Below are 121,896 nucleotides of genomic sequence, written 5' to 3'. Positions count from 1 at the left end.
ATTTGACATATTGCTGCTTTCTCCACTTCAGGTGTCTTTTCACATTGAAATGAATATGAAGATTATTTAATGAGTATTAAAAGCGTTTTTTCCATACGGATTTTTTAGCAGAATTTGCTCAGAAAGTGACATTAAAAAAACGCGGCCCCACTGCTACGTCTGAATAAACCCTAGCAGATTAGCTGAAGTATGTGTGTTTAGAGGGAGTATTCTATGTACTCGTGTAATCTTGATCTGATCGCTCGCGGTTTTGGGCTCACCTCTATGTTTGTCTCTATGAATGGATTCAGCAGCGGTGGCGCAGGCGTAGTGCAGGCAGCCGCCGCTCGCTCTCTCGGGTGCAGGCACTGCACATGCGCACTGGTGACGCAGCTAGCTGGAGTCTGTTGAGAGAGCTGAGCTCCGAGGCTGAGAGGAGCCGAGACCTCAGAGAGACAGGTGAGAAGCGGCGGCACCGGGCGGGCTCCCATCTGCTGCGTGTGTACGAGGGGCGACGGCAAAACCGCGCTGTGGTGAGAGACACGGCGCAGCGCCTGCAGCAGGAGGACCGGCAGCATCCAGACATGGCAGTCCTATGTGCAAACAACTGACACTGTGAGTGCCGAGCTGACAGCTGAGGATGATGAGGAGGTAGTACATGGGTTGTGTCCGGAGAGGTACTGCCTGATGGCAGGTTGTCAGGATCAGGAAACTTATAATAATGGGGGGAGAGGTGTCAGGGGCTGGAGCATGTCATCACACCCTAATAATAGGGGTAATAATGTCCTAATAATAGGGGCAATAATGTCCTAATAATAGAGTATATCCTAATAATAGGGGTAATAATGTCCTAATAATAGAGTATATCCTAATAATAGGGGTGATAATGTCCTAATAATAGAGTATATCCTAATAATAGGGGCAATAATGTCCTAATAATAGGGGCAATAATGTCCTAATAATAGAGTATATCCTAATAATAGGGGTAATAATGTCCTAATAATAGGGGCAATAATGTCCTAATAATAGAGTATATCCTAATAATAGGGGTAATAATGTCCTAATAATAGGGGCAATAATGTCCTAATAATAGAGTATATCCTAATAATAGGGGCAATAATGTCCTAATAATAGGGGCAATAATGTCCTAATAATAGAGTATATCCTAATAATAGGGGTAATAATGTCCTAATAATAGAGTATATCCTAATAATAGGGGTGATAATGTCCTAATAATAGAGTATATCCTAATAATAGGGGCAATAATGTCCTAATAATAGGGGCAATAATGTCCTAATAATAGAGTATATCCTAATAATAGGGGTAATAATGTCCTAATAATAGGGGCAATAATGTCCTAATAATAGAGTATATCCTAATAATAGGGGTAATAATGTCCTAATAATAGAGTATATCCTAATAATAGGGGTAATAATGTCCTAATAATAGGGGTAATAATGTCCTAATAATAGAGTATATCCTAATAATAGGGGTAATACTGTCCTAATAATAGAGTATATCCTAATAATAGGGGTAATACTGTCCTAATAATAGAATATATCCTAATAATAGGGGTAATAATGTCCTAATAATAGGGGTAATAATGTCCTAATAATAGGGGTAATAATGTCCTAATAATAGAATATATCCTAATAATAGGGGTAATAATGTCCTAATAATAGAATATATCCTAATAATAGGGGTAATAATGTCCTTATAATAAAGTATATCCTAATAATAGGGGTAATAATGTCCTAATAATAGAATATATCCTAATAATAGGGGTAATAATGTCCTAATAATAGAATATATCCTAATAATAGGGGTAATAATGTCCTAATAATAGAATATATCCTAATAATAGGGGTAATAATGTCCTAATAATAGAATATATCCTAATAATAGGGGTAATACTGTCCTAATAATAGAATATATCCTAATAATAGGGGTAATGTCCTAATAATAGAATATATCCTAATAATAGGGGTAATAATGTCCTAATAATAGAATACATCCTAATAATAGGGGTAATAATGTCCTAATAATAGAATATATCCTAATAATAGGGGTAATAATGTCCTAATAATAGAATACATCCTAATAATAGGGGTAATAATGTCCTAATAATAGAATATATCCTAATAATAGGGGTAATGTCCTAATAATAGAATACATCCTAATAATAGGGGTAATAATGTCCTAATATTAGGAGTAATCCCAATAATAGGGGTAATAATGTTCTAATAATATAATATATCCTAATAATAGGGGTAATAATGTCCTAATAATAGACTATATCCTAAAAATAGGGGTAATAATGTCCTAATAATATACCCTAATAATAGGAGTAATCCCAATAATAGGGGTAATAATGTCATAATAATAGAAGTAATGGATCCCAGTAATAATAATAATATATCCTAATAATGGGGGTAATAATGTCCTAATAATAGAAGTAATATATGCCAATAATAGGAATACAATAATAATAATAATCATCATCCTAATAATAGGAGTAATAATATCATAATATATAGTATCATAATAATAGAGATAAAATAATATATATCCTAATAATAGGGATAATAATGTCCTAGTAATAGAAGTAATCCCAATAATAATAATATCCTAATAATAGAAGTAATGGATCCCAAGAAAAGATAATATAATAATAATATAGCCTAATAATCGGAGTAATAATGTCCTAATAATAGAGGTAATGGATCCCAAGAAAAGATAATATAATAATAATATAGCCTAATAATCGGGGTAATAATGTCCTAATAATAGAAGTAATGGATCCCAAGAAAAGATAATATAATAATAATATAGCCTAATAATAGGGGTAATAATGTCCTAATAATAGAAGTAATAACTCCCGATAATATATCCTAATAGGGGTAATGTCCTAATAATCAAAGTGATAAATCCCAATAATAAAATATAATATATCCTAATTAATAGGAGTAACAATGCCCTAATAATAGAAGTAGTGGATCCCCATAATAATAGATAATAAAATAATATTGCCTAATAATAGAGTTAGTGTCCTAATAATAGAAGTAATAAATCCTAATAATAGAAATACTACATAATATATGTCCTAATAATAATAGAAAAAATCCCTAATAAAATAATAGAAAAATGTCGAGAACATAAGACAAGGCCTAATAATAGTAAAAAATAGTATAATATTACTGATACTAATCTAGAAATAACATGTCCTAATAATAACAATATAAATAATATGTCCCAACGATAGAGATATATTATAAGAATGATATGTGTATAATAGAAATAATACTGATAATATAACAATATAAATCTAATAACAATAGATACTGATTATTTACAGAGGCGTCCTAGCTGTTCTTCAGTAAGACTGAGGAAATCGTTATATTTGTGTATAGCTAATTAGTATTCGTTAGTAGTTTGCGGGAGTGGCAGAATATTCTGGATTTCATAGAGATGATGGATAAATCTGTGACAGTGGACGGGTTACTGGGGACCCCGGTGATGGAGCAGCGCTGGCTCTGACGTGCCGGTGACTCACAGCTTAATCACAGTGTCCCTGTCTCCTCTCCCTGCGCACAGTGCGGTGTACGGTGGCTGCGCAGCCATCTGCTTCATGTCATCCCCATCTACGCACACCATCCTTCAGGCAGCGCTCTCCTCCTCGCACACTGTTTGTTCTCTCTTCTTTATTATTTGTTGTTCTCTCTTCTTTTATTATTTGTTGTTCTTTACACGACAGATAATAAAGAAAAGTAAATTGATTGTATTAGAGGGATACTGTAAGAATGAGGGAAAAGGGAAAGCACAAGGGAGAAAAAGCCGAATCCAGTAATGTAGGCCAGAAATCCGGTACTTGTCTGCTGCCCAAGCTACAGGTGATCCCTGAGTGATGGCAGGTTGTGTTGTGACAGCCGAGGCTCTGCTGGAGACAGGGCAGACAGCCTCAGGTTGTCACAACATACTGGGTTCTGTCATTATTTTTGCCGTCCACTGTACAGTGCAGACGCTGCCACTGATCGGTGCAAGGTCCAGTGCAGATACTGCCCCTGATCGGTGCAAGGTCTAGTGCAGACGCTGCCCCTGATCGGTGCAAGGTCCAGTGCAGACGCTGCCACTGATCGGTGCAAGGTCCAGTGCAGACGCTGCCACTGATCGGTGCAAGGTCCAGTGCAGACGCTGCCGCTGATCGGTGCAAGGTCCAGTGCAGACGCTGCCGCTGATCGGTGCAAGGTCCGGTGCAGACGCTGCCGCTGATCGGTGCAAGGTCCAGTGCAGACGCTGCCGCTGATCGGTGCAAGGTCTAGTGCAGACGCTGCCCCTGATCGGTGCAAGGTCCAGTGCAGACTCTGCCACTGATCGGTGCAAGGTCCAGTGCAGACGCTGCCGCTGATCGGTCCACTGTCGGCCATTGTTTATTCTAGTCCATATGCTGCCGTTGGTCGATCATTGTACGTTTCTAGGATTAGCAGCCTGGATCCCTGCATGCTTAGGACCTTTTTATCTGCAGCATTTCTGAGCGGCTCTGTGCTATTTAGGGGCAGTGTTGGGTATAATCACGTGTACTGTACATCTCATGTTTCCAACAGGTCTGACTGGAGACGCTGCTCTGGGCTGATTCTTGGTCCTGTCTGGCAGGTGTTGTTCAAACCAGTCACAATTTAATTTCCTCTTTGTGTTTAGACTAGAGATCATGAAGCATTGTAAAGTATTTTCCAGCACCTTACCTGCTGTTGTGCCCCTTCTAGAAATGTACGATCCTATTGAGATGGACAAGAGAGTAGTACTGACCCTCGATGAGCTGTAGCCCCGCACCAGTGATGCCTCCAGGGCAGCTGTAATGTTTTCTGTGTTTGTATAGTGTGGGACAGCTTATATTTTATATATTTTATGCATCTTATTGATAAAACCTGTTGTCTCCATGTTATCGCCCACTTGGGGTGAAGACGGTATTGTGAAGCTCATGTTTCCATCTGTCTATAAAGATATAGCACTGAGCGGCATGCTGAGCTTCTGGGAACAAGACAATGCTTAAAGGAGTTGTTTCCTTTTTGAAAAGTTTTTCCTATGAGATCCATCAGTAGTAAAAAAAAAAAAAAAAAAAAAGCAAAAAACAAAACTATGTTTTATGTACCCTCTGTCAATGATGACACGGGGAGGGGGGTTAGTTTCACGCAGAACCTACCGCTGCCAAAAGTTTGTCAGGGAACGTAACTCCGCTGCCTCCAAACCTCTGGACAGTTATACAAGTGACTGACAAGTGATAACGATGCCACGGCTGCTTACACTAGAAGGCCGGTTGTTGAGGAACTCACAGTGAGCATATGGTGTATACAACCCCGGATTCTAACGTGTGGGAAAAAATAAATAAATATATTATACCCAGGTACAGTCACTGCCAACTCCACAGCCACAAAAGGAACTACTAGCTGCCACCACCAATTGTTTATATAGGCCGATTGAACACCCAGTTCAAGTAAAGTATGGCTTCAGGGGTGCGGTTTGCAGAGCAAGAGGAATAGAGGTATTACATTTTATATATTTAATCCAGAAATGTAGGCAGTGTTTATAAAAACATGGTACATAATGGAAACAAAACAATACAGTATACACAATCACCTACACTAAAAGGGATAACAAAATAAAATTACTAAACCTGTGGCACGGAAATGGCTCAGAGCTTAGCGGAGGGAGGTATTCATTAGGAAAACGGACAGAACCACAGCAAGCTGTACCTTCCAGAATTGACCAGTTACGCAAATCTAAATTTTGCTTTTATTGGATCAAGGATACGCCCAAATAACCTTCACTTGGTGAGCTCATGTGGGGGATGGTTATGGAATGTGCTAGGTATTTTAGAATTTTATAAGAACACCAACTTTCAGCATATCTTTGGAGGTCCTAGGCGGTAGATATTGTCGTCATCTTTCATGTTGAAATTTTACCTTTTATGCAGAAATAAAACATGACCTGGAAAGCATCATCCATTGGGCTGTTAAGTTGCAGGGGTTAGAATGGCATTACGATGATGTGAGTGAATGCGTTACGTTTGTCCTTTTGCTATAGTGCGAAAAATATATCTCCCATAAATATCAGATCAATGCAAACCCCAATATCAATCACTGACTGCTTGCTCCGAAACATCTCAGAACAGTGCCTTGATCAGAGGAAGCTCTATCCATGAGAAATGTACTTCCCCGCCTCTGCGTCAACGAATCCCAGTCTTGAGGTACCATCACACATAACGATATCGTTAACGATATTGTTGCTTTTTGTGACGTAGCAACGATATCGTTAAGGAAATCGTTATGTGTGACAGCGACCAACGATCAGGCCCCTGCTGGGAGATCGTTGGTCGCTGAGGAAAGTCCAGAACTTTATTTCGTCGCTGGACTCCCTGCAGACATCGCTGGATCGGCGTGTGTGACACCGATCCAGCGATGTCTTCACTGGTAACCAGGGTAAACATCGGGTTACTAAGCGCAGGGCCGCGCTTAGTAACCCGATGTTTGCCCTGGTTACCAGCGTAAACGTTAAAAAACAAACACTACATACTTACCTTCAGCTGTCTGTCCCCGGCGCTCAGCTTCTCTGCTCTCCTCCTGCATCCTGTGTCAGCGCCAGCCAGCCGGAAAGCACAGCGGTGACGTCACTGCTCTGCTTTCCGGCTGGCCTGCGCTGACAGTGCAGAGGAACGCAGAGTGCCGGAGGACAGACACGGAATGTAAGTATGTAGTGTTTGTTTTTTTAACGTTTACGCTGGTAACCAGGGTAAACATCGGGTTACTAAGCGCGGCCCTGCGCTTAGTAACCCGATGTTTACCCTGGTTACCGGGGACCTCGGGATCGTTGGTCGCTGGAGAGCTGTCTGTGTGACAGCTCTCCAGCGACCAAACAGCGACGCTGCAGCGATCGACATCGTTGTCGGTATCGCTGCAGCGTCGCTTAGTGTGACAGTACCTTTAGTGTCTGGCTCTCAGAGCAAATAGTGTGTGGTAATAAACTGGTCACTGCCACTGCAGGAGTTCCCTACTTCAATGGAGGTTGAAGTATCATCTCTCTCTTCCCCAGATGTAATTAATCCCATATGTTCAATATGAGGATGATATGTCCCCTCTCCGAAGATATCTTATGGATTTTAATTTTTTTCTCTGACACCCTCCCCAGGTTCTCTGCTGAGTATCGGCTGCTACCCTGGTCTCCTGTTGTCTGCAGCACAGATGTCACATCAACAGCGCTGCAGCTAATAACTGAGCTCAGTGGCTCATGTACTTTACATCGGCAGAGCTGCTGAGCTCACTGGCTGCAGCGCTGTCAATGTGATGTCAGCACTGTTGACAATAACAGACACAGGAGACTCAGAGCAGAACCTGAGGAGGGTAAGAACCAGAGGCGTAGCTAGGGTTTTGGTTCAGAGGGGGCAAAACTTCTGAGTGGGCCCCTAACCAGGTAACCTTGATTACAACTGGGTGATGCACCCTAATAGTGGAGGAGAACCTCAGCAGATGACAGCACTGTTACTGAAGATAATCTCTATATAAAGACCAACATGGATATTACTGTCATACGTTCAGACCTACAGAACATATAAGAGATCACAGCACAGGTACAGATGGTGACTTACTGCTGACGTTCTTTCTGGTGGAATCGTTCATTTTTCCCGTCTTTTCCATTTGGCCCAGACCGACATGACAACTTCTTCCAGCCAGTACTTGTCTGCGGAGAATACAACAAAGACACATTTCACTTCTCATATTCCAGCCACATCACCATCTATTCCCAACCTGCACAAACTCCTCATCCTGCTGATACCCCAATACTGAGCCGCTGCTGCCGTATGTGTCCCTATTACTGCACCTGATACCCCAATACTGAGCTGCTGCTGCCTTATGTGTCCCTATTACTGCTCCTGATACCCCAATACTGAGCCTCTGCTGCCGTATGTGTCCCTATTACTGCACCTGATACCCCAATACTGAGCCACTGCTGCCGTATGTGTCCCTATTACTGCACCTGATACCCCAATACTGAGCTGCTGCTGTATGTGTCCCTATTACTGCTCCTGATACCCCAATACTGAGCCTCTGCTGCCGTATGTGTCCCTATTACTGCACCTGATACCCCAATACTGAGCCACTGCTGCCGTATGTGTCCCTATTACTGCACCTGATACCCCAATACTGAGCCGCTGCTGCCGTATGTGTCCCTATTACTGCCCCTGATACTCCAGTACTGAGCCGCTGCTGCCGTATGTCCCTATTACTGCACCTGCTATGTGGTTCTCTGTGCCCCCTAAATTCTAAAGCACCCCTCTATAATATAGCAATGCCGGGTGCAAGTGCCCTAGAAAACAGTGCCTACATTTTGCCACTAGAAAGTAATATTGCCATGTGTGCCCCTTTGATAGTCACAATAACCTGGAGTTCCCCTATAAAAATTAGTGCCCACTTTACATTTAATAATGTCCCGAGTCTGCCCCCTGTACAGCTCCCCTATACACAGTATGATGCTCTCTTATACACAGTATAATGCCCCCTATATGTATAGTACCACCCACACAGTAGGCCCCTTAGTAGCCTCCAAACTGTTTGATGGCTCCAACCCTGTATGATGGCCCCTTCACTGTAATCCCCACACTGTATGATGGCCCCCCTCACTGTAATCTCCACACTGTATGATGCCCCCCTAGATAGCCTCCATATAGTATAATGCACCAGATAGTCTTTAATGTAGTATAATGCACTCCCCATAAGCCTCCATATAGTATATTGCGCTACCCATAGGCCTACTTTATATTGTATAATGCATCCCCATTAGGCAGACTCTTTAGCACAAGGCAGCCCCCAATAGGCAAACTCTATAGCACAAGGCAGAACCCATAGGCAGACTCTGTAGTATAAGGCAGACCCTGTAGTATAAGGCAGCACCCCATAGGCAAACCCTGTAGTATAAAGCAGCGCCCACATAGGCAGACCCTGTAGTATTAGGCAGCAGACCCTGTAATATAAGGCAGCACTCCATAGGCAGACTCTGTAGTATAAGGCAGCACCCTACAGGCAGACTCTGTATTATAAAGCAGCACCCCCATAGGCAGACCCTGTAGTATAAGGCAGTACTCCTATAGGCAGACCCTGTAGTATAAGACAGCACCCCCATAAGCAGACCCTGTAGTATAAGGCAGCACCCCACAGGCAGAACCTGTAGTATAAGGCAGCACCCCACAGGCAGAACCTGTAGTATAAGGCAGCACCCCCATAGGCAGATCCTGTAGTATAAGGCAGCACCCCACAGGAGCGTAGCGCTCCTTCTCACATCAATGCGATCAGCTGTATCGGCTAAATGCTGGTACAGCTGACCTTGCGATGACAGGCATCGGGCCCACTCCTGGCACCGGGGCCTCCCCGACTGCTTAGGGGCCTCATAGCGGCCGGGCGGCAGAACAGGGAGATCGATTCTTCCTGCTCTGCCTCAGGATGTAACTGTATGCAGTTACAGTAGTGTAGCTCCGTGTGGGCCTCCTCAGAGCGCGGGGCCCTGGGCGACCGCCTCCTCTGCCCCCCAGTAGCTATGCTACTGGTAAGTACGACACAGTTTGTATTTTTTCTACTATTGTTAATAAGAAAAAAATTCTGAGGGCAACCCCTTTTAAGAGTATGTTCACACTTGGCACATGTTTAGTGGATTTTCCAGGTAGAAAGTCCACAACATATTGTGCTATGTAATCAGTCTGGATTTTAAATGCGCAGATTGTGACTATATGCCGCAAATGTCACCCTTTGTAATGCATGGGGTGTACTCCTTGGCAAATCTGTAGCAAAATCGAGATCATGCGGCTGAATTTCCATCCCTTGTGGATGTGCCCTGCATGTAGCTGTCATAGGCACTGTGTGGGGCCCATTATACTGTATGGAGCACTATGTGGGGCCCATTATACTGTATGGAGCACTATATGGGGCCATTATACATTATGGAGCACTATGTGGGGCCCATTATGCGGTATGCAGCACTATGTGGGGCCCATTATACGGTATGGAGCACTATGTGGGGCCTATTATACGGTATGGAGAACTATGTGGGGCCCATTATACGGTATGGAGCATTATGTGGGGCCCACTATACTGTATGGAGCACATGTGGGGCTCATTATACGGTATGGAGCATTATATGGGACCCTCTTAGTGTATCCTCACTCATCCCCTGCAGATTGTGAGCCCTCGCGGGCAGGGTCCTCCCTCCTTCTGTACCTGTAAGTGCCTTGTTTTTGTGCTCATGTTTATTGTATTTGTCTATATTTGCCCCCATTTCACATGTAAAGCGCCATGGAATAAATGGCGCTATAAAAATATATACTAATAATAATAATAAATTATGCTGTATGGAGCACTATGTGGGGCCCATTATAAGGTATGGAGCACTATGTTGTGCTCATTATAAGGTATGGAGCACTATGTGGGGCCCATTATACGGTATGGAGCACTATGTGGGGCCCATTATACGGTATGGAGCACTATGTGGGGCCCATTATACCGTGTGGAGCACTATGTGGGGCCCATTATACAGTGTGGAGCACTATGTGGGGCCCATTATACCGTGTGGAGCACTATGTGGGGCCCATTATACCGTGTGGAGCACTATGTGGGGCCCATTATATCGTGCGGAGCACTGTGTGGGGCCCATTATACCGTGTGGAGCACTATGTGGGGCCCATTGTAAGGTATGGAGCACTATGTGGGGCCCATTATACGGTATGGAGCACTATGTGGGGCCCATTATACGATATGGAGCACTATGTGGGGCCCATTATACCGTGTGGAGCACTATGTGGGGCCCATTATATCGTGTGGAGCACTGTGTGGGGCCCATTATACCGTGTGGAGCACTATGTGGGGCCCATTATACCGTGTGGAGCACTATGTGGGGCCCATTATACCGTGTGGAGCACTATGTGGGGCCCATTATATCGTGCGGAGCACTGTGTGGGGCCCATTATACCGTGTGGAGCACTATGTGGGGCCCATTGTAAGGTATGGAGCACTATGTGGGGCCCATTATACGGTATGGAGCACTATGTGGGGCCCATTATACGATATGGAGCACTATGTGGGGCCCATTATACCGTGTGGAGCACTATGTGGGGCCCATTATATCGTGTGGAGCACTGTGTGGGGCCCATTATACCGTGTGGAGCACTATGTGGGGCCCATTATACCGTGTGGAGCACTATGTGGGGCCCATTATACCGTGTGGAGCACTATGTGGGGCCCATTATATCGTGCGGAGCACTGTGTGGGGCCCATTATACCGTGTGGAGCACTATGTGGGGCCCATTATACCGTGTGGAGCACTATGTGGGGCCCATTATACCGTGTGGAGCACTATGCGGGGCCCATTATATCGTGCGGAGCACTGTGTGGGGCCCATTATACCGTGTGGAGCACTATGTGGGGCCCATTGTAAGGTATGGAGCACTATGTGGGGCCCATTATACGGTATGGAGCACTATGTGGGGCCCATTATACAATATGGGGACCATTATACCGTGTGGAGCACTGTGTGGGGCCCATTATACGGTAAGGAGCACTATGTGGGGCCCATTATACGGTATGGAGCACTATGTGGGGCCCATTATACGGTATGGAGCACTATGTGGGGCCCATTATACCGTGTGGAGCACTATGTGGGGCCCATTATACAGTGTGGAGCACTATGTGGGGCCCATTATACCGTGTGGAGCACTATGTGGGGCCCATTATACCGTGTGGAGCACTATGTGGGGCCCATTATATCGTGCGGAGCACTGTGTGGGGCCCATTATACCGTGTGGAGCACTATGTGGGGCCCATTGTAAGGTATGGAGCACTATGTGGGGCCCATTATACGGTATGGAGCACTATGTGGGGCCCATTATACGATATGGATCACTATGTGGGGCCCATTATACCGTGTGGAGCACTATGTGGGGCCCATTATATCGTGTGGAGCACTGTGTGGGGCCCATTATACCGTGTGGAGCACTATGTGGGGCCCATTATACCGTGTGGAGCACTATGTGGGGCCCATTATACCGTGTGGAGCACTATGTGGGGCCCATTATATCGTGCGGAGCACTGTGTGGGGCCCATTATACCGTGTGGAGCACTATGTGGGGCCCATTGTAAGGTATGGAGCACTATGTGGGGCCCATTATACGGTATGGAGCACTATGTGGGGCCCATTATACGATATGGAGCACTATGTGGGGCCCATTATACCGTGTGGAGCACTATGTGGGGCCCATTATATCGTGTGGAGCACTGTGTGGGGCCCATTATACCGTGTGGAGCACTATGTGGGGCCCATTATACCGTGTGGAGCACTATGTGGGGCCCATTATACCGTGTGGAGCACTATGTGGGGCCCATTATATCGTGCGGAGCACTGTGTGGGGCCCATTATACCGTGTGGAGCACTATGTGGGGCCCATTATACCGTGTGGAGCACTATGTGGGGCCCATTATACCGTGTGGAGCACTATGCGGGGCCCATTACATCGTGCGGAGCACTGTGTGGGGCCCATTATACCGTGTGGAGCACTATGTGGGGCCCATTGTAAGGTATGGAGCACTATGTGGGGCCCATTATACGGTATGGAGCACTATGTGGGGCCCATTATACAATATGGGGACCATTATACCGTGTGGAGCACTGTGTGGGGCCCATTATACGGTAAGGAGCACTATGTGGGGCCCATTATACGGTAAGGAGCACTATGTGGGGCCCATTATACGGTATGGAGCAATATGTGGGGCCCATTATACGGTATGGAGCATTATGTGGGGCCCATTATACCGTGTGGAGCACTATGTGGGGCCCATTATATCGTGTGGAGCACTGTGTGGGGCCCATTATACCGTGTGGAGCACTATGTGGGGCCCATTATAAGGTATGGAGCACTATGTGGGGCCCATTATACGGTATGGAGCACTATATGGGGCCCATTATACGATATGGGGACCATTATACCGTGTGGAGCACTATGTGGGGCCCATTATAAGGTATGGAGCACTATGTGGAGCCCATTATACGGTATGGAGCACTATATGGGGCCCATTATACGATATGGGGACCATTATACCGTGTGGAGCACTGTGTGGGGCCCATTATACGGTAAGGAGCACTATGTGGGGCCCATTATACGGTATGGAGCACTATGTGGGGCCCATTATACGGTATGGAGCACTATGTGGGGCCCATTATACCGTGTGGAGTACTATGTGGGGCCCATTATATCGTGTGGAGCACTGTGTGGGGCCCATTATACCGTGTGGAGCACTATGTGGGGCCCATTATAAGGTATGGAGCACTATGTGGGGCCCATTATACGGTATGGAGCACTATGTGGGGCCCATTATACGATATGGGGACCATTATACCGTGTGGAGCATTATGTGGGGCCCATTATACCGTGTCGAGTACTGTGTGGGGCCCATTATACGGTATGGAGCACTATGAGGGGCCCATTATACGATATGGGGACCATTATACCGTGTGGAGCATTATGTGGGGCCCATTATACCGTGTGGAGCACTGTGTGGGGCCCATTATACGGCATGGAGCACTATGTGGGGCCCATTATACTATATGGGGACCATTATACCGTGTGGAGCACTATGTGGGGCCCATTATAAGGTATGGAGCACTATGTGGGGCCCATTATACGGTATGGAGCACTATATGGGGCCCATTATACGATATGGGGACCATTATACCGTGTGGAGCACTGTGTGGGGCCCATTATACGGTAAGGAGCACTATGTGGGGCCCATTATACGGTATGGAGCACTATGTGGGGCCCATTATACGGTATGGAGCACTATGTGGGGCCCATTATACCGTGTGAAGTACTATGTGGGGCCCATTATATCGTGTGGAGCACTGTGTGGGGCCCATTATACCGTGTGGAGCACTATGTGGGGCCCATTATAAGGTATGGAGCACTATGTGGGGCCCATTATACGGTATGGAGCACTATGTGGGGCCCATTATACGATATGGGGACCATTATACCGTGTGGAGCATTATGTGGGGCCCATTATACCGTGTCGAGTACTGTGTGGGGCCCATTATACGGTATGGAGCACTATGAGGGGCCCATTATACGATATGGGGACCATTATACCGTGTGGAGCATTATGTGGGGCCCATTATACCGTGTGGAGCACTGTGTGGGGCCCATTATACGGCATGGAGCACTATGTGGGGCCCATTATACTATATTTTGGGCTGTGTGGGGTTTACAGTTGCAGAATCCTACTGTGATGGGATCACCATTCTTTGTGGGGAAGGACTGAGGGGGTGTACAGTAGGGTCATCATACCGTGCATGTGGAGGAATTCACTGTGGGGGTATCTTACTAAGTTTGTTGGCATCATACTTTATTATCTGTATTAGTCAAGATTATTTTGTCCTTTCTTATTATATATTAAAATTAACCCACCGGGCCAAATGCTTTTTACTTCTCTTGCATATTTCAATATTTTATTCTGATCTTCTAAATAAAATGCACTTCATTCATGGGACAATCCCTTTACGTTTGTTTCCATATTATAAAGTTAATCATTATTTATTCGGACTCCCATGACAGCACTACGAGAGAGGGGATCCGCCCTTCAGGAACAGGAAACCTACAGATACAAAAGGGCGGCACCTCTCCCCCTGCATCAGTTGGTTTCCTGTTCCTGGAGGGACAGGATCCTACAGATTTCATCTCGTAAGGAGCCCAGGCCGGCCGGTCGAATCTGGTAGCGGGGGGGTCTCCTACCTCGACCGGTGCGGAAAGTCCTGGAGACGCCACGGTGGTCCAGGCTGGACTGCACGTCAGTGGCGTTGGCAGCAGGGAGCAGGGTCCGGAGGATTCCTTGTCTCCGGAAGCCGGCGTTGGTAAGTTTCATTTCCCCCCCCTGAGCAGACGGCGGCAGTGAGGTGCGGTGGTGTGGTTGCGGCGTCGGAAGTGGGCGCCGTCCGGAGCACTGCTGGGCATTCCCGGCGTCCTGCATCGCTCACTGAGCGTTTCCGGAACGCTGGGGCGCCGGGGGTGGAGCCGGCAGGCGCTTCCGGTTTGCGGGTTGACTGCGCATGCGCGGTCTTTCCAAGATGGCGGCGCCCATGGTCCGGTCGCCGGTTCTTCTGTACTACCACCGCTAACCTCCCAGCTGCAGCCTGATCATCAGGAACCAATGGGGACACGCCAGATGGCCTGCTGACCGGAATACAGGGGGATATAAGCAGGTGTTGGCGATAGAACCCTGCTTTTGGCCACAGCTTCATCATGGCAGATGATGGTGAGCAGCAGCCTCAACTTCTGGATAAAGTACGGCAGGAAGCCGTGGGAAAGGATATCAGAAGTGACCAGTCCAGCCGTAAAAGCTCGTCCAGGCAAGGATCTAGAGCTTCGACTGGCAAGGAGCCCCCTCGTGTTCCGGTACCTTTCTCTTTCACGTACACTGGTAAGTGATCTACGTGAATGTTCACTCAGTGACGCGGGCCCCTTATACTTTGTCATTCTAGGGGAAGAGAAGTGCAAAGTCGAAACATAAGGAGTGTGCCCTATGTGAAGTTCCCTTACCAGATTCCTACCCTAAAAAATTGTGTGCCTCCTGTATACAACAGACGGTGAGGTTTACAGGAGTGGAAGGGTTGAGTGACATCAGGCTAGATAGATGGTATCTCCCTTATTGTCCTCCCCTAGGTAGCGGAAGAATCTGCTTCTACGGCTAATCTGCGTGAGATGATCCGTACAGAAGTAAGGGAATCCCTGCGGTCTATGTCCCAGGCGGGAAGTTCAAAACAGAGAGCCTCGGTGATCTCTGATTCGTCAGAGGAAGATAAAGAGGAAGGTTCTTATCGCTCAAATCTCTCTTCCTCGTCATCAGAAGAGGAATCTGGCCGATTCTGTCTGCCTCTGGACCGGGTGGATAAGTTAGTCAAGTCGGTCAGAGGTACGATGGGCCTAGAAGAGCCTAAGACTCAGCTTTCCCGTCAGGAGCTAATGTTCAGCGGCTTGGAACACAAGAAACGCAGATCCTTCCCGGTGATTGATAAGATTCAAGACCTGATTCTCCGGGAATGGAAAAAACCGGAGAAGAAAGGTTCTTTGCCACCGGCTTTAAAGCGCAGGTATCCCTTTGAAGATACGGATGTGGATACCTGGGACAAGGCCCCTAAATTAGATGCGGCGGTGGCGAAGGCATCTAAGAAAGCAGCTTTACCTTTCGAGGACATGGGGTCCCTTAAAGACCCTCTTGACAGGAAGGCGGAGATCTTCCTTAAGGGTACGTGGGAGATGGCAGCCGGATCCTTGAGGCCAGCAGTGGCTGCGACTTGTACAGCCAGATCCCTAATGGTCTGGTTGGAACAGTTGGAATCCCAGCTTAAAGAAGGCGCCTCCAGGAATTCTATTCTAGGTGCGCTTCCAGTGATTCAGGATGCTGCGGCTTTCTTGTCGGACGCGTCTGTGGACTCGGTCAGAATGGCGGCCAGAGCAGCAGGACTCTCCAACGCGGCTCGTAGAGCCTTATGGTTGAAGTGTTGGTCGGGGGATATCCAGTCAAGATCCAAATTATGCGCTATCCCATGTAAAGGGGAATATCTCTTTGGGCCAACCTTGGATGAGCTGCTCGAAAAGGCTGGAGATGATAAGAAGAAATTTCCTAATTTGTCATCAGCTTCTTACCGGCGTCCATTTAACAGAAGGAGATTTGGTCGTGGAAGGAAGCGCGCATCCTCACCCTCTAGAGAAAATTTTAGATGGGAGGATAGACGCAGGAGAGGTACGGGTTACATGTTTCGCCGTTCCTCAAAAGAACGTAAGAAACCAGACCAATGACTAGCAATCCCTGTGGGAGGGAGATTGTCAACCTTCTCTTCCGCTTGGACTAACATCACGAATAGTGTCTGGGTCCGAGGTATTGTATCGGAAGGCCTAAAATTGGAATTTGTTCATTGGCCTCGTGATAAGTTTATGTTAACCCCCTTGCGTTCCTCCACTATTGAGCAGACGGCCTTAGAGTCAGAGGTCATGACTTTATGCCGTAAAAATGTACTGATTGAGGTTCCGGAGTCAGAGAGAGGAAGAGGATTCTACTCTCCTCTTTTTTTGATTCAAAAACCAGACAAGTCGTTCAGGACTATTATCAATCTTAAATCCCTTAATGAATACCTGGTTAATAACACGTTTAAAATGGAGTCAATCAGTTCTGCAATAAAGATGTTGTTTAAACACTGCTTCATGGTAGTTGTGGACTTAAAGGATGCATACTATCATGTTCCTATCCACGAAAACTTCCAGAAGTTTCTACGTGTGGCGGTGTCTATGGGAGGTATTGTTCGCCATTTTCAATTTAGAGCCCTTCCCTTCGGCCTCTCAACGTCTCCCCGGGTATTTACTAAAGTAGTTGCGGAGGTTATGGCGCACTTACGTGAATCCGATATTCTCATTGTTCCTTATCTGGATGATTTCCTAATAGTGGGGAACTCAGTAGACCATTGCCTGGCTCAGGTTAAAACAGCTATATTTAAACTGGAAAATCTGGGCTGGATCATAAATTATGATAAATCCCGATTGCAACCCCTAAAGACCCAGAGGTTCCTAGGGCTACTGTTAAATTCCGAGTCCCAACAATGCTGTCTTCCGCCTGATAAATTGCTTCATATCCAACAACAGGTGTTAAAAGCAATTAATAAACCATCCATGACCCTTAGACAGGCTATGTCTTTGTTAGGTTCCCTAACTTCCTGTATCCCCGCCGTCCGTTGGGCCCAGTTCCACTCCAGGCCTTTACAGTTTGACGTACTACATTATGATAGGGTCTTACAGGGTTCCTTGCAGGGTCAGATGACATTGAGTCCAGGGGTTCTTACATCTCTTAGATGGTGGCTAGAGGAAGACAATCTGTCAGCAGGAGTTCCCTGGGTGACTCAGGTGACTCGGGTAATCACAACAGACGCCAGCCCCACGGGGTGGGGGGCACACATGGGTGACGTGGTAGTCCAGGGTCTATGGGACCCCCAAATGTCAGCCTCTTCCAATCAGAAGGAGTTGATGGCAATTGAATTCTCAATTAAGGAACTCCTCGTGTATCTACAGGGTCACCATGTCAAAATCCTCTCCGACAACCAGGTGGCAGTGGCCTACGTGAATCACCAAGGTGGAACACGCTCCGAGTTCCTGATGGAAATAGCGGACCGCCTGCTCCGGATAGCGGAAGACCATTTTCTATCTTTAACAGCAGTGCATATAAAAGGGAAGGAAAATATAAGGGCGGACTTTCTAAGTCGAAACACCTTAAGACAAGGAGAATGGTCTCTGAACTCAAAAATCTTCAACCAAATTGTCCGCAGGTGGGGTCATCCAGAGGTGGACTTATTTGCCAGCAAGGACAACAGAAAAACGAAAATATTCTGTTCCTTGAATCCCAGGGAATATCCGCTGGCAGTGGATGCCTTCCTGATCAGATGGGATTTCCGATTGGCATATGCGTTCCCCCCGCTAAACCTGTTGCCTCTGGTGGTCAGAAAGATAAGGGAGGATCAAGCGAGAATCATACTGATCGCTCCGTTCTGGCCCCGAAGAGCTTGGTTCTCCTGGCTCAGGACCATGTCGGTGGAAGACCCCTGGGTACTGCCGGACATCCCGGACCTACTTCATCAAGGTCCGATCAACCATCCACAAGTGAAGGGTCTCCATTTGACGGCATGGTCTTTGAGAGGTCACTGTTAAAAAACAGAGGATTTTCTCCAAATCTCATTGATACCCTTATGAAGAGTAGAAAACTCATAACAACTAAGATCTACTCTAGAACTTGGAGGAAGTTTCTGGCCTCTTCAAATTTTAATATCGAAGAGGGTTTACCAATTAACCAGATTCTAGAATTCCTGCAGAGAGGGCTAGAGCTAAATCTATCCACGAGTACGCTAAAAGTACAAGTCTCAGCCCTAGGGGCCCTATTTTCTTGTAACATTGCTGGTAATTATTGGGTATCAAGGTTCATCAAAGCAGCTAGTAGGTCCAGACCTATACACAGGAATAGGTCAATGCCTTGGGATCTCAATCTAGTCCTCTCTGCTTTGACTAAAGAACCGTTTGAGCCTTTACATTCAGCCTCACTTAAATTACTATCCCTCAAAACAGCATTTTTGGTGGCAATTACATCTGCTCGTAGGGTAGGAGACATACAGGCTCTTTCTAGGCTGTCCCCCTATACAGAGTTTCTACAGGACAGAGTAGTCCTCAGACCAGATCCAGCTTATTTACCTAAAGTGGTCTCAGATTTTCATAGATCTCAGGAGATAGTTCTACCATCATTTCTCCCTAATCCTTCTAATTCCAAAGAACAGTTACTCCATACGTTAGATGTTAGGAGATGTCTCTTAGAATATATTTCAGTCACTGATGCTTGGAAGAGAGAGGAGGCTTTGTTTCTATCCTTCCAAGGTCCCAGGAAAGGTCTTAGAGTGTCAAAGTGCACGTTAGCGAAGTGGATTAGGGAGGCTATCTCTCTGGCTTATACTGCAGGTGGAGGTCCTGTTCCGCAGAATCTGAGGGCACATTCCACCCGGGCCATGGCTACATCCTGGGCTGAAAGATCTGGAGTTTCCATCGACCAGATATGTAAGGCGGCTACGTGGTCATCCCCTTCCACCTTTTTCAAGCACTATAGGTTGGACTTGGGGTTCTCTTCTGATCTCACCTTCGGGTTAAGGGTGCTACAGGCTATAGTCCCTCCCTAAGGTAGTTTACATCTCTGTAATTCTCTCGTAGTGCTGTCATGGGAGTCCGAATAAAGCATTAAGCTACTTACTGGTAGCAGCATTTTTCGGAGGCCCATGACAGCACCCTTAGTTCCCTCCCTATTCACGTGGGGGTTGCACTTCCTATAATGTATATAATGAGATAGATAGATCTCACGTGTGGTATATAGTTCAATATGATGGATTATTTTTGTACATAAACTGTATATAATGTATGTTTGTGTGCTACTAACCGCGGTAGTCCTCTCAGGCTCTAATATACAACTGATGCAGGGGGAGAGGTGCCGCCCTTTTGTATCTGTAGGTTTCCTGTTCCTGAAGGGCGGATCCCCTCTCTCGTAGTGCTGTCATGGGCCTCCGAAAAATGCTGCTACCAGTAAGTAGCTTAATGCTATTTGATCAGGGAAAACTTTCTCAATTGTAGACATTTTTTTTAATAAACGTCAAGGTTGGCCCGCGACTTTGTCCCAGCTTTTCATTCTGTCCCTCTGTGTATTTGAGCTTGACATCCCTGTATCTTTCCTGTGTTTTGGGTTGCAGCCATAGAGAAGGTGGCGGTATGTATCATGAGCAGTCCCTTCCCTGCATCAGGCCTTGACGCTCGTCTTCATGGATAGGAATTTAATGGGACAATGGTGGTTATAACAGGGAATGTCTATAAGATGCCCCCGTAGGTCTCGCCGGTCCTCTTCACGGTAAGAAAGTGTCACTCTGATTCTGCGATCCCGTTTTCTAGTCTCACGACAGTGGCATTTAATCACAGTTTATACGGTGACATTAGGAAAGATATATATCTTGGTACCGTGTTAGCCAGTAGATAGAAAAATATTTAGAATTGAGAGTCCTCAGTGGTTGATACCTTTTAATGGCTAACTGAAAAGATGGTAACAAATTGCAAGATTTCGAGACTGTGCAGGTCTCTTCATCAGGCAAAGGGGTCATCACAACAGAACCCGACCCCAATCAGAGGACAATAAAACAATCCTTATCTAAGAACTGGTCCAATATTTATGGACATAACTGTTTATCACTCGTGGTAATTCTGCTTCATGTCACCTGGCTTATCCATGGTTTTTCCTTTTTTTTTTTTCTTTTGTTTTTGTGCCATGTTGTGCATAAATATGTGATTCTTCAGAATTTGTTTTAGTCTTTGCCTGATGAAGAGACGTATGTAGTCTCGAAATCTTGCAATTTGTTACCATCTTTTCAGTTAGCCATTAAAAGGTGTCAACCACTGAGGACTCTCAATTCTAAATATTTTTCTACGGTGACATTATAACTCATTTAAGTCCATAATTTAAAAAAAATATTGTGAACCTGGATTCTTGAATATGGTAATGCCACCGTGGGCTTGGCACGCAGCATGGATAATCACCACCTTCCACCAGACAGGCATAGTGAAGGCGCTGCAGGTTTGTGCACAGCGAGGGGGGAGGGTGGAGATCAAGGAGAGTAAATATTAGGAGCGCAGAAGCAGGATGTGCAGCTCGGGGAATGCTTTCCTGTGCTAATGCATGAACCGCCGAGAAGGAAGGGGAGGGAGACGAGAAGCATCTATGGTGGAAGTGAAGCCCCCTCCGAAGGAGAAGAGTGGGGATCTGAAGCCATAAGGAGCCTTGAAGGCAAAGTGCTGCTTCTTCCCTTTCATGCAGGTACAACCTCCAGCTGTTCCTTCCCATGCACCTGTTAGGCTACGTTCACATTAGCGTTTCCCGACGCAGCGTCGGGAAATGCAGCGGCGACGCACACGTCATGCGCCCCTATGTTTAACATGGGGGACGCATGCGTTTTTCGCGTTGCGTTTTCCGACATGTGCGTCGTTTTTGACGCTAGCGTCGGACGCAAGAAAATGCAACAAGTTGCATTTTTCTTGCGTCCGATTTTCGTCAAAAAACGACGCACGCGTCGCAAAACGCAGCGTTTTTGCGTGCGATTGCACGCGTTTTTGCGTGCGTCGTGCGTTGCGTCGCCGACGCAGCGGCGCGCAACGCTAATGTGAACGTAGCCTTACTCCTCTTTGTGCCTTTAGGAGTTTCCACTGTACTTTTTTGGTTTTTAATACTCCCTTTCTATGGGGATATTTTCAGTTTGTGATGCATAAGTGCTGTACACGGGATCCCGCAGCAGTCGTCCACAGCCGCACCTGTCCTGTATACAGGTTACTAGTGACACGTCAGTGACTGCACAGCCGCCGGTGCCACTGCTGGGACAGAGTACTAGTCATTGGCGTCTGGCTGGTTGTCTACACCGGCGTCGCTCCTGCTTGACAGGTGCAGGAACTCCCTGTCCTTACAGGAATCCCAGAGATGGTGAATGTTTTATAAGGGTGGAGATAGGTGTGGGTTCTCCGCTTCACAGGGAAATTGCAAATAATATGCAGCATGGGTAACTGCATACACAGTGGATCTTCTGCGCAGGTAATCTGCAGGGTAAGGCCGTATCATCTAAGTAGATTCTAAAAATCTCATCTACATATTGCAGAACTTAAAAAAACATTGCGGATTACTCAGTCTGTCATGTCAATTATTGTTGCAGATTTCACCTACATTAATGCAGAGAGGTGGATTCCGTGGTAAATCCACGTTTGATAGATTGCAGCAAAATCAGCTGCGGAAATTGAGGCTGAAGTTCGTCCCAAGTGCATGTGCAAATCATAGAAGTTCATTTTCTGCTCTCCAAGTTTTTTTTCAGTGTGCAGAAGATCTAATATGAGGTTTTTGACTACAGCAACATTTAAAGGGAACCTAGGACTTGCCATAAATCTGTATTATTTTTATTATTATTATTATTATATATTATTATTTATTTTTAGATGGCGTCACTGTTCTCCTGAATCTGGCACTTCTCCGTTTTTTTATTTTTTTTTTAGATCTAGTCACCCTTTTCTTGTATGTAAATCTAGTCCTTAACTCTTCTCTGCAGAGGTTTTCTTGAAGACCAAGCCCACTTGGCTAAAAAGACTAGATTTATATACAGGGAAGAGGGGGCCCTATCTCAGGATCAGAGAGGAGCTGGAACAAAAGAGAAACAATGCCGGATACAGGAGAACAGCGCCATTTACACCAGGTAATAAGAATTACATATTCATGACAAATGACAGGTCCTGTTTAAAGGGACACCAACCCAGTGTGTCAATGTAAAGCTTTAAAAATTGCTGAAAATTATAGTATGTAAGGTTCCGGCTGTAGGTGGATGTGAGTCTTATCCGGTGGTCTCGCTGCAGTGACTGCTGCATTGCTCTGTTATGGACGGGATACATGACTTGTATCATTTATTCCAGCCACATCATGGTAAAATTGTAGCAAAACTACAGAACAGCTAATAATCTGTCCACTATTGGCTGCGTACAAGGCAAAATCACTAACTCCAAACTGTGCATAACATAGAAACATCTTGGTCAACTAATCTTGGGATTACTACAAGGACATTGAGGAGCTCTGTGAAAGGTTTAATAAAGGGGTATTCCAGTTTTGGAACAACCCTGTGCCCCAGCAGCAGTTTAATAAACTGAGATCAGCCGCTCGTGCTCATGACTGGGCCAGAACCACTGAGCTCATTGACTGGCTGCAGCGCTGTCAACACTGCAGTCACCGGGAGCAGCGGTGGACTGGAGACTCAGCTCTGGACCCAGGGACGGTGAGTAAAGCACATGTTGTTAGTTTTTTAAATAAGCTGTGCCAGTGGGAGAGGGGTTTTCCAAAACAGGAAAGCCCCCTTTAAATAAGCCGTATTGATCTCTTATTTATATTGATGGAGGATTTTATTGCCTAACTAGTTAAAAACAGGAGAAAAAAAAACAGGCAACGCTGGAACTGGCCCCTGGAGTGGTCAAACTGGTTCTGAAGGTGTACATACCCGCCCTCTCTCCAGTATATGTTCACTTTACATTACACTGACCGGTTTTGTTGTAATACCTGCAAAATAAATAAGAAAGCCTATCTATGGCTGTGCCCACAATGGAAGGCTCTGGCTGATCTCCATGCAGATAGCTACGTCAGTAAATGCCAGCGCACCGTGCGCTGCGTGTCCTCTAATCGGCTCAGGACGTCGCCGCCACTGAGAAGGGCCTGGGGATTTGTAGGCAGCGGCAGATAAATGAGGAATGATTATCCTCTGCTTTATATCTCCCACACCTCCCTCCCTGTACATTTTCTGATAGGTTTCCAAGGAGATGGCCGGCTGGCAAGAAAAACCAGTCTGACCCCTTCCCAGATGTCTTTTTGACATTTATAACTGAATAGTTCTTAAAATGAACCTGACATCTGATTCATGGTTTTGTAGCAGTAGTTTACTTTGATGCACCATAGCCAAAGTCTGATCTATATTGCTTGTAGTTCGGGCAGCGTGAATCGGATGTCAGGTTCCCTTTAACTCTTTACGCTTGTACCATAACCTCAATCGATCATCAAAAAAATGACCTAATCTTTAGATAAAGTTTCTGTATTTTGTAATGTATGTTTTTACCCATATTACAATTTGTGTATTAAAAATAAAAAGTAGAATTCTTGCAGTTTCACACTGGCCACTAGAATGTTTAGACATGAACTTTTAGTTGTTTCAGGAAACAACACATGTACTTGGCCACAATGGACAAAAAATTGGTTTGTGTCGCCATTTACCTAAACCCGTAACTTTTTTATAACCCCATCAATGGAGCTATGTGGGAGCTGTGTCAGAGCTTGATATTTTTTTTTTGCATGGCGAGCTGATGTTTGTTTTTTTTATACAATTGTGGGGTACATTCTATCCTTTGGTCGCTTCTTTTTGCATTTTTTAACGTGATTAAGACCGAAAAAAATGACATTGTGGTGTTTTTTTTTTATCCTTATGAATTATTATATATTCTTATATTTTTCTTTTTTAAAAAAAACTTTTCCTTTTTTTGTTGTTTACATTTGTTAATCCCCTTAGGGGACTTGAACCTGCTGAGATCTGTATAGCCCGCCCACACCACTGATTGTGCATACACAGGCAGACAGCTGTCAATCATTGCTGTGGGCACAGTAATATAGAGCTCATGAATATGGAGTACTATAAGGCAGCAAGGTTACTATTACTCTAGTGATAATCTCCTGCTGATAAAATTGTGATTTTTATCAACACTACAGCAAGCAGCCCAATAATTGACAAATTGTAAGATGAGGGTCTCTGCCCCTATAGCATGCCGCTCTCAACTAGCGTGTCAAAAACCTGGTGACAGATTAAAATAGGATTATATAGCCATGCTGACATGGATTTTTACAGCAAATGCACCAGCCTCATCAGGTCTTAGAGACTTATAATAATGTAATACATTTAATAATGTATAGTTTCTGTTCTCAAATCCTGTGCCAGATCTGCTTTACAAAGCCATCTAGAAATTTTCAGTTGGTTCCTATTGGGCTCCTGACGTTTATTCAGACTTGTAGATACATAGTATCAATTTTCTGAGTTTCATAGTTTTCTTTCATTTGTGTTTGTTCCAAAGAATTTGATGATAAAAACAAAGTTTTAGCTTTATATGTAAAAATATTGGAGTGCCTAAAGTTTCTGGCTTACTGTCTCATCACTGTTAGTGTAAACGTGGCCTGTGAGTATGTGGTAGGTATGTGGACAGTGTGTGGTTGGTATGTGGACAGTGTGTGGTTGGTATGTGGACAGTGTGTGGTTGGTATGTGGACAGTGTGTGGTTGGTATGTGGACAGTGTGTGGTTGGTATGTGGACAGTGTGTGGTTGGTATGTGGACAGTATGCGTGGTTGGTATGTGGACAGTGTGTGGTTGGTATGTGGACAGTATGCGTGGTTGGTATGCGGACAGTGCGTGGTTGGTATGCGGACAGTGTGTGGTTGGTATGCGGACAGTGTGTGGTTGGTATGCGGACAGTGTGTGGTTGGTATGCGGACAGTGTGTGGTTGGTATGCGGACAGTGTGTGGTTGGTATGCGGACAGTGTGTGGTTGGTATGCGGACAGTGTGTGGTTGGTATGCGGACAGTGTGTGGTTGGTATGCGGACAGTGTGTGGTTGGTATGCGGACAGTGTGTGGTTGGTATGCGGACAGTGTGCGGCTGGTATGTGGACAGTGTGCGGTTGGTATGTGGACAGTGCGTGGACGGTATGTGGACAGTGCGTGGTCGGTATGTGGACAGTGTGTGGTTGGTATGTGGACAATGTGCGGTTGGTATGTGGACAGTGTGTGGACAGTGCGTGGTTGGTATGTGGACAGTGCGTGGTTGGTATGTGGACAGTGTGCGGTTGGTATGTGGACAGTGTGTGGTTGGTATGTGGACAGTGCGTGGTCGGTATGTGGACGGTATGTGGACAGTGTGGGTCGGTATGTGAACAGTGCGTGGTCGGTATGTGAACAGTGTGTGGACGGTATGTGGACAGTGTGTGGACAGTATTTGTACTCCAGCCTCATCAGGTCTTAGAGACTTATAATAATGTAATACATTTAATAATGTATAGTTTCTGTTCTCAAATCCTGTGCCAGATCTGCTTTACAAAGCCATCTAGAAATTTTCAGTTGGTTCCTATTGGGCTCCTGACGTTTATTCAGACTTGTAGATAGATAGTATCAATTTTCTGAGTTTCATAGTTTTCTTTCATTTGTGTTTGTTCCAAAGAATTTGATGATAAAAACAAAGTTTTAGCTTTATATGTAAAAATATTGGAGTGCCTAAAGTTTCTGGCTTACTGTCTCATCACTGTTAGTGTAAACGTGGCCTGTGAGTATGTGGTTGGTATGTGGACAGTGTGCGGTTGGTATGTGGACAGTGTGCGGTTGGTATGTGGACAGTGTGTGGTTGGTATGTGGACAGTGCGTGGTCGGTATGTGGACGGTATGTGGACAGTGTGGGTCGGTATGTGAACAGTGCGTGGTCGGTATGTGAACAGTGTGTGGACGGTATGTGGACAGTGTGTGGACAGTATTTGTACTCCAAAACCAGAAGTGGGTGATAAATACAGAAGTGGTGACTATTTCTATTATACTTTTCCTCTGATTGTTTACAAATACTGAACATGTGAACATGGCCTTAGGCTAAGGTCACAAAAACATTTTCTTTCAATATGGTAGTTCACATGATTGTTTTTCTGCACCGACTGACAGTCTGTATCGAAAAAATTGCAGCTGATGCTAGTCTCATCCAATTACGGTAATGATAACACACGCCGTACGGATACATCTGTTTTGAACAAACCTATTGCAGAGATTAAACAAAGGTTCTTTTAATTGTGTGTCTAAAAAACCGGATATATGAAACAGGACAGAACTCCATAAGGATGAAAATGCCTCTCTAATTTGAGGTTGAAGAGGGAATGTTTCTCCTTGTGGAGCGAAGCCTAGCCAATGTAAGACTTGGATCTCTTGCTTTGCGCTGAGGAGGTGCAAACGCCCTGAAACACGGTCTTCACATTGAGTTTCTGGTTTGGGTTCTTATCCTAAGTTATATGGCAAGGCTCGTTAAAGGGCGAATACTGAGTTTAGATTGCTGCATCCTATAGGTGGGGCTAGCATTCTCTTCCTTTCTGAAGAGGCTAGTTGCATACACCCTCACAGTATTGTACTTGTTTTTGGTGCTATTGAAGAGTTATTTGCGAAATAGCAAGATATCCTCTATCCACAGGGGTATAACTTAATGATCACTGTAGGCCTGACCGCTGAGATTTCCACCAATCCTGAGAACTGGATTCTCGAACCTGCGAACAGGGTTCTACAGAGCCCCATCATGAATGGAGCGGCGGTTCACTGCTCGATCTCTGCTCCAGTAACTGTCTATGTGACTGCAGAAGAAAGCTGAATCTAGCGTTCCTCTATTTCCTGCTATCCAATAACTTACCGATCACTCGGGGGCCCACACCTGGAGAGACATTTTTAGGAATACCCCTGTCCTCACTGGTTACTTTAATATCACTATATAAATAATTCTGTGTGTTTGTATTTGCTGCGTGATACGGATCCTTCAGGTTTACAGGCAGCTGCTCTGCTTTGTAGTAATATTTGTCAGGTTCCCATCATTATAGACAGGTTAAGCAAACTTCTCTGTCTGGTCCTGTTGCACTTTATGTTTTTTTTTTTGCTCTCCATTCAATTTATCAGTTAAAAGCTGTGATTGATGCATCCGTCACCGACAGACCTTAATGGCATCCATTTACGATATATGTGACAAGTTTAGCAATAGCTTCTCTTGGCTTAGTCATTAAACTCATGCCATTATAGCCCACAGATCACAGGTCTCATTGTTAGGCATCCGTCCCCCCTAGACTATAATGGCGTCTGTTTACCGAATACTTAATGAAAAGCTATTAAAAAGCTCATGTTGTATTACTGTGATAGACGCGCCTGTCTGACAACAGAGCCCTATGGTTAAATTTAGGGCAGGAGCCTTCCTGTCGCGCACACACAGAACGCAAACAAAAAAAAGTGATGTCAGCCGGGTCGTAGTTGCACATAAACGGTTAAATTAGTGAATGCTTTTACCCCAAACTATGCAGCTTTCATAACTAGATTTTAGGGGGATTTATACTGAGCCTGGCATCCAGCTGAAAAGGACATGGGAGGGGCTTCATGAGCTGCAGTTTGTCAGCCAAATGCCGATTGGCTCAGAGCAGCTGACACATGACCTGTGTCCGTTTCAGCTGGAAGCCATGTATGAGTTTACTGCAGTGTGTAGTGGCACTTCTTAACCCTCATTAGTTTAACCCTTCATGGGTTTTAGGTTATCTTGTGACAGATGCTGTGTTATATTCGGGACCGTGCATGTATTATTCATGTGCCCGTTTGCACAGACCTGCTGTGCAGTGACTCACTGAATCCTCGCCATGGTTGTGTGCGCTAGGCTAGCCCTGAGGGTGCATGGAATGGAAACAGAACCACAACCCTCAGGCTTGGCAGGAACAAGGAACGTAAAAATCCTTCTTTACAATGCCATTGTGTGGTTTCCTACAGAGAACATCTGCTGCCAGAATCCCTCCTCCCATGAACTACTGATGCCACATCCACACCTTGTGATCACCACCAGACCCTCTCCTATGTTCCTCACCGTTTTCTGAGGACTGCGTCTTTATACAGCACCTGAGGCAACAATACAGTCTGTGCCCGCAGAATTTACTCTGGCACCATGTCAGGTAAGGGAGGCTCAGGTACAGTCCCTATTATATTCAACGCTGATTGTTAGATTTTTATTTTTATATTTAGAGATGTAGATTGTTGTCTACACCTTATACATGTACACAGTTGTTTAAAGGAGTTTCCATTACAAGGATATTGATGACCCACCCATAGGATAGATCACCAATATCAGATCATTGGGGCCCGTCACTTGCCATCCCCACCCATTACAAGCACTGGCAGCCAAAACACGTGGCTCCCAGGTACTGCAGATCACCTCCTATTGCTCGAATGAGAACTATGCCACAGTACCCTGGAGCGCCTACTACATGGAGCTGTGCTGTTCTTCTCCATCCATTGCTTACATCTGGCCACTATCAGGGCTTGTAACAGTGGATCGACGGTGGGGCCAGGTGACGGGCCTCCGTGATCTGATATTGTTGATCTTTGCTAAGAATTGGTCATCAGTATCCTTGTAATGGAAAAACCCCTTTAAGAGAACCTCGTGTGAGCTAAAAGGGGCTAAGAAATTATCTACAAAAGTTAGTCTTCATCTTGAATACCCTTCATGTCTTTTCTCAGGGGTCAAGATCTGCTGGACAGTATAAGAGCTCTCACCCATTGGTGGGTGGTTTGATTTTATATTATGGCACCTACACAGTACACCTGCAGAACCTGGTGACATCCCATGGTTATGGCACCTACACAGTACACCTACAGAAGCTGGTGACATCCCATGGTTATTATGGCACCTACACAGTATACCTACAGAACCTGGTGACATCCCATGTTATTATAGCACCTACACAGTACACCTACAGAACCTGGTGACATCCCATGTTATTATAGCACCTACACAGTACACCTACAGAACCTGGTGACATCCCATGGTTATTAGGACACCTACACAGTATACCTACAGAACCTGGTGACATCCCATGGTTATTATAGCACCTACACAGTACACCTACAGAACCTGGTGACATCCCATGGTTATTAGGGCACCTACACAGTATACCTACAGAACCTGGTGACATCCCATGGTTATTAGGGCACCTACACAGTATACCTACAGAAGCTGGTGACATCCCATGGTTATTAGGGCACCTACACAGTACTCCTACAGAAGCTGGTGACATCCCATGGTTATTAGGGCACCTACACAGTATACCTACAGAAGCTGGTGACATCCCATGGTTATTAGGGCACCTACACAGTATACCTACAGAAGCTGGTGACATCCCATGGTTATTAGGGCACCTACACAGTATACCTACAGAAGCTGGTGACATCCCATGGTTATTAGGGCACCTACACAGTACACCTACAGAAGCTGGTGACATCCCATGGTTATTAGGGCACCTACACAGTACACCTACAGACCTGGTGACATCCCATGGTTATTAGGGCACCTGCACAGTATACCTACAGAAGCTGACGACATCCCATGGTTATTATGGCACCTACACAGTACATCTACAGAGCCTGGTGACATCCCATGGTTGTTATGGCACCTACACAGTATACCTACAGAAGCTGATGACATCTCATGGTTATTAGGGCACATACAAAGTATACCTACAGAAGCTGACGACATCCCATGGTTTTTATGGCACCTACACAGTACATCTACAGAGCCTGGTGACACCCCATGGTTATTATAGCACATACACAGTACACCTACAGAAGCTGGTGACATCCCATGGTTATGGCACCTATGTAGTACACCTACAGAACCTGGTGACATCCCATGGTTATTAGGGCACCTGCACAGTAAACCTACAGAAGCTGGTGACATCCCATGGTTATGGCACCTATGTAGTACACCTACAGAACCTGGTGACATCCCATGGTTATTAGGGCACCTGCACAGTATACCTACAGAAGCTGACGACATCCCATGGTTATTATGGCACCTACACAGTACATCTACAGAGCCTGGTGACATCCCATGGTTATTATGGCACCTACACAGTACATCTACAGAGCCTGGTGACATCCCATGGTTATTATGGCACCTACACAGTACACCTACAGAAGCTGGTGACATCCCATGCTTGTTATGGCACCTTCACAGTATACCTACAGAATCTGGTGACATCCCATGGTTGTTATGGCACCTACACAGTATACCTACAGAAGCTGATGACATCTCATGGTTATTAGGGCACATACAAAGTATACCTACAGAAGCTGACGACATCCCATGGTTATTATGGCACCTACACAGTACATCTACAGAGCCTGGTGACATCCCATGGTTATTATGGCACATACACAGTACACCTACAGAAGCTGGTGACATCCCATGGTTATGGCACTTATGTAGTACACCTACAGAACCTGGTGACATCCCATGGTTATTAGGGCACCTGCACAGTAAACCTACAGAACCTGGTGACATCCCATGGTTATTAGGGCACCTATACAGTATACCTACAGAACCTGGTAACGTCCCATGGTTATTAGGGCACCTACACAGTAAACCTACAGAAGCTGGTGACATCCCATGGCTATGGCACCTATGCAGTACACGTACAGAACCTGGTGACATCCCATGGTTATTATGGCACCTACACAGTATACCTACAGAACCTGGTGACGTCCCATGGTTATTAGGGCACATACACAGTATACATACAGAGAACCTAATGACATTCTAAGGTTTTTATGGCACCTACACAGTGCTCCTACAGAACCAGGTGACGTCACATGGTTATTAGGGCACCTACACAGTACACCTGTAGAACCTGGTGACGTCCCATGGTTATTAAAGAATCCTTTCCTTGAAACTTTTTATTGGCTGAACCTGTATAAATGTAGTGTAGCTGCATTAATATACTCATTGATTGACGTCCTCCCCAGATACAGTGCCGATCCACTCCTCTTCTTGGTCATGTACTGCAATTCTTACTCTCCGGATCACACTGGGGTCTATGTGTGAGCCAGAAGTTGCCTTTTCAATATAGGTCTATGGAGAATCAGAATGAGGATACATAAACTTACTTTGTAAAAGAGATTTACTTCCAACTCTCACATAGACCCCAGTGTGAATCTGGAGAGTCGGAATAGAAGTCATGTGAGTGAGAAGTGGAGCGGAGAAGCCCTGGAAACTGGAGAAAGTGGTATTCAGTGAGCATATTAATGCAGTTGCACTTCATTACATACACATGTACACAAGTTTAGGGCACAAAACATTTGATGGCAGGGCTTCTTTAATAAAGAATTGGCAACTATTGCAGATAAAACATCTTCTAAACTTCATGGAAGGTTGTGTACAAGATTTTGGAGGCGTCTTTAGGGATTTTCTCCCTTTCATCCAGAGGAACATTTGTGAGGTCAGACACTGATGTAGGTTAAGGAGCTCTGGGTCATGATCTTAGTTCTAGTTTACCTTGTGGTTTTTGGTGGGTTGAGGTTAGGCCTCTGTGTGACTAGTCAAGTTCTTCCAAAATAAACTTCAACCATGGGTTTATGGACCTTGCTTTGTGCACTGGGCACAATCAAGGGCAATAGAAAAGGGCTTTCCCCAGACTGTTCCCTCACCTCTGCATTGTGAAGTCAGAAGCGCTGCTGACTATGGTGTCTGTTTGAAGCCTGGCAGATATCATCCATCTTGGTGGCAAATAGATGGCACATCATCAGCGTCCTTCACCTCCCATTGAGGCAATTAGAGGCCTTTTGCAAAAACTTTTAATACCATTGTTAATAAAATATTTTCTGCTATTGTTGACTTGCTTTATTACTAATTTGTAGGGAGTTATACCCCGTCTCCAGGCGGTCCCTTCTCGGCCCTCACAGCCAGCATGTGGCCACAGGACATCCTTGCAAAATATACACAAGTAAGTGTGAAAGAAAACTCCATGTGATTCGTAATTTGTTATTAGATGACTACACAGTCTGCATGAAAAGCTGAGACATGGCATATATGATGGTTAATGCTCTATTCAGACAGACAGCCAAAAGTTGCCCTATTCTGGATTGTTAGAGCGGTGTATTTTCCATGCCAGATGTCTCAGAACTAAGCTGTCTGGAGATATGAACCTCTGTGTGGTCTAAAAGTGACCTTCAGAATTCACTTACGGTATTTTGCCGTCAGTAAACATGTAAGGAAACATATTACTGCTACAAACATTTCTCGTGTATCCACAGGATTGCTTGCTTGGCTGTGTGGCCACCTCTTGCATACGGCCGCCAAATCTCAGACATTTATCACATGGATAATGCCATAACTTCCTACAGAGAGCACATCCTTCTAACCAAGTGCTGACTACTTCCCAGCCTTGATGGGGCTGTCTCACGAGACATTTACGGCATGTCCAAGGGAAGTGTAATACATGTGAGAAGAGGTGGACAGCCCCTTTAATTCTCCTAACATAAATAAAAATATGAGAATTAGTCAGTATCACAAAAACATTTACATCCAAGTACCTGATAGACGACGTTGTCTCTGATTGGAGTCGTTCGCTTTCTTTTCTTCTTCATCTTGTCCAGACCCCATGAGGATTTTTCTCATCCACAGCCTGTCTCTGCAGACTTCCATCTTGTCTGGTCTTCCTCAGCACATCCCAGCCCGATGCCCTTTAAAGATAGAAGTGTCATTATAATGCTCCTGAATAAAAAATATCTGCCATTCGCTGAACCCCTGAATAAATAATTGCCCCTCACTATATTGCCTGCACAAATTATGACCCCCACACTGTTCCTCTTATGATACATGCCCTCCACTCTGCCCTCTTCTTTCCATACTGGGCCCTTGCTTCACACTGTCCTCTCACACTGTGTCCCTCCTATATGGCCCAGTCTCTATAGTATGCCTCCTCATCACACTGCCCCTCCTTGGCTTACTGTCCCCCCCCCCCCCCATGCTACTCCCTCATACTACTCAGTCTCTTTGTTGTGCCCACTCACACTTTTCTCCCCTCATACTGTCTCCTCCCACTATTCCCCTCAATATTCTCAAGCATTTCCCCCTCCCTCCTACCATCTCCTTTCACATCCCCCCCCAGCTATCCATACTATCTCCTCATATATTTACTCCTCACTCTCCATACTGCCTCCTCACACATTCCCCCCCCCCATTCCCCATTCTGTGTCCACATGCATCCCATCACTCTCGCTCCCCTTAGGCTACATTCACACTTCCGTCTTTTTTCCTCCATCGCAATCTGTCGTTATGGGCAAAAAACAGATCCTGCAAATGTGCTTGCAGGATGCGTTGTTTGCCCATTAGCAACGGATGGGCACACGTCGCATCCGTCGTGCGACGGATCCGTCGTGTTTTGGCGGACGCGACGCACAAAAAAAGTAAAATGTAACTTTTTTTGTGTGACGTGTCCGCCCTTTTCGACCGCGCATGCGCGGCCGAAACTCCGCCCTCTCCTCCCCGCTCATCACAATGGGCAGCGGATGCGTTGTAAAACTGCATCCGCCGCCCACGTTGTGCTAAATTTAGCACAACGTCCGTCGGTACTTACCGACGGATGTGTGAAAGTAGCCTTATTGTGTACACATACATTTTTCCCCTCCTTCGCTTCCCATACTGCGTATGCACCCATCCTCCCCATTCTGTGTCCGCACCAATCCCCTCACTCACGATACTGTCTGCACCCATCCCCCCATATACATTGCCCCACCCTCTCTCATACTGTCCACACCCACCACCCCCACTTATTATATGGTGTCCGCACCCATCCCTCATTATACTGTTTGCACCCATCCCCCATATTGTTTCCTCATACATCTTTCTTTCTTTTTATTTTTGTATAGCGCTAACATATTCCGCAGCGCTTTACAGTTTTGCACACATTATCATCACTGTCTCCGGATGGGGCTCACAATCTAGAATCCCTATCAGTATGTCTTTGGAATGTGGGAGGAAACCGGAGTACCCGGAGGAAACCCACGCAAACACGGAGAGAACATAGAAACTCTTTGCAGATGTTGTCCTGGGTGGGATTAGAGCCCAGGACCCCAGCGCTGCTACATGCCCCCATTTAGCCCCTTGCTCCTCATACTGTGTCTTGATATTTCTCCTGCTCCCCATAATGTGCCTGGACATGTCCCTTCCTTGCCCCCCAAACTTCCTCCAATCGTCCCCACCCCCATTACACTTAATCTTCCCATCCCCCACTCTAAATCTCCCCCCACACTAAATGTTCCCTCTGTTACACTAAATCTTTGGTGTCTTCATGTGCACTGGAGCACTTACCACCGAAACGTGCCTCTGCAGCAGTGGCGAGTGATGCCAGCAGTGTGATATGACCTGATCACGTTGATGTCGCCCTGACCCGGTTTCAATTGTACTAGTGTATGAAAGAGGGAACTGGTGCGCTGCACCATCTCTGAGCCGGCTGTCAAACAACTGGCTCCGAGAACGGCCAACTCTGTCTGGGGGACGGCAAAATGCAGACACCTCAGTCCACTGCTTAAGGCGACCCAACTGCGTAACTCCCTGCCAGCTAATGCCATACACCTCTGGATGTGAGTACCATCTCCAGGACTAGGTATCTGAGCACCTGGTGTCTGACCTGCAGTGGCCGTAGAGGTGGTTGTACATGTGCTATTTATCTCCATTCATTGCTATGGGAATTCTGAATACAGCTAAGCAATATGAAATCTGCCTGTATTATTTCTTTACTAATTAAATGTTTAAAGGTAATCTGTCATCAAAATGGTTGCTGTAGGTATGTTTTACTCTGAAACGCAGCTGTGATATTGAAAAGTCATCTGTGGACTATTTGTTTGGCTGACTAGTCCGAGACGCTCCCCGGCTCGGCTTATCTGTACCCTGCTCCCCATGATTGAAGGGTCTCTGCTTAGGGGAAAGACCTATCAATCAACTGGGGCAGGGAGACCGCATCGGACTAGAAAGCCGAAACATTTACTGCTCGATTCATCAATGTGTTTTGTGCCAGGAAACAAATTGGACAATATCAAAGTGTTTTTCTGTGAACATTTTATATATCCTTTTCAGAAGGAGCAGACTGTCGATCAGCCTGAGTTTCGCTACGACGAGTTTGGATTCAGAGTAGATAAAGAAGGTGAGAAGATAAAAAAAAACTTTCTATACTGTATAGCAGTGTTCCCCAACTCCGGTCCTCAAGAGCCACCAACGGGTCATGTTTTCAGGATTTCCTTAGTATTGCACAGGAGATGGAATTATTGCCTGTGCAGGTGATGCAATTATCACCTGTGCAATACTAAGGAAATCCTGAAAACATGACCTGTTGGTGGCTCTTGAGGACCAGAGTTGGGGAACAGTGCTGTATAGGAACTTTCTTTTTTTTTAACTTTTGCATTACTCATGTTTTTCTTTGTGTTTATGCGTTGCAGATGGTGCAGAACCGAATTCAAGTAAGTTATTGGGAATTCCACTGACCGAAGATCCCCAGCAGAGATTAAAGTGGCAGGCCCATCTAGAGTTCACCCACAACCACGATGTAGGAGACCTAACCTGGGATAAGATCGATGTAACTCTCCCCCATTCTGACAAGTTGCGCTCCCTTGTGCTGGCTGGAATCCCCCACAGTATGAGACCACAGGTAATCCATGTACAGACGTAGACACACGGCTTACACTGAAAGCCTGAATCTCTTCTAGGCAATGAATATTATATTTAGAATATATACACCCTAAAATATTGTTTGCTTTTGCGGCTGCTGCTTGACATTGAGCATTGGTGCTCAGCTTACTTGTAACCAGGATATTCAAGTCCTTCTCCTGTTCAGTAGTCCTGTGTATACTCCCATTTAATGTACAGTACAGACCAAAAGTTTGGACACTTCTTCTCATTTAAAGATTTTTCTGTATTTTCATGACTATGAAAACTGTACATTCACACTGAAGGCATCAGAACTATGAATGAACACGTGGAATTATATACTTAACAAAAAAGTGTGAAACAACTGAAATCGTGTCTTATATTCTAGGTTCTTCAAAGTAGCCACCTTTTGCTTTGATGACTGCTTTGCACACTCTTGGCATTCTCTTGAGGAGCTTCAAGAGGTAGTCTCCGGGAATGGTTTTCACTTCACAGGTGTGCCTGTCAGGTTTAATAAGTGGGATTTCTTGCCTTATAAATGGTGTTGGGACCATCAGTTGTGTTGTGCAGAAGTCTGGTGGATGCACATCTGATAGTCCTACTGAATAGACTCAGAATTTGTAATATGGCAAGAAAAAAGCATCTAAGTAAACAACGAGTGGCCATCATTACTTTAAGAAATGAAGGTCAGTCGGTCCGAAAAATTGGGCAATCTTTGAAAGTGTCCCCAAGTGTAGTGGCAAAAACCATTAAGCGCTACAAAGAAACTGGCTCACATGAGCACCGCCCCAGGAAAGGAAGACCAAGAGTCACATCTGCTTCTGAGGATAAGTATATCCGAGTCACCAGCCTCAGAAATCGCAGGTTAACAGCAGCTCAGATTACAGACCAGGTCAATGCCACACACAGGTCTAGCAGCAGACACATCTCTACAACAACTGTTAAGAGGAGACTTTGTGCAGCAGGTCTTCATGGTAAAATAGCTGCTAGGAAACCACTGCTAAGAACAGGCAACAAATAGAAGAGACTTGTTTGGGTTAAAGAACACAAGGAATGGACATTAGACCAGTGGAAATCTGTGCTTTGGTCTGATGAGTCCAAATTTGAGATCTTTGGTTCCAACCACCGTGTCTTTGTGCGACACAGAAAAGGTGAACGAATGGACTCTACATGCCTGGTTCCCACTGTGAAGCATGGAGAAGGAGGTGTGATGGTGTGGGGGTGCTTTGCGGTGACACTGTTGGGGATTTAATCAAAATTGAAGGCATACTGAATCAGCATGTCTACCACAGCATCATGCAGCGGCATGCTATTCCATCCGGTTTGCGTTTAGTTGGACCATCATTTATTTTTCAACAGGACAATGACCCCAAACACAGCTCCAGGCTGTGTAAGGGCTATTTGACCAAGAAGGAGAGTGATGGGGTGCTGCGCCAGATGACCTGGCCTCCACAGTCACCAGACCTGAACCCAATCGAGATGGTTTGGGGTGAGCTGGACCGCAAAGTGAAGGCAAAAGGGCCAACAAGTGCTAAGCATCTCTGGGAACTCCTTCAAGATTGTTGGAAGACCATTCCCGGTGACTACCTCTTGAAGCTCATCAAGAGAATGCCAAGAGTGTGCAAAGCAGTCATCAAAGCAAAAGGTGGCTACTTTGAGGAGCCTAGAATATAAGACATAATTTCAGTTGTTTCACACTTTTTTGTTAAGTATGTAATTCCACATGTGCTGATTCATAGTTTTGATTCCTTCAGTGTGAATGTACAATTTTCATAGTCATGAAAGTACAGAAAAATCTTTAACCCCTTAATGATCACCAATACGTCTTTTAACTGACCTGAGATATAAGAGAATATCATCCCCATACAGGTGACAATCCGGCAGCTGTCGGCTGTCCACTATAGCTGACAACTTGCTGCATCAGCCACGATCAGTGTTTGCGCCGCCCAAATCTGTTTAACCCCTTAGATGCTGCTGTCAATAGTGACCACATCATTATAAATGGTTAACAGAGTGTGCAGGCTTCCTCTTTATCCCAATTGGTGCCCTCAGATCATAATTGTGTGGCCCTGATGTTTGCGATGGCAATTCACGGCCAAACAGTGGCCTTAGAGTCTGACGGCTGTTGTAACCTGTTCAGAAGTTAGCAACATTTAGGTGGTAAAAATACACATTTTCATTTCTGTCATACCACTTTGCATTAATTCCTGTAAAGCACCTGAAGGGTTAATAAACTACCTGACAGCAGTTTTTAATATGTCAGGTGGTGCTGTTTTTAAAATGGTATCACGTTTGGGGGTTCCCAATATATGAGACCCCTAAAGTCACTTCAATCATGGATAGGTCCCTAAAAAATAAATTTTGTACATTTCCTTGAAAAAATGAAAAATTACTGCTACATTTTTAAACCTCCTAAAATGCTAACAAAATAAAAGAACATTTTACAAATGGTGTTGATATAAAGCCGACATGTGGGAAATGTTATTTATTAATGGTTTGCTGTGGTATGGCCATCTGGATTAAAGGGATAATCTTTCAAATTTTGAAAATTGCTTATTTTTTACCATTTTTCTAAAATTTTTGATATTTTTTATAAATAAACACAAAACCTATTGACCTAAATTTACCATTATCACAAAGTATAATGTGTCACGAAAAAACAGTCTCAAAATCACTGGGATTTATTGAAGCATTGCAGAGATATTACCACATAAAGTGACACTGGTCAGATTTCAAAAATTTGGCTCCGTCAGTAAGGGGTTGGTGTGTCCAAACTTTTGGTCTGTACTGTATATGCAGCAATATGATAGATTTTTTTTTTTCTTTTTGGCATTAATTATAAAAAATGTGGGACTTATTGAACATATTGCATACATTGAAAGCATTCTGTAATCGCGCAGCTCTGGATGCGACTCTCCGGTGCCTTACAGAAAAAGAGGAATTCAGAGATGACATACAGAGATATCGTGCGGAACAGCTCCAATGATGAGACTCTAGCTGCTAAACAGGTATGGGGGGCATTAAATCATTGAACTGATGGCTTGTAGACATTTGTTTATAGGCTTTTTTTTTTTTTACAAAGTATCTATCGTCGATTTTCAATAATATGACCCAATAATGTTACTCAAGATTCGATAACCCCTTAAATAACAGACCCGGGTGGTGCAAAGGCTAAAAAAAAGTTAGGAGGTTTACATTTTGCATCTCTGGTTCGATCCTGGATCCATTCATTTTGATTCTCTCAGTTGTGGGTGTTCCTTTGTCATTGTTGGGAAATTACCGCACAGCATGCCATAATGTAAATCATCATCTGCACAGACACCCACATATTTCTGTGCTGCACAGAGCCATTAGCATTGCAAAAAATTATAATCATTTCTCTGTGAAAATGATTTGCAATGTTAAAGGGATAGTCTTTTTTTTTTTTTACTTAAATGGATGTATTTTTGGCTAAAAATAATTTTTGGAATTGGGGTTCATTAATAATTCCCCGCTGTTTGCTTTCTATATAGCCTCTGTGTTGTATTGTCTACTGCTGGCTGCAAAAATGAGTTAACTGAGAATCAGTCCGTGAGCTCATTCCGACGCCCCAAAGGAAGAGTTTCTAACTTTATCTTTTTATCTTTTTTTATTTTGAACTCCTCTCAGCTGATTTATGACCAGAGACCACATCAAAGTAGAATGTGCAGTGAAGCAAAGAGCTGGTAAAAGCCACACGGTGCAACATTTTGAATGAAAGCAAATTCCAAAAATGATTTTTAGACCCAAATACATGCATTTAAGTTACAAACAAAAAATGCCCCCAAAGGTGGACAAACCAATGGCTTTCTATTTTGTGTCCTCCTGATTGTAAATCATTGACCCAGCAAAGGTGTAAAAACTAATAAATGTTCTTGCCTTGTCCGCAGATTGAGAAGGATCTGCTCCGCACCATGCCCAGCAATGCTTGTTTCTCCAATATGCAAAGTGTTGGTGTGCCTCGACTGCGAAGAGTGCTGCGTGGCTTGGCATGGTTGTACCCAGATATTGGGTATTGCCAGGGCACAGGCATGGTGAGTTTGACCCGAGAGTTTGGGTTTATTGCCTACATCCTTGTAGGTGAGATGTGTTCCTTCTGACTTTCTGCCCCCTTTGGTTCAGGTGGCTGCATGCTTACTGCTCTTCCTAGAGGAAGAAGATGCTTTCTGGATGATGAGTGCCATCGTAGAAGACTTGGTGCCGGCTTCCTATTTCAGCACCACCCTGATTGGTGTTCAAACGGATCAGCGGGTATTAAGGCACCTCATTGTGCAATACCTCCCACGACTGGACAAGCTGCTGCAGGAGCACGATATTGGTGAGTGCCTGAATTGACTCTCATTGTTATCAATGGGAATCAACACTGTACTGTATATGGTTCATAAGAAAACAAGAATATTCTTGTAGTTTCTTGAGGCTATTTTGGCGATGGGGAGCCTCACACGGATTAGCCCCAATGAATGAACCAAGACCGTGCACAAATCCACAGCAGAAATCCATGGACCTCCTGTGCATTTCTGCTGCAGATTCTACTTTTCGGCATCACAGTCATGTCCATGCACCATTCTGATATGATCCGGAGCTGGATTAGCACAATGTCTGACTAATGCTATTATTGATTCAACTACTACTTTTTTTTATTTCTGACCCATATTGGGCATTACATTCATCATACACGTTGTCCTGATGCTTTATTCCGGCATCTTCTTACTCTTGTGCATGAATTACCTCCTCCATTGTGTCTGTCTCCCTGCCTGCAGAGCTGTCTCTTATCACTTTGCACTGGTTCCTCACTGCATTCGCCAGCGTGGTCCACATCAAATTGCTGTTACGGATATGGGATGTCTTTTTCTACCAAGGTTCTCTCGTCCTGTTCCAAAGCACCCTCGGCATGTTGAAACTTAAGGTAAAGTTGGCTTATGAAGAATATTTTGGCTACATCTTCTGTGTTGCACTTTAGTGGGACGGTGTGTAAAAGTGGCTAATATATGCTTTGTTGTAGAGGATGCTTGTGTAGCATTACAGTATTTTGAGCATAGGTGAATAATGTCTTAATTGCTAGGAGTTCCACCACTGGAACCCCGCCGATCATTAGAATGGGGTCCTCATCCCCTGTTCTTCCTCTAGTAATGAGCAGAGCACTATGTTCAAACATGTGCAGTGCTGCTCCATTCATTGACTATTGGACTGCTACTGGTATCTCGTCCAAACATTGGGGGGCCCCTAGTGATCAGACATCGATCGCCTATAATAGGGATAGGCAATTATAGTCATTATTAAAGAGGGCCTTTCACCAGGGCAAAAGTAACAAGTGATTGTTCTTATTGTATTACCGCTGGTCTCCGGAGTATATTAGTTTGTTATTTTTTTTAATCCACGCTATATTTACAGAGATAAGGTGTATGGGCCTTTTTAGTTAGTACATATTTTTATGGCCTTTTCCAAAGGCATGGGGCTCACCGGGATCCTTGACTTGGGGGGGGGGGGGGGTGTTGTTGTTCACCGAGATCCTTGGATGGGGGTGCCGTGGTTCACCAGAATCCTTAGTGGGCTGGGGGGTCGTCGCTCACCGGGAACCGTGGGGCAAGGGTCATGACTCATTGGGAACCTTGTGGCAGGTGTCATGGCTCACCGGAAACCTTGGAGGGAGGGTGGTGTCTCACCGGAAACCTTGGAGGAAGGGTGGTTGCTCACTGGGAACCTTGGAGGAAGGGTGGTGGCTCACCGGAAACCTTGGAGGGAGCGTGGTTGCTCACTGGGAACCTTGGAGGGAGGGTGGTGGCTCACCAGGAACCTTGGAGGGAGGGTGGTGGCTCACCGGAAACCTTGGAGGGAGGGTGGTGGCTCACCGGAAACCTTGGAGGGAGGGTGGTGGCTGTTATGACCTGGTGGTCAGGACAATAATGGACCTGGTGGTTAAGAGCACACGGAATGACCTGATAGATACTGATAATAAAGGACGAGCTCTGGGACGTGGGAACTCTGCTGACCGCAATCCCTAATCCTATCAAACACACTAGAAATAGCCGTGGATTGCGCCTAACGCTACCTATGCAACTCGGCACAGCCTAAGGAACTAGCTAGCCCTGAAGATAGAAAAATAAAGCCTACCTTGCCTCAGAGAAATTCCCCAAAGGAAAAGGCAGCCCCCCACATATAATGACTGTGAGTAAAGATGAAAATACAAACACAGAGATGAAATAGATTTAGCAAAGTGAGGCCCGACTAACTGAAAAGACCGAGGATAGGAAAGGTTACTTTGCGGTCAGCACAAAAACCTACAAAAAGACCACGCAGAGGGCGCAAAAAACCCTCCGCACCGACTCACGGTGCGGAGGCGCTCCCTCTGCTTCCCAGAGCTTCCAGCAAGCAAGACAACAATAAAATAGCAAGCTGGACAGAAAAATAGTAAACCAAAGAAATACAAGCTGGAACTTAGCTTCTGCTGGGAAGACAGGTCACAAGAACGATCCAGGAGTGAACTAGACCAATACTGGAACATTGACAGGTGGCATGGAGCAACGATCTAAGTGGAGTTAAATAGAGCAGCCAGCTAACGAATTAACCTAGTCACCTGAGGAAGGAAACTCAGAAACACCCACCAGAGGAAGTCCATGGACAGAACCAGCCAAAGTACCATTCATGACCACAGGAGGGAGCCCGACAACAGAATTCACAACAGGTGGCTCACCGGAAACCTTGGAGGGAGGGTGGTTGCTCACTTGGAACCTTGGGGGCGGGGTGTTGTCTCTCCGGGAACCTTGGAGGGAGGGGGAGGTCATGGCTTACTGAGATCTTTGGGGGCATGGCTTGTTGGTTACTCTACATTATAAACCTGTAAGCCACGCCCCTTGTGAAGACCATAAAAAATTGCACTAAATTAAAGGAAAAAATACTTATTTGAAGCCGTGTGGCGGACTAAAAAAAACCACAGTAGGAGCAGTAAAAATAAAATAAGAGTAAAAACTGGCCACTTCTGACCGGGTTACTGGTCTCCTTAAAACACCATGTTCTCATAATAATTACTTGTCATTTGTGCTGTTGTATTGATTGCAGAATGAAGAGCAGAATGAAGACCAACCTTCCTTAAGTTGATAGCCATGTTATAGTCTCCTCTGTAAGTGTACAAGCTAGAAATACTGTAATGTAATTATTTTTTTCTGCCTTCAGGAGGAAGAGCTCATCCAGTCTGAAAACTCTGCTGCGATCTTTAACACTCTGTCGGACATTCCTACCCATATTGAGGATGCAGATGTTCTGCTGCGGGAAGCCATGATGATTGCAGGAACTCTCACGGAAGTTATGATTGAGGCTCAGAGACGCAAACACCTGGCTTATCTCATTGCAGACCAGGGCCAGCTGATTAATTCCACCGCGGCTGTGACCAACCTCTCTAAGGTGAGTGGCGAGATGCCGTGCAAATTGTAAGTGCAAGTTTTGTGGAATAGAAATGTTTAGATGGAAAATGTACAGTACAGAAAAAAAAGTTGGGACACACCTTCTCATTTAAAGATTTTTCTGTATTTTCATGACTATAAAAATTGTACATTCACACTGAAGGCATCAAAACTATGAATTAACACATATGGAATTATATACCGTATATACTCGAGTATAAGCCGAGATTTTCAGCCCATTTTTTTGGGCTGAAAGTCCCCCTCTCGGCTTATACTCGAGTCATATACCCGGGTGTCGGCAGGGGAGGGGTAGCGGGGGCTGTGTAGTTATACTTACCTGCTCCCAGCGCGGTCCCTGCAGTCCCTGGCTTCTCCGGCGCTGCAGCTTCTTCCTGCACTGAGCGGTCACATGGCACCGCTCATTACAGAAATGAATAGGCAGCTCCACCCCCATAGGGGAGGAGCCGCATATTCATTGCTGTAAATGATCGGTGCCATGTGACCGCTCAATTACAGGAAGAAGCTGCAGCGCCGGAGAAGCCAGGGACTGCAGGGACCGCGCCGCAGCAGGTAAGGGGAGCGCAGCGCTATAATTACCTGCTCCTCGCTCCGGCTCCGTCTGCAGCGTCCTCTAGCAGTGACGCTCAGGTTAGAGGGCGCTGTGACGTAGTCAGTGCGCGCCCTCTGCTGAGCGTCAGTGCTGGAGACGGAGCCGCAGAGGAGCAGGTAATTATTGAAAGCGCCGGCGTCCTGAGAAGAGAGGTGAGTATGTGATTTTTTTTTTTTTTATGGCAGCACCAGCAGCATTCTAAGGAGCACCTATGGGGCCATAAAGGTGCAGAGCATATATGGGGCACAGCATTATAAGGAGCACCTATGGGGCCATAAAGGTGCAGAGCATATATGGGGCACAGCATTATAAGGAGCACCTATGGGGCCATAAAGGTGCAGAGCATAAATGGGGCACAGCATTATAAGGAGCACCTATGGGGCCATAAAGGTGCAGAGCATATATGGGGCACAGCATTATAAGGAGCACCTATGGGGCCATAAAGGTGCAGAGCATATATGGGGCACAGCATTATAAGGAGCACCTATGGGGCCATAAAGGTGCAGAGCATAAATGGGGCACAGCATTATAAGGAGCACCTATGGGGCCATAAAGGTGCAGAGCATATATGGGGCACAGCATTATAAGGAGCACCTATGGGGCCATAAAGGTGCAGAGCATATATGGGGCACAGCATTATAAGGAGCACCTATGGGGCCATAAAGGTGCAGAGCATATATGGGGCACAGCATTATAAGGAGCACCTATGGGGCCATAAAGGTGCAGAGCATATATGGGGCACAGCATTATAAGGAGCACCTATGGGGCCATAAAGGTGCAGAGCATATATGGGGCACAGCATTATAAGGAGCACCTATGGGGCCATAAAGGTGCAGAGCATATATGGGGCACAGCATTATAAGGAGCACCTATGGGGCCATAAAGGTGCAGAGCATATATGGGGCACAGCATTATAAGGAGCACCTATGGGGCCATAAAGGTGCAGAGCATATATGGGGCACAGCATTATAAGGAGCACCTATGGGGCCATAAAGGTGCAGAGCATATATGGGGCACAGCATTATAAGGAGCACCTATGGGGCCATAAAGGTGCAGAGCATATATGGGGCACAGCATTCTAAGGAGCACCTATGGGGCCATAAAGGTGCAGAGCATATATGGGGCACAGCATTATAAGGAGCACCTATGGGGCCATAATCAAAGGTGCAGAGCATATATGGCACAGCATTATAAGGAGCATCTATGGGGCCATAATCAAAGGTGCAGAGCATATATGGCACAGCATTATAAGGAGCATCTATGGGGCCATAATCAAAGGTGCAGAGCATATATGGCACAGCATTATAAGGAGCATCTATGGGGCCATAATCAACGGTGCAGAGCATTCTATATAGCACAGTTGTATATGGAGCATCTATGGGGCAATAATGAACGGTATGGAGCATCTATTTTTATTTTTGAAATTCACCGGTAAATGCTGCATTTTCTACCCTAGGCTTATACTCGAGTCAATAAGTTTTCCCAGTTTTTTGTGGCAAAATTAGGGGGGTCGGCTTATACTCGGGTCGGCTTATACTCGAGTATATACGGTACTTAACAAAAAAAGTGTGAAACAACTGAAAATATGTCTTATATTCTAGATTCTTCAAGGTAGCCACCTTTTGCTTTAATGACTGCTTTGCACACTCTTGGCATTCTCTTGATGAGCTTCAATAGGTACTCACCGGGAATGATTTTCACTTCACAGGTGTGCCCTGTCAGGTTTCTTGCCGTATAAATGGGGTTGGGACGATCAGTTGTGTTGTGCAGAAGTCTGGTGGATACACAGCTGATAGTCCTACTGAATAGACTGTTAGCTGCTTTTTTTGCCATAATACAAATTCTAAGTAAAGAAAAACGAGTGGCCATCATTACTTTAAGAAATGAAGGTCAGTCAGTTCGAAAAATTGTTAAAACTTTGAAAGTGTCCGCAAGTACAGTGGCAAAAACCATCAAGCGCTACAAAGAAACTGGCTCAATGAGGACCGCCCCAGGAAAGGAAGACCAAGAGTCACCTCTGCTTCTGAGGATGAGTTTATCCGAGTCACCAGCCTCAGAAATCGCAGGTTATCAGCAGCTCAGATTAGAGACCAGGTCAATGCCACACAGAGTTCTAGCAGCAGACACATCTCTACAACAACTGTTAAGAGGAGACTTTGTGCAGCAGGCCTTCATGGTAAAATTGCTGCTAGGAAACCACTGCTAAGGACAGGCAACAAGCAGAAGAGACTTGTTTGGGCTAAAGAACACAAGGAATGGATATTAGATCAGTGGAAATCTGTGCTTTGGTTTGATGAGTTCAAATTTGAGGTCTTTGGTTCCAACCACTGTGTCTTTGTGCAACGCAGAAAAGGTGAATGGATGGACTCTACATGCCTGGTTCCCACCGTGAAGCATGGAGGAGGTGTAATGGTGTGGGGGTGCTTTGCTGGTGACACTGTTGGGGATTTATTCAAAATTGAAGGCATACTGAACCAGCATGGCTACCACAGCATCTTGCAGCGGCATGCTATTCCATCCGGTTTGCATTTAGTTGGACCATCATTTATTTTTCAAGAGGACAATGACCCCAAACACCTCCAGGCTATGAAAGGGCTATTTGACCAAGAAGGAGAGTGATGGGGTGCTATGCCAGATGACCTGGCCTCCACAGTCACCAGACCTGAACCCAATTAAGATGGTTTGGGGTGAGCTGGACCGCAGAGTGAAGGCAAAAGGGCCAACGAGTGCTAAGCATCTCTGGGAACTCCTTCAAGATTGTTGGAAGACCATTCCTGGTGACTACCTCTTGAAGCTCATCAAGAGAATGCCAAGAGTGTGCAAAGCAGTCATCAAAGCAAAAGGTGGCTACTTTGAAGAACCTAGAATATAAGACATAATTTCAGTTGTTTCACACTTTTTTGTTAAGTATATAATTCCACGTGTGTTAATTCATAGTTTTGATGCCTTCAGTGTGAATGTATAATTTTCATAGTCACGAAAATACAGAAAAATCTTTAAATGAGAAGGTGTGTCCAAACGTTTGGTCTGTACTGTATAATGCATGGTGACAACTGTAATGTTGGGTGGGGGATAAAAAGTGGTGTGGGGAATCGGTTGTTTTTAATTTGTAAAATCTTACTCTAAATTGGAAGCAATGTCCATTTTTAAACGTGAATTTCAGATTCCAAAACGTATCACTTATCCAGTGGACAGGTGATATTTGTATGCTCTCTGGGTGTCCCACCGATTTCCAGAATTGGGGACTTATTCCCTTTTTTCTTCGTTGGCTGTTAGACCTCGGCCAGGAGAAGTTGAACAACAGATTGTGCATTCACGCTGCAGCTTCATTCATTGTCCGTGAGAGTAATAATTGATCGCCCATGGTTCTGATGAAGATATATGAGCTATTCTATCAGTGGCAAGTCGGGGGTCCCAACGCTTAGACAGTGGAAACTGAAATACCGCTGTGCTATAGTTGTTTCAAATTGACAATCTGGGTTGCCAACCTTCCAGAAATTTCAGGACAGTTCGGAAAAAGATGGCACATTTTTGTCCTGCCCACTAAAAAAAAATGTAAGAAACTTATACAGATTATTTTGTCTGTAATTATCATCATTTTACAGTGAATTCAGCTGATGTGTTAATATCAGAATTGTGGGCTGTAGACATGGATCACTTATAAACCATGTTTATTCATTCCGTTTTTCCAATGTGTCCATAAAAAAATCTTGTCAGTCCCTGATTTTTTTTAATAAACTGTCTAGAAAAAATATAAAGGCGAGTTGCCAACCCTGTGAACAACACCTGATCATTTAAAGAGCACCCGCTACCAGGCGAGAAGTAGCCAGATTCTGCTCTTATCTTATGGCTATTCCGGTTGTTGCTATTTTGACATTTACCATACAGTTCCAGAGATATTGATGGGCCTTTCATTTTTTATTTTTATCATCTTTTCCAAGGAGGCATGGCTCACAGGATCCTCAGGGGTGTGTCATTATGATACTCTGCATTAGTAACCAGTGAGACATGCCCCCTTATAAAGGCCATAAAAATTAGCAATAAATAAAAAGACCTTTTTTTTTAGGTTTGTCCTGTTACACTGACCCTTCATCGACGATGATTTTAGAATGAGACTTGAAAAAAGTAAATTACATGTACAATATCCTTATTGCCGAGGGCATGCAATACGGCATTTTGCTACCACCTTGTGATATGTTTTCTAAAGCCTGGAGGCCACTTATTTATTTTTTTTATTTATATCCCATTAGTAAAATCGCTAATGAACAGTTTATTATAGTCTCTCGTTTGTTACCTTGGGGATCAATACTTCTATGTTCTTGGCTGCACACAGGTTGTGTAACACACTATATGACATTGTTCAGCGCTACCCTGAGGTCATTTGTTATTCCTCTCCTTGCAGTATGCTGTATACAGCTGTGGCAGGAATGTATTTCTTCCGCTGATTGCTCATGCAGTATCATTGACTGCCTGGTCCATGTGTAGTCGGTGGCTGCATTTGATACAATGGCTTTATAGAGTGGTCAGAACATAATGACTTCTTTCTTTATGTCTTCAGATTATGAGAAGGCAAAGTCAGCGCAGGAAGTCTGGAATCACAACCCTTTTATTTGGTAGGTATTTTTATCAAATGTAATTGAGATTATTCATGCAGCCAGTATCTTTAGGTGTCTATCCATCTGCATGATCTCCAGTTGCCACTGGGAGCTCCTCCCATGATTTTTCCCATACCCACTGAATTTCCATCCCTGTCTCTAAAATGGAGCTTTTATGGTATGTGCACACGTTCAGGTTTTTTTGCGTTTTTTTTTTTCATGTTTTTTCGCGATAAAAAATAATTAAAAACGCATACATCATGCATCCTATCAGTTAGAATGCATTCTGCAATTTTTGTGCACATGATGCGTTTTTTTCCGCGAAAAAAAATCATCGCGGTAAAAAAAAAAGCAGCATGTTCGTTAATTTTGCGTTTTTTTCACGTTTTTCACGCTATTCTATGCATTTGGAAAAAATACAAAAAAAGCATCAAAAACGCAAAAAAAAACGCATGCGGATTTCTGGCAGAAATGTCCTGTTTTTGTGCAGGATAATTTCTGCCAGAAATCCTGACGTGTGCACATAGCATTATTGTCCTCCAATTCCCCCGTCACATAATTCAATCGGCAGCTCGTCCTAGGCACGTGTCAGGGCAGGCTGCAGTCAAAAGAAACACAGCTAAGGTTGTATGATGATTCAATGTATCAATAAGCCATATACTTTTTTCACAGGTGACGATGACTTTGAGGCCCTAAAAGCCAAGAATATCAAGCAGACTGCACTGGTGGCAGATTTGAGAGAGGCCATCTTGCAAGTCGCTCGTCACTTCCAATGCTCTGACCCTAAAAACTGTAATATTGTGAGTCTAATTATCATGCCTTCTTGCCAATAAGATTCATAGAATTTTCTATTAAATGGGTTTTCCCACCCCTTCCTTTTAATTAACGTATAGCCCAAGTGTGCTATAAAAAATAGTACATAGACAAACATGGATCTGACCTTGATTCTGTTACGTCTTGCTCGCTGGGTCCCCCTCAGGTTTCCTCTTCTCATCCAGTCTGATTGGCATGTGTAGACTGCTGCTAATCAGTGGCACATAGCGATCATGAGCTAACCAGGCCAAAAGTGGACATTGGGAAGCGGGCTGAACGAGTAGAAAGGTATCCATTGATGAGTATGCCCTATTTCATTTTTTTTAAAGCACATTCATGACATATATTACAAAATGTTTTCCGAACTCTAAAATTGTATGCAAATAGTTTACATCCGGTAGCTGAAACGTCTGTGTATGCCAACCTCTCATACAGTCACTTGCCAATGCTGTTAAGGTACCGTCACACTGAACGATATCGCTAGCGATCCGTGACGTTGCAGCGTCCTGCATAGCGATATCGTTGAGTTTGACAGGCAGCAGCGATCAGGATCCTGCTGTGCCATCGTTGGTCGGAGCAGAAAGTCCAGAACTTTATTTCATCGCTCGACTCCCGCAGACATCGCTGAATCGGCGTGTGTGACGCCGATTCAGCGATGTCTTCGCTGGTAACCAGGGTAAACATCGGGTTACTAAGCGCAGGGCCGCGCTTAGTAACCCGATGTTTACCCTGGTTACCAGCGTAAACGTAAAAAAAAAAAAAAAAACACTACATACTTACATTCCGGTGTCTGTCCTCCGGCGCTCTGCTTCTCTGCACTGTGTAAGCGCCGGCCGGAAAGCAGAGCACAGCGGTGACGTCACCGCTGTGCTTTCCGGCTGGCGCTCACAGTCAGTGCAGAGAAGCACAGCGCCGGAGGACAGACACCGGAATGTAAGTATGTAGTGTTTTTTTTTACATTAGTACTGGTAACCAGGGTAAACATCGGGTTACTAAGCGCGGCCCTGCGCTTAGTAACCCGATGGTTACCCTGGTTACCAGGGGACTTCGCATAGTTGGTCACTGGAGAGCTGTCTGTATGACAGCTCTCCAGCGACCACACAGCGACGCTGCAGCGATCGGGATCGTTGTCTAGATCGCTGCAGCGTCACTAAATGTGACGGTACCTTTAATGTCCTTCTTGTGTGGCATCCCATAACTGAACATGTGGTTATCTACATTGTCCCCTCACTCTTCCTGTCTGTGATGGTATTGTGTTTCTCATGCTGGGCAGCAGGATTGTCCACAATATAGTGAGCTGTAGAGCAGTCTCTCAGTAGCAGATCTGTGTGAAGATCATGAGAAATTACTGCATTAATTAACTCTTGTACTAGAAGGGCATCCAGCCAGCTACAGTGGGGCAAAAAAGTATTTAGTCAGTCAGCAATAGTGCAAGTTCCACCACTTAAAAAGATGAGAGGCGTCTGTAATTTACATCATAGGTAGACCTCAACTATGGGAGACAAACTGAGAAAAAAAAATCCAGAAAATCACATTGTCTGTTTTTTTAACATTGTATTTGCATATTATGGTGGAAAATAAGTATTTGGTCAGAAACAAAATTTCATCTCAATACTTTGTAATATATCCTTTGTTGGCAATGACAGAGGTCAAACGTTTTCTGTAAGTCTTCACAAGGTTGCCACACACTGTTGTTGGTATGTTGGCCCATTCCTCCATGCAGATCTCCTCTAGAGCAGTGATGTTTTTGGCTTTTCGCTTGGCAACACGGACTTTCAACTCCCTCCAAAGGTTTTCTATAGGGTTGAGATCTGGAGACTGGCTAGGCCACTCCAGGACCTTGAAATGCTTCTTACGAAGCCACTCCTTCGTTGCCCTGGCGGTGTGCTTTGGATCATTGTCATGTTGAAAGACCCAGCCACGTTTCATCTTCAATGCCCTTGCTGATGGAAGGAGGTTTGCACTCAAAATCTCACAATACATGGCCCCATTCATTCTTTCATGTACCCGGATCAGTCGTCCTGGCCCCTTTGCAGAGAAACAGCCCCAAAGCATGATGTTTCCACCACCATGCTTTACAGTAGGTATGGTGTTTGATGGATGCAACTCAGTATTCTTTTTCCTCCAAACACGACAAGTTGTGTTTCTACCAAACAGTTCCAGTTTGGTTTCATCAGACCATAGGACATTCTCCCAAAACTCCTCTGGATCATCCAAATGCTCTCTAGCAAACTTCAGACGGGCCCGAACATGTACTGGCTTAAGCAGTGGGACATGTCTGGCACTGCAGGATCTGAGTCCATGGTGGCGTAGTGTGTTACTTATGGTAGGCCTTGTTACATTGATCCCAGCTCTCTGCAGTTCATTCACTAGGTCCCCCCGCGTGGTTCTGGGATTTTTGCTCACCGTTCTTGTGATCATTCTGACACCACGGGGTGGGATTTTGCGTGGAGCCCCAAATCGAGGGAGATTATCAGTGGTCTTGTATGTCTTCCATTTTCTAATTATTGCTCCCACTGTTGATTTCTTCACTCCAAGCTGGTTGGCTATTGTAGATTCAGTCTTCCCAGCCTGGTGCAGGGCTACAATTTTGTTTCTGGTGTCCTTTGACAGCTCTTTGGTCTTCACCATAGTGGAGTTTGGAGTCAGACTGTTTGAGGGTGTGCACAGGTGTCTTTTTATACTGATAACAAGTTTAAACAGGTGCCATTACTACAGGTAATGAGTGGAGGAAAGAGGAGACTCTTAAAGAGGAAGTTACAGGTCTGTGAGAGCCAGAAATCTTGATTGTTTGTTTCTGACCAAATACTTATTTTCCACCATAATATGCAAATAAAATGTTAAAAAAACAGACAATGTGATTTTCTGGATTTTTTTTTCTCAGTTTGTCTCCCATAGTTGAGGTCTACCTATGATGTAAATTACAGACGCCTCTCATCTTTTTAAGTGGTGGAACTTGCACTATTGCTGACTGACTAAATACTTTTTTGCCCCACTGTATATTAAGGCAATGTCTGCTTGATAGAAGAATCATAACACATGGTAATCTCACATACAGAAAGCTCCGGCAGCATTAAACTGATCACCTGTACAAGATATTCAATGTTAAAAAAAAAATTGTTTCTCCATCGCCACATTGGGGGACCCACGGTCCTGTGTCCCCCAATAAGTGGCTCAGAGAAAAGGATTTTACGGGGAGTTCACAAAAATCCCTTTCTCTGAGCTTTACTGACATTATCATTCAGAAAATTATCTCGTTAGTTCTATAATCTTGGAAACCCTCTTTTAACCTACATTGGTACAACTCTTAACATGTCTGTTTTACTAAGTATTTAGATTCACCATGAAATAACACTACTGGAGCATATGTTCTTAAAACACCTGCATTTTGCGGTTCCTCTGTTATTTTACTTAATTGGGTGGGTTGTTGGTTTCCTGAAAACACATAAGTTGCTAACATGAAGCAGCAGAAGGACCCCGCCAAGTGCTATTCATCTCTGATACAGAAGATCGACTTATTCAATAGTCTATCAATCAATTACATCTTCAGTTTCAAAGGAGAGCAGCACCTGGCTTGGTGCTTCTTCTCCTTCCCTGCACCGATTGGTAGCAGATCCCTACTAAACAAAACTTCTGACATGTCTCTGTGTTGTCAAAAGATTTGTAAAAGTGCAGGAACTCTAATAATTAGGACTAAAATCAGCGATCGGGCGTTACCATTCCATGAAAGGGTTGTGTCCCCCACACCTTTTGTCATTGGAAGGTCTGATTGGACAGTGTCAGCCAATGCATGGTCACACCTCCAACTAATAACACCCAGTTGTCAATTTATTAAAGGGAACCTGTCACCCCCAAAATCAAAGGTGAGCTAAGCCAAAGTCGAAGGTGTGCTACAGAATGCTGTAGATAAGCCCCTGATGCTGGTGGGCTTAGCTCACCTTCGATTTTGGGGGTGACAGGTTCCCTTTAATACAATTTAGGAGGGATTATCCAGGATTGATATTTCTCGGAGATTACAAAGAGGACAGAATTGGTGAGAGATTTTCTTTTTATGTTAATATTTCAACCAAATTTTGAGTTTTATGCATAGTTTAATTCTCACACGCTAGTTATTATGCGCAGACCTAACCGCTTAAAGGGTTATTCCCAAAATCTTAAATTATGCTTTATCCATAGTAACTTACTGTTAACTGATAGGGTTGACTTATTGATTAGTTTGCGAACTCTCAGTAATCAGCAAGTTATTCACTATTCTTTGGATTTGATTCTTGGAATAATCCCCCTAGGTCAGAGGTGTCAAACTGCATTCCTCGAGGGCCGCAAACAGGTCATGTTTTCAGGATTTCCTTGTATTGCACAAGGTGCTGGAATCATTCTGTGCAGGTGATTAAATTATCACCTGTGCAATACAAGGAAATCCTGAAAACATGACCTGTTTGCGGCCCTCGAGGAATGCAGTTTGACACCTCTGCCCTAGGTGATCCGCCGTAATGCAGTGAGAACGTTGACTTGTATAGCTGTACAGGGCCTGGTGGAAAGACAATACTTCCCATAAAATGAAATCCACTGCAGTGATCTGTTCAAGCAACACAACATCAAGGACTGCTGAGAGATTTCCACTCTGAGGCTTGTAGAATACTGAATGCAGCTCTAGAGTATATTACAGACTGTAGAAGAGTGTCGGCAATATTCAGGGTGATTCACTCGCTACTTTACCTGCAAAAATTGCTGTAACTTCTAAAAGAGACGGGCGAGCGTACTGAAATTTGGGCTGTACTTACCTTGGTTCATGAGAAACTGTTGTTTTAAAGCAGGTGTTGAAAATGTCCACTGTTCACATGCAAGCATGCCTGGTAGCATATTGTAGGATGTATTCCGCAGGAGGTCTGGGGTCATAGCCTTTATGTTTTCTCGGAGTGCCTGTGTTGTTCGTGGCTTGTTAATGTACACCCAGACCTTCAAATGGCCCCAAAGGGAAAAATCCAGCAATAATGAATTATTTTCTCTTGTTCGGGCCCTTTAGATATTATATTCTTTCTTGGTTATGTATGTTTATGAGATCCGTGAATTAGACAAGTTCTGGCCATATGATAACCTGTGGGACCCCCGCTGTTGCTGAGACTCATTACTACTACACTACTATACAAATATGGTAAAAAGAACAGAATATAATGCACCATGAATGTCAGATGTACAAGTCGTCATCACTAATCGGCCCCTATCATTTTAGGACCTGACACCCGATTACAGCATGGAGAGCCACCAGAGGGACCACGAGAATTACGTGTCGTGCTCACGAAGCAGGCGCCGTAGAGCAAAGGCTCTCCTAGACTTCGAGCGTCACGATGATGACGAGCTTGGCTTTCGCAAGAATGACATCATCACGGTATAACAATTGGGCAGATGAAGGGGCGCATGTATAGGGGGTTTACAAGTAACAAGAATAAAGTCAGTGATTGCATTAATTTAATTATTATTTTAGATAATTTCCCAGAAAGATGAACACTGTTGGGTTGGAGAATTAAATGGACTCCGAGGTAAGCGTACGTCAAAGCAAATAATGACTTTCTGATTAATAATGTTCATCATCTTACCTGTGTGGGTTTTTTTTTTTTTATTAACAAAATCTTTTAGGCTGGTTCCCGGCAAAGTTTGTTGAGATTCTTGACGAAAGGAGTAAAGAGGTTAGTGCACTGCATCCTGATAGCAGCCAGAATGGAGTCAAAAATGAATGTATGTATAAAAAAAATAATATAGATGGACAGGATAGAGTGCAGTCATATTGTACTGCCTGTAACATAACATCTTAATGGTTTCTGGACCACCCATATACACTGCTCAAAAAAAAATAAAGGGAATACTAAAATAGATATCTCTGAATGAAATATTCCAGTTGAAAATTTGTATTCATTGCATAAGGAATGTGTTCAGAACAATAAGGCAGTGGCCACATCTTATAGCGGCAAAATCTGCTGACAGGTTCCCTTTAAAGTTAATTAACAGTATATCACTCTGCAGTAATACTCTACGCCCCTAGTAGAAGGACTGTTCACGGAGTCATTTGTTTCTTATATATATATTTTTGTTCTGACACAGTATTCTATTGCTGGTGATGACTCGGTCACAGAGGGGATCACTGACTTGGTTCGAGGAACTCTATGTCCTAGTATTAAGGCAATATTTGAGCATGGACTGAAGAAACCATCTCTGTTAGGAGGTCCCTGTCATCCTTGGCTTTTTATTGAGGAGGTAAGCGGTTCTCACACAATCTGTAGTACATATATTGCAGTTATGAGTAACAAGAAGGAAACACTGCCAGGGCACTCGTTAGTCTTTTTATTATTATTATTATTATTATTTGCAATGCAAAGTTTAATGTTAATCTTCTTGTATATGTTCTTTGGAAGCCATTGAAAGAGGACCTTTCACCAAGTCTAAAGTGTCCAGTTTTTGATTTAATTTATTCCTTCTTCCCCCTTGAGTATTCCTTTTTATTTATAAATCCAAGATATGAACGCTTTATCTTTGGTGATAGTTATTATGGTCTTTTCAAGGCGGTGTAGCTCCCAGGATCCTCTGGGGCGTGTCTTTAGAATGCTCTACACTCCTCCCCTGTGAGCCACACCTTCTTGGAAAAGAATATAGAAAGGTGCACTAAATAAAAAGGCCTGTATTTCTGGAACGGTATGGCGGATCTAAAAATTTATAGAGATCAGAATACTCAGGAAAGCAACAAGAATAAAATAAGTGAAACACTGGTCACTTTTGACCTGGTGACCGTTTTTTTTTAATGCAATATGGTACAATGAGGAAATAGTGTTTCATATATATTCACCGCAGACTTACCGGGTACATTTCTTAATCTACACTATGGATGTGCATTAAAAGGGTTTTCTGGGATTTTAAATGAAACCTGAATGCTGCCCTAGCCCCCTACACCTCCACCATTAGTGTATTGCACCCTTTTCATACATTCTAATAAGCTGCTTTTTGTTGCTTGGTGATCAGTAAATAAATGTAAAATTAACTAGAAACTCTGCGCTCACCCTATGTAAGTCAGTGGGTGGTGGGAGGTAATTTCCTCTCACTGATCCCATCATTTTGTAAGCTCTCCCCTCTGAAGAGAAACATCATCGTTGACTCTTTATCTCGTGGCTGACCAATTTCAGAATCACCGCCTCCATTTTGGACGTGTAGTTCACTGACAAAGCCAGAAAAACACGACTTCCCAAAGAGTCAGAACATCGTGAGCATGTGCGAGATGTGCAAGGAGCTGGTGGTGATGTCGCTCTTGCAAATCATGTCAATCACCATTACAAGGGAGTGATAATTTGATTTGAGGGAGGATTACTTTTGTAATCTTTGTACCTTTTATTTAGCTTTTGTAGAGCAACACAAAAGGGCTTATTAGAATGTAGGGAAAGGGTACAATATAGGGTGATGGTTTAGGGGGGCTAGGGCAGCTGTCAGGTCATCTATAATAAAGGGAACTTATCATTTCTCTCCCATAGAAGTGAATAGGAGAGATCATTTAGTACAAATCACGACCACTACACAATGTATGAAGCAGTGCCACCTCCAGTGCACCATAGTACCTTCAACCAACTAATCGGTGGGGTTGACGGAAGTTGGACCCGCACCAATCCGATACTGCCGACCTATCCTGAAGATTGGTTATTGATAATAGTCATTTACATAGTAATATAAAGTCTTTGTGCATTTTAACCTTCTTTATTTTAACACCATTGGAATTACTAATTGGTGTTTATTAGTGTCTTCATCATTCTTTTCTTGAAGGCTGCCAGTCGGGAAGTGGAGAGAGACTTTGATTCAGTATATTCACGCCTTGTTCTCTGCAAAACCTACAGGTAATATGATCAAGACTGCAATATTTCCTCTATTAGAACCATATAAGAAAGTAACCAATTCTTGCCTTCAGGACACAGTAGTTAAAATTTTCATCCTTGCCTTCTGGGAGCTGTGACTGCTTGTCTTTAGCAGATTGAGTTGACTTTTTCAGTGATGCCCTTTTGGAGTACTTGATGGTTTGATTTCTGTATGAGAAAAATTACAGTAGAATTCCTTTATCTGACATTTGCTCATCTAAAAAGTCTGAAAATCTATAGCCGATCATCAATATTATATGGGATTTCACAAGATCAGAAGTAAAAGATGGAGCAAAGCGATCAAAATCGAAAATGACTTTATAGGGTTATGCACAGGAGAGCAGAGAGAAGGGCCTGCAGCACTGTGTGGAAGCGAGGTGCTGCTGGAAATGTAGTTTTAGCAGGTAATAGGATCGCCTATACAGCTATGTGTAGTGGGATGCACAAAGTGGCAAATAGTGATGAATAAGATACAAAAGCAAGAATTATGTTGGGCTTGTATTGTATATTGACAATAGTCGTGCAGATACTGTGCTTTGGAACAAAAAAATAAATAATGCAATTATAGGAATAACCTTTTAAAAAAAACAGTTACAGTAGCTAATTTTCTGTGGTTTGTTTTACAGGTTAGATGAAGATGGCAAAGTGTTAACTCCAGAAGAGCTATTGTACAGGGTAAGTGATTTTTACTCCTTCAAGGTCATTGGTATAATGTTATTAAAGGGACAAGACATGATGTCCTGTCACCGGAAAGTCTTGGAAATATAAGGGCGGTGAATTATAAGGAGTGGGAAATTGTGACATAGACTTTCTTTGCAGGCAGCCACCACAATAGTGTATGTGCATGATATTTATTCTTTTTCTGCAACAAATGCATGCTGTACATTTGTATGACATACCGTTGTACTGGTTGTGAGCATATTGTGTGGTTTCTGTTGGTTTTATACAACACCAATATAAGTATTCTAACAACATTGGGCATGTTCGCTGGGTCACAGCATTCAGAAACATTGCAAAGATGGGAAATGTGCATGTTGTCATTTATGATTTTTTTTTTTTTTTTTTTTATAGTTTAACTATATATTTTTTTTAATTATTTCTACATAACCGTTTCTAACATAGAAGATAAAAATGAGCTTTTTGCCCCCAGGGAGTACAGTCTGTGAATGTAAGCCATGACGCTGCTCACACGCAGATGGACGTCAAGCTCCGTTCACTTATTTGCATTGGCCTCAAGTAAGTCAGCTGGACGGCCACCATTATAAATATCGGTAGCTAAATACTCATATTTGCATGTTTTATTCAGTATTGGCTTTAAAAAAAGAAAAAAAAACCTGTTAGCATTTTCTTTTTTTTCTTTTTCTTTTTTTTTTGCTTCATACTGTTTGCTGATCACAGTGAGCAGGTCATCCATTTGTGGCTTGAAGTGCTCTGCTCCAGCCTGCAGACGGTTGAGAAGTGGTACCAGCCGTGGTCTTTCCTGAGGAGCCCAGGTTGGGTCCAAATAAAGTGTGAACTAAGGTGAGAGCAGGGCTTTTTACTGTTTAAAGGAACATCTATTTTATTAGCAGGCTGCCCTATTGGTAAACTGATCCTCAGTGATCCACTGTAATCTATAGGGGATCCTGCAGCCAATGTTCAATTACCCTGGAGCTGGCGGCCTCCTCCAGGGAAAATTAATGCGCATGAAAATTGATGGATTGTGTCCTCCTTTTTCTAGTTTTATATGCTTTGTAATGGATGAAGATCCTTCAACGAGTAATCTTCATTTTCCCCTCTTGTACGGATCATTCTTTCTCAAAAATTTCTGTTCTCGGGTAAAATCTGTCTTCAGTCAGTATAGATATTTCCATTACTGAGCTAGGAGGTGACAGTTGATGCTCAGAAAGTTCCATGGAGAAATGTAACAGAATATCTGTGTCTGCTTCCAGCTTCTCCTCCTTTCTCCATAGAACTTTCAGTGCACCCGCTGTCATCTCCTATCTCAGTAATGGGATCAACCCTCCTATGACATCTATATGGGCGGCATATAGGTCTTAGAAGATTGAATAATAATCTTTAATAATAATAATCTTTATTTTTATATAGCGCTAACATATTCCGCAGCGCTTTACAGGTTACACACATTATCATCACTGTCCCCGATAGGGCTCACAATCTAGAATCCCTATCTGTATGTCTTTGGAATGTGGGAGGAAACCGGAGAACCCGGAGGAAACCCACGCAAACACGGAGAGAACATACAAACTCTTTGCAGATGTTGACCTGGGTGAATAAATTGATACCTTGATATCTGCAATTTGAGATTAGAGATGTCCATGTTTATCTTAATATGTAAATGAGCTGTTAAGATCTATGGGCCGGACATAGATCTTCCTGAGAATCTGCCTCCAGAGATTATTTTAAGGGGCGTTACTTTTGTGTGAGATATGGAGATAAAGGGTCGGTCATTACATGTCTCACACTGTTAATACCCCCCTTTCATGTTAAATAATATCTGGATGCAGATTCTCAGGGAGATCTATGTCCGGCCCATAGATCTTAACAGTTCAATTAGATATTAAGATAAACGTGGATTTCTCTGGCAAAATACATCAGATCGCAGATATCAAGGTATCATTTTTTTCAGCTTCCTATGACCTACCTGCCTATATAGACGACTGAGGGGGTAGATCCTACTGACAGATTCCCTTTAACCCTAACTTTGTAAAGGGAAGAGGAGGTTGTTATGGGTGTTTTCAGGTACAGGCTGTGTTCTCTATTAGGTGCTTTGTTATTGGAAAAAAAAAAAACAAACCTTTTTTTCTTATTTTTGCAGGGTCCTTTCAAAGTTTGCCTTCAGTTTGTCCCCAGACTGGGAATTACCTGTGAAAAAAGAGGTAAATCTTCTAGGCTCTTTCAGGGGAATGACCATAGTCTGCGAACATTACTAATCTCATTCTAAAAATTACCCTGCAAGAGCGAATAAATCTTAAGTGCTTGGCCACGTTTCAAAGAAAAAAACCATCTCTACAAGGTTTTTTGGCTCCCTGAGGCACCCAATCACAACAGTCCCTACCGTATTGTAACATAGTTACCCAACAAAAGTCCCTCTCGGCAGCAGGGCTGCCACTTGGAATTTCGGGGCCCCATACTGGCAAAATGTTCGGGGCCCTTTTGAGACTCCGCCCAGGCTCCACCCCAGCCCAGCCTTCACCCCTCAAACTGTCCACAGTCCTACCGCTCTCTCTTGGAAAAACTCCACTTCTCACCAATCACACATTAACAGTTCCCATCACCAGATCAAACACATAGCCAGCAGCTTTTGTTTTGGCCAAAATATTTTTCTAATCTGCCACGACGACAAGGTAGGCTCTTTTGGCCGGGCCCTACTCTACACTAACCTATTAAACATTTGTTAAAATATGCAATACAATTTAGATATATTTTTATTTATTTTTCAGTTTTTAAAATGACCAATAATACCACATACAAGGGACAAATACCACAATACCATGACCATACACCAGATTGTCACCACATAGTGACATATAATACCATCTACAAGGAACAGATACCACCACACCATGTCCAGATCACATATTACCATCACAGTGACTGAACAATATCACATACAAGGGACAAATACCACCGCACCACGTCCAGAACACTTACCACCACATGGTGACCAACTACATACAAGGAACAAATACCAACACAACATGACCAGACCACATATTACCACCACACAGTGAACGAATAATAGCACATACAAGGAACAAATACCACCACACCATGACCAGACCACATATTACCACCACATAGTGACCAAATAATAACATACAAGGAGCAAAATACCGCCACACCATGGCCGGACAAAATATTACCACCACATTGTGACTGAAGAGTACAATACTGATCATTAATTTAAAAAAAAAAAAAATCACCATGAGTGCCATTAAACACTGGAGATCTGTACTTAGAATGCAGTTTCTATGTACAGATAATACAGTGATCACTGGTGCCATTATACCCAGGAGCTCTTTTTATAGTGTCAGTGTACAGGTAATACAGAGATCACCAGTGACATTATACACAGGAGCTCTGTATATAGTGTACAGGTAAAAAGTGATCACTAGTGACACAGTGATCACTAGTGACATTATACACAGGAGCTCTGTATATAGTGTCAGTGTTCAGGTAATACAGTGATCCCCAGTGACATTATACACAGGAGGTCTGCATATAGTGTATAGTATAAAGGTAATACAGTGATCACTGGTGACATTATACACAGGAGCTCTGTATATAGTGTAAAGGTAATACAGTGATCACTGGTGACATTATACACAGAAGCTCTGTATATAGTGTCAGTGTACATGTAATACAGGGATCACCAGTGACATTATACACAGGAGCTCTGTATATAGTGAACAGGTAATAGTGATCACTAGTGACATTATACACCGAAGCTCTGTACGTAGTGTCAGTGTACAGGTAATACAGTGGTCCCCAGTGACATTATATAAAGGAGCTCTGCGTATAGTGTACAGGTAATAAAGTGATCACCAATGAAATTATACACAGGAGCTCAGTATACAGTGTATAGTGTCAGTGTACAGGTAACACACTGACTCGCCAGTGATGACTCTAGCTGAAGTCTTTCATCTTTGTGTTTTTAATCCAGCGCATAACCACCATCACTCCTTTCAGCCAGGACTTGTCTCTGCATAAAATAATACAGTTATCTAAAGCACTGCTTCCAGAGCACATTCCCCACTTTTATCCTTTCTTCTACACTACACAAAATATTCAATCATCCCTAGAACCTAATAAAATCGTAATACTCATTTAATTTCTCATATTTACCATATTGCAGGACAAGGAGAAGAAGCCATTGAAGGAAGGGGTACAAGACATGTTGGTTAAACATCACCTCTTCAGCTGGGATATTGATGGGTGACGTTCATCTTCTCACGCTCAACAAGTGTCTGACCCTATGGAGTCTTACAGAACTTTGCTCCAGCAATGCACTTTTTCTATTACTGCTCTACTGCCAAGAACTCTCTTCAAAAATCTCTTGTTACTATATAAGATCTCTGGATGTGACCTCAACCTCGAATGTACCATAGTGGCGCTGGAGGAACTGAGCATTGGCCAGAAAACCTGGGATGACATTGTGCCACATTTCAGAACTAGCCTGCACCAGACCAGTCTTGTCATCTCATCCCTGTGACAAGTCCAATTGTGTCTGTTTTGATGTGGTGGATGGTTCAAACTCCTGAGAGTCTATAGCTGTGTACATATAAAATATAGAGAAATATATATACGAGTGTATATTTTGAAACAGATATGTAGATTTTTCTTTTGTCAACACATTTCCTACCTCTTCTCATTTTCCTTTCACTACTGAAACACAACACGTTTCAGAAAAATTTAAAACCTTTAAAGAAAAAAAGTTCTAAATATTGCAGCCCCTCGGCTGCACTGCGGATTTTCAGACCCCTTCTGATTGCTTAAACCACTGGACAAAAGAATTCTGTTCATGCTTCGGTACACAAGCGATGGTGTAGTGACCGGCTAACTTTCTTGAGAGCCCAAATGCTGCTGTGGAATATGTACGTTCATGCTTAGGCTGCTTAGTGACGAGAATGATATATGGAGGTCTGGGGATCCAAACTGCACCTGTCTTCTGTGAATCTGAGGGGTACAATGTAGGAAAACTTTCTTCAACGTATAAGATCTGGGCCCTAGCTTTATGAATAAGGCAGAATTCATGCCTCCATATATCATGGCCCAAGTAGGGGCCACTTATTTCTGGACTGACCGCGGTTCTTCTGATCTGAACTCAACAGCCTCATCTTAGTTTGGAAATGATGATGCGCACTTGGACCATGTCTGAATTTGACCTAAATAACACGAGATTGTGACTCTCAATGAATTGTATTACATGAAAGTGTTAAATGGACCATGTCGGCAGCTTGTTAGAACCCAAAGTGACGTCATAACAGTAAAGTACCTGTAACGATGATTACTTCCATACCTAAAGATCCATGTCACCATTGTCTTGTACCATTGGGGAATTCTTTTTTTTTTTAAATCAGATATTTTTTATTAAACCATAAATATTGCACATAAACAATAAAAGGAATACTTTGTTATCAGCAATATGCCAGTGTACAATACTTTTTTTTTTTTTTAAAAAGGAAAACATATTTAGTCCCAAACCAAACTCCAACCCCCTTCCCCCCCCCCCCCCCCTCTAGAGACCTGTCAAGAGTCGACCCCCCCTACTTTGTCATATATAAAAGTACAAGAAAAGGAAGATGATTTGTCAATAAACCTCCCAATGGATCAAAAGGTCTTTTAAATCACATTGATTCAAGCCACGGGTTCCACAGCCTGTCAAAAAGGTCCGCCTTGCTCCTCCTAACGTAGATACTCCTCTCCAAAGCAATAATATGGTCCACTTGCTTCATAAAGTCTCTCCTTGTTGGTGGCTCTTCTCTAATCCAGAATTTGGCAATCAACTTTCGCGCGATAAATAACAGTCTGGCAATAACCACTTTATACATCTTATCAGTTATGATCTCCTCAACATAGCCCAAAACACATACCAGGGGATGACGCGGCACAGTGCAACCATATGCCAGTCCCACTTTATTCAGCACCACCACCCAGAAGGAGGACAACCACCATTGGGGAATTCTTAGGCAAATGAGCTCACAAAGCTCTCTGGTTTCGCCGACCTCCGCCTCTTCTGGCGCCTGCACAATAAGTCAGTCTTTGTCACTTGCTTGCAAGCCAGACATTTTGTGCAGGCGCCATCACTCCTGGGGGCAGCACTTGCGCATATGGGTATTCCAACTCTCTCGCAACATCATCCGGGTGTTACCTTGCATGTGTTACCCCCAAGAATTACGGCCCCCGAGCAAGATGTTGCGGGGAAAGCAAGTCACAGAAAAGAGTGACTTGTCAATCACTGGCCGACGCCAAGAGGAGAAAAGGGCTGGAGAGCTATAAGTGCAAGTCAAGCCTCGACACTCACGAGCTCATTTGCAAAAAAAATTCGACATTGGATCACACAAGACAACGGAGCCACGGGTTTATAATGTAAATATATGGTAGCAATCATCATTACAGGGCCTTTAGTGTGATGACGATACTTTGGGGTCTAAGACCCTGCTGAAAGGTTTCCTTTGAAGGCAACTTTATCCTTTCCATGACTTTGGGGTGCGTATTAAAGGACCGGTTGGCTGTGAGCTAAATACCCTTTGTAAATTAATAACTCAAATGTTGCAGTATTTTGTCAGTTCTATTTTTTTAAATATTCAAAATACAAAATCCGATCCAAATTCCCAAATCTATCATTTTAGTTTTGTGAACGTTCTCTACAATGTCTCAATAACGTGAAAACCAGGTTGATACTACTGAAATATGGCATCGCTTGTACTCCCAGATGCTGCGGTCTTATTGAAATATGTGAATGTAATTTGTGAATATTAATTCTCCAAAGCCGACTTCCAAACCCAAAATACAAAATGGACATTGATTTTATGCACCTTTTATATCGGGTGCTTGTGGAAATGCTATTCTTTAAAAACTGTATAACTAAAAAATATGACTGCATTGGGCTTCATTTGCGAAAATTAAGACAGGAATGTAATGGAAGTGCTACCCATGTCCTAGCATCCGAGTATAGAAAAAAAACGGGGTTACTTCTGTATGTGAAAATTGAAGCATGTGTGGCAACTTTTTCGCTCTCAAAACCACTCCTGTTTTAATGAAATACAGTGCCTAAATAAACCTGCCATACAGTGTCTATACCATTTATGACTTCCTCATCCAGGACATATATTCCATGTGTCAGTAGTAGCTGATGTATAATGGATGGCATACAAGTGGAAAACCCTATTGTTTTGATTTCTGGATGAAAATCGGACCACTCATGTGAACGTACCATTATTACGCTGCATGTCCTGTTCTGATTGGCTAATATTGCATGTTGTTAAACATGGACTGTGCTCAGAGCAGAAGATCTGACTCTTCCGACCTGAACTATCTGCGTCGTATAGGCACGGCAATTAGCTCAGGCTAGGAGACCAGGCATTCGAGACGGGTCTTAACATCCGAGTAGGATCCTTGTTTCATGGGCTTGTGAAACCTTTCTAATGGCATCATAGATCTCTATGATACTCAACCATACAACCTGCAGTCAGGCTGGGACTTGTAGTCCCAACGGTCTTTGTCAGTGACATCATTATAAGATCTGTGCAGTGTGGGAGCTTCATGAATCAGGCATTTATGGTTGCACGACTGCACCCTAGTCCCAAGACCACCATGTGTAATGCCAAGCGTAGGCTGTAATGAGCCACTACTTAGGCTAGGTTCAAATTGCGTTAGTGCAGTCCATTTAGCGCATACGCTAACGGACTGCGTTAATGCAATGTCCAAAAAGGGATCGCGTTTAGCGATCGTGCTAGCGCAGATGCTCGAGAACGCTAGCGAGAACGGACCCAAAACTCTGCAGACAGCGTTCGAGGTCCGTCACAAAATAACGGAACATCGCTAACGCATGCCAAAAATGGCGTGCGTTAGGGATGCGTTACATTGCTGTCAATGGGTGCGCTAGCGGATCCGTTACATTGCGTTAGTGGCGCTATGTAACGGATTCTGTTAGCGGATACCCACTAACGCAATGTGAACATAGCCTTAACTCTGCAGCAGCAAAAACACCCAGGGGTCCGAGAGGTAAGGGTGCCACTGCCACCTCTAAAGCAGGTGGAATTGTGCATTATGATAAGTTATTGGACTGGAAAGAGCCTTTATAATGTTCTTGCATAGGGGCCTTCTTCAGTCCAGGTCCACCACTGGAAAAACATCCTACATGGTGTGACAAATCATGTTACATTAATGTACATGTTACGTTCATGAATTTTGGGTTGGTTGATGACTAAAAAAAGAAAAAGATACCTAGAGGAAATTGTAAACCCTATTGTAAAATTTGCTAGAGGAGACATAAGGGTAAGTAGCTTCTCCAGGGCAAGCCATCCACTTTCTCTGCACTGATTGCAATTTTCTACATTCTGCATGAGAATTCACCAGGGGTGTGGATTTTGTAACCCTTGTAAGTTTTCTGCAGATTTCACCCTTTGCAATCTATAAGGGTATGTGCACACGTTGCAGATCTCCTGCGGTTCCGCAGCATTTTTTTCCGCTCAGAAACGCTGCAGAACCGCAAGTGATTTACAGTACAATGTAAATCAATGGGAAAAAAAGCTGTGTTAATGGTGTGGAAAAATCCTCACGGAAAACACAGCAGATTCAAAAAAGGACGAAGTCAATTCTTTTTGCGAATCTGCAGCGTTTCTGCACCCATTGACTTCCATTGTGTCAGACACATCCGCAGCAAACCCGCAGATGTAAAAAAGATCTGCCATTTTGCTGCAGATGAAACGCTGCAGATCGGGAGGGGGAAGTGTGTTCGGAGCTATGTGCTCGTGTGCTACAGTGTGGGCGGTGACTGTGTGTGTGCGTGAATCTGTGCAATGAATGCTCACAGTGATGGCATTGCCGATGATGGGAAAGTAGTCCCATCAGACAATGGCTGTGTTCAATAGTAAAAAAAAACCAACATAACAACATATAACAGAGTACATGCTTACCAACACCTAGTCCCCGAAGCACCATTATTCTCCTGTAATAAAAATAACATAGGGTAATAAACCAACCTATACTTATCTTTCCGCTGTAGTCCAGTTAATAACGAGTGTACCACGACGATCTCCCATGTAGAACAGTGACATCGGCCTATGTCAGTGCTCTACAAGGGCCCCACGATGAACAGACAGCGGGGGTAATCCTCCGCTATATATATCCCTCCGCCGCTGCCGGGAGAGGGGTCACTTAAGTTCATTCTCTCAAAATTCCCACACAGCATTGCCATAAAGCGAGAGGATGAACTCAGGTAACCTATTCAGTGATGCACTGCAGGAGCCATTATCTACTGTCAGTGCATTGTGGAAGGCCTATAGAGCAGTGACATCACCCAATGTCACTGTTCTATAGGGAAGATTGTCGTGGGACACTCGTTATTAATTAGACTGTCGGACAGGGAGTATATGGTTGGTTTATTATTTTTTATTCGGACTCCCATGACAGCACCACGAGAGAGGGGATCCGCCCCTTAGGAACAGGAAACCCACAGATACAAAAGGGCGGCACCTCTCTCACGTATCAGTTGGTTTCCTGTTCCTGAAGGGACTGGATCCTACAGATTTTACAAAAGGATCCCAGGCCGGCCGACTCAGGTAGCGGGGGGTTCTCCTACCTCGGCCGCTGCGGAGATCCTGAAGATGTCATGGTGGTCCTGGCAGGGCTGCACGGCGGTGACATTTTCGGCAGGGAGCGGTCGCCGGTGGTGTCCTGTCTCCGAGACCAGCGCTAGGTAAGTATGTCCCCTGGGTCTCCTCCTTCCGGTAGGATGATGTGCTGGGGGCTCTGTCTGCGGTGGCGGCGACATTTGGTGGCGCCACCCGGTGTGGTGCGGGTTAGCCGGGCGTCCCACGCTGCTCTGAGCGCTGACAGGAAGCGCTGGAAGCCAGGGTGACGTAGGGGGTGGAGCTGGCAGTCACTTCCGGGTTTTCGGGGTCCCGTGCATGTGCGGTGCATCCAAGATGGCGGCGCCCACCGACAATTGCACGCCACTTGCAATCACCCCGGAGACTAACTCCTGCACCTGGGGGGAGGCAAGCAACAAATCAGAGGAGCGCTTGGCACATCTGCTGACCGGAGAAGGGGTTATATGAAGAGCTCCAGATCTGGGTTCCTTGCTTCTGGCCTCATATTGTGAGCATGGAGAGTGAGCATGAACAGCAGCCTCAGCTGCTGGAAGAGGTGTCTCAGAAGCCCAAAGAGAAGGAACGTGACAGAAGGAGTAGTGAATCTGGCCGCAAAAGCTCCTCCAGACGGGTGTGGAGCATCAGCCAGGAAGAATCCCCCTCATATTCCGGTATCTTTCTTTGGGCAGCCGCTGGTAAGTGATCTTCGTGAAAGTTCACCCAGTGACGTGTTTCCCCCTCATATGTTTTATCGTAGGGGAAGAAATGCATCAGTAAGGCGAAACAGAGAATGCTCCATCTGCGGGGTTCCCTTACCTGATTCGTGCCCTAAAAAACTATGTGCCTCCTGTATCCAGCAGACGGTGAGTTCTCAGGAAGGGGGAGGGGGTGAGAGCATTGCCGCAAGCCTGAAAGAGATGGTCAGGATGGAAGTCAAACAATCCATAAAGTACCTATCTCAAGCGGGAAGCTCTAAATATAAAGCTCCATTCCTCGATTCTTCAGCGGATGAGGATAGGGATGAAGTTTCCTGCGGTTCAGCTGCATCGTCCTCTTCCTCGCATGAAGACACCGCTCGCTTTTGTCTACCCCTTGAGAGGATAGATAAGTTAGTTAAAGCAGTCAGAGGAACGATGGGCATAACAGAACCCAAACCCCAACTATCCAAGGAGGAAATTGTTTAGTGGATTGGAGCAAAAGAAACGTAGAGTTTTTCCGCTAAATGAAAAAATTCAAGAACTTATTAAAAGGGAGTGGAAGAAGCCTGAGAAAAAAGGTTCCTTGCCACCAGCACAAAAACGCAGGTATCCCTTTGATGATCTGGCAGTCATCAATTGGGAAAAAGCCCCTAAGTTAGATGCGGCAATAGCCAAAGTGGCGAAACTGGCCTCTCTTCCCTTTGAGGATATGGGAACCCTTAAGGACCCCCTTGACAGGAAGGCGGACACTTTTCTAAAGGGTACCTGGGAAATGGCGACCGGTTCCTTAAGACCTGCAGTGGCTTCAACCTGTACAGCCAGATCAATGATGGTTTGGCTGGACCAGTTAGAGACCCAGTTGAAAGGGAGCTTCTACGGACTCTATAAACTGCTTTACCGGTGATTCAGGAGGCGGCTGCCTTCTTGTCGGACGCTTCCATTGACTCTGTTAAAATGGCTGCTAGAGCAGCAGGGCTCTCTAATGCGGCTAGGAGAGCCCTGTGGTTGAAATGCTGGCCAGGTGATATACAAACGAGATCAAAGTTTTGTGCCATTCCGTGCAAAGGTGAATATTTCCCTAATCTATTTGGGTCCTATCGTCGTCCCTTCAATAAGAAGAGATTTGGTCGGGGAAGGAAGCGTGCCTTTTCACCTGTAAGAGATCGGTCTAGACGGGATGATAGACGAAGAAGAGGTACAGGATATATGTTCCGTCGTTCCTCAAAGGAGAGAAAGAAGGAAGACAAATGACTAGGAATCCTGGTGGGGTGTAGACTATTGCATTTCTATTCAGAATGGTCAGAGATCACAAATAGTGTTTGGGTACAAAACACTATTTCTCGGGGTCTCACGCTTGAGTTTATCCGTACCCCACGGGATAATTTTAAATTAACTCCCTTACGTTCTTCTCCCCTGGAACAATCAGCTTTAGAATAAGAGGTGTGGTCTCTTTGTTCTAAAAATGTTCTTATAGAGGTTCCAAAGTCTGATAGAGGAAAGGGATTTTATTCTCCCCTGTTTCTTATTCAGAAGCCCGGTAAGACTTATAGGACCATTATAAATCTTAGACATCTTAAGTTACCTGGTTAAACATACCTTTAAGATGGAGTCTATCAACTCAACAATAAAAATGCTGTTCAAAAATTGTTTTATGGTAGTAGTGGATTTAAAAGCTGTGCTCTGCTTTACGGCCGGCGGCGCTGACAGTCAGTGCAGGGAAGCTGACGGCGGGGGACGTGACAGACATCGGAATGTGATTATGTAGTGGTTTTTTTTTTAACTTTTACAATGGTAACCAGGGTAAATATCGGGTTACTAAGCGCGGCCCTGCACTTAGTAACCCGATGTTTACCCTGGTTACAAGTGAACACATCGCTGGATCAGCGGCCGATCCAGCGATGACAGCGGGTGATCAGCGACCAAAAAAAGGTCCTGATCATTCCCCACGACCAACGATCTCCCAGCAGGGGCCTGATCGTTGGTCGCTGTCACACATAAGGAGATCGTTAGCGAGATCGTTGCTACGTCACAAAAAAGCGTGACGTTGCAACGATATATTTAACGATATCGTCATGTGTGAAGGTACCTTTATCCTTCCAAGGTTCTAGGAAGGGGGTTAGAGCGTCAAAATACACACTAGGTAAATGGATTAGGGAGGCTATCTCTCTGGCTTACACAGCAGGTGAGGGTCCGCCTCCGCAGAATCTGAGGGCGCATTCCACCCGAGCCATGGCATCATCCTGGTCGGAAAGATCTGGAGTGTCAATCGACCAGATATGTAAGGCGGCCACATGGTCATCCCCTTCCACCTTTTTCAAACACTATCGGTTGGACTTGGGGTTCTCCTCAGATCTCACCTTTGGGTTAACGGTGCTGCAGGCTATAGTCCATCCCTAAGGTTACTTACATCTCTGTAAATCTCTCGTGGTGCTGTCATGGGAGTCCGAATAAAGCATTAAGCTACTTACTGGTAGCGGCATTTTTCGGGGCCCATGACGGTACCCTTAGTTCCCTCCCTATTCACGTGCGGGTTGCACTTCCTTAGAATGTAAAAAAAAAAAAATTGTCTCACGTGTGATTTCTGGATTGTTACTGTATTTAATTGTATATAATGTTTGTGTATGCTTGTCATTAACTGCGGTAGTCCTCTCAGGCTCTGTAATATAACTGATACATGGGAGAGGTGCTGTCCTTTTGTATCTGTGGGTTTCCTGTTCCTAAGGGGCGGATCCCCTCTCTCGTGGTGCTGTCATGGGCCTCCAAAAAATGCCGCTACCGGTAAGTAGCTTAATACTTTGCAGGTAATCGATGGTGTTTGTAAGTATTGGTGAAATTACGAATATTTAACAAAAAATTCTGGCTGTCTTTTTTTAACTCTTTCACTACTATAGGATTAGTAATGGATTGGTGTCTTATTGACGCCTCTCCATTACTAACCGGGCTTAATGTCACCTTACAATAGCAAGGTGACATTAACCCCTTATTACCCCATATGCCACCGCTACAGGGGAGTGGGAAGAGAGGGCATAAGTGCCGGAATTGGCACATCTTACAGATGTGTCATTTCTGGGGTGGCTGGGAGCTGGTATTTGTAGCCGGGCAGGGGCAATATCCATGGCCCCTCTCTAGGCTATGAATATCAGCCCGCAGCTGTCTGCATAGCATTTCTGGCTACTAATTATAGGGGACCCTGCGTCATTTTGTTTGGGGGGGTCCCCCTATTTTAATAACCAGTAAAGGCTAAATATACTGCTGCGGGCTGATATTCATAGCCTAGGAAGGTCCATGGGTATTAACCCCTTCCCAGGCTATAAACATAGGCCCCTAGTTGCTGGCTTTCCCACTCTGGACTTGAAAATTGCTCGGGAGTCCAATCTATATATACAGTGCCTTGCGAAAGTATTCGGCTCTCTGTAATTTTTCAACATTTTCCCACATATCATGCTTCAAACATAAAGATACCAAATGTAAATTTTTGGTGAAGAATCAACAACAAGTGGAACACAATTGTGAAGTTGAACTAAATTTATTGGTTATTTTAAATTTTTGTGGAAATTCAAAAACAAAAGTGGGGCGTGAAATATTATTCGGCCCCTTTAACTTAATACTTTGTTGCGCCACCTTTTGCAGTGATCTGGCAAGAGAGGAAAGAATTTGCACAGAAAATTCCACAGGCAAATCTGCAAAGTGTGCACATACTTTTAGGGTGAGATGTGCAACAAACTTCCACGTGTAGCATTTGCAGATTTAATGGTGGATACGTCATGATTTGCCCTAAAAGGAATAAATGAAGAGGCTTTCCTATCGCCTACCACCAGATTGCATGCACACATAAACTGAGATGACAAGTAGCCAACAGGAATAACATTAACCAGCAGATGGTGCGCAGACCACATCATATAAATTTACTAAGAAAATGTCTATAATCGGTCGGTAGAGGGCGCTCACATTTCACTCTCGTATATGGCACCGTGTATCAAACCTCTGACTATTCTCACCAGCACGTGGCTTCACCACTCTACCGTTTTTTGTTAAAGGATATGTCTGGGCATGTAATATTAATGACCTATCCATCAATATCAGATCAGCGGAGGCCCGGCAGAACAATTCCTATTCATGCTGCTACACATTATACAAAGCTGTGCTATCCAGCAAGTATCCAAGGCGCCAGATATATTCCTAAAACAACATGACGTTTAGGTCACAAAAAGCCATAGATTGGAGAAGTATCAAGGCCATATGTGGCCTAAACGTCATCTTTTTTTATGCTTTTGCCAACTAATCAATAACTGACTTAGGAATATATCTGGCACTTAAGATACTTTCTTATTGGTCCTTGTGAGTTCAGACAGGAAGTATATATGTGTGCACATGTAAATTTAAATATATGTATGCATAGTATGTACAGTGCCTACAAGTAGTATTCAACCCCCTGCAGATTTAGCAGGTTTACACATTTGGAATTAACTTGGCATTGTGACATTTGTACTGTAGATCAGCCTGGAAGTGTGAAATGCACTGCAGCAAAAAAGAATGTTATTTCTTTGTTTATTTTTTTTTTTAAATTGGGAAAAGTTTTTTTCAGAGGGTCATTTATTATTCAACCCCTCAACCCACCAGAATTCTGTTTGGTTCCCCTAAAGTATTAAGAAGTAGTTCAGGCACAAAGAACGATGAGCTTCACATGTTTGGATTAATTATCTCTTTTTCCAGCCTTTTCTGACTATTCAAGACCCTCCCCAAACGTGTGAACAGCACTCATACATGGTCAACATGGGAAAGACAAAGGAGCATTCCAAGGCCATCAGAGACAAGATCGTGGAGGGTCACAAGGCTGGCAAGGGGTACAAAACCCTTTCCAAGGAGTTGGGCCTACCTGTCTCCACTGTTGGGAGCATCATCCGAGAGTGGAAGGCTTATGGAACTACTGTTAGCCTTCCACGGCCTGGACAGCCTTTTAAAGTTTCCTCCCGTGCCGAGGCCAGGCTTGTCCGAAGAGTCAAGGCTAACCCAAGGACAACAAGGAAGGAGCTCCGGGAAGATCTCATGGCAGTGGGGACATTGGTTTCAGTCAATACCATAAGTAACGTACTCCACCGCAATGGTCTCCGTTCCAGACGAGCCCGTAAGGTACCTTTACTTTCAAAGCGTCATGTCAAGGCTCGTCTACAGTTTGCTCATGATCACTTGGAGGACTCTGAGACTGACTGGTTCAAGGTTCTCTGGTCTGATGAGACCAAGATCGAGATCTTTGGTGCCAACCACACACGTGACGTTTGGAGACTGGATGGCACTGCATACGACCCCAAGAATACCATCCCTACAGTCAAGCATGGTGGTGGCAGCATCATGCTGTGGGGCTGTTTCTCAGCCAAGGGGCCTGGCCATCTGGTCCGCATCCATGGGAAGATGGATAGCACGGCCTACCTGGAGATTTTGGCCAAGAACCTCCGCTCCTCCATCAAGGATCTTAAGATGGGTCGTCATTTCATCTTCCAACAAGACAACGACCCAAAGCACACAGCCAAGAAAACCAAGGCCTGGTTCAAGAGGCAAAAAATCAAGGTGTTGCAGTGGCCTAGTCAGTCTCCTGACCTTAACCCAATTGAAAACTTGTGGAAGGAGCTCAATATTAAAGTCCACATGAGACACCCAAAGAACCTAGATAACTTGGAGAAGATCTGCATGGAGGAGTGGGCCAAGATAACTCCAGAGACCTGTGCCGGCCTGATCAGGTCTTATAAAAGACGATTATTAGCTGTACTTGCAAACAAAGGTTATTCCACAAAATATTAAACCTAGGGGTTGAATAATAATTGACCCACACTTTTATGTTTAAAATTTATAAAAATTTAACTTAGCAACAAAACTTTTTGGTTTGTAAGATTTATGCATCTGTTAATAAATCCTGCTCTTGTTTGAAGTTTGAAGGCTCTAACTTATTTGCATCTTATTAAACCTGCTAAATCTGCAGGGGGTTGAATACTACTTGTAGGCACTGCATATATTGTCACTTGCCACCTTTAAGTCAGTGCCTAGGGTGTCATATATTATAGGAACTACAGAAGGGACCATCAGACGAGATGGGAGCTAATGTGGGGGTCATTATGCAATGTGGGAGCTTATGTTAGGGACATTACACAGCGTGGGGGCCAATATACAGAGTCAGAGATCATGTAGGGGCCATTTTACAGAAGCCAATGTGGGACCATTATACAGCATGGGATCTAATACAGGGGCCATTATACAGGGAGGGATCTAATGTGGTGCCATTATACAGCATTTGGGCTAATGGGGAGGCATTATACAGATTCAAACAAATGTAGGGGCTGCCATTATACAGAGTGGAAGTCGATGTGGGTCCATTATACAGCATGGGAGCCAATGTGGGGACATTGTGCAGAGTGAGAGCTAATGTGGAGCGATTATACAATGTGACAGCCAATGTTGGGGCCATTATGCAGCGTGGGGGCATTATACAGCATGGGAGCCAATGTGGGTCCATTATACAGCGTAGAAGCCAATGTGGGACCATTATAGAGCGTGGGAGCTAATGTGGGCCATTATACAGCATGGGGGAAAATGAGGAGCTATTATACAGTGTGGGAGCTAATGTTGGGGCCATTATACAACGTGAGAGGTAATATGGTGACCATTATACAGTGAGGGAGCTAATGTGGGGCCTTAATACTGCTGAGGAGCTATTATTGGGGCCATTATACAGCATGGGAGCTAATGTGGGGCTATTATCCATTGCAGGAGCTAATATGGATCCATTATATAGCATGGGAGCTAATTTTGGGACCATTATACAGAGTGGAAGCTAATATGAGGGCTATTATACAGCGAGGAAGCTAATGCAGGGCCATTATACAGAATGGGAGCTACAGTGGGCCTATTACAGTGTAGGAGCTAATGTGGATCCTTTATGCTAAATGGGAGCTAATATGAGGGCATTATACAGCGTGTGAGCTAATGTGGGACAATTATAAAGCGTGGGAGCTAATGTTGGGCCATTATACAACGGAGTGCACGTACAGTTTGGGGACTACTTTGTTGGGGCCTCATATAGTGTGCGGGCCATTATACAGTGTGGAGGCTATTGTGGGGACCATTATACTGTGTTTTGATGGAGCAGTGAGCCTATCATACTGTGTATAGGGGAGCTGTGGGCCCAACGTACCATGTATAGGGGAGATGTACATGGGGGGACTCATAAAACATTATTAAATGTTATGTGGGGATTTAAGAAGTATTGTTGTTATAATCATACACACGGTATTGTGACCATCAAAGGTGCACATGGGACATTATTAATTTGTCAGGGCAAAATGTGGACACTGTGGCTGGGTACTTGCACAGGGCATTAATATTTTCTTGGGGACAATGTTAATATTTTTGGGGGGGCAATTTTACCATCTAGAGGGCACAAGGGAGGCATTTTACTTTGTAAGGGCCACAGTGGTGGGTATTACTATGTGGGGGCACAGAGTTGGGCATTTTTATGTGGGGTACTAAGGCTGGCTTCACACTAGCGTTCAGCAGGGCTGCGGACGGCAGCCTTCTTCCTCCGTTAAGCCCCGCCCAGTACCGCGCCTCTTCTTTCAGCTCCGCCTATGTCTGCATGCGTCCTGTGCACCCTATCTTTAACATTGGGTACGCTGGCCATGTGGGTGTATGGAGATGCCTCCGCATGCGTCTGTTTGAATCTGCGCCGACCGCAAAAAAATGCAACATGTTGAGTTCGATGCAGGTCAGCGCAGCGTCAAAACTACGCATGCGGAGGCATCTGCATCGCCTGCATACCCAGTGTTAAATACTTGTGGTATTTTCCTGAAGAAGGAGTCATACGTACTCCGAAACGCGTAGAATAAACCACTGTTCAATTGTACATTTTGTCTGTTTCTGGATGAGCTGGCAGCGCGGATCATAACCCACAAATCCGCCTATTCAGCGATCTCCGATGGTGATGAGAATACACTTCTGATGAGATTCCTTACATTTAGTGGCTGTTTGTAGGAGAGAAGTGGTAGTTCAGCAGTAATTTCCCTTAGGATGGATGGTATCTTAGTGGATTGGTACTACAATAATTTTTATTGTACATCATTCTTCCAGACCGCATCTAATGTTTTTCTACCTCATTATCGAAATCAATCTCAGATTCTCCCTGGACATCTGTATTTACCTTGTGGCTATCGAGTCTGATAATACTATAGGTAATTTCAGCTGTGTGGGGTAGCTTGGCACAGATAGAGAGTCGTTTTTATAGAATAGGTGAGTAGATGAATTTCTATAAGAAGCGCAGGGTGTGTTTGTGGGGGATGAATGTTGTCTTCACATTACCAAGACCAGTTTCACACTAGCTTTTGTGTCCACAGCGTAGGGCTGCATACTTCTTTCCTTCAGATCCGCATCCATCCTGCGTACCTATATTTAACATTGTTTATGCAGGGATATGCGTTGTATGCGGATGCGTACCGATGTGATCCGTGCATCGTTTTGACGTTCCTGCCGAACGCAAGTACGGTAAATAAGTAAAAGAAATAGGGCATATAAATAACATGGGGTACTAAGAAAACACCGTTTTTGATTTTAAAAAAAAAAACGTAAAAGCCATCCCACCAGGGTCAAGATGTACCCAAATCGAAATGGACCTAACCTCTTGTATCAAAACCTTTCCATATGTCAATGTGAATAAGGGCCGAGCCAGGTAAGGTAGTTCACCTTACGGCCATTTTGCCTCAGTCAACAGTCCTGTATAATGCCCACACAGAATTCATTTAGTTATGATATCTAACAGCTTCCACTTTTTAAATGGAAACTGCTCTTATTTGATGTGTTGTCTTTTATTTTTCACTGTTTTGACTTTTTGTGTTTGCATCTTATAGACATACCTTGATAAAGGCCACATACTTGCCGAAACGTTGGCTTTATTTGAATGTCTGTGATTCGAGTTTATACATAAACTTTCATTTACTTGCAACTTGGCGTGCCAAAATTTATATAATTTTTCATTTATGTGAATTCCTGTCATACGTCTGAGCACCCACTCATACAGTTGAGCGACACCTATTATCCATCCTCCTATATAAGGTCATTTAGAGTGGTGCATTATTACATTTTAGTTTTTTATGTGTATATTGCGTAGAGCTAATTTATTACATAATCAGTGACCCCTATAAAGGTCATGTGTAATATCCTGTTACCATGTACCTCATGAAGGAGCCTGAACGGCTAAGAAACACGTAGTCATATGTTTCAGATAAGTCTTTACTTCACCCTCTTTGGATACTCCTCTTCCTGGCAGCATTCTTCAAGCCTGTGCATTAGAAATACACTGCTATGTACAGATGTATCTATATGTACTAGTATCATCTGCTTCTGGGATCACTGCCTGCAATACAGATCAAGTATACAATATTCTCTGTGTGATCTTAGTGGAGCCTCTGGCTCATGGCTTTAGCTCCTGCCTGCAATCAGTAGCATAGCCTCCGGGGGTAGGGGGCAGAAGAGGCCACCCAGAGTTGCCACTGATATAGTTAAGCCATCGGTAGTGCAGGGTGACACGACCTCCCTTCACTACAGCTCTCCATTTTGGACATGCAGGTTGCTTTAAGCCTGCGGTCTACAGAACTGGCCGAGGCGCCGGTGCAAGCACAGAACGTCAGGGTCCTGATGCGGTGATGTCATCTCACTGCAACTTATCTGTTGTGCGTGCGCCGACATCAGCACTTTGATCCACCCCGCTTTGCAAGAGGACTCATCAGGATCATGGATTAGGTGAGTACATGATGTTTTTTATTTTCAGCAAAACTCGAGATGTAACTGTTGCGACATCATAAAGTATGAGGGCCCATCATACATTGTAGTGACTACTGTGGGGGCCATCATACAGCGAGGAAGCTAATGTTCAGGCCATTGTACAGAGTGTAAGCTAATGTGGGGCCATTTTACAGAGTGGGAGCTAATGGGGCCATTATACAACATGGGAGCTAATATGAGGGCCATTGTATATCGTGGGAACTAATATGGGGACCATTATACAGCATGGGAGCTAAAGTTGATAACGTTATACAGCATGGCATTTCTCCGACAACTAGGCTAGTCCAGAGTCTTTGCATGGTCTTCATTAGCTAGTGCATAGGGTTATCTTGGTTATATCATGGTGGTGAAGGTGAGCATCTTTACAGCGATGTTCTATTCTCCTTCTTCACATGTGGGTTTCCATTAGATCAAAGCTGGAGGAATAAAAAAAACAGACATTGGTATCCAAAGTAGGTAACCAGGTCTCTTTACATCTGCAGATTATTCACAAATTTAAAATCAGTCTAACCATCGTAATGTTCCTCCTTTGAGCTCTTAATGACGAGCAAGACATATTTTTATTTTTGTTACTTTTTAAAATCTTTTCTCTAAGTGCTGCAAGAATGTCCTGTAGTGACTGGAGCGAGTGCTTAGCTGCTCCAACTCTATCAGCCAGAAATGGAAAAACCGCCGACCCAGCTGTAACCCCCTTGCTCGAATGTCAATAGAAAACATGACATCTAGCAGGCTCACAGAAGCATAAGGCTTCAACAAAATGATCACACGGTGCTAATTGGTAGCCATGTTTGCTTGTTAAAGTCCCATTGTGAGACTAATATATATTGTAAATAGAAGTGAGCGGATCAGACAAAATTTGAATTCTCCTGTTTGCGCAAATTATGCAGGAAAATTTGATTTGCAGGGAATATTTTCTATATAATAATGTCCCTTATTATGCTCTGGGGTCTCTGAAGACCCCAGAACATAATAACCATAAGATGTAAAATATTTAAAAAATTCTTAAACTCAATGCTCACATCTCCGGCCCCCCAATCTTCAGCATTACTCATCTTTTCCTTGCCACATCTGATTGCTGCCATGAGAGCCTAAATCCCCTGGAATTCCGGCTCTGATGAAGCCCGGGAGGATTCTGCGCAATTTTGTGACATGTCTCAACGTCATGACATTGCGCATGCGCCAAACCATCCAAGGTCTCATCAGAGCCAGAAGCCCTGGGGATTTCGGTGCTTGCACCAGCGATCCAAAGATGCGGCGAGGACTGGATGGGTGACGGTGACGAACGGAGCAGCTAGAGAGGTGGGAGGTGAGAGGTGATGTGAGTATAAGGATTTAATGATTTTTTTAATGTTCTAACACGGCATAAAAATGGCGGCCACTGGCCGCTAGTATTATACTGAATCCATGCGGAATTGCTAAATATCCGTACTTTGGCGCATGTGGATTTTTGTGATATTATGGTAAAATGTATTTGCTCATCTCACATTGTAAACATAAGTTCAATTCTAAAAAAAAGTTGAAAAAAATGTAAGATATACCCTAATTTATATATATATATATATATATTTGTCTACGGGTCACTTCCGTCTGTCTGTCTGTCACAGATATTCAGTGTATCAAAAAAGATTCCCAATAAATTAACCACAAGGCACTTCAACAATACATACCCACAAAAAAAGACCTACAATAAAGTAGTCAAAATGAAGCGAACCAAATTATTAAAATAATCCATATTTATTAAAGACACATTTTATATATAAAAAAGATGACAGACAAAAAACATGATCCAAGATATTCAACAGGAGGGGCTCCAGACAGTATAACAGAACTTTGTATTAAAGATGGTAAATATATAGCTCCAATCAAAATGTCATATAGTATAATTACTCCTTAGTCATAATTTGTGTATTTGAGACATTCTCAGGAATAATAAATAGTACCCAATATTTATGAACAAAGGCCTGGAGATGAACAAAAGGAAAAAACCACAGGCACAAAGCACTTAAAAAATCCCACACAGCGCTATAGCACAGGTACCGTAAGTAAAGGACACTTAACTCTGTCAGAAAGATTATAATGTCCCGGAAACACCATAGACCAGTGTACTGAGGACAAACAGTGTCCGCTAAATAGCATAAATCCAAAATTCCATTACCTGTCAGGAGCGCTGTGATAAAGTGCCAATGTCTGCGGGAATGCCCAGGACTGCCGCGGAGACCCTCCTCACCCCAACGCACGTTTCGCCCTGGCTTCTTCCGGGGGCGTGTCTGGGGAAGGAGGGTGATCCATATTTATGTGACTACAGGCCAATTAAAAGAAAAAGAAGAGTACGTAAGAGATGATGCTGCCGTAATGGACTGGATAAACGGCGCATGCGCACTGCCCAGAACCCCGTTGGAAAAAATCACTTCATGAAGCGCACGCTGGAACGCATGTGCACCATGATTGAGTGAAGACGGAAGTGTTAGGGCCGGATCACCAGCACATGCGCACAACCAGAATACAGGCAAGCAAGAAATGCAAGTGAATGTCAGTATGTGCCTATCACTATGTGCATATACAGTCATGGCCAAAAGTATTGACACCCCTGCAATTCTGTCAGATAATACTCAGTTTCTTCCTGAAAATGATTGCAAACACAAATTCTTTGGTATTATTATCTTCATTTAATTTGTCTTAAATGAAAAAACACAAAAGAGAATGAAGCAAAAAGCAAAACATTGATCATTTCACACAAAACTCCCAAAATGGGCCAGACAAAAGTATTGGCACCCTACTTGGTTGCTCAACTTTTAGCCAAAATAACTGCAACCAACCTTCAATGAGTTTCTTACAATGCTCTTCTGGAATTTTAGACCATTCTTCTTTGGCAAACTCCAGGTCCCTGATCTGCTCCAGGTCCCTGATATTTGAAGGGTGCCTTCTCCAAACTGCCATTTTTAGATCTCTCCACAGGTGTTCTATGGGATTCAGGTCTGGACTCATTTCTGGCCACCTTAGAAGTCTCCAGTGCTTTCTTTCAAACCATTTTCTAGTGCTTTTTGAAGTGTGTTTTGGGTCATTGTCCTGCTGAAAGACCCATGACCTCTGAGGGAGACCCAGCTTTCTCACACTGGGCCCTACATTATGCTGCAAAATTTGTTGGTAGTCTTCAGACTTCATAATGCCATGCACACGGTCAAGCAGTCCAGTGCCACAGGCAGCAAAGCAACCCCAAAACATCACGGAACCTCCGCCATGTTTGACTGTAGGGACCGTGTTCTTTTCTTTGAATGCCTCTTTTTTTCTCCTGTAAACTCTATGTTGATGCCTTTGCCCAAAAAGCTCTACTTTTGTTTCATCTGACCAGAGAACATTGTTCCAAAACATTTTAGGCTTTTTCAGGTAAGTTTTGGCAAACTCCAGCCTGGCTTTTTATGTGTCGGGGTAAGAAGTGGGGTCTTCCTGGGTCTCCTACCATACAGTCCCTTTTCATTCAGACGCCGATGGATAGTACGGGTTGACACTGTTGTACCCTCGGACTGCAGGGCAGCTTGAACTTGTTTAGATGTTAGTCGAGGTTCTTTATCCAACATCCGCACAATCTTGCATTGAAATCTCTTGTCAATTTTTCTTTTCTGTCCACATCTAGGGAGGTTAGCCCATGGGCTTTAAACTTCTTGATGACACTGCGCACGGTAGACACAGGAACATTCAGGTCTTTGGAGATGGACTTGTAGCCTTGAGTTTGCTCATGCTTCCTCACAATTTGGTTTCTCAAGTCCTCAGACAGTTCTTTGGTCTTCTTTCTTTTCTCCATGCTCAATGTGGTACACACAAGGACACAGGACAGCGGTTGAGTCAACTTTAATCCATGTCAACTGGCTGCAAGTGTGATTTAGTTATTGCCAACACCTGTTAGGTGCCACAGGTAAGTTACAGGTGCTGTTAATTACACAAATTAGAGAAGCATCACATGATTTTTCGAACAGTGCCAATAATTTTGTCCACCCCCTTTTTTGTGTTTGGTGTGGAATTAGATCTAATTTGGATTTAGGACAATTCTTTTTGTGTTTTTTCATTTAAGACAAATTAAATGAAGATAATAATACCAAACAATTTGTGTTTGCAATCATTTTCAGGAAGAAAATGAGTATTATCTGACAGAATTGCAGGGGTGTCAATACTTTTGGCCATGACTGTAAGTGAGTGCCCGGCTGTTGCTATTGCTGTATGCAGACAGAGCATCTAAAAAATAGCCCGAGATAATTTATACCTATAAACAATGATTAATTTAAAATAGTCTAACCGTAAATAAATAGTAATACATAATTAATTAATTAAAGCACATTAAAAATTTTAACATGACATCATATATATATTAATTTTAAAAGAGATTGAATTAAATTAAACAAAGAATGAATATAATAAACATAAATGAATATATATATATATATATATATATATATATATATATATATATATATATATATATATCTATCTCCCAGAAAGAAAAATAATACAGAAAATAATACAATTATAATTCTCATGAACACAACACCCAATCCAGGCACATTAAATTAATGATAAGTGTATGATTGTGACATAATCAATATAATAACATAATATGTGAATGAATAGTAAAGATGTTATTATATTTTATATACCTAAAAAAATATATAATATTAATATAAATAATTAATTGATAATAGTGTATGAATAAATAAGTGAAATAAACAATTAATCAAAAAATATATTTATATATACATATCTAAAAGTGTAGAAAATTAAAATTTAGGGACACAACCATCCAATAAACTGCCATAATACAGTATTACTCAATAATGATGATAATATGTAAAGTGCTGAAAGTGAACAATAAAGTGACGGAGGATGTGCAAAAAAAAAAATCGATACAGGGTGAAAAAAACGCCCTTTAAAAATTGCCTAATTAGGTGTTAATACATATTGACGAATAATAAACAATCCATAAAATCATAAATATACATTTCCAATTGATACAATGTGTATAAAGATACCATATTCTAAATAGAAGACCATGTATATGTATAAAGTGCAAAAGTGATATATACAACTGTATGAACAAAATTATTAGTACATACAGACAATGACAAAGGTGCCAAAGTTATAAATATACAGATGCCACATAAAATAAAATAAAGTAAATAAATAAATCTCGGGCACTTTTTCAGAGCTCAGTAAGTCCGATTCATTAGCAAAAATGCTATAAAAACATTGAAGAAGAGGGAAGCAATTCCTCCAATTTGAAGAGTCCAGGCCTATTTCACTCAAAGCCCATATAAATAAGAAGAAGACCATCAGGTGTTCCTTCCAGTCGAGCAAGGCAGCATTTATCATCTCCAAGGGTAATTTATAGACCCGTAACTAGAAAATAAATACAAATTAAAATCTGCAAACAGACATAGAAATCAAAGAATTTAAATTAAATTAAATAGCCTAAAATACAAAATACAAAAACCCACCAATAACTTCCCCATTAAAAAGATGCCACGATTCAAAAGGATATATGCTATAAAAACGCTGCAAACCCCAAACTCTCATTTAATCCTTGGGGGATCATAGTTCCCAAACAGTATATCCATCTACTCTCAATTTGTCGACCTAAATTGCCACCCCGTATTCCTAAATCCACCTGATAATAATAATAATAATAATCTTTATTTTTATATAGCGCTAACATATTCCGCAGCGCTTTACATTTTGCACACATTATCATTGCTGTCCCCGATGGGGCTCACAATCTAAACTATCCCTTTGATGACTAAACCTCTAGCAATGCATCCATGGTGTTGCTTAAAATGCCTAGGTAGGGTTTTCAATTGAGCATCATCATTTACCGTCTTGGCCCTTTCTATGTCCCTGACATGTTCCCGCGTCCTCACTCTTAGTTTGCGAAATGTCCTCTGGGGTGGCTAATAGGAGTATTGCCACTAATGGCTTTTTTCCATGTGGAATGTGTAAGGCCTGCTTTAATCATGTTAAATCTAGGACCGTCTCTACCTCTGACGGTTCCCGCGTCTATAACATTCTTAAGAACATTTCTTGCACTTCTAGAGGTGTGATTTATTTTGCGCAATGTCCTTGCGGTAAGATATACATTGGACTAACCACTCGCGAACTAAGAGTGAGGACGCGGGAACATGTCAGGGACATAGAAAGGGCCAAGACGGTAAATGATGGTGCTCAATTAAAAACCCTACCTAGGCATTTTCAGCAGCACCATGGATGCATTGCTAGAGGTTTAGTCATCAAAGGGATAGATCAGGTGGATTTAGGAATATGGGGTGGCAATTTAGGTCGTATTCTCTCACAAATTGAGAGTAGATGGATTTACCGATTGGGAACTATGATCCCCCAAGGATTAAATGAGAGTTTACAGTTTGCAGCGTTTTAATAGTATATATCCTTTTGAATCGTGGCATCTTTTTAATGGGGAAGTTATTGGTGGTTTTTGTATTTTGTATTTTAGGCTATTTTATTTAATTTAAATTCTTTGATTTCTATGTCTTTTTGCAGATTTTAATTTGTATTTATTTTCTACTTATGGGTCTATAAATTACCCTTGGAGATGATAAAGTGAAATAGGCCTGGACTCTTCAAATTGGAGGAATTGCTTCCCTCTTCTTCAATGTTTGTCATTGTCTGTATGTACTAATAATTTTGTTCATACAGTTGTATACATCACTTTTGCACTTTATACATATACATGGTCTTCTATTGAGAATCTGGTATCTTTATACACATTGTATCAATTTGAAATGTATATTTATGATTTTATGGATTGTTTATTATTCGTCAATATGTATTAACACCTAATTAGGCAATTTTTAAAGGGCAGTTTTTTCACCCTGTATCGATTTTTTTGCACATCCTCCGTCACTTTATTGTTCATTTTCAGCACTTTACATATTATCATCATTATTGAGTAATACTGTATTATGGCAGTTTATTGGATGGTTGTGTCCCTAAATTTTAATTGTCTACACTTTTAGATATGTATATATAAATATATTTTTTTATTAATTGTTTATTTCACTTATTGATTCATACACTATTATCAGTTAATTATTTATATCAATATTATATTTTTTTAGGTATATAAAATATAATAACATATTTACTATTCATTCACATATTATGTTATTATATTGATTAGATCACAATCATACACTTATCATTAATTTAATGTGCCTGGATTGGGTGTTGTGTTCATAAGAATTATAATTTTATTATTTTCTGTATTATTTTTCTTTCTGGGAGCTTTATATATATATTCATTTATGTTTTATTATATTCATTCTTTGTTTAATTTAATTCAATCTCTTTTAAAATTAATATGTATATGATGTCATGTTAAATTTATATGTTAAATTTATTTATTATTTTTCTGAATTAATATTGTATTTTTAAATGTGATTTAATTAATTATTTATTACTATTTATGGTGCTTTAATTAATTAATTCATTATGTATTACTATTTATTTATGGTTAGACTATTTCAAATTAATCATTGTTTATAGGTATAAGTTATTTCGGGCTATTTTTTAGATGCTCTGTCTGCATACAGCAATAGCAACAGCCGGGCACTCACTTATATGCACATAGCGATAGGCACATACTGACATTCACTTGCATTTCTTGCTTGCCTGTGTTCTGGTTGTGCGCATGCGCTGGTGATCCGGCCCTAGCACTTCCGTCGGCGCTCAATCATGGTGCACATGCGTTCCAGCTTGCGCTCCATGGAGCGCCTTGCGGAAGTGATTTTTTCCAACGGGGTTCTGGGCACTGCGCATGCGCAGTTTATCCAGTCCATTATGGCAGCATCATCTCCTACGTACTCGTTCTTTTTCTTTTAATTGGCCCGCAGTCACAGAAATATGGATCACCCTCCTTCCCCAGACACGCCCCCGGAAAAAGCCAGGGCGAAACGTGCGTTGGGGTGAGGAGGGTCTCCGCGGCAGTCCTGGGCATTCCCGCAGACATTGGCACTTTATCACAGCGCTCCTGACAGGTAACGGAATTTTGGATTTATGCTATTTAGCGGACACTGTTTGTCCTCAGTACACTGGTCTATGGTGTTTCCGGGACATTATAATCTTTCTGACAGAGTTAAGTGTCCTTTACTTACGGTACCTGTGCTATAGCGCTGTGTGGGATTTTTTAAGTACTTTGTGCCTGCGGTTTTTTCCTTTTGTTCAGCTCCAGGCCTTTGTTCATAAATATTGGGTACTATTTATTATTCCTGAGAATGTCTCAAATACACAAATTATGTCTAAGGAGTAATTATACTATATGACATTTTGAATGGAGCTATATATTTACCATCTTTAATACAAAGTTCTGTTATACTGTCTGGAGCCCCTTCTGCTGAATATCTTGGATCATGTTTTTTGTCTGTCATCTTTTTTATATATAAAATGTGTCTTTAATAAATATGGATTATTTTAATAATTTGGTTCGCTTCATTTTGACTACTTTATTGTAGATCTTTTTTGTGGGTATGTCACAGATATTGATTGGTCGCGGCCTCTGTCTGTCATGGAAATCCATGTCGCTGATTGGTCACGGCAAAACAGCCACCACCAATCAACGACCGGCACAGTCCTGCGGCAATATAGCCGCTCCTTTCTCCCCGCAGTCAGTGCCCGCTCCATACTCCCCTCCCGTCAGCCCTCACACAGGGTTAATGGCAGCGTTAATGGACCGCGTTATGCCGCAGTGTAACGCACTCCATTAACGCAGCTATTAACCCTTTGTAACCAACTTTTTACTATTGATGCTGCGTATGCAGCATTAATAGTAAAAAGATCTAATGTTACAAATAATATTAATTAAAAAAAAACGTTATTCTCACCCTCCGACGTGGCAATGTGTCCTCGGCAGTGCAAGCGGCAGGTTCCGGTGCAAAGGATGCTATGAGAGAAGGACCTGCCATGAGGTCACGGTCATGTGACCGCGACGTTATCACAGGTCCTGCGCCCATACCAACCCTGGGCCCGGAAGCTGCCGCATGCACAGCACACAAGCGCCAGGACTACAAGGGGCTCTTCGGAGGGTGAGGAGTATATGTTTATTTTAATTTTAAGTATTTTTTTAATCTGTTACATACGTGGCTGGGCAATATACTATGTGTCTGTGCTGTATACTACGTCGCTGTGCAATATACTACGTGACTGGGCAATATACTACGTGCCTGGGCAATATACTACCTGGCTGGGCAATACACTACGCGTCTGTGCTGTATACTACGTGGCTGGGCAATATACTACGTGCCTGGGCAATATACTACGTGACTGGGCAATATACTACGTGGGCTGGGCAATATACTACGTGGGCTGGGCAATATACTACGTGACTGGGCAATATACTACGTGACTGGGCAATATACTACGTGGGCTGGGCAATATACTACGTGGGCTGGGCAATATACTACGTGACTGGGCAATATACTACGTGACTGGGCAATATACTATGTGCCTGGGCAATATACTACGTGACTGGGCAATACACTACGCGTCTGTGCTGTATACTACGTGGCTGGGCAATATACTACGTGCCTGGGCAATATACTACGTGACTGGGCAATATACTACGTGGGCTGGGCAATATACTACGTGGGCTGGGCAATATACTACGTGACTGGGCAATATACTACGTGACTGGGCAATATACTATGTGGCTGGGCAATATACTACGTGCCTGGGCAATATACTGCGTGGCTGGGCAATATACTACGTGACTGAGCAATATACTACGTTACTGGGCAATATACTATGTGGTTGGGCAATATACTACGTGCCTGGGCAATATACTATGTGGCTGGGCAATATACTACGTGGTTGGGCAATATACTGCGTGGCTGGGCAATATACTACGTGACTGAGCAATATACTACGTGACTGGGCAATATACTACGTGACTGGGCAATATACTATGTGGCTGGGCAATATACTGCGTGACTGGGCAATATACTACGTGGCTGGGCAATATACTACGTGCCTGGGCAATATACTATGTGGCTGGGCAATATACTACGTGACTGGGCAATATACTATGCGGCTGGGCAATATACTACGCGGCTGGGCAATATACTACGTGCCTGGGCAATATACTACGTGGCTGGGCAATATACTACGTGGCTGGGCAATATACTATGTGGGCTGTGCAATATACTACGTGGACATGCATATTCTAGAATACCCGATGCGTTAGAATAGGGCCACCATCTAGTATATATATATATATATATATATATATATATATTATGGAAGATTTACTAAGCAAATGAAGATTCATTCTCCTCTCAAGTAGAATAATAGAAAAATAGAGATTCTAACAATTAATTAGGGAATTGTTAATCAGGTACTCTCCATACTCTGTGGAATCACTCCTAAGACAATGAATAAACACGTAAGCTGCATTTGTAATATTTAATGGCACAAACAATCATGCTGCCTAAGGACTCATGGAAAGAAAATATTTTGATGAGTAAGTCTGAACTATAATTTTTGTCCTCAGGCAGCAAATGAAGGTACTGCAAGGAAATAAAACAGAAAAAACCTTTCCTGGCAGGGCAATTTTTCCTTTTTTGAGCTTTTGTTTTTCATCTTTTTTTCAAGAGCCATAACCTTTTGATTTTTTTCTGTGATATATCCATATAGCGGCCTATTTTTTTTCCCGGACAAGTTATACTTTCAAATGACACCATCCATTTTATCATGGGATGTACTGGAAAATGGGAAAACATTTCAAGTGTGTAGAAAATTACGATCATTATGTGATAAAAATGACACGGCAATATGATTTTCCAGGTCAGTGCAATTACAGCAATGCCAAACATGCTTAGTTTATGAAGTTAAGTAATAAAAACAAATCTAAAATTTTGAAAAAAAAAAATTGTAAGACGTAATTTTCCGAGACCCATAGCTCCTTCATTTTTCAGTTAATGGAGCTCTATAAGATCTTGTTTTTTGCATGACGAGCTTATATTTTTATTCATATTATTTTGTGTCAATACAACTTTTTCATTTCTCCAGTATGCATTTTTTTTGCAGTGTTGCGGTAATAAAAAAAAAAACCCTCAATAGTCTTTTTTTACAGAGTGTACCAAATGGATTACCGTAATTAATTTATTAGAACATGAGACCAAGGGAAAGAGGCAAGGAGGTAACTTGTGTATAGAAATCAATGGGCTGGAGAGGTGGATCAAATGGTAGATGTTAACCTCTCTCATGGAAAGTATCTACTGGGGTCTGAACAGGCACTAGTGGCCAATCTCCATGGAAACCAGCTGTACACCATGAAAGGTAAAATCTATCATTTGAGTAGAATACAGTAGATAAGACTGGAAGTCTATTACACACTTGCATATTTTCATGCTGTCTAACTTAAATAATTTAAAACATGAGAATGCCCATTTAAATTCTGAAGATTCTGTAAAGGTGGTGGACTGTGCTATCGCATTCATACCTCTGAAGACACTACTTGTATCATGTGTAATGTGTATTATATCACGCGTCTTTGTATATATTGTGATAAGGTAATGCATAAAGTTAGTAGTGTAAGTATACGGACGTATAGTTTAGGGCTCAGGATATTAGGTAGGTAGTGTAAGATAGTTGACTGTACTTTAGGTAATGACTATAGGGTAAGTTAGGCGTTAATGTTTGGGATTAGCCAATGGTGGGAGGGGCTTAGTGTTAGGGCAAGTGACTGATAGGGTCGAGTTCAAGTGCAAGTAGGAAGTGTTACATGAGCAGTGACTTACACGAAAAGGAGATTAAGGGTCAAAGGAATAACGAGATTGTGAAGTGACCAATGAGACAGAGTGGCCTTCCAGAAAAGTAGTTCTTGGATAGGACAAAGTTGATCATTTTCACATGTGCTATTGATTTATGAAATAAAAAATGAAACGATGGCTACTATTCAAGTCTATCGAGCTCAACCTATATTCTAGCATAGACTGCTCAGGCCATATTGTTTAGACGTTGGAAGCAGCCCTAAGGTTCTTTTCATGCTGCATCCGCAGTCTACATTTATCTTATGCTTTCCCAGTAGCTAATGGACACATGGACCTCAATTCACAAAGAGGAGGCCAGAAGAGTGACCCTGTCACCTCTGTCTGACCACCTTATATCAGGGATTATGTTATGCACGCCTCAAACTTGGGGAGATTATTAGCAAAAAAATTTCTATAATTATGTCTAAAACTGAGGCAGAATTCTGGGGTACATGCATGGTGCTGTAATTGTTAGGGATTTTAAATAATTTTAATGCCTCACTAAATAATTTTAGAAAAAGTCTAGAAAAAGGGGTACATAGGATAGGAGAACATTGCATTTGTGCATTTAACCTACAGTATACGTAGGGAGCTTTCCCCAACACATACTGTAAAGAAACATATTCCATGTGGTATACCCTTCTTTACAGTGGGTTCCCATGGTGGACGGATACTCTGGCATCCCTCCTGATAGTGGAATAGTGGCCACTGTTCAGCACGAATGCAGTTGGGACCGAGGCTAAGGGTAAGTTCACACAGGGCGTTTTTGCTGCGTTTTTTTTTTTTCTGCAGCAAAACCTGATCAACTTGGCAGGAAATAAGCTGCGCAGGTTTAGGAGCGTTTTTGGTGCGTTTTTTTTTTCTCTTTGTGCATGTCAATAAAGTTGAGTGCACACAGAGAAAAAAAACAACTTCCTGTAGATAGAATGAATAGATAGGATAGATAGATTGATAGAATAGATGGATATATTACCTGCAGTATCCTCTTCACTGGCATTTTCCCACGGTCCAGAGGTTACCTCAGGTCAGGCTGTGAGGGAGCGCAGGCTCGGTGACGTCACCGCTCGTTACTGAGCCTGCGCCCGCTGCGTCTCATTTATTCCACAGTCGCTTACAGCCGGGAGTATACTTTTGCTTTTTTATTTTATTTTTATTACAGAAGATCGATGGCTTCGCTTTGGAATGGCAGAACAATAAAAAGATTGCAAAACTGTGTGGTGTTTTATTTAATTAAAAGACTTTTTTTCTGCATGTGTGTGTTTATTTAACCCTTTAATTACTTTAGGATTAGTAATGGATAGGTGTCTTATTGACACCTCTCCATTACTAAGCCCACTTATTGTCACCTTACAATAGGAAGGTGACATTAACCCCCCATTACCCTGCTTGCCACCACTACAGGGCAAGTGGGAAGAGCCAGGCAAAGCTCCAGAATTGGCGCATCTAATAGATGCGCCTTTTCTGGGCAGCTGCGGGCTGCTATTTTTAGGCTGGGGGGGGGCCCTATATCAATGGCCCCTTACCAGCCTGAGAATAACAGCCCCAGCTGTGAGCTTTAGCAAGGCTGGTTGTCAAAAATGGGGGGGACCCCACGCTGTTTTTTTAAAAATTTTATTTAATTATTTATAGCACAGGAGCGGCAAATGAAAACTCCCATCCACCGCTCCTGCCCTCACTGTAATTAGCGGCTGTAGGTGTCAGATGATGGGATCAGTAGTCCCATCAGCTGACACCAGTGATCGGAGGTGAAGTTTATACCTCTGATCACAGCTGAGCGCTCCCACTGTCTTCTGACAGCGTGGGAACCGCAGCTCTCTGACCGGTGGAGAGGATTTTCCTGCCAATCAGAAGCGGTGTTTGCGGCGCTGTCATGCACATGGCAGCGTGTTAAACACTAATGTCGGACCCCCCATTCAAGAGAATGGGGTTTGGGTCCGTTCTGCTGGATGAGAGGCTGCATGGACGCATCATGCAGCCTGCCATCTAGAGGTAGCAGAGCCGAGTGTGACATCCCATCCGGCTGTCCTTGACTTTTCTGCAGAACAATTCTAATGCCATGTTAAATGGTTTTGGAGGTTAGGAGGATGGGAGTGATGATTTGTGCAAGCTAGGAGGTTCCAAACAGATCCAACAGATGTGAAGCCAGAGGAATTCTAAGTGGTTTATCTCAATGCCTTTCGAAGTTGGACTAGCTTCTTCATCAGGAGAACCACAATGACAGTTCAGAATAAAACAAAGAGGCTTGAATAGGTACAATTTTTTAAAAAAGGTTTGGAACCGCCCAGCGAGCGTAGATCATCACTCCCATCCTCCTTCTCTACGACAGTTATCTCAGTCCTGGGGGTGCTGCAGCAGCTGAATTTGCCTGTTACCACAATTGTGGGTTTCACAACCCCAGAGGGTGAGCATTTCTCTGACATCCTACATTAATCATTTACCGGATAAGACCATATTCGTGTTTCTTGTCTCCCAACTTTCAACATTTTGCCCACTTTCTTTCATTAGTACAGTTTTCTAGAACAACTGACCACCACGTCTGTCCCTACAATGGCTACTTATGTATAGGCCAGTGGTCCCCAACTCCAGGCCTCGAGGGCCGCCAACAGTGCAGGTGTTCAGGATTTCCTTAGTATTGCACAGGGGTTGGAATCATCACCTGTGCAGATGATCACATTACCACCGATGCAATACTAAAGAAATCCTGAAAACCTGCACTGTTGGCGGCCCTCGAGGCCTGGAGTTGGGGACCCTTGGTATAGGCAATGTGACCATTGTAAAAGATATCACATGTTCTGTAGGAACTCGGAGAAATTCATGAGTGCCATATATTGGGGCTTTTCTGAGCTCTGGATGATGGGTCTTAAATTCCGCCATTAAAATGAAAGTAAATATGGAGGTACTGTGGGTGAATGATATTGCGATAAAGGATGAAAGAACAGGGGGAGGAAGCTTTCATGGCCATTCAAATCAATAGGGCTGAAATGCGATAGCACGCGCCATGGACAACAGCGGAGCTGTTTCTGACAGTATTCGGCCATCTCTTTGAGTCTCATACCAGCCATTTAAACAAGTATAACTAGAATATGATCTTTGTTTTTTTAGCTGCATCACTTACCGTTAGTTGCAGTGGTTAAAAGGCACATTTTACAGCAACAAGCGATGGCACTAGCGATCACCAAAAGAGACACCACGATACTTGCTCCAATTATGAAATAAAGGCTGCAAAAAAAGTAGATATTGTTTTTTTAAATAGCTGCTATTGATACCTAAAGTGGTATTAAAAAAAATAATTCCGATAGTTATTTCCTATCCATAGGATACTGTGTGATCCTGGTAGCAGGGCTCTGGATCCCAGAAATTGAGCTCTCCAGCCCCGTCTTGAATGAAGTGAAGGTGTGCATGCCTGAAATCTGCTCCATTCCTTGTCTATTGGATTTTCTGAGAAAACAGTGGTTCTGCCCAGTTCCCGGGTTCCACAGCCCCGATTTTGGGATCACGGGAGTTCCCACCAGTCAGACTCCCAGCAAAAAATAACTGTTTTGCAGAATAAAATGTTGAACACATCATAGTTTTTTTTTATTTTTTATCTGATAATTTAGGCAGTTAACAGCATGGGCCTAGGTTATAAATAATACACTATTATAGCAAATAATAAAGTACAAATCATATCAACGGGATCTTTAAAGCAGATTCCTCCTCAAATGCTTTTCTAAACAACTTTTTTTACTTTTACTGGCTTTGTACAGCCTAGTAAATGAGTTTTTAACAACGGTGAAAGTCTGCAACTGTTTGATCCACCCCAACATCTCTGGACAGCCCTCACCTGGGCAAGGTGTGACGGGGAACCTTGCACTTCACAAGTGATGATGTGACAGGCTATTCTACTTCTGAATATCTTTAACTGTAAGACAGTCAGGTGCAGATATTCCTCTTTTTATCATATATAATGAATCGGCACAGACCGATTTCTTTTTAATGATTTAGACAAAACATTTCCTTATTTAGCGACACTGTTGCTGGGTAGCTCACCGTTGTGTAACCTTGAACCTTTTTTATGTCTTGGTGTCTTAATGGCTCTGGATTTGTCAATATTCCACTTTTACCAGTTTCCAGATGTTTTCTTGAATTGTTCTGAGTAAGTCGACAGGTGACTTTATAAAGGTATGTTTCCACGTGGCGTATTTGCTGCGGATTGGACTCTGCGTACAGCCGCAGCGTCCAGATGTTACAGCATAGCGGATGGGATCTTATGAAATCCCATATCCACTATGCGTACAAAAATGCAGGGGGCAAACCTGCGTATACGCACATGCGGCGCGTCTTTATAGACCGCAGCATGTCTGTTTATCTTGCGGAGACGCTTGCGGAGACATACAAAAGCCGGCAGCGCTTTGGACGAAACAGGGATCCGCTGCGTTCAAAGTGCTGCCGGTATGCCACATGGAAACATACTCTTAGTTATCTCACTGGAGGTGGCCAATGCCACCAGATATTTAATCAACACTGATGATTGTCTGAGACTACAATTTCATATTTTTAACGATAAACATATTGGAGTTAACATTTAATTAATGAATCTAATTCATTGTTCTTAAAATGTAGCTGTTTCTTATTGGACATTATTGCATGCAAACATTGTAATCATGGCTCAGCTAGTGTTTTCTTCCTACTGGCACAATCTGCACAAATTGGAAAGCACACTGACCCAACATTGGCCTATGGGGCATTGCGCACATGCTATTTTTATTTTTCACATGGAACTCAGGTCCACACACAACATATGAAATGCTCTTGTCTGGTCCAATTTACGGTCCAGACTAGTCCATGTAAATAGCAGGCTGCTCCTGCACCTGTCCACTACAGAGACAAGTACATACATTGCAATTTGCAGACTTGACTGGTCCGAAAAATTCAGTAAGCCACATGAAGCATTAAGCCCCCATGCACAGAGATCGATGGGTTCGGTTAGCAGTCTAATGCTTATGGGGGCCCCAGACAGATGATTGTTGGAGCAGATATGGATCCAATATGTCTGATTTCAGACTGCGAATCCTTTTGTTCTCCCTGAGAAAGGGCACGTGCCCACGATCAGGAATTGCTACGGTTTTAACCCTGCGTATTTATGCGGTCAAAACCGCAGGGGCCAGCTGTGACAGCATAGTGGATGGGATTTCTAGAAATTCTATGTCCACTATGCGTCCATAGTCGCCTGCGGATCACCCACGGAGACAGACATGCAGCGTGTCTTTCAGGACTGCAGCATGTTAATTTCTCTTGCGGAGACGCGAGTCTCCGCAAAAGAAATTAAATCAATAAAAAGTATTGAATGCGGTAAATCTGCATTGTTCAGTGAACACACGTGGATTTACCTCTTATTCAATAGAACACAGAAAAATACGCTGCATCCAAAATGCTGCTTCTTTGGGATGGTGAGCACATAGCCAAAAGCTGCCACCGGAGATGGCTGTGACTCTTTTCATAAAGTACTTAAGAGCGCTCAGCAGAGTGAGTGCTGCTGTGCATGGGAGAGACGGCTGAGATAGCTGCTTGCCGAACAGCCATCTAAGGAGACTTAATGTAGCAATACTAATCACAAAGCCTCCATTGTTTGATGTTCTACTCACTTGTTCAATATGCACAAGACCTGGGTTTGATCCAAACTTCCTCCAATTATGCAGTATCTATTTACGCACGTTCCACCACAAGATGACAGTATACAGGTTTGGGAATTGACAACCCTGAGATTCTCATCCACATGAGGTGCGCAGTCTTCAGTCCGCACTAAAACCAGAGGAAAAGGATATTTGATTATTGGTGTAAATGTCATATCCTATACATAGAGAAACCTGTCAGTACAAAGTTTTGCAAACAGTAAAAACTGTTAGGTGTTAAATTATTTTCACTTTACGTTTGTTGCATGCTCTATACTGTAAATGTAAGAGGAAGAACAAGATACCTTTCTCACGCCGGTTCCGGAACTACCGAAACTGTCACCAATGTTGCAGAGGGGAAGACTTTCAGACCAGGACAGACCCTTGCATGTGACTGCGGTAGGCGGGGCTGTGTTAAAAGGCGCTGCATGTGGGAAAAAGGTCAGAGTCCAGGCGAAAGCTAAGCGGACAGTCGGGTGCAGTGTCAGCTGAGAACGAAAAGCATCCTTTGAGCGCAGGCCGATTTAACAGATCCCCTGTGTACCGGTCTGCTGTAAGTGGACGACAGACTGCCAGTTTCCCGCTGACCTCCACACAGACAGTTGGGCGATTCGGTGCATACATGCCTGGCTCAGGCTGCGGGCAAGGGCGGACATACCATTGGTGCAACCTGTGCAGTCGCTCAGAGGCCCAAGAGGTCAGGAGGCCCATCCACATCCAAAGCAGGTGAAATTGTGCTAAATGATGAGCTACTGGCCTGCAAAGGGCCCACATACTGTATTGTAGGACTTCTTCTGTCTGTGTCCACTTCTGCTTCTTGGTTGCGATGGTCAGTGGGGTCATAACTATACAGTAGTTATGACTCCACTGGGCAGCACGGTGGCTCAGTGGTTAGTACTGCAGACTTGCAGCGCTGGGGTCCTGGGCTCAAATCCCACCAAGGACAACATCTGCAAGGAGTTTGTATGTTCTCCCCGTGTTTGCCTGGGTGTTCTCCGGTTTCCTACCACTCTCCAAAGACATACTGATCTAGATTGTGGGTCCCGGTGGGGACAATGATGATAATGTCTGTAAAGCAATGTGGAGTTAATGGTGCTATATCAGTGAGTAAATAAATACACATCAATATACAGTAGAATATTAGAGGAGTTTGGGACATTTAACATGTATGCATCTTCCTGATATGTTCTGCAGAATTAAAGAACTTACTAACTGACACTTTGATTATGAGCTAATTCCATAAGAAGATGAGGGATGTATATATTTAATATGCTTATACATAGACATGTTTTTGTGTGTTCCTTTTTAATAGCGACAACATACAGATCATGATACATAAAAGACTATTATGGACTATCTAGCCCAGTTGTAGTAGGCTTTCTACAATAGAAAATATGTTGAAAACAAGTGGAAATACTATTATTATTCTTCAGGGAAAATAACTGTCACTATTGTTCCATATCTACATGCTTTCCATTCTGTTGTAATACACCACCTGCGCAATTTTCTGTTAAAAGCTTCATCAACAGAAACCGATAACATAACACAACAAAATATCCACGTAGCCGATAGAAAAATAGACTGCTAGCTCACCAGTCCCATGTAAAGTTTATCTAATATTAAAGGCGTTATCGTGGATTTTGCTTATTCTTTCGTATGAGGCTAAGAACTTACAACAGCCTGTCTGTTCTGCCTTGTGACAATCTCTGTCTGCTCAAAGCGAACATGGACCGCACCTGCCAGCAAATTTCCTGAATCCGGTGACATCATATCAACAGAGCAGCTTCTTCTTTTCTGCTATGCGCTTTCAAAAGGGCGTCACTGTCGATGTCACGCTGATTGACAGCTCCCTGTGGCCTACCTGCAGGGAGCAGATGGTCAATCAACATGAGGTAGCCACTCACCAGTGACCTTCTGTTGACAGAGCAAAACCAGAAGAGATAGAGCTGTTCTATTGACATGAAGTGAAAGGAAGCAGGCTAGTCTTCGATCTGGCATGGGCAGAACAAGCAGGTAGTTAACTACTTTATGGTAAATTCTTAGGCCCACGTGAAAAAATAATAAAAGTCCAGGAAAACTCCTTTAAGTTTAACTAGCCTTTTTCATAGTGATCAATAAAGTTTTTAGCGTATTAAAACACTTGTCCACTGATCCACAGTATATGTAATAACTTACTAATCGGTGGTGGTCTGACTGCTGGGACCCGCATCAATTCACAGAATGGGGAATTTTTGTCCCAGACAGGACACTTTTATACTCTTTACAGAATATATTGGCAGGTTGGTTTCTGTTGGAGATCTTGCATTGGAGCCACAGACAAACATCCTTCCCTTTATGGTATTTACTGTTTTAATCCAGGCATACAGTGGCATGTAAAAGTGTGGGCACCACTGGTCAACATTACTGTCATTGTTACTAGTGATCAGTTAAGCAAGTTGAAGATGGAATGATCTCTAAAAGGTTTAAAGTTAAAGATGACACATTTCCATTGTATTTTTGGCACACTCACTCACACACACACACACACACACACACACACAAACACACACACACACACACACAAAATATATATAGTCTTCTTTTTTTTTTCATTTTAAAAATTACAAAAAGGTTTATGGACAGATGCAAAAGTGTGGGCACCTCTGAAGATAATTTTGACCAAGGTTTCAGACCTTAATTAGCCTGTAAGGGTTAAGGCTCATTAGCTATCATCATTAGGGATGGCCAAGTGATGCAAATTTTCCCAAGTTTATAAAAACCCAGCCTCCTAACTTTGTGTCCAAAAACAGCAGCCATGGTTTTTTTCTAAGCAACTACCTATCAGTATGTAAATGGTGGAGGTCGACAAAGCAGAAGAGGGCTATAAGAAGATAGCAAAGCATTTTCAAGTTGCCCTTTTCTCAGTTTGAAATGTAATTAAGAAATGGCAGTCAACAAGAACAGTGGGGGTCAAGATAAGGTCTGGAAGCCCAAAGCAAAACCCAAGCAAAATTTCAGGGAGAGCTGCTCGTAGGATTGCTAGAGAGGCAAATCAGAACCCCTGCTTGACTGAAAAAGACCTTCGGAAACATTTAGCAGACACTGGAGTTGTGGTACTTTGTTCTACTGCTCAGAACCACCTGCACAAATATGATCATGGAAGAGTCATCAGAAGAAAACCTCTCCTGCATCCTCACCATAAAATTCAGAGTCAGAAGTAGGGAAAATAACATCTAAACAAGCCTGATGCATTTTGGAAACAAGTCCTGTGGACCGATGAGGTTAAAATAGAACTCTTTGGCCACAATGATCAAAGGTATGTGTGGAAAAAAAAGGGGACAGAAAGGGGACAGAATTTCAGCAAATGAACATCTCGCCAACAATTAAGCATGGAAGGTGGCTCAATCATGCTCTGGCATTGTGTTGCAGCCAATGGCACGGGGGAACATTTTACAGGTAGAGGGAATAATGGATTCAATGAAATTTCAACAAATTCTTGATGCAAACATAACACACCATCTGTAGAAAAGCTGAAGTTGAATAGAGGATGGCTTCTACAAATGGACAGAAGCCACAATTTTTACAATGGCCCTCACAGTCCCCTGATTTGATCATCATTGAAAATGCTGTGGCTAGACATCAAAATGGCAGTGCATGCAAGATGACCCAGAAATCTCACAGAAATGGAAGAATTTTCCAAGGAAGAATGGAAGAAAATCCCTCAAACAAGAATTGAAAGACTCTTGTCTGGCTACAAAAAGCATTTACAAGCTGTGATACTTGCAAAAGGGGGTGCTACTAGGTGCTAACCATGCAGGGTGCCCAAACTTTTCCATAGACCTATTTTCCTTTTTATAATTTTTAAAATGTAAAAAAATAAATAAATATATATTTATTTTTTGTCTAAAATACAAAAGAAATGTGTAATCTGTAACTTTAGGCCTTTTAGAGATCATTTCATCTTCAACTTGCTTAACCCATTATCTACCAATGTCCTTTTTTTGGGACGCCTAATCTTTAGCTTCTAGCAACTAAGATTTTATAATTTTTATAATTAGGTCCAATTTTTTGTGTTGTGTTTGTAAAATGAATGTTTTCAAAACAGGAAATCATGTCCTTGTCATTTTTAATTGAATATTGGGACGCCCTTTTCTGAAAAATACGTACTTGTATTGGGTTGTAATGGGTTAACAGTTCACAATAACAGTAATTTTGACAATGAGTGCCCAAACTTTCACTTTCACCGTGTTTTCAGCTACAGGCTGCTGGATATGCTGTTTCCTTACTGAGATCTTTTACAAATTTCACAATTTCATATATTTATGACTACTACTGATTTGTGCAAAAAAAAATTTAGACGTTACGTAGACCTATAGATATGCTTTAAGTAAAAATGAAAAGTAACCAGAAATGTGGACAGAGACCATGGTACATTTTTGTGACCTTTTTTTTTGGGTCTGAGATCGAAATATTCTCCTTTCTGCTTTATCCACTCCTGCGCTCAAGAACCGCATGTGTGTTTCCAGCCATGAGGAGTACTGAGTAAAATAGAAGCGTTGTGTTATGGTCATACTTGCCAACTATAATAATTTCTGGGAAAAACAGAGTTATGACTTTTTATTTGCATAAATATGATCCTCTTTTTAGACGGAAAACTGAGGATTGCATTTTTTTCTACAATACATCTCTTTTTTAAGAGAGTTTTGGTTTGTGGACTTGTGACGCAAGATCTCAAGAAGCACCAAGGAGAGAACACCAGCCTTTACACTGCACCGCTAGCACTTACCTGTCCCCCCTTACACCACTCCTTTTTTTTTTCCTCTGGAATCCACTTAACTGATTTTAATGCAGGAAATCTGATTCTCTGGATCAGAGAATGAAGCTTTCTTTGGCAGCCATGTCTTTCTGAACAAAGCTGTCTTTCTGAGTCATCAAGAGACAGATAATAACTTATACACTAGTTCACTAGTTGTTGTGAAAAGAAATCCATCATGTCAGACAATGTTGTGCCAAAAATATACATCCAGAAATAAAAACTTAATCTGAGACTTTTAAAGAAAAGTCAACTTTTAGCAAACATTTACAACATATCACAGCTCATATGTGAATAAAGTTTGCAACTCTTTGCATACTTTTTTCTTTTATGTCTTTTACTAGTTAACATTATAATAATGCTCCAAATTTTTTAACCTTTAAGTAAAAGTATAGTGTGGAAAAAAAAAAGAGATGCATCAAAACACGCAGACATCTGAATCCTAAGGCTGGGTGTAGACGGGCGTTATTCACGGTCTGTACATGGACCTCAATGCCCAGACTGAAGACAGGTGTCCTCACCTGTTAAACTTACAGACTCATGAGGCTGTAGTTTGTATACGGACTGTGAAATACGCCTGTCCGAACCTGGCCGAAAATTACATATAGCTCAAAATTCATAAAAGATCATTAAAATAATAATAATAATAAGAAGAAGAAGAAATAGCACATATGTATGATAAATATATACAAAGTTTTTTAACTTGTTATGTAGTTTTAGATGAATTGTTCAAAAGCAAAAAAGATCCTAAAAACATGATACTATTCCTTATTTGTAATTATTATTTGTGATCATCACTTTCTATAAGTTTTATCATCTATAGAATAGTGAGTACTTAAGGAACCCTCTATCAGTAGAGCAATGTATTCTACAACGTCATTAGATGAGGCAGAAGAAGTTTATTCAACATCAAACTAAAGGCCCCTTCACATTAAGCAACGCTGCAGCGATACCGACAACGATCCGGATCGCTGCAGCGTCGCTGTTTGGTCGCTGGAGAGCTGTCACACAGACCGCTCTCCAGCGACCAACGATGCCGGTAACCAGGGTAAACATCGGGTAACTAAGCGCAGGGCCGCGCTTAGTAACCCGATGTTTACCCTGGTTACCATCCTAAAAGTAAAAAAAAACAAACACTAGATACTTACCTAACGCTGTCTGTCCTCCAGCGCTGCGCTCTGCTTCTCTGCTCTCCTCCTGTACTGGCTGGGAGCCGGAAAGCAGAGCGGTGACATCACCGCTCTGCTTTCCGGCTCACAGCCAGTACAGGAGGAGTGCAGAGCACAGCGCTGGAGGACAGACAGCGTTAGGTAAGTATCTAGTGTTTGTTTTTTTTTACTTTTAGCATGGTAACCAGGGTAAACATCGGGTTACTAAGCGCGCCCCTGCGCTTAGTTACCCGATGTTTACCCTGGTTACCAGTGAAGACATCGCTGGATCGGTGTCACACACGCCGATCCAGCGATGTCTCCAGGGAGTCCAGCGACGAAATAAAGTTCTGGACTTTATTCAGCGACCAACGATCTCCCAGCAGGGGCCTGATCGTTGGTCGCTGTCACACATAACGATTTCATTAACGATATCGTTGCTACGTCACAAATAGCAACGATATCGTTAACAATATCGTTATGTGTGAAGGTACCTTAACGTGAAAGTTTAATCGCTTCCCATCTAACCAGACTTGTAAAGACCTGAAAGAACAATAGAAAGGAGCGTTGCACCTACCTTCTGGAATGCACATGAGGCACATTGCAGCGAACAGCGAGATAACCAGTGCTCCAGCCATTGCAGAGCAGAACTGTGGTCTGGGGATTTGCTTTACAGAAGTCTTCTTATGAAGCTATGAATCACATTCACATTGTTTCACATCTGCATGCCAACACCCCCTTTTTTTTTTTTTTTCAAATCGAGTTAAGTTTTGTTTTCCTAGAAATGGGAAATCATTTCATGGCAGAATGTACCGTACATCTTTAAATTTAAAGTGAACAGCTCAGTATCATCAACTTTCCCCAAAGTAATAATTGTAAACGAAACTGTAGTATAATTTAATAAAGAAAAATGCTTTTATCTCTACTTATCAGACTTCACTAATCCGCTGACCTGCCTCATGCAAAAATCACTAGCTCTCAAGTCAGGGATAAAAGTCCCAAACTTGGGGCAGAGCGCAGACAGTTTTTTAGCCATGCTAAGAGATCAAGTTGCACCTGCTGCTCTCCGAATGTTTTGGAGAGGGAAAGTAAGAGGGGGTAGCTGAAGAAAGAAACACATGCTGCTGCTTCTTCTAGTAAGCTTTTTGCGGTCTCACATCAGTACTGGATTCACAGGAACACTGCTTAATACTTTTGAGGTAGTGACTAGGGACAGTTGGAGCCTACCTGCTCCCTAGAACTAGGGGGTGCCCTAGTCTATCCCTGTCCCCCGGATTACACCAGAAGGTGGAGACAACGGGGTCACGTACCTTGCTATGCTGCTATCTTAAACCTTATCTGTTCCTTCCTCCACCCAGGGACGTGTGAGCACTGCAGCGTCGGACTCTATACATAGAAATACATTCAAGACCATCAATTGTGCGGTAAAACACGCTAATATCAGGGCATAATATAAGGTAGTACATGTCTTAATTATGTAGCAGGGGTTGGGGTAGCCCCCTCATAGAATATAATGTAGCCTCCCACAGAATATAATGCAGCCCCCCATAGAATATAATGCAGATCCCTCATAGAATATAATGTAGCCTCCCTCATGGAATATAATGCAGCCCCCCTTACAGGGTATAATACAGCACCCCACAAAATATAATGCAACCCCCTCATAAGATATAATGCAGCTCCCTCATATGGCATAATGAAGCCCCTCCACAGAATATAATGTAGCCCCTCAGAGTATAATGCAACCTCCCATAGAATATACTGTAGCCCCCTTATAGGGCATAATGCAGCTCCCCTCATATAGTATGATGTAGCCACCTGGGAGAATAATGCAGCCCCCACATATAATATAATGCAGCCCCTCCACAGAATATAATGTAGCCCCCTCAGGGTATAATGCCAACCCCTCATAAGGCAGCCCCCCAGAGAATATACTATAGCCCCTCATAGGGCATAATGCAGCTCCCCTCATATAGTATGATGTAGCCCCCTCAGAGAATAATGCAGCCCCCACAGAATTATAATGTAGCACCCTCATAGGGTATAATGCAGCCCCCCTGAAAGGGTATAATGCAGCCCCCTCCACCATCATCATTTTTCTCCCCCTCCACCATTGTACTCATTACCACCTCCATCATTGCCTCCTTCCCTACCACCATTGTCCTTTCTACCACTACCATCTTTGTCCTTTACACCACAACTATTATTGCTTTCTTCCCCACCATCATCATTGCCCCCACCACCATCATCATTGCCTCCAGCACCATCATCATTGCCCCCACCATCATCATCATTGTCTCCAGCACCATCATCATTGCCCCCACCACCATCATCGCCTCCAGCACCATCATCATTGCCCCCACTACCATCATTGCCTCCAGCACCATCATCATTGCCCCCACCACCATCATTGCCTCCTTCCCCACCACCATTGTCCTTTCCACCACTACATCTTTGTCCTTTACACCACAACCATCATTGCTTTCTTCCCCACCATCATCATTGCCCCCCACCACCATCATTGCCTCCAGCACCTTCATCATTGCCCCCACCATCATCATCATTGCCTCCAGCACCATCATCATTGCCCCCACCACCATCGCCTCCAGCACTATTATCATTGCCTCCAGCACCATCATCATTGCCCCCACCACCATCATCATTGCCTCCAGCACCATCATCATTGCCCCACCACCATCATCATTGCCTCCAGCACCATCATCATTGCCTCCAGCACCATCATTATTGCCTGCAGCACCATCATCATCATTGCCTCCAGCACCATAATCATCATTGCCTCCAGCACCATCATCGCCTCCAGCACCATCATCATTGCCTCCAGCACCATCATCATCATTGCCTCCAGCACCATCATCAACATTGCCCCACCACCATCATCATTGCCCCCACCACCGTCATCATCATTGCCCCCACCACCGTCATCATCATTGCCCCACCACTGTCATCATCATTGCCCCCACCACCATCATCATTGCCTCCCCCCACACACACATAGCTGCACACATGGAGCAGAGACACACACACGCAGGCACATACACAGACACACACACAGCACCCACTCACCTCTCCGCACGTTCCCAGCAGCCGCAGCACATCCCGGCAACTTTCTGTCTGAAACAGCTGCGCTGAATGATGACATCATCCAGCCACGCTGATTCAGACAGGAAGTGCCAGACAGGAAGGAGGACGGCGTGGATCAATCAAGGATCGCCGCTCTTTAGGTGCCCACCTCCAGGGCCCCCCATTCACCAGCAGCGGCGGCCAGTGTTAGCCTCAGCCTGCGGCTAACGCTGCACGCCATTAAAGTGAAATGGTATTCATGCCTCTCCACGCCCATGGGGACGTGGGGAAGCATGAATATTCATTTCTCTTTAGCAGCGGGGACAGGCTCCTGTCCATCTGCTGCTCTCTGGCACCAGAAGGGCCCCCCTTGACTCAGGGGCCCCATAGCAGCTGGGTGTGCCACTATTAGCGACACTCCACTGGCTGGGGGGCCCCTGGAGCAGTGGGGGCCCTAGGCAGCTGCTGGCCAATATGCCAGCAGCTGTCAGTGCGTGGGCCCACCAGAGAATCCTTCGGTTCTCCGGTTGGTCAGTCCGACCCTGCGTATGAGGCTGAAGTGTATAGGATTGAACTAACCAGACAGACAGGGTAGATAGACAGAGAAGAAAGAAAACTACAATCACACAAATATACTCACAAAACAGCAGAGTGGAACACAGGGGAGGGATAGATAGGAGAAACTAAACAGGAGAGAATGAGGATAAGCATGCAAACCAACTGCAGGCAGCAATCTCTAGAACAACTCTCCAACAGCCTACTCCAAACACTACATTTTTTCTCCAACACCTAACCAGGAAGTAAAACTATCACTGACAACTCCCAGGTGCCAGTGGTGTGCATATATACTAGAGGGGAGTGATCAACACAGAACAGTTGAGGTAGTTCAGGATGGAGAGCTCCTGGAGATCAACTGAACTGATTAACCGCTGCAATGACAGAGCAATGAAAAAACCTGCATTGTTTAATAGGATAGTGAAGCAGTTCTAATCAGTGCAGGATTTCATGTGACCAGAGGCTTCTTGCCCCTCTCTATCACTGTGTCCCTGTGACAATACTGCTAATGGCTTCCATGCTGCTGCTGCTGATACAATTTAGGGCTAGGAATTACTACTTCTTACTTACAGTGTTAATCCACAAATGCAGCAGCATGAAGAACATTAAGCAGCAGTTAGCAGCATACTTTTTTCTGTAGCTTTTGGTTGACACACAGTAAATCACTTGTTACAAGTACGAGACTAATATCTCTGTAGCTTCCCTGTAGCTCAGTGGTCTCCAACCATTCTTACCAGTTCCCTGTTGCGGCTTGGAGCTATAGCAGTCGGATATCTTCCTCTCTGGTGTTTGGAGGACGTCTGTGTTTCTCTCAAGCTAAGCGTTCCCCTTGTTTGTGTATCCCATCTGCCTTTAGAGGTAGTGGAGATTGAATTATTATTTCACTGTTGCAGGAGGAACCTCAGTCCTGGGCTTTTCTCTGCTGCAGGATTCTATGTGTCTCCAGTCGGTGGAGGAGTATTTCAGGGCCCTGCCCTGATCTATGATGATCTTGACCATATTTCCTTGACTCAATCCAGGCTGTGTGGCATTCAGCAAAGGAATCGTTCAGTGGAGACTTCAGTGAATTCCGCAGGTGGTCAACTGATACCAAGTGGAATGATCCGGCTCTCAGAAGCTAATTCCTTCAGGGCCTCACTGAAAGGTAAAAGGACACATTAGCAGTGTATGAAACTCCTATGTCACTGGAGGCTGCCGTGTCTTTGGCTATTCTGGTGGATAGATGCCTTCGGGACAGATGGGTAAGACCACCTGCTTTTGAGCACTCTTTCCGGGACAAGATCCCGGTGTTGGAGGGAAGGTCTAGGGGTGAACATATACTTGCAGAGTTAGAGGAACCCATTCAGTTGGGGGGTGTGTTCACGTCATATGTTTCTCCTGACATTTGCAATAAAAAGGTGAATTTTTTTGTGGGAAGAAGGGACATTTTATTGGGGCATGTCCTGTAACTCCAAAGCAAAAAGAGACTTGGCTAACCCTTGGGAGTCTTGAACTTGATAATCAAGAGATGTGTTCGTCTTCAACCTGCAATTCTCGTTTTGTCCTGACAGCAAAGGTGGTGCTAGATAGCAGGTCTGAAAAAATTCTGTGTTTGTAGACAGTGGCACTGGAGTCAGTATGTTGGATGCTGAGTTTGCTACAACTCATGGTTTCGTCTGTTGTAACCTGGCTAAACCTATCCCTATTTGCGCCACTGACTCAGCACCCCTTGCACAGAGAACACTGACACAAATTGTTCATAACATAAGACTGAAGGTGGGGTCTTCGCATTATGAAATAATCCCTTATGTCATGTCCTGAAGGGTCTCCACATTCCAATGGTTCTGGGTTTGCCCTGGTTGGTGAAGCATAATCCAACTGTGGATTGGCAATCCAGAGAGATTATAAAGTGGGGAGCTTACTGTCATGGTAACTGCCTAAACGTTTCCCCTTCTGCTGTATCTACAGGGACCTTACCAAAATGTTTGACTGGTTTTGAGGACCCTACCCTAATTTTGCAGAAGGGGTAGGCATTTCGGCCTTGTACACTGACCTGGAGGGTGATGTGTTGGAAGCTCAGTGGGACGCCCCTGCTTCATCCCCTTTGGGAAGATTGTTTGTGCCGTCTAAATTGTGCCACAAAGTAATTAGAGAATATCATGACTCTGTACTTGCTGGCCACCCAGGTGGTAAGGCAATCGCGAACCTCCTTTCTCGACGTTTTTGGTGGCAGGGGTTGCATCAGGATGTGGTTGAACAAGTGTCTACCTGCAATGTTTGCGCACGTTCTAAAGTACCACATACCCATTCATATGGTCCTATTTCGCAACTACCTGTTCCTAACCGGGTCAGGAGAGACAGGTATAAACATATGACTGTCAGTAAACGCGTGCCAGGTCCGGATCTGACTGTGAATGATTCTGCGTGGTTGTCTTCCAGGAATTTCAGGTTCAGGGGTTCCTTCCTGGAAGTTTGCATATTGTCTCTTCAGACAGGAAGAGGACTAGAACTCTAGTGCCACCTATTGGAAGTAGTAATCCTGAAAGTCAATGTCAACTCTTTAACGAGCCTTGTCACATGACTTAGGATAAAAGCCAAACTAGAATCTCAATTTGCAGACACTGTGTTTCGGGGTACTGCCCCTCGTCAGTGCAAAGTGGAGATCTGGTTTGGCTGAGTGATGTCAACCTCCGCAAGGAGAAACGATACTTCCTGGAAGTTGGGACCTAGATTCATTGGTCCCTATAAGATAACTGCCGTCATTGGTCCAGCAGCGTTTCGTTTTGCGCTACCATAGGCTCTTAAGATCTACAATGTTTTTCACAGGTCTTTGCTCAAGAGATATGTGGAACCCCTTGAGTCCTCACCCCTACCGCCTCCCCCCAATAATAGGTAATGGAAACCTACAGTTTCAAATTTCGAGGATTGTAGATTCTTGCCTCCAACGTCGTTCCCTACAATACTTAATGCACTGGAAGGGTTATGGTCCAGAAGAAAGGATGTGGGTTTCTGCATCAGAGTGAATGCCCCCAGGCTGGCTTCATACCTATATTATTCATCCACAATAGCAGCAGCATGAAGAACATTATGCAGCAGCAGTTAGCAGCATGCTTTTTCTGTAGCACTTGGTTGACACACAGTAAATCACTTATTAAAAGTACAAGACTAATCTTCATCTGTCTCTGTAGCTTCACTGTAGCTCAGTAGTCTCCAACCATTCTTATCAATTCCCTGTTGTGGCTTGGAGCTATAGCAGTCAGCTATCTTCCTCTCTGGTGTTTGGAGGACGTCTACTCAAGCTAAGTGTTCATGTGGTGCCCCTGTGGGTTCCGTCGCCACAGACAGGCTCGGACTGGCCCATAGGGGAACAGGGGAATCCCCCGGTGTTCCCCCAACCCCATTGTATGGTCAGTATTTGGCATAATTCACTAGATTTACTCTGTATAGAAAAAAGCAGCATCTCATCAATTCACTAACCAAACTACCACCTTTAATATTATATAGAGATGTAGGCAAATTTGTGAAAGAGGGCAGTGTAATATTTGCATGCAGATGAAAAGTGGGCCCCCAAATACAATGTTACTGGTGGGCCCTTGGTACCCCAGTCCGACACTGGCCACAGAGGGTACTGCACCTCATCCAGAGGTGTGGCCTCATCCCAGGCTGGATAGGGCTGGGTGATGGGAATGGGTGGGGTAGGTAGGAAAAAGGGGAGGAGCTCAGAAGGCGGGAAGACAGTGTGCAGGGAGCAGTTGGTCCTTGGAGACCAAAGAAAAAGGAGTGAAAGAAGGTAGCTGAGAGAGAAGTGTGAAAGACAGAAGGAAGCTCCCAGGAGGACAGAAGAGGTCCTAGGGGCACGAGAAGTACAGAAGCCACCCGTGGGGCCTGCATCCAGGCTGATCAGCGTCAGGAGGAGGGACTAGGTCGCAGTCAGGGGACAGGCCCCAACTTAGCAGAAATCTTCAAGTTCAGCTAAGAAACCGGAGGCTGTGGGGTCTGTAAGGGTCACAGCCACATCCATCCATAGCTGGCTAAAAAGGCAGCCATATAGAATCCACAGGACTCAGAGGACGTCGCTTGACCAGGTTCATGGCTGCTGGCTTAGGACATCGTGGGTGAGACGCTGGGCAGGAAAAGTGGAAGCCAGCATAGCGAGACGACCAGAGAAAGGCATAAGAGAGGAGTCTTGGGAAAGTGAACCTCAATTTACCTGGGAGTTTGCTGGGCCACTGACATGAAGAACACAGCACCCGGCTGGCGTTTATGGACTGGAGAACTGTGAGTAAAAGTGGAAACTGCACCTTGCTGTGTCCTTTGAGTTATTGCTGTGTCACTTGCCCGGCATAACCACAGCCATCACCTTAACGCTTAACCCTACAACTGCCCTGGGGCTAGCTCTACCAGTGGAGAGCTGCACTATCTTTGCTGCGCTACAATCACCCCAGAGGATCTGAGTGCAGCGTCGGCTATTATAGCTGAACACCACGGGTGGTGTCACGAACATTTTCCCCATAACCTTTATACCACAACACTGCAATTTATTTATGGATGGCCAGGGCAACAGACCGGGTCACTGCTGCCGTGACCTTCCCCTTTGAGAACTGCTGTGTCGGACACATTACCGAGTACCCCACAGTCTTATTCCCCTTGTTTGTGTATGCCATCTGTATTTGGTGGTAGTGGGGATTGACTAGCGCTGATCCTGTCCTTCCCGCTGCTGGGCTGATCGTCAGGGTCAGGCAGGGATGAGGTATCCTGCTCGGCGATAGGTGCGGAACCTATATAGGGACAAAAGGGCAGACACGGTGACAATAGACCTGTCTAGGGGTCTCCATTCCCCCCTTCCATAGTGTTTGGATCCATTTCCCTTTTCCCTTCGTGTTGCACTTAGGCTTTCCTACACTTTGCGTGACACTCTGAGGTTACACTCTAATATACCTAGTTTAATACTATACATAGGGAACAAGTGGACTTTGTCCCTAGCAGGGAGGCGTGGGATAATACTATTAAAACTATGTCCCTAGTCTCCAGATCCCCCTTGTTTATTATCGGTTGACGCTGAAAAAGCCTTCGACAGGGAGCACTGGGGTTTCTTGGAGGCCACATTTGAAACTATTGGACTACATCAGCAGATGAGAAATTGGATCATGGCCCTATATCACGACCCATCAGCACGAATAGGAATAAATGGGTTACTGGCTGCCCGTTTTCATATAAGGCACCGGACATGACAGGGATGTCTATTGTCCACATACTGTACATATAAACTAGTAATCCAGTTGCTAGCCAATGCCCTTTGAAGGAATTAATCAATTAAGCGGATTCAAAAAGGCCAAATCGAACATAAACGCTCTCTGTTTACGGATGACCTATTACTATATGTATCTTCTCCTAAAACTAGTCTCCCATCTATCCTAAAAAAATCTGAAAAATGTAGTAAACCGAGTAATTTTAAAGTGAATCTATGAAAGTCAGAGTTAATCAACATCTCCTTACCCACAAGTGAGACTAATGTCCTCAAATCCACTTTCCCCTTCCATTGGAGCAAACAATGCATTAAATACTTAGGGATTTGTATCCCAGCAGATCCTCAACAAATATTTGACCTGAATTATCCCCAAATCAGGTACTCTATAGAAAAGGATCTCAAATCATGGAATATTCTTCCACTTTCCTGGTTTGGATGAATTAATACCCTCCAAATAGATATTATACCTAAAATGCTGAATTTTTTCAGACCATACCCTGGGATATTGATGGGTTTTTCTTTACCAAGCTACATATAATTATGAGAAACTCTGCATGGCATAATAGTAGCCGTCGACTAAGTCATGCCTAGTTGACTAGATCTAAAGAAGCCGGGACGCAGGCTTGCCCAACTGCATCCTCACTCACAAGCTGACTGTGACTTGTAGACTCCAGAAAATGAATTATAACATTTTGACCTAGTGATATAGGACAGTTGTAAAATTACAAAGAACATACCCAGAGATTTCAGATGTGTGGTGGACGTGTTTGAGCACAACTGGGTCAAAGTTATGTATTTGGTGGAACTGACAAGGACCTCTCTGGAATTATATATTCTTACTTTACAATCACCATCACAACACTGATTGAGCCATCTCTATTGTCTATGTTTCTGGCATCTATTTCTAAAATTATGAAAGACCTATTGCCATATTTTATGACAGCTACCAAAGAAATCATTCCTAGATCCTGGAGATCTCATTCCTCACCATGTATGATAGACTGGGAGAAAGCGGCAAATGCGCTTCAACAATTAGAGGAACTCAGAGCTTTGATAACAGGTCGGATTCGGTGTGGTTTTCTACATGGTATCCCTGGATTCAGTTCAATGAATCTCAGCATTTCCAGACTTGGCTGACACAAGGTTATTTTAGCAATTTATTTAGATTATTAAGAAGTGAAAACCTGTGACATCTCAATTCTTTTATTTCCTACTTCTTTCCTTCCTCTATACTCTATGTTGCTTATGTAAGGCGACTGATTGAAATGTCTTTTGAACAAAAGGTTCCAATGTTATTAGACATACCATCATCCTGAAAAACATGTGGAGACTTTTAACATCCAGTTCTAAGGAGCATAACTGCCCGTGTGATGTAATTATGCAAAATGGGCAGCATAAGCACAGCACATTAATAATGACTTTCATTATTCATTTCAAGTCAGCGAATAGACATAAAAGAGATCACACATGGATTACCATCAGTATGGCTTTTTTTTTTATGGATTCATTACAATTATTATGATAGAAAACTGTAAGTGGCATTTTATTACTTAAAATGTTGATGTTAAAAAATGTCATATGGATGTAACAAAAACAGATATACAGATGACATGCGGATTGCATGAATATGACAATATGGTCGAAAACTGGTCTGTTTTTTCTAGAAGAAAAATGGCCGATTTTGCATACATTCGTCTGAGCTTGGCCTAATATAACATTGGCACAATATAACATCAGGTCCATGATAATTGGTGAATCCTCATAAATCTCAACCCCATAGAAAACCTTTGGAGGGAGTTGAAAGTCCGTATTGCCCAGTGACAGGCCCAGAACATCTCTGCTCTAGAGGAGATCAGCATGGAGGAATGGGCCAACATACCACCAACAGTGTGTGGCAACCTTGTGAAGACTTACAGAAAACGTTTGACCTCTGTCATTGCCAACAAAGGATATATAACAAAATATTGAGATGAACTTTTGTTAATGACCAAATGCTTATTTTCAACCATAACTGGCAAAATAAATCTTGCCAATTAAGACAAGGTGATTTTCTGGATTTGTTTTCTGATTTTTACTCACATAGTTGTGGTCTACCTATCATGTCAATTACAGGCCTCTCATCTTTTTAAGTGGGAGAGCTTGCACAATTGGTGATTGACTTTTTTGCCCCACTGTATGTTAGTTCACATCGTGGCACTTCAGTCTTACATTCAAAACGCATCTTGAGCAGCGTTTCCTCAGGCTGCCACCCATCCTGACACTGAACTAGGTTGGGATGCCGTTTGAAATGTGTGATAGGAGCCATATTCATCCCATTCTAGGAAAACCCCTTTAACAAGACTTGTTTTGAAACCAGAATAGCCAAAGGAAAATATAATTCTTATCCCTTTACTTATACTGTATTTTAGGGTGCATTCACACATCCATATATATTGTCCGAGTACTGTCCAATTTTTTGAACCCATAGATTGTCACTTATCCATTCATACATTTGTGAAAATCACGGATCCATGAAAAACTCAGAGCATGTCCTATACTGATCTGATGTTGAGGATCAGAGTAGGACACACTCAGTGCGTCTGTGCACGGTCCAATGTAAGAAAAAAAAATATGGCAACCCACTGACATTTACAAGGGGTGTGTGAATGCACCTTTTTCATGGAGGCATATCTTCTGGGGAAAGAGCAGAAATAGCAAAAAGATACTTATGAATAAGTCATGATGATCATTTTGAATTGCGAAGTGCTTCAGAATTTGCAGAAAATGTTGATGTTTTATAAACAGATCATTAGTATATGTGTAGTAAGTCTGGAATTAATGCTTCCAGTGGAAAATGCAACAAAACAAATCCATTTATTAGAAATTTAGCATAAACCCATGAGAAAAAAAATTGCCCGCCCCTCCCCCCCTTTATAAAATGCAAGGCATGTAACATTACATCTAGGTCCATGGCAAGCTATGGAGCGTGTTTTGATGATCGGTACAACAACACATTGTAATTCAGTCCTGTGAATGAACTATGGTGACCAGACAGGTGGTTTTCAACTAAGACATGGAAAGTGAAAATGTCTGCAAACAGGAAATAGTTGATTGCCAAATATCTTCTTAATAAAGTAAAGAAGGGGGAGGGGGATGTTTGTTATGCTGAAAGTAGCAAGAGCGGAGCAATCAAAAGCTACATTGTGCAGGAAGTGGTGAAGCCGTGCTCTGAAACAATGTACACATCACATTGAGGCTTCATAACTCGGGCTTCTTCAGCCCAGCACACATCCTGGGCATTGCCAAGTGTCACCCATGGTGGTATAACGCTCAACTTCAAGTTGTGAACACCCAATTCTTTGGAACATTGAACCAAACCTCATTTTCTGATCTCGGCTTTCCTCCAGAGTGCACGGTGCCCTGCAAACTAAAGAGAGCACGTCAGCTCTTGCCATGTACGCAGAGGTGTAGCTAGGGTTTTGGTTCAGAGGGAGCGAAGCTTCTAAGTGGGCCCCTAGCCAGGTAACGCGCCCTAATAGTAGAGGAGAACCTCAGCAGATGACCGCGCTATTACTGAAGATAATCTCTATATAACGACCAACATGGATATTACCGCCATATGGTCAGTGGTAGATACCAGCCCTACAGAACATATAACTGATTACTGCAAAGTTACAGATAATGACTTACCGCTGACATTCTTTATGATGGAATCATTCACTTTTCCCGTCTTTTCCATCTGGCCCAGACCAACATGACAACTTCTTCCAGCAATGACTTGTCTGCAGAGAATACAACAAAGACATGTTTCACTTCTCATATTCCAGCCCCAACACCATCTATTCCCAACCTGCACAAGCTCCTCATCCTGCTGATACCCCAATATTGAGCCGCTGCTGAAAAATTTTCAGGGCCCCCTTGAGACTCTGCCCAGGCTCCACCCCAGCCCCGCCTCCACGCTCCACCCCTCAAACTGTCCACAATCCCACCGCTCTCTCTTGGAAAAACTCCACTTCTCACCAATCACACATTAACAGTTCCCATCACCAGATCACACATATAGCCAGCAGCTTTTGTTTTGGCCAAAAGATTTTTTTAAGCCGCCACCATAACACGGTAGACACTTTTGGCTGGGCCCTACTCTCCTGTAACCTATTAAATATTTGTTAAAATATGCAATACAATTTAGGTATATTTTTATTTATTTTTCAATTTTTAAAATGACTAATATCACATACAAGGAACAAATACCGCTACACCATGACCAGACCACATATTACCACAAAGTGACCAAATAGCGCATACAAGGAACAAATACTGCAACACCATGTCCAGACCACATATTACCACCACATAGTGACTGAATACTACAATTCTGATCAGTAATAATAAAAAAAACACAATACTATCACCATCAGTGCCATTATACACAGGAGATCTGTACTTAGTATGCAGTGTCTGTGTACAGGTAATACAGTGATAACTGGTGATATTATACACAGGAGCTCTGTATATAATGTATAGGTAATACATTGATCACTGGTGACTTTATACACAGGATCTCTGTATATAGTATACAGTGTATAGTGTCAGTGTATAGGTAAGGCCGGGGTCACACTAGACCGTAATACGGACGAGTGCAATGCGATAAAAAAAAAAAAAAAAAAAAAAAAAAAAAAAAAATCGCATAGCACTCGTCCCAATGTTAATCTATGGGGCAGCTCCCATCATCCGATATTTTCTCGGCCGTATTCAGGATCCGAGTGAAATCGCAGCATGCTGCGATTGTCAGCATATCTCGGCCGAGAATCGCCAATGAAAGTCTATGGGGTGAGAAAAAATAGCACAGAACACGGACCACCAGTGTGACTTGCGAGAAATTCTCAGGCATTAGGCAGGTGACAGGAAAGGCTCAGCCATTATTTGCTCATTTTGCAAGTGTGTGAGAAAATCTCGCCATATGGATGCCATACGGATGCCATACGGATGTCACACGGATGTCAAACGGATCATTTGATGCGAGAAAATCGCATCCTTGCACTGCACACGGATCACTGTTTTGGTAACATTGGTGCGATTCTCGTCCGTCAAAAACGGACCTTTTTTTATACGTTGTGTGTGTCCCCGGCCTAACACACTGACTCACCAGTGACGTCTCTAGGTGAAGTCCTTCATTTTTCATCCAGCACAGACCGCCATCACTTCTTCTAGCCAGGGCTCATCTCTGCAGGAAATAACACAGTTATCTCAAGCTCCGCTTGCAGAACACATTACTTAATTTCTCCCAACTTCTACATTACACCACACGCAGAAAAAAAGGCGACATATTGTCACTCTACACAGTAACAAACCTCCCCCCCCCCATTTAAAACAGTATACTAAAAAAATAAAATACATCACTGCAGTAATAATATACTTTAAGTAGCCCCTATGGTAATAACATTCCCCATCCTGGCCCCAGTGTGTCTCATTCCTGGCTCCAGTTTTATGTTCTCCCATCCTGCCCTCATGAGTATCCATTCTGCCCCATATGATCTCCCCATCCTGCCCCATCTGTCTCCATTGTATCCATCCTGCCCCATGATCCTGCACGATGTCTCCAATCCTGCCCCATCTGTCTCCAATTCTGCCCCCAGTGTCTCCAATCATGTCCCCAGTGTCTTTCATCCTGCCCCGTGTCTCCAATCATGGTCCGTATCTCCATTCTGCCCCGTGTCTCGCATTCTGCCCCCGTGTCCGGCATTCTGCCCCCGTGTCTCACAGTCACCCCTGTGTCCAGCATTCTGCCCCCGTGTCTCACAGTCACCCCTGTGTCCAGCATTCTGCCCCTGTGTCCAGCAGTCTGCCCCCGTGTCCAGCATTTTGCCCCCCGTCTCACAGGCTGCCCGTGTCCAGCATTCTGCCCGTGTCCAGCATTCTGCCCCGTCTCACAATCTGCCCGTGTCCAGCATTCTGCCCCCGTGTCCAGCATTCTGCCCCATATCACAGTCTGCCCGTGTCCAGCATTCTGCCCCGTCTCACAGTCTGCCCGTGTCCAGCATTCTGCCCCTGTGTCCATAATTTTGCCCCCCCGTCTCACAGTCTGCCCTGGCCCCCCCCCACCCCCCTGGATAACCGCTCTCAATAAATAATAAAAAAACAAGTTCTTCTTACCTGGCCGTGCTCCTGCGGCGAAGCTCTCTCCACACTACTGAAGCGCGCACTCGCCGGTGACTCGCCGATTGGCTGCACTCTATCGTGCCAAAACACGTCAAATATGAAATACATGAAATATGAATAGCAAAATGGCTTTTTGAACATCAGGAAAAATTTTTGAGACGCTTAGCACAGAATTTGGCCAAATAGTGTGAGCCCATCAACCATCGTCAAGGTGGTCTCATTAAACTGATGGGTACCTGACCTCCCTGTCCAAATGTGAACACTTACCAAAGGCTAATGTCTGTATGCTTTGGTGAATGTGGACACCTCTCTCAGCAAAGCCTACATATGGCTTGGCCGGAACCAAGTGTGATTAGATGTAATTAAAAACCAGATGGTGAAGGGAGGAGTGCTCAGTCAGTACCAGGAGCAGCTACCTCCATACCTCCTGGTATGCACCTATTCACACTAGTTTGGATGTGCCAGTCGTTTTTCTGTCATTTCTATGTTAGCTTACTGACTGAGCACTCCTCCCTTCACAGCTGTTAACTATTGACGTGCGAGCGCAGGCCCGCACGTCAATAGCGTAAAAACTGCCGCAGCGCTAAGGGCCCGGTTTAGCATGCCGGTAGGGGCCCGGTGAGCAGATGAGACAGGGCCTGATGCGGGCCCCCTTCTGCTCACCGGGCCCCATACGCCAGTCACGGCAATAATGCCCTGATGGCAGCCCTGACCCCAATACTGAGCCGCTGCTGCCGTACGTGTCCCTATTATTGCACCTGCTGTGTGATTCTCTGTGCCTTCTAAATTCTAAAGCACCCCTCTATAATATAGTAGTGCCGGGTGCAAGTGCCCTAGAAAACAGTGCTCACATTTTGCTCCCTAGAAAGTAATATTGCCATGTGTGCCCCTTTGATAGTCACAGTAACCTGAGATCCCCTATAACAAGAAGTGCCCACTTTACATTTAATAATGTCCCGAGTCTCCCCCCTGTACAGCATAATGCCCCCTCACTGTATAGTACCATCCATACAGTATACTGACCCCTTAGTAGCCCCCAAACTGTTTGATGGCTCCAGCACTGTATGATGGCCCCTTCACTCTAATTTCCACACTGTAGGATGGGGCACTAGATGGCATCCATGTAGTATAGTGCACCAGATCATTCTAAATATAGTATAATGCACTCCCCATAGGTCTCCATATAGTATAATGCACTCCCCATAGGACTCCATATAGTATAATGCACTCCCCATAGGCCTACTCTATAGCACTAGGCAGCACCCATAGGCAGACCCTGTAGTATAAGACAGCACCCCATAGGCAGACCCTGTAGTATAAGACAGCACCCCATAGGCAGACCCTGTAGTATAAGGCAGCACCCCATAGGCAGATTCTGTAGTATAACGCAGCACTCATATAGGCAGACCCTGTAGCATAAGGCAGCACCCATATGCACACTCTAGAAAAAAGCAGCACCCCATAGGCAGACCCTGTAGTATAAGGCAGCACCCATAGGCAGACTCTAGAAAAAGGCAGCACCCCATAGTCAGACCCTGCAGTATAAGACAGCACTCCATAGGCAGACCCTGTAGTAAAAGGCAGTACCCCATAGGCAGATTTTGAAGTATAAGGCAGCACCCATATAGGCAGATCCTGAAGTATAAGCCAGCCCCCCATAGGCAGATCCTGAAGTATAAGGCAGCCCCCCCTATAGGCAGATCCTGAAGTATAAGGCAGCCCTCTTATAGGCAGATCCTGAAGTATAAGGCAGCCCCCCTGTAGGCAGATCCTGAAGTATAAGGCAGCCCCCATGAAAAAAAAAACAATACCTCTCTTCCTCCTTGTTCCCGCGGTGCTCCGACCTCCCGCTCATCTTTTGACAGCGGGCGCAGGGTGGTGACATCATCACACCCACTGTCAGCGTCACCAGACACTGACAGGGGAATGATGGGAGGAGTACAGCGCTCCTTCCCTCATCAGTGCGGTGACAAGCAGGGGGCCCACTACTGGCAACGGGACCCCCCGGCCTGCTCAGGGGCCCCATAGTGGGCGGCCGAGCAGGGAGATCGATTCTCCCTGCTCTACTGCCGAAGGAAACTGTATCGGCACGCTGCGTGCGCCGATCGTTACAGTAGCGTAGCTCCGGGTGGGCACCCTCTGAGCACCGGGCCCGTACATGCAGTAGTGTAGCTACCGGGGGCCGGCAGAGGGGGCCATCCTCTGCCCCCCCCTCGATAGCTACACTACTGCATGTAAGTCTTGTTATTTCTTGGGTAACAAGTATTTACCAACCATGGAAAATATTTTCGTCCTGCTTTTCTTCCAGGAAATCTATGAATGAATTGACATGATCATTCTTCTCAACGAGGGGTGTCCTGACCAAATCGGAGACAGCCCAATCAAAGCAACGTCACTCAGTGTAGAGACACTCCTTATGGACAAAAATAGGAGAATCCAGTTGTCAATCTATTCATCCACCGGCATGTGAAATAATAGAGTAACAACACAGACGGAGAATCTAATAATGGCTTTATGCTATGGGATCACAGCAGATTCTTTCTTTAAGGAAAAACATTTAATTTTCGATCCCCAGCTGTTCGGTCTGTATACTTTTTCTTCCTCCTCTGCCCAGGAGCTGTGGTATGATCAGACCATGCTCCTGCAGGGTCAGACACCGCCATTGCACAGTACACAGCAGGAGCACATTTATAAGATTATCTCAGCACAGGAACATTTTTTTAATCACTTCCCAGTGTGAACCTTATTTTCATTCCAAGATCTAGTGAATAAAATTAACTTTTGTTCCTTTGAAAACCCATTTAAGAGTGGTGTATGAAACACCAATCTTCATACAATGCCTACAGATTTTTAACCCCTTTCTGCCAGCTGACGGAATAGTACATCAGCTGGCAGATCCCCTGCTTTGAGGTGGGCTCCGGCGGTGAGCCCACCTCAAAGCCGCGACATGTCAGCTGTTTTGTACAGCTGACATGTGCGCGCAATGAGCGCGAGCGGAATCGCGATCCGCCCGCGCCCATTAACTAGTTAGATACCGCCGTCAAGCGCTGACAGCGGCATTTAACTAGCGCTCCCGGCCGGAACTGCTCGCACCGCTGACCCCCGTCACATGATTGGGGGTCAGCGGTGCATTGCCATAACCAGAGGTCTCCTTGAGACCTCTATGGTTGTTGATGGCCGATTGCTTTGAGCGCCACCCTGTGGTCGGCGTTCAAAGTACACCTGCATTTCTGCTACATAGAGGTGATCTGTACTTCACCTCTATGTAGCAGAGGCGATCGTGTAGTGCATGCTTCTAGCTTCCTATGGAGGCTATTGAAGCATGCCAAAATTAAAAAAAAAAGTGTTTAAAAATATAAAAAAAATAAAAAATATATAAAAAAGTTAAAATCACCCCCCTTCGCCCCAATCAAAATAAAACAATAAAAAAAATCAAACATACACATATTTGGTATCGCCGCGTTCAGAATCGGCCGATCTATCAATAAAAACAAAGGATTTGACCGCTAAATGGCGTAGCGAGAAAAAAAATCAAAACGCCAAAATTATTTTTTTTTGGTCGCCGCGACATTGCATTAAAATGCAATAACGGGGGATCAAAAGAACCTACACCAAAATGGTATCATTAAAAACGCCAGCTCGGCACGCAAAAATTAAGCCCTGATCTGACCCCAGATCACGAAAATTGGGGACGGTACGGGTATCGGAAAATCGCGCAATTTTTTTTTTTTTAGCAAACTTTAGAATTTCTTTTCACCACTTAGATAAAAAATAACCTAGCCATGTTAGGTGTCTATGAACTTGTAATGACCTGGAGAATCATAATTGCAGGTTAGTTTTAGCATTTGGTGAACCTAGCAAAAAAGCCAAACAAAAAACAAGTGTGAGATTGCACTTTCTTTGCAATTTCATCACACTTGGAATTTTTTCCCCAATTTCTGTTACACGGTATGGTAAAACCAATGGTGTCGTTCAAAAGTAGATCTCGTCCCGCAAAAAATAAGCCCTCACATGGCCATATTGACGGAAAAATAAAAAAGTTATGGCTCTGGGAAGGAGGGGAGCGAAAAACGAAAATGAAAAAACAGAAAAAGCTACGGGGGTGAAGGGGTTAAAGGGACTGTCAGCGCAGAATGACTGTTCAAGCCAAGCACCGGAGCTTGGTGCACTATCCCACCTACTGGTTTTTCATCTATCTCTGCCCTTCTCTTGCTCTATATAGAGAGAGCTGTCAATCAATGTAGACTAGGCGAAGATAGAAAAAAACAAGTACAGGTCCTTCTCAAAAAATTAGCATATAGTGTTAAATTTCATTATTTACCATAATGTAATGATTACAATTAAACTTTCATATATTATAGATTCATTATCCACCAACTGAAATTTGTCAGGTCTTTTATTGTTTTAATACTGATGATTTTGGCATACAACTCCTGATAACCCAAAAAACCTGTCTCAATAAATTAGCATATCAAGAAAAGGTTCTCTAAACGACCTATTACCCTAATCTTCTGAATCAACTAATTAACTCTAAACACATGCAAAAGATACCTGAGGCTTTTATAAACTCCCTGCCTGGTTCATTACTCAAAACCCCCATCATGGGTAAGACTAGCGACCTGACAGATGTCAAGAAGGCCATCATTGACACCCTCAAGCAAGAGGGTAAGACCCAGAAAGAAATTTCTCAACAAATAGGCTGTTCCCAGAGTGCTGTATCAAGGCACCTCAATGGTAAGTCTGTTGGAAGGAAACAATGTGGCAGAAAACGCTGTACAACGAGAAGAGGAGACCGGACCCTGAGGAAGATTGTGGAGAAGGACCGATTCCAGACCTTGGGGAACCTGAGGAAGCAGTGGACTGAGTCTGGTGTGGAAACATCCAGAGCCACCGTGCACAGGCGTGTGCAGGAAATGGGCTACAGGTGCCGCA

General features: G+C 43.7%; 1 protein-coding gene across 3 annotated transcripts; it reads left to right on the top strand.

Moving 5' to 3' along the window:
* The first annotated feature begins 353 nt into the window (after positions 1 to 353).
* SGSM3 (small G protein signaling modulator 3) lies at positions 354 to 65,533 on the top strand. 3 transcript variants are annotated; one of them, XM_069736893.1, is made up of 22 exons: positions 354 to 438; positions 28,709 to 28,887; positions 32,627 to 32,712; positions 35,847 to 35,913; positions 36,206 to 36,414; positions 39,314 to 39,421; positions 40,322 to 40,465; positions 40,554 to 40,749; positions 41,192 to 41,337; positions 43,602 to 43,829; positions 48,997 to 49,051; positions 49,706 to 49,833; positions 55,077 to 55,232; positions 55,329 to 55,383; positions 55,481 to 55,530; positions 55,943 to 56,095; positions 57,644 to 57,714; positions 58,359 to 58,407; positions 58,883 to 58,968; positions 59,131 to 59,253; positions 60,551 to 60,611; positions 62,591 to 65,533. In XM_069736893.1, exons 2-22 carry the CDS (start codon positions 28,881 to 28,883, stop codon positions 62,672 to 62,674), a joined length of 2,262 nt encoding a protein of 753 aa, XP_069592994.1. In that variant the 5' UTR covers positions 354 to 438; positions 28,709 to 28,880; the 3' UTR covers positions 62,675 to 65,533. The 3 variants fall into 3 exon arrangements, with proteins under 3 accessions (XP_069592994.1, XP_069592996.1, XP_069592995.1); XM_069736895.1 differs by having other exon boundaries at positions 411 to 594; XM_069736894.1 differs by lacking the exon at positions 354 to 438 and adding an exon at positions 21,249 to 21,431.
* The last annotated feature ends 56,363 nt before the right edge of the window (positions 65,534 to 121,896 follow it).

The sequence above is a fragment of the Ranitomeya imitator genome, chromosome 8, assembly GCF_032444005.1.
Source record: "Ranitomeya imitator isolate aRanImi1 chromosome 8, aRanImi1.pri, whole genome shotgun sequence".
Classification (NCBI taxonomy): Eukaryota; Metazoa; Chordata; class Amphibia; order Anura; family Dendrobatidae; genus Ranitomeya; species Ranitomeya imitator.
This window is presented reverse-complemented; position numbering and strand designations above follow the sequence as displayed.

Excerpts from the sequence above, each read along its gene's own strand:
- SGSM3 (XM_069736893.1), top strand. Across the intron at positions 49,052-49,705 it reads AATCACAACCCTTTTATTTG|GTGACGATGACTTTGAGGCC; the intron begins GTAGGTATTTTT and ends CTTTTTTCACAG. Across the intron at positions 59,254-60,550 it reads CAAATAAAGTGTGAACTAAG|GGTCCTTTCAAAGTTTGCCT; the intron begins GTGAGAGCAGGG and ends TTATTTTTGCAG.